Source organism: Scylla paramamosain, chromosome 24, assembly GCF_035594125.1.
Source record: "Scylla paramamosain isolate STU-SP2022 chromosome 24, ASM3559412v1, whole genome shotgun sequence".
Taxonomy (NCBI): domain Eukaryota; kingdom Metazoa; phylum Arthropoda; class Malacostraca; order Decapoda; family Portunidae; genus Scylla; species Scylla paramamosain.
In genome coordinates, this window is record NC_087174.1 from 14,396,540 (window position 1) to 14,540,718 (window position 144,179).

Sequence of the window (144,179 nt, forward strand, 5' to 3'; positions counted from 1 at the left end):
ATCTCATAAAAAAAATGCCTACTGAAATGCCAGTCCCATAAAAGGGTCAAAGTAGTGGTCAAAAATTGGTGGATAAGTGTCTTGAAATCTCCCTCTTGAAGGAATTCAAGTCATAGGAAGGTGGAAATACAGAAGCAGGCAGGGAGTTCCAGAGTTTACCAGAGAAAGGGATGAATGATTGAGAATACTGGTTAACTCTTGCGTAAGAGAGGTGGACAGAATAGGGGTGAGAGAAAGAAGAGAGTCTTGTGCAGCGAGGCCGCGGAAGGAGAGGAGGCATGCAGTTAGCAAGATCAGAAGAGCAGTTAGCATGAAAATAGCGGTAGAAGACAGCTAGATATGCAACATTGCGGCGGTGAGAGAGAGGCTGAAGACAGTCAGTTAGAGGAGATGAGTTGATGAGACGAAAAGCTTTTGATCCCACCCTGTCTAGAAGAGCAGTATGAGTGGAACCCCCCCCAGACATGTGAAGCATACTCCATACATGGACGGATAAGGCCCTTGTACAGAGTTAGCAGCTGGGGGGGTGAGAAAAACTGGCGGAGACGTCACAGAACACCTAACTTCATAGAAGCTGTTTTAGCTAGAGATGAGATGTGAAGTTTCCAGTTCAGATTATAAGTAAAGGACAGACCGAGGATGTTCAGTGTAGAAGAGGGGGACAGTTGGGTGTCATTGAAAAAGAGGGGATAGTTGTCTGGAAGGTTGTGTCGAGTTGATAGATGGAGGAATTGAGTTTTTGAGGCATTGAACAATACCAAGTTTGCTCTGCCCCAATCAGAAATTTTAGAAAGATCAGAAGTCAGGCGTTCTGTGGCTTCCCTGCGTGATGTTTACCTCCTGAAGGGTTGGACGTCTATGAAAAGACGTGGAAAAGTGCAGGGTGGTATCATCAGCGTAGGAGTGGATAGGACAAGAAGTTTGGTTTAGAAGATCATTAATGAATAATAAGAAGAGAGTGGGTGACAGGACAGAACCCTGAGGAACACCACTGTTAATAGATTTAGGAGAAGAACAGTGACCGTCTACCACAGCAGCAATAGAACGGTCAGAAAGGAAACTTGAGATGAAGTTACAGAGAGAAGGATAGAAACCGTAGGAGGGTAGTTTGGAAATCAAAGCTTTGTGCCAGACTCTATCAAAGGCTTTTGATATGTCCAAGGCAACAGCAAAAGTTTCACCAAAATCTCTAAAAGAGGATGACCAAGACTCAGTAAGGAAAGCCAGAAGATCACCAGTAGAGCGGCCTTGACGGAACCTATACTGGCGATCAGATAGAAGGTTGTGAAGTGATAGATGTTTAAGAATCTTCCTGTTGAGGATAGATTCAAAAACTTTAGATAGGCAGGAAATTAAAGCAATAGGACGGTAGTTTGAGGGATTAGAGCGGTCACCCTTTTTAGGAACAGGTTGAATGTAGGCAAACTTCCAGCAAGAAGGAAAGGTAGATGTTGACAGACAGAGCTGAAAGAGTTTGACTAGGCAAGGTGCAAGCACAGAGGCACAGTTTCGGAGAACAATAGGAGGGACCCCATCAGGTCCATAAGCCTTCCGAGGGTTTAGGCCAGCGAGGGCATGGAAAACATCATTGCGAAGAATTTTAATAGGTGGCATGAAGTAGTCAGAGGATGGAGGAGAGGGAGGAACAAGCCCAGAATCGTCCAAGGTAGAGTTTTTAGCAAAGGTTTGAGCAAAGAGTTCAGCTTTAGAAATAGATGTGATAGCAGTGGTGCCATCTGATTGAAGTAGAGGAGGGAAAGAAGAAAAAGCAAAGTTATTGGAGATATTTTTGGCTAGATGCCAGAAATCACGAGGGGAGTTAGATCTTGAAAGGTTTTGAAATTTTCTGTTAATGAAGGAGTTTTTGGCTAGTTGGAGAACAGAGTTGGCATGGTTCCGGGCAGAAATATAAAGTGCATGAGATTCTGGTGATGGAAGGCTTAAGTACCTTTTGTGGGCCACCTCTCTATCATGTATAGCACGAGAACAAGCTGTGTTAAACCAAGGTTTAGAAGGTTTAGGACGAGAAAAAGAGTGAGGAATGTACGCCTCCATGCCAGACACTATCACCTCTGTTATGCGCTCAGCACACAAAGACGGGTCTCTGACACGGAAGCAGTAGTCATTCCAAGGAAAATCAGCAAAATACCTCCTCAGGTCCCCCCAACTAGCAGATTGAAAATTAGATCTTAGACCGCGAATGTTGCAGAAGTTAATGAAGAAAAAGTTGAGGGGGGTGTCAAGACACTTAGGGTCGTCGACAGAAAGGCAGTCCGACCTGGGGACATTTATGGTCCCCTCCCCAGATGGGGACTCCGAGGCTGGTGTAGGAGTCGCCATGATTTTAAAATTTTTGAGTGAAGGGTGTGTGTGTTATTAGGTGCTTGTAGTTTTGTGTGGAGGAAGAGAGTTGTTTTTAGAGGACAGGCTGTGACTGTCCCCTTGTGTTGTGAGACTCAAAGGGAAACGTTCAGTGAGGTCACAGCTGGGTTTAATGATAAGTTCACAGCACCCCCTGAACAGTGCTTTAGACCTCACTGGGAGTAATTATCGTTTCGGCAGGTATCTACTGCCTCCTCCTGTGGAGGAGGCAGTAGACACCTGCCTTATTTTTAACAATAATACCTGCCTTATTTTTAACAATAATATAGGTATGATGCTAACGTTACTAGATGTTTCCTTTATTTCTAGTTTCAGCTGCCAAAAACTACAGACGAGTGGTTGGATGTTGCACACACTTTTGAAGTAAGGTGGAATTTCCTTCATTGTTTGAGAGCTGTGGACGGCAAACATGTTCTTCTGCAGTGCCCATTCAACAGTGGAAACAGCTATTTCAATTACAAGCAGACCTTCAGTATTGTTTTATTTGCTCTTGTGGATGCAAACTACTTATTTCGGTATGATCATGAACATAGATAAAACAGTGGAGTATTCCTCCAAACCGTGGTTTCCATAGCTCTGGAGAATGGAAAACTAAATGTCCCAGCCCAGCAGCCTCTTCTAAGAAGCTAAAGTAACCAAGTGTGCAACTTGAAAGAAGGCAAGGCGTTTCCTATGTGAAGGAGAACAGCTTTAATGACCTCCAGTGACCTGGTTCATAGTCAAAAGATCCCCTGATATTTTGCAGAAGCAGAGATTGTTTCCTACTGAGTAGTATTGTTGCAAATCTAATGCAGAATATTAGTATTGACCAGAAACTAGAAAATACAAGGAAAGGAACTGAAATACATCATCCTTTTATAATATATTTTGTACCTTGAATCTGTTTAGAAAGTTATCCTTATCGAAACAATTACAGAAAAAGATGGTGGGTCTCACAATAAACTAGGTAGTGTGATTTTCAAGATTTTCAAAAGAAAGTATCCTTAGAAATATTATTCGTATGTCCGTTTTTTCACTGTTGTACAGTGTAAATAAGTGGAATATAATGGTTCATATTCGTTAGGATATTAAGTTGTAAGTGTTACTGTCAACTACATAGTTGTATTATGTAGGGCTTTATAATGGATGCGCCACTTTTGCTATCCCACTAATCTCTGTCAACTGGAATTAATAATGTGTTAGATATCAATTGTTGAAATATTTCATATAAACAATAGGAGTGCAGTGTTCTGCGTTTCGAATTGCACGGAAATTGTAGCTCTGCTCGCTCTAGAACGCCTGGCAATGTTTTGTTATGGATAATTGTTTCGCATGCGAAATGAATAGTGCAGTAATTCTTGATGTAAGAAAAGCGATTTGTCCTAAGGGAGCCGGTAAAGGATAAATGTTAATGATTCAGTTCTTAAAGATGACATGCAGTGAATAGATCGCCGGTTGACTTCCTGTAGGCTGCAGGAGAGAGAGGCGTATAAGCCTTTTGTATCATGAATGCAGTGCTATCTATGCTAAATAAAGCTACTGAATGATTTCAAGTAATAATTGATTTATAAGGGGTCGCTGTTCAAAGGCGTCAGTTATTGTTCCCGCCAAGATATCTCGTTTCTTATCGGCCCATGATTTAATTTACCTAATATTCTCACACCTTTATGCACGATATCTAAACTTATTGCGAGGAAGGAAGGAGTTAGAGACGTAAGCCACATGACTCCGTCCGTCACGCATGCGCATTAGACTTTCTTTTGTCCGAAAAACCTCTGTGGCCGAGAAACATTGAGAGAGACGCGCTGGACGAGTCGGTGGTGGTGCTCCTCGTGCGTCCCATAAGTTTTGTAAAGTGACTCACACGGACGAAGAATAGAAGGGAGGCGAGGAGAAGAGGAAAGGAGCAGTCAGAGAAGAGGGAGAAAATGCCGTCGGACCTGGAGGAGGCGGAATATCCAGGTGAGAGGAGGGGAGTGAGGCAGCATCTGATTCGAATGGACCGGGAAAAGGGTGCTCCTGCGGTGTTTTGGTGCTCTTCTTTAAGGTTCTAGTGCTTACTTTTGAGTGCCATGGATCCGTGAAGGCCACAGAAAGCACTGAGAGGAAAGAGAAATGTAGGGAAGCGTCTCGTCACCATAGCGGGGTCGGCTAGTCAGCGACCAACGTGGGGTGAAGGCCTGGATACCGGCCGGGTTGTCGCTGATCAGCCGACCCTCACGGGGTAAGCTTGGACCTTTGTTATGCCTGCTAGTGCAAAAATCGGTGGTATATCATGAACTTGCGGGGTTTTTCATGAGTTTGTAGTCACGTGTAGAGTAAGTCTAGTGTTTTGTTGACATGGTAAGGTTGAAGGTTAGCCTGGGAACGTTTGTGGCGTCGCTGAGGCACGGTGGCCGACCCCGCATGCTTGGCGCGCAATTTATTTTGCTTTATAACCCTCCTTCCCGTCACCATGGGGGTGAGGACAGGGCTCTCATGATATTCTTGGGGTGTTTCAAGCCTCTGGAGCTAGAGCAGCTGCCTTGAAGCACGCCTAGCCAGGGGGTGTTACGTAATCAGACATGAAATACTGTAGGTGGTGTTGCCCATCCCTGCGAAGCTTTTTTTTTTTTCTCTCTCTCTCTCTCTCTCTCTCTCTCTCTCTCTCTCTCTCTCTCTCTCTCTCTCTCTCTCTCTCTCCTTGGTATTGATTTTATGAGTAGCTTCATTTTAATTGTATTGCACCACGAGTTTGATCCGCGTAGCAAGATAATGTTTACTTCACCATCGTCGGTCGAGATGTATTACATGATTAGTTGATTGCAGCCACTATCGCTCCTTCCTGTGGGAAACTTGAAAGGGGATTATGCACCATTCATAGTATATCATTTGATCCTGAAACAATGATTTCCAACCTAACATACAATTACGTGTTTTCAGACTATCGTAATTAGCCTCAGTATACCAATCCTTAACTAAGCTGAGGCTTGAGCAAGGGCTAAATTCAGCATAGCCCTATAATTAACAAACTTCATTGCCACAGAAACAAGTTACTAAGGTCACTGTTTAAATTTCTAGCTCTTATTGTCTTCACCCTGCTGTTATATTTGTCATGTGGAAGGATTCATATCCTAGATGTGGGGACTTTAAAAAAGAAAATCTAATTAGCTTTGCTATTATTTCATCAGAATATTAGAAGCTGTAATTTTCAACTATGATGTATAGAAAATCAGATGTATGTCATAACAATACTTATTTATAGATGAATATATGCATCAAGAAATGTTTTCATGGGTTTCATAGGAAATATTTATTAAATTGTTATCTTTTATTAGCCACATTTGATCATCATATTATTAGTATGAAAGATAACTAAACTTTTGCAGCTTTCCCAAATCTAACTGTGTGTGTGTGTATGTGTGTGTGTGTGTGTGTATATATATATATATATATATATATATATATATATATATATATATATATATATATATATATATATATATATATATATATATATATATATATATATATATATATATATATATATATATATATGGATACATAGATTGATTGCTATGTGTTTGTGTGTGTGTTTGCCTACTTTACTAAGTAAAGCCATATTGTCTTTGTTGTTACATCATGTTTTTCTAGAAATTCTGTCCACTGCGTCTTTATCACTTTTTCGCAGATCTTACATCAGGGGTTCTCAACCAGGGGGGAATTTCAGGTTTTCAGGGGGGAATTGGGACCACAGATTGGCAAACTCATACTATTAGAATGTTGATTTTTTATAGCCTTTGAGCACCCCAGGGCTCCTCACATCCATGTAAAATTGTAAATGTACATGTACTAATATGGAAAAAAACAAAGGATTTTCAGTATTATATGCATATTATTTGGAATGCACTTTTTGAGGCAGACAGTCTTGGAAAGGAGGGAGGAGAATGACATTCTGACATATGGTGAAAGGGGTGCATAGGGCAAACAAGGTTCAGAACCACTGTCTTACATACTATGCTGGTCATTGATACTGGTCTAAAGTTTAGTGGTTCTTCTTTCTCTCTCTCCACTTTTATAAATTGGCACTATGTCTGCTCCCTTCCATTCCTTAGGCACTCTTCCAATTGATGAGAGCACTTTAATATGTCATACTGGTTCAACTAATTGTTTCCTGCACTCTTAGAATGAATCCTGATACTCCTATCTGGTATTGTTGCTTTTCTCTTTCAGTTTCTCTGTGTTATAAGCTTCTTTATTTACTATAATTTCCCATATTCGCTTTTCTGTCTTGTCTTGTGGTTCTTTAAATTCTTAGTCTTCTGTGAAAACTTGTTTGTTTAGCAATCACTCTTGTCTTTTGGGTCTTCATATGTTTCATTTCCACCCTTCAACCTTTCTGATTTTTCTTTCAGTTTAATTTTTCCATTTATGAATCTACAGAACAGTTTTGGTTCGTTCTTGCAGTCCAATTATGTCCTTTTCATATCCTTTCTTTTCCTCTTTATTTTTATGATTTTGATTTCTTTTCATTCTTATCCATGCTCTCTCTCTCTCTCTCTCTCTCTCTCTCTCTCTCTCTCTCTCTCTCTCTCTCTCTCTCTCTCTCTCTCTCTCTCTCTCTCTCTCTCTCTCTCTCTCTCTTTTGCACCTGTGCATCTTGCATTGAACCACACCTGTTTTTTTTTTTTTTTTTTTTTGAGGTTTGTATAATGGGACATTCATTCCAGTCTCATATATTTCCATAAAATGTCATACTTATCTTGCACATAATTTGCTCTTTTTAGCTTTTTCCCAGTCCATTTCTACATAAAATTTCTTAAGATCATCTATATTTGCTTTTTCTTTGTAGGATTCATCCTCTTCACTGACATCATTATCGGTCTCTGTTTCTATCATTACATGGTCACTTTTCCCCTGGGGCACACATATCTTAATCCTTTAGTTAGGTTGATTCCTTTTGTTAATATTAGGTCTAGTCTTGTTGGTTTGTCATCTCCCCTATATCTTGTATTTTCAGTCACCCATTGCATCATTGTGTTTTCCATAGTCAGCTTCAGAAATCTTTCTCACTATGCAGTCTTGTTTCTTCCAGCTTCAAACATTTACCAATTTACTTCTTTGCAAATGAAATCAACCAATAATACTTTTTTTGTTACTTTTGATTAATTTACTCTAACACTGGATGGTATTTTTCATTACTTTCTCATATTCTTCCTTGTTCCAAGAGTTTGTTTTGGGTGGTACATAAGTTGTTAGTCAGTATTTCTCCATAATTATCCTCCAAGTTAACACTCACTATTTCTGTTTTTTTTTTTTTTTTTTAATATTTTTGTTTTTGCTTCTTTTTTTGTCATTATCATTACACCTCCCCCTCCTTTACCAATCCTGTCTCTTCTCCATATATTGTGGTTATTGTTAATGACTATCTGGTTTTCTTCTTTTAGCTTTGTTTCCGTTAAACACATCACTTTTGGATTTTTCTCTTTTTAATTGTGTGTTATAGTACTGTAGTAACAGATTTTATTTATATAGTACAGTTGAGAATGATATATGAGTGGTTAAAGGAGTCAAATACAACACTCAAAAGTGGTTAGGTAATGTACTATAAAGAATGGCAAAAAGATCATAAGGTGGTTAAGAGCATGTGAGTATGGTAAATGTGGTGGGTGCTGGAGTTGGTAAGAGGATTAGTGTGTAGTGAAAGAATGGTAGGACAAGAATCAAGGACTCTTCAGTCACCATAATTTCCTTGGATGGAGTTCATAGGAAAAGGTGTTGATCTTATACATTGATGTAATATAATTTTAATTAATATCCCTAAGTTGTGAAGTATTACATGAAACTATATGTTAATTTGTAAAGATTCTTTTGCATTATATTTGAACATATATGGGGGCCGCTGTGGTACAGTGGGACTGTGCACGCTTTGGGGGCTGAGGGATCCTCAGGCGCATGGGTTCGAATCCTGGCCATTGTCTGAGAGTAGGAAGGGCATCCACTCAGGATAATGGTTTCCATATACCAGATCCAAAGGCTTTCATTAGGAGGCACTGTCTTAATCCTGACAGACCAGGGAAACTGGATATTAAAAAAAAAAAAGGTTTCTATTCTGTTTCAGTAGAGAAATTGCATAGAGACATGAAAATAAGTTTTTGTCAGTCACTCTCTTTAAAAATTATTATCAGCCATTAAACCTGTTATACTGTTCTGGAAAGTTAGAGACACAAGCCCCTTCTCCTGGGTGGAGCTTGTCAGGGGATCAACGTTCTGGCCTGCTACTGAATGGCATTGTTCCATGAATAGCATGCGGTTAACAGTGCTTTATTGTTTCTTTACCAACACACAAACTGTTTGCTTTACATGAAAACCATTTCTTCACCATCTCCACTAAATGTTTCATCACTTGAACACAAAAGATGGAGAGAAGTCACTGAGTGAAAAGTGTACTGTCTTATCAACTTATGAGCGGGCGAGAGGATGATGATAGTCATCTCCAGGTGCTTTGGACTACAAACATCCAATCCCTCACCTGAGACATGGGAAAGGGAGTGGCCTAGCCATCTTGGATGCCCAATGGGACCATAAACCCTGCTGGCCAGACCTGTGGCTTGCCCTGGGGTGATAGGGTGGGCCACTGATGACAGGTCAAGCATGCCTTGCCTTGCTGTCATGGTGTTTTATCCATTAATTGCAGTCTTTGATCAGGAATCTTTATATTATGTACTTCCAGCTTCACTGCGGCTTTCTTTTTTGATTGTCAGTCACTTTAAAAGTAAAGAAAAGCCTGCAAGAATGTCTAAAATATATATATATATATATATATATATATATATATATATATATATATATATATATATATATATATATATATATATACCACTGTCTAGGACAAGTAGGTGTCTAGCAGTGTTTATTGAGTCACCAAAACAATGTCATACCCTCTGCCATACCACAAGACACTGCTACCCAATCAGGATAGAATCTAGGGCCCACCAAGCTCCACTGTGGGGCTGGTGGTTCTCTAATGTTTGAGAATAGAGTATAATTGGTTTTATATTTATAGTATTTATTATAATGAATTTGCTCCATATGTTCACCTGACTGACTACCCCAAATGTCAAACGGTTTGGCAGAGGAAAGAATTGGCATTGGTAAAGTGAGGAGGGAAGCAACCAGTAACTGCAGGCATTCCAGTCTTGAAGTAAGAAAAGAAATATTGGTGTTTAGTGTGTGATGGAAAGGAACCAATTTATGTGTGAGATTTGTGGACAATTTTTTAGTATGTATATTCAAGGAAGAGTGATCCAAGTGCCATGTGAAGAACTGATTTGAAAGCTGTGACAGTCTTTAGGACAGCAGTTCTCAAACTGCATAACCAAATGTTGGATCTCAAGGTAAATCTTAATTGGTTACAGGGACATAAACTAAAAAGGCTTATGCTCAATTTATATTATTTTATTTTATTGAAATTGCAGTTTTCATTCTTACATTGTCAGTTGGCTGTCTTTCCATCACTTGTGATGCCATTCTTGTTTTTCACATAATTTGCATTTTCTGCCTTGGCTTAATTAAGTTAACCTTATATATATATATATATATATATATATATATATATATATATATATATATATATATATATATATATATATATATATATATATATATATATATATATATATATATATATATATATATATATATATATATATATATATATATATATATATATATATATATATATATATATATATATATATATATATATATATATATATATATATATATATATATATTTTATTTTTTTTTTTTTTTTACAGACTACCATTAATCTTGTTTTTTTTTTCTCTCTCTCTTTCTTTCTCTACCCAGTTGTTATAATCTATATATTAGATTATTTTGCTTTTAAATTGATGTGCATTCCTTTGCATTCCATTTGGAAATTAATTATGTAATGCCCATTCATCCTCTCCCCACATCCTCCCTCCCCCAACATAGTGATGGCTCTGACAGAAATTATGCCTTTATCAAATGCATATGTTGGACTGGTGGGTAGTGGACTGAGGTTGGGCCCACCAGTCAGTCAGTGATTGTGTGTATTTTCAAAGTTCTTTGCTCATTTTCCCATTATCTTAGTCAAGGTATAAGTGTGAAACTTGTTTGTTTTCTTTTGAAAATTAAGTTTGTATACCACTGTATATTTTTACTGTGGATTGTGAAGGGTTCAGAAGTTCTTAAATAGGGTTGCTTATGAAAATATTTGAGAACCACTACTTTATAGCAACAACATTGTCAGGCAGTGAGTTTCAGGCACCGACTTAAATGTATGCAACTTTAGATAGAGGTGAATAAGTGGGCCAGCTTAAACCTGTGAACGATTAGTGCCAACAGCTGGAGCCAACACAAACAGGTCATCAGGATAGAGATTGGATTTACAGTGGAATATTGCCTAACATTCAACCATATCAGCTCTGCTATCTGGTTTGATATCTGCAAATATTGTGTCATTAAAACAACTTTATAACTAAGTTTCTCTCTCTCTCTCTCTCTCTCTCTCTCTCTCTCTCTCTCTCTCTCTCTCTCTCTCTCTCTCTCTCTCTCTCTCTCTCTCTCTCTCTCTCTCTCTCTCTCTCTCTCTCTCTCTCTCTCTCTCTCTCTCTGGTTTCCTTATTTTATTAAGGCTGGGATGGTGTCTCCTAACTTGGTTTTGGCATTTGGGAACTGTTACCCCGAGTGGATGTCCTTCCTAACCTCACCCCCCAAAGTGCGCGTGGCCCCACTGTATCACAGCAGCCCCCTGCAGCTTTATAACTGAGTCCTTCAATGTTATTAATTTTTGTATCTTTCAAATATTTCATTTTTATTCTCACTATAAGCAGCATTCATTAGTTTAATGGGAAGATAGTGTATTCAAAGGAAAGAAGAAAATAAATAGTGTATTCAAAGGAAAAGAAAAAAAATAAAGCAATCAGAAAGACAGATTAATTTTTTTCTAGATGCTTTGTGCATCAAAAGTAGATACAGTAATCCCAAGGAATCAGAAAGACAGTTACTTTTTTTTCTAAATGCTTTGTGCATCAAAAGTAGATACAGGATTCGTGTTTTTAGACATTAATCACTTGTGATCTTCAACATGAATATTGATGTGACTTGTATTAGCATAAATTTTACATTTACAGAAGAGGAGGAAGAGCAGGGAGAAGGAGAAGAGGGGGAAGAAGAACAAGGTGATTCCAATGAAGAAGAGCAGGATGAGGAGTGGAGTGGAGGAAAACGAAAGAGGAAGAAGAGCAAGAAACGGAAGTCTTCACGGGGGGATCGAGGGCGAAAGAAACGAAAGAAGAAGGATGAGAGTGAAAGTGTGAGTTATTTGTTTGTTGCCTTTGCTGTAGGTTTTTGTATTTTCAGCATAAGATTTATTCTCATTTATCTCGTATTCATATATAGATGTACTGACTCCTATGACTCCTATGTGGTTCCCACATTACAGGAAAGATATAGTTCTATTAGAATCAGTACAGAGGAGAATGACTAAAAGGATACAGGGGATGAGGAGTATTTGTTATGAGATGAGACTGAAGCTGTTAAATCTACATTCTTTAGAGAGACGTAGGTTAAGAGGGGACCTGATAGAAGTCTTTTAAGTGGTATAAGGGTTATAACAAGGGGATGTAAGCAAAATTCTTCGGATCAGCAACCAGGATAGAACAAGAAATAATGGGTTCTGGCTTGAAAAATTTAGGTTTTAGGAAGGAGATAGGAAGAAATTAGTTCTCAAATAGATGAGTGGAACGGACTCGATAATCATGTTGTTAGTGCTAAGACATTAGGGAGCTTTAAGACAAGATTAGATGGGCTTATGGATGGGGATAATAGATAGAAATAGGTAGGTATATTTTATACAGGGACTGCCTCGTGTAAACCTGGTCGCTTTTTGCAGCTTCCCTTACTTCTTATGTTCTTATGACTGTTTAATAAATATTTACCAAAAGACTTCAAATTCAATGAATATGCTAATTTTGACCATTTATACTCAAAAGTGAAACATTGAAAATTTGGTGGGGATGATTTCATATTCAATGATTTTATCTTTGATTGCAGGAGGGTGAGTATGAGGAAGAAGGTCAACGAGTGGACTCAGACTACACTGAGGATGCATCTCGGGGCAGGGGGCGTGGCAAGGGGCGGGGCCGCCCTGCTGTTGCTCCAATGGCACCATTGCAGGAGAGCAATGAGCAGAATGGTATCATTTCTGCTGGTTCTTACTTTTTGCTTGTGGCTGCATAGCATTCTCTCTCTCTCTCTCTCTCTCTCTCCTCATTATGATACATTTATTTTGCATTCATTATGTCCAATCATTACATTTCCAAGAATTGGATATTTCTCTCTCTCTCTCTCTCTCTCTCTCTCTCTCTCTCTCTCTCTCTCTCTCTCTCTCTCTCTCTCTCTCTCTCTCTCTCTCTCTCTCTCTCTCTCTCTATTGCATGTTAAATAATATTTTTAATATCGGCATAGTGAGAGCACAGTATAAAGTGAATGGTAGGATAAAGAATGCTGGTGTAGAAATTAAATTAAAACATGGTACTTTAACTGAAAATTCCAGTTGTAATGAAAAGGAGATTCAGCCAGTATAATAATGTCAAGTTGTGTTGTGTTGCTAGTAGTACTGGTTGCCTATTGCTGTATGACACCTGATATATAATGCTGACAGTGTCTATCTTTCAGGTGGAGGTGACCAGATGCCAACAGTAGCAGAAGTGTGTGAGAGTTTTGGTTTGAATGATGTTCAGATTGAGTATTCTGAAAATGACTACCAAACTCTCACAACATATAAGCTCTTCCAGCAGCATGTACGACCCCTCTTGGCCAAAGAAAATCCAAGGGTGAGTTAAATAATGTGGAAGGTTTACAAATAAACTAGTCACCAATATGTATGAAGTTTGTAGGTGTTATCATTGATAACTGATCGGCTAAAAGCCAGTGCCCTCTACTTTTTGATACTGCTTGTACATATTCCTTTAGGTATACTTATAATTATATACCTATCCACATGCCAGATCATTATTTTGTGTGAAAGGATGTTTTCAGAGATGCTGTTAGCAGATACTAATTGTTGATATGTACACAGTAAGAAAAAACTTTCCAGAAAATTGACCAAGAATTGTCTTGTTTATATGGAATGCATGACAAAGCATTCTCAGTACTTAAAGTTGTAATGGTGAGTGCTTAGTTATCGTTCCAAAATTTTGTAGAGAAAAGTGGATTCTCTTTGCCTTGACTGTCCTCTTTATTGAAAATGATAAGTTGCTCCCACGTGTGTGTGTCTGCTACAAGAATCCAGAAATAACCTTTTACCATTTTAAGGAATGTGGTAAACCAATGAGGCAAAAGAGAGGTAAAGAATGAAAATGAACTTGAGATTGAATCTGATACCAGGTTAATCTGAATTGTCTAAGCTAACAGTTAAGGGTTGTTAACAGACAGCATCCCATTCCAGGTTCCTGTATCCAAGTTGATGATGCTGGTGGCTGCCAAGTGGAGAGAGTTCACAGCCAGAGGACAGGAAGATGAAGAGGAGGAAGAGGAAGAGGTTGCTGAGGAAGAAGAACCAGAACCAGAACCTGTCCAAGTAAGTGATTTGATGAAATCCACTGACATCTAAGGGTCACTCGGTGAGTACAGAAGACTCCTCGTAGTAAGGAAAAGCCTCGGGTCCTTCAAGTTCTTCGTCTCCGTAAGGGTTCAGTTTATATTTAAAAAGCATGAGAGGAGTTTTCCTTGTTTCCACTAATTTCAGATTGTTCCCAAGGGTCGAGGACGTCCAAGGAAGTCGAAGGTCGATGAAGAGGTGGAGGAAGAATTTGAAGATGACAGTGAAGGGGTGGGCAAGAAGAAGCGTGGCCGTAAGCGCACCACGACAGCAGAAGCCAAGGCCAAGAAGGGAGGAAAGGTGCCTACGCTCAAGATCAAGTTGGGGAAACGGAAGAAGGACACCTCGGTGAGTCTGGTGAGATTGTTGGTTTCTGTTGATTAATGTTAGTAAGAATTTTTACATATATATAGTGGACCTTCTGAATGTCTCCTTCAAGTTTTAATTCTGACAGTTATTATTTGAGTAATAGTGGTAGGATATATTATAACACCATTATGGGGCTTGACCTAGGTTATGTATGATTTTTAGTATTAATCTCTAATTTATAGAAATAGTTTTACCTCTTTTTGGTGTTCATAATTTAACAACTGTCATAAAACTGAAGTGGTTAGTTTTTATTCAATAAGAGTTCATTGTTTCCAATGATGCTCCCACCCTGAATTATAAGAGATGAAGAGTTTGATTCCAGTAACTATTTGTAAGTTTATAATGAGCATTTTATGTTTATTACTGGGTATCCCTGATTCTTGCTAGTCTCAAGCAAGAACATCAGTTATGTTGATGGATATTAACAGATACTGGATTTATTGAATCTATTGGAGTCAGTACCTTGTTTAAGTATTATTTATTCTATATTATTGAGATGTCTCATTCCCTCCAATAATGTCCTTTGGTGATCTTTAGCTTTCTAACCATTAACTTTTTTTTTAAGGCTTTCTCCTCTTTCATTTCTTTCTTGCAATTATTCCTTTACAGTAATCTGTCTTCCATTGGCCTTACTCTTCACCTTTAACTATTGATTGAATTTTCAAACAATTTTAATCACATTTAATTTTTCAAGCTGTCTATCCACCCATTGCACCACTTCACTATATTAGCACTTTTTCCATATGCTTCATACACTCATTCCTCTCTCCTTTCCATTTTGTTTACACATGGATTTATCCTAGGTAATTTACCTTCACTGTACAGTTTCATTTCATGTCAAGTTAACATTTGCAGAAGAATATTATTCCTTAAACATCTCTTTACCTCCATGAACAGACATTTCCATGAAGCTTCCTTAAATCAATCTGACTTACAATGTATAATTTATTTTAATTTCTTTATTTTAATTATTTTCTCCATTTACTTATTAATTGAATTTGAGCAGTGATGAGTTTTGATACAAGTGGTTATGTAACAAATCCCATTTGATGTAAGAAGGTCCATTATGTATTTTTTATCTTAGTAGATAGTAGTCAGGTTGCTGCTAACGCTGGAGTTCTGTTCTGTTATCAGCCTGCATTAGATTCAAGTCACATTAGTTTTAATGAAAGCACTGGCAAAAAATTAGTTTTAATGAAAGCATTGGCAAAAAAATAGTTTTAATGTAAGCATTAGCAAAAAATTACTATGGTTCTGACTTAGATGAGACTGATTCCTCAAAAATTGAAATTTTTCCACTATGTATACCATGGCTGTAACTTAAGGTAATAAAAACATAGCTTATAAAACATCAAAAGGATAATGAATAAGAACTGATACAGCACAGTAACAGTCATTAACAAATCATTTTGAGCCACTGTTTACACACAACTGATGAACACTCACTTTTGATATTACTGTCGGTGATAGTGACTGCAGCCAGACTCTCAATAAACTTGCATGACTGTGAATGGGAGTGGCTGCATCCTTCCCTTATCAATAAACTTGCATCACCATGAATGCTAGTGGTAGCAGTGGCTGCAGCCTACCCATCTTGATAAATTCACATCACTGTGTATGCTGGTGGCAGTGACACATCCGTCCCCTCCAACATAAATGTTATCCTACTCCATGTTATGGATATCCCTGTGACTTGCTGTGGCCCATTGCTGTGTTAACCTTTAAAATCTCTGCATCAAAGTATGACTTGAAAGTGAAAACAACCCCCATGTTAGACACAATTTGCATTAGGGGTGACCTGACTTTAGTTTGGTATTAAGAATATCATGCCACATCTTAAGACAGGATACGGGATTGTCCGACAGCAATTAAAATAGAATGTAACCACGACACCTGCATAGGTGTCATTGTATATTCCACCAGTGCTTCATAATGTGTATGTAGGTGTCATTGTGTTGAAGGGGTGAAGTGTAGGCTTTTAAGGTATTGTATTATGTAAGGGAAAAATATGCTAAATAAGAATATAAATAGGGAATGTAAAGTACATTAAGCAAGTAGTATATATATGCAAAGTAAATTTAGTGGTTCTCTTTTTAATATCTTTAAATGTATGCTGCAAACACCATCTTTCATCAAAAAAATCACATAATTGGTCTGCACTTGAAATTCAGCATTATGAATGGAGAAGAGTTGGATCTAGATAACAGGAAGAGGGTGTGGGGGACTAACTTGAGCAAGAATAGTGACTTCTTTCTTCCTAATAATTTATAGTTGTTCCTGACATCTGAGTGCAGTAAATACATTGTTTAGAATATGAATGAAATCGAGTAGTGTGCCTCTTTTTCTGTTTACTATACAAGTTATTCCTTGGGAGTATCTCATTAGTTGAGTTGATGTCAGTAGAAGGTGGATATATGGTAATCTTTTTTTTTTTTTTCCCTGTAAATAATTTTATATATGAGATTGTTGCATGTAAGTTGTTCCCCTCCACGGAAATCTTCAGTAAAAGGCAAAAGATTTAATGCTTTTTGAAGGGAAATGACTTGCATGTAACAATCTCATAAATAGAATTATTTACAGGGAAAAAAATAACTAAGATTACCATATATCCACCTTCTACTGACTTACATAAACTCAACTAATGAGATACTCCCAAGGAATAACTTGTATAATAAACAGAAAAAGAGGCACACTACTCAATTTCCTTCATATTCTAAACACTGTATTTACTGCACTCAGATGTCAGGAACAACTATAAATTATTGGGAAGAAAGAAGTCGCTATTCTTGCTCAAGTTAGTCCTCCACACCCTCTTCCTGTTTCTTTAGTAAAAGGCAAAAGATTTATGTGTTTCCCTTCAAAACGCATAAATCTTTCGCCTTTTATGAAAGATTTCCGTGGAGGGGAACAAGGCCTGCTGTTGTCTGTTTGGCACCCTTGAACTTTAATGAAATAACACCTGAACTACATATATATTTGGTACCAGAGAAATTAGGGTGTAAAAGTTTAAGAAATGCTGACAGTTTGATTCTGAAAATATGCTACATCCCATCTTCAGAGAACGCTAAAAAATTTTCCTCCATGTCTAGGAGGATGACTCCAGTCAGGATAGTGATGCTGAGTTTGAGCAGATGTTGGCTGAGGCGGAAGACATGAACAAGGCTGAAGATGAAGCTGAACAGACTACAGGTCCCAAGAAAAGTAAGAAAACCAAGATAGGAAACAAGAATAGGCGTAGAAAGCGCATGAAGGCTAAGGATGAGGATGGCTATGAAACTGATCATCAGGTATGGGCACTTTTCTCAAACAGTAATCCTGTGTAGCCATCCCCTAAGTGAGTGTAAGACAGTGAGTCTCATGTGTGGGAATTATCATTATGCTATCTGAAATTTTATATCTTGGAAGTGCAAGATATATGTATGCAAATAATGAATATTTGGCAAATGAAATTTTATCATGTATTAGATTTTCATGTGTGGTTGAGCACTTAAACATGTTAGAATTTTCTGTTAATTGAAAATAGTTTCATATGGAATATGAATGAATTTCTAAAGGGATTTTTAAGACATGAAAAATCAAATTTATATTTTAAATGTATATACATATATATAGGGGATGCCTACATTGATTATATATTTTTTATGAAAATCAAAATATTTGTAACATGATATATTTGTATGGCTTGTGATGGTGAACCTGGATGGATATTATTGTTTCACATGACAAGTGACAATCTTTCAAGATGTTATTTGCTCTCTCTCTCTCTCTCTCTCTCTCTCTCTCTCTCTCTCTCTCTCTCTCTCTCTCTCTCTCTCTCTCTCTCTCTCTCTCTCTCTCTCTCTCTCTCTCTCTCTCTCAGCAGAAAATTAGAAGGGACTGTGGTGAATCTACATTAATGCCACTTTTTCCAAATCTCTACTAATCAGTAGTATTCATTAAGTAGAATAGATTCATAACTACCCTTATTATGTTTGTTATTTACTATTTGCATTGTTGTACCATTCTGTCAGTAATGCACAAAAATGGATAATCTAGAATCTGGTTCCTGACAATCATATATTTTTCCTTTTAACTGTTCCAAACATCTGAAATGTGTCTGTCCATCACAAAATATTATGAGGCATCCCACACTAGGTGTGCTCAGACCAAGTCACTGAAAAGGGAAATTTGAGCAATTTTCACTCAGTCTTCACATTAAAACTGGTTTAAACTTTGAACACTATTTGAAGATCACTTCAAAATTTGGTGTGAATAAGGGTTTGAGTTTGAACTGGTGAAGTTTAGGTGATGTCTGCTAATCAGGGTTGGAAAAAAAACCTGGGTTAAAAAAAAGTTTTTTGGATTTTATTTTTTTATTTATTTTTTTATTAATTAATTATTTTTTTTATTCTTCGTATCTATATGTAAATCAGTTTAAATAAACAATTAAAAAGTAATCTAGAGTGAAACAAAATGTTTGAAATTTTTTTTCTGTGCATGTAGGAGGGGCACCAGTCAACAGCAACAAAAATATGATAAAAAAAAAAAGGTCCAATTATCAAGAATTAAAGGATAAGTGTCTTGAAACCACCCTCTTTAAACAGCTAAAATCATAGGAAGGAGGAAATACAGAAGCAGTAAGGGAGTTTCAGAGTTTACAAGAGAAAGGGTTGAATGGCTGAGAATAATGGTCAATTCTTGCATTAGAGAGGTGGACAGAATAGGGGTGAGTGAAAGAAGAAAGTCTTGTGCAGTGATGCCATGGGAGGAGGGGAGGCATGCAGTTAGCAAGATCAGAAGAGCAATTGGCATGAAAATAATGATAGAAGATAGCAAGAAATGCAACATCACATTGATGCAAGTAAGGTTGATTTTTTATTTTTTATTTATTTTTTTTATTTTTCATTTTCTTTGATGTAGGAGAGACACCAGCCAAGGGCAACAAAATCCAATGTAAAAAAAAAAAACCCCAGTGAGTTGCCAGTCCCTGAATAGGGTCCGAAGTGTTAGTCAAAAATTGAAGGGTAAGTGTCTTGAAACCTCCCTCTTGAAGGAATTCAAGTCATAGGAAGGTGAAAATACATAAGCAGGTAGGGAGTTTCAGAGTTTACCAGAGTAAGGGATAAATGATTGAGAATACTGGTTAACTTGCATTAGAGAGGTGGACAGAATAGGAGTGAGAGAAAGAAGAAAGTCTTGTGCAGCAAGGCTGTGGGGGAAGGGGAGGCATGCAATTAGCAAGATCATAAGAGCAGTTAGCATCTAGCAGTAGAAGATAGCTAGAGATGCAGCATTGTGGTGATGAGAAAGCTGAAGACAGTCATTTAGAAGACAGGGGTTGATGAGATGAAAATCTTTTGATTCCACCGTCTAAAAGAGCAGTAGCAGTGGAACCCCCCGCAGACATGTGAAGCTGACTCCATACATGGACAGATAAGGCCCTTGTACAGAGTTAGCAGCTAGGGGGTGATGAGAAAAACTGGCAGAGACATCTCAGAATGCCTAACTTTATTGAAGTTGTTTTAGCTTGAGATGAGATGTAAAGTTTCCAGTTTAGATTATAAGAAAAGGACAGACCAAGGATGTTCAGTGTAGAAGAGAGGGACAGTTGAGTGTCATTGAAGAAGAGGGCATAGTTGTCTGAAAGGTTGTGTCAAGTTGATAGATGGAGGAATTGAGTTTTTGAGGCATTGAACAATACCAGGTTTGCTTTCCCCTAATCAGAAATTTTAGAGAGATAAGAAGTCAGGCATTCTGTGGCTTCCCAGCGTGAACTGTTTACTTCCTGAAGGCTTTGATGTCTGTGAAAAGACATGGAAAAGGGCAGGGTCGTATCATCAGCATAGGAGTAGATAGGACAAGAAGTTTGCTTTATATCATTGATGAATAATAGGAAGAGAGTGGGTGACAGGACAGAACCCTGAGGAACACCACTGTTAATAGATTTAGGAGAAGAACAGTGACTGTCTACCACAGCAGCAATAGAACGGTCAGAAAGGAAACTTGAGATGAATTTACAGAGAGAAGGGTTGAAGCCATAGAAGGGTAGTTTGGAAATCAAGGGTTTGTGCCAAACTCCATCAAAAGCTTTTTTGATATGTCCAAGGCAACAGCAAAAGTTTCACCAAAATCTCTAAAAGAGGATGACCAAGACTCAGTAAGGAAAGCCAGAAGATCACCAGTAGAGCGGCCTTGACAGAACCCATACTGGCGATCAGATAGAAGGTTGTGAAATGATCAATGTTTAAGAATCTTCCTGTTGAAGATGGATTAAAAAATTTAGATAGGTTGAAGATAGATTCAAAAACTTTAGATTGGCAGAAATTTAAAGCAATAGGATGGTAGTTTGAGGGATTAGAACAGTTACCCTTTTTAGGAACAGGCTGAATGTAGGCAGACTTCCAGCAAGAAGCAAAGGTAGATGTTAATAGACATAGTTGAAAGAGTTTGACTAGGCAAGTTGCAAGCACAGAGGCACAGTTTCAGAGAACAATAGGAGGGACTCTATCAAGTCCATAAGCCTTCTGAGGGTTTAGGCCAGTAAGGACATGGAAAACATCACTGTGAAGGATTTTAATGGGTAGCATTAAGTAGTCAGAGGGTGGAGAGGGAGGAACAAGCCCTGAATAATACAAGGTAGAATTTTGAGCAAAAGTTTGACCAAAGAGTTCAGCTTTAGAAATATGGCAGTGGTGCCATCAAGTTAAAATAAGGGAGAAAAAAGTGAAGAAGCAAAGTTATTGGAGATGTTTTTGGCTAGGTGCCAGAAGTCATGAGGGGAGTTAGATCTTGAAAGATTTTGACACTTAATGAAGGAGTTTTTGGCTTGTTGGAGACAGACTCGGCATTATTCCAAGCAAAAATATAAAGCACATGAGATTCAGGTGATGGAAGGCTCAAGTACTGTTTGTGGGCCACCTCTCTGTCATGTATGGCACAAGAACAGGCTGTGTTAAACCAAGTTTTGGAAGGTTTAGGTTGAGAGAGAGAGTGAGCAATGTACGCCTCCATGCCAGACACTATCACCTCTGTTATGCACTCAGCACACAGAGACAGGTTTCTGACATGGAAGTAGTAGTCATTCCAAGAAAAATCAGCATGATACCTCCTCAGATCCCCTAGTTAGCAGAGGCTAAATACCAGAGGCACCTCCACTTTGGAGGATTCTGAGGAGAGAATTGAGCGATAGGACAAGATACAAATATGAGATTGTTATCGGAGTAGCCCAGCAGAGAAGATAGGGTAATGGCATAACCAGAAGGATTGGAGGTTAGGAAAAGGTCAGGAATGGTAGGCATATCTCCTAGACGGTCAGGAATATGACTAGGGTGTTGCACCAGTTGCTCTAGGTCATGGAGGATAGCAAAGTTAAAGGCTTGTTCACCAGGATGGTGAGTGAAGGGAGAGGGAAGGCAAAGCTGATGGTGAATATTGAAGTCTCCAAGAATGGGTATTTCTGCAAAAGGGAAGAGAGAATTTGGTCCACTGTGGAAGTTGAGTAGTGAAAGAATTTCTTATAGTTAGAGGAGTTAGGTGAGAGTCACATAGCACAGATAAATTTAGTTTGAGAGTGACTCTGTAGCCTTAGCCAGATGGTGGAAAACTCGGAAGATTAAAAAGCATGGGCACAAGAGCAGCCTAAGTTGTTGCGCACTTAGACGCAACATCTAGCTTTGGATTGAAAATGATGATCGAGAAAGTAGGAGGGAACAGGAAAGAGACTACTGTCAATTACCTCAGACACCAGTATTTTAGTGAGAAAAAGATGAGGTTTAGTAGAGGAGAGGTGGTGTTCTACAGATGGAAATTAGATATAAGACAATGTTGCTGAAGTTATTGAAAAAAAAAAAATTGAGGGGGGTGTCAAGACACTTAGGGTTGATACCAGAAGAGCAGTTCAACCTGGGGACATTTGTTGTCCTCTACCCAGATTGGGACTCCGAGGCTGGTGTAGGAGTCACCATACTGATTTTGAATTTTGAGTAAAGGGTCTGTGTGTAATTAGGTGCATGTAGTTTTGTGTGAAGGTAGAGAGTTGTCTTTAAAGGACAGGCTATGACTGCCCCCTTGTGTTGTGAGACACAAAGGACAATGTTCATTGAGGTCACAGGTGGGTTTAATGATAAGTTCACAGCACCCCCTGATCCAGTGCTTTAGACCTCACTGGGAGTAATCATTGTTTCTCCAGTCTTTGTGCTGTATCTGCCACAATACATGTAATGGCATTTTTCAAGATGATTTACCTGTTGTCTATACCTGCATTTGTTGAATGAATCCTCATGGAAATGAATGTCAAATTTGTTCATTTCATGTGATAATATATTAAAAGAAATTATTCCTGGCATGAGAGGTTGAGTAATTGTTGGAGAAGTCAGGGTACTGCCACTGGAGTAAGCATGTGCTCCATGTTAAAAGGTAATAGATGAGCGAACTGCAGAGATGTGAACATGATCAAGGATCAGTGGGAATGGGAAGAGTTGCAGTTGTGTATGTAAGTGGAATCACTATAATAAATAATAAAATATCACTCAATTACAACTAACTGTAAATATATACAGCATATCTCCAGATTTAAAAATAAATTCCTACATACTATTTATTGTAGGCATATTTCCATGTACATCTCACATACCTGAATATGCAGATTATTTATGTGGATAAACCATTTGTTTGCCATAACACTGGTTACTGGCTTGCCTGCAAGAGAGAGAAAGAAGAGAGACACAATCTGGAAGACAAAACAAAAGAACATCTCATAGTAGAATGTGATTGTTATAGAGCACAAAGACATTAGGAAAGTAGCAGGAATCAGTAGGAGATGAGAAAATGGGCATTAAAACAGTTCTGGGACTGACAGGAGATGAAGACAATGACAACACAGTAATGAGCCTCATGAAAACATTTCCAGCCAAGTACTGAAAATAAGAAACCAAAACATTTAAGGATGTAAAGGAAGACAGAGGAGAGTGACCTAAGAAGTGACTCAAAACCTAACAGGGCTAAGGAAGGTGACAGTTGGCATGTGTATGTCCAGATGTTTAACCAGATGTGTCAGGTTTAATATCCAGACATGGTTAGGCCAGATATTGAGGAGCATGGTTATTGAACATCTGGATGTTGGAGGAATTACTGTATTTATGTATGTCTGGAAGTGTTTGGGCAGGCAGAGGTTTATTAACTCCACACTTCCACCTCCTGAGACAGCTCAAAATTGTAAACATAACAAAGCAGCCACACTGCCCCTGCATCTCCCAAGATCTCTTTATGAAAGGAGAGATTTACTGAATAAACTCATGATACATAACTAATCAACTAATCAAGCAGTACTGCTTAGAGCACAAAGAGCTTTTGTTTGTGACTGATTTCATCCAAGATGTGGTACTGAATCCATTGCAAAAAATTAGGCTGCTCTCCCTAAGCTACATTTTTTTTTTTTTTTTTTTTTTTTTTTATATATGTGTTTAAGCTCATTGGTGTTATTGGTGTTAGTGGTGAGAGTCATCCTTGTAGGAATAGAGAGGTATAGGAAGCATTACCCAAGACAATCTCCATTTTTCATTTATTTTTTCCCAACATGAAGAAATTTTGTGGTATTTTTCAAACATGGTCACAATGTGAAGTCTAGCTGTCTTACCTTCCACAGGAAGAAACTTTCCATGGCTTACACATTCTCAAAAAAAAATCACATCCATTTCCATTCAAATTGGTTACAGATAGACTATTTCAGTATCATTACTAACTTCCAGTTGTTTCACATCCAATTTGGTCTGAATTCATCCTCTGACTCTGGGATGCCTCATATGTCAAGCCAAATTTTACTGACCATCCAGGTTTATCTAATGAAATACAGGGTTTGAGATTGTATAAAAATGTACTTGTCAACCCATGTTACTAATGGATTTTTTCTCCATACATAATCAGTCTCCCCCCAACCAGGACTACTGTGAAGTGTGTCAGCAAGGGGGTGAAATCATCCTTTGTGACACATGTCCCAAGGCTTACCACTTGGTGTGCCTGGAACCAGAGTTGGAGGAAGCCCCTGAGGGCAAGTGGTCCTGCCCCACCTGTGAGGCTGAAGGTGTCAAAGAGGAGGATGAACACTTAGAATACTGCAAGGTTTGCAAGGTCAGTAATGAAAAGGTCAGTCTCTTCCTACGGTTTCTACTAATTTTAGAAAGCTGTATGAAGACTAGTTCATACATTCCAATATTCATATATTCGTGCTATACTCTGCTGACTTGACTAAATCTCATGGGGGTTAAGTTTATGAACATTGTGTCTTTTTCTATATTTTCTTTCCTTAAACAAACATCAGGTGAGTGAAACCTGTCTCTTCCCTCTTGTGTTGGAGTGTATACATGGATGTTTGCCTCTTTAGTAATCTTTGTTTTTCCTTGGCCAGGATGGTGGGGAGCTGTTGTGTTGTGACTCCTGTGTCAATGCTTACCATACATACTGCCTGTCTCCACCGCTTTTTGAAGTTCCTGATGGAGAGTGGACCTGCCAGCGGTGTGCCTGTGAGCCCCTCCCTGGGCGAGTACAGAAAATTCTGTTTTGGAGGTGTGGTATACTTTAAATTCATGGTATTATTGTTTTTGAAAATACACTGATATTTTGTGTGCATGCTCTACAAGTTATCATGAATGCATTGAAGGCAAATTGTCTTGTTTGTCTTATATATAAAGCCAAGAAATATAGGAGTGTTTTTGCATTTTGTACATTTTCTCTGGTTTCATCAGGTTTGTGGATCCACCTAAGCCCCCAGAAAATTGGAAGGAAATTGTTGGTGAAAGCAAAGTTGAGAAGTACCAATTCAAGTCATTGCGAGAATTCCTAGTGAAGTGGGTGGACATGTCATATTGGCACTGCTCCTGGATTTCTGAATTGATGCTGGATGTCTACCATCCTCAGGTTAGTTAAGGGGAAAATGGCTGTGCTTGATCTATTGTATGACATTACCCTCAGAATTTGATTTATTATGCAATACTCAAGAAAATCCAATTGAAAGTTCTATTTTATTCTGTACACAGAGAGCTTCAGGTTATGACATTAAAGTGTCGTAAACTTTTCTCTGCAGATGCTGAGGTCATACTTTAAGAAGTTTGATCCTGATGAGCCACCTGTCCCAGGTATTGATGATGATGATGAGTTGGGATCCCAGCGACGCCACAAGAAAGAGTATGACCCTAATTCTCTTGAAGAGAGGTGAGTAGGGCCTTAACCACTTTACTCTGGATGCTTAAAAAATGCGCGTTGCTTGGGCTTGCAAGCGGTAACTTATCCAATTTTTAGTACTATAATTTCTCTCTCTCTCTCTCTCTCTCTCTCTCTCTCTCTCTCTCTCTCTCTCTCTCTCTCTCTCTCTCTCTCTCTCTCTCTCTCTCTCTTGAGTCAGCCCTTCAGTTGTCATAGAAATATGGGGCAGGAGTTGTTGTTTTTCTTGGTTTAAGTACAACACACACACACACACACACACACACACATTTACAATTTGAGGTGGTTGGAGAGTAGTAAATTACAGAAGTAGTGATGGGTGAAGGAGGAATAAATGGGGAGGGAAGGGAAGGCAAAAGTATCAGAAAAGAGATTAGTGTTTATGCACTTCAGTGAGTTGCAAGGCCATGGAGGAGGGGGGAACTGTACATCCTGCACTGTCTCCCTATCCTGGGTAGAGAGAAAGAGAGAGAGAGAGAGAGAGAGAGAGAGAGAGAGAGAGAGAATGTAGAGATGAGGGAGGGAGAGGACAATAAGAGGGCAAGGAATGAACAAGGGAAGGGGGAACTGTACCACCCCCTAGTCTCTCCTCCCTGGTGGAAAGGGGTATGGGATAAAGAGAAAGTAGGGGGATATGGAAGATAAGGGAAGGACCGTAGGGGGAACTATGATGTAAGGCTCTGCCAATGAGACCTCCTCATTCTGGATAGAGGGGGCATGGAGTAGCTCATTTATGTGACTGGTGGGAACAAGGACATAATATGCAGACTGTCAAGACAATTCGTGGCAGTATATGGGATTGCTCAACAACTAAAATAGAATCCAACCATGACGCCTATGTAGGTATCATTGTATGTTCCACTGGTGCTTCATGACGCCTATGTAGGTGTCATCGTATTGAAGGGGTTAACCTGTGATGTATGTACAGTTGAACGTAGTAGAAATCCACATAATGTTCAAGGAGCATGAGAAGGCAAATAGATGTACTTTTACTATGGGAATCTTGACTAGAGTGAATATTCCATACAATAGATCCTGTATTGCCATTTTGTAAACTCTACCCTTTACTTATCCCATATAGATTTTGCTAATGAAGAAAGTAATGAATGATTATAAAAACTGAGCAGTTATTGCATTTAGTTATTTTTCACTTTTTCAGATTCCATAAATTTCCTGTATGCTGTTGATATATCTATCTATTTGTCTATATACCAGGCAAACAGGGGGTGGCCCTGACAAAGCATACACACACATTATTTACTCTCTTGTAATCATTATCAAATGATTTATAAGCACATATTTAATTTTGGAGGCACCTGGGAATTATTAGTGTTAGTCTCGTACCAGTGACAATAACCCCCAGGCCTGTGAAAACCTAACCATTAGGGCAGTGGTTCTCAAACTATGGGTCGCGACCCAAAGTTGGGTCGCGAGATCAATTTTGATGGGTCGCAGGGACACAGGAACATTATCATGCTTTCAGTGTTTCAGTGTATTTCAGTTACTTAATTGAATTATTCTTCTTTAACCACAAATTACTTTTGTTATATATGTTCATCTTCCCCCCACCTCCCTCCTCCTGGGCCCCATGTAATGGTGGGGCCCAGGAACAAGTTTAACCCCGAGCATGATAGGAGATGCAGCCTTACTACAATGATTCCATGATTTGACAAACTGGTAAACAAGAAGCAGCACCATGGATCCCTTTAATTTAGTTTTGTGAATTAAAAGCAGTGCCATGGATTCTATTAATTTAGTTTTGTGGATGAAAAGCTGTGCCATGGATTCTATTAATTTAGTTTTGTGAAAAGGAAAAGCAGTGCCATGGATACCACTAGTTTAGTTTTTGTGAATGAAAAAGCTGTACACATTATTTTTTTTTTTTCCAAAATAAAGTGTATATATCATTGTACATTTTCTTTCTCTTTACTTTACTCTGGGTCACGAAGGAATGATATGTTCTAAATAGGGTCGCTCATGAAAAAGTTTGAGAACCACTGCATTAGGGTATAAGACATAGGGTGATTTTTTAAATCTTCTTTTTAAAAGGAAATATGCCTTGCCAAGTGTGTCCACACACCTTCCTAGGGGTTGACAAGACCATATAATTTTCTTGCACTCACTACTGCCACTCTCCATTCACCTCTATCATACACAATTGCTCTTACTTGCTGCACTGTTATTCCAGTCTCATTTAGTGCTCTCCTTATATGATTCAACAATTGGGTGTGGCCTTCCTCTTAACCTTCCACCATGCACATCTGACCTCATTATCCTGTTTACAGTTTTCTGTCCTCCATTCTTTTCATGTAGTGAAGGTAATTTCTAAGGTTAATTATACTTACTTCTTTAGGCCCTGATAACTAGGTTTAAATGGAAATGGAATAGAATTTGCCACTGACCATTTTCAAATATCTCTTCAGATATTACAAGTATGGTATCAAATCCACCTGGCTGAAGATCCATCGTGTCTTGAACCATCGAACCCTTCGTGATGGCACAACACAGTACCTAGTTAAGTGGAGGGACCTTCCCTATGACCAGGCCACATGGGAAGATGAGGATGAGGAGATTGTTGGCCTCAAGCAAGCTATTGAGTTCTACCATGATCTACGTGCTGCTTGTAATGCTGATGTTGGTAGGTATTCTTTTCACTTTGGAGATCTGTGTGTATTATCAATAAGACCAATTCTATATAGAAAAGACATGGGAGGATTGTAGTACTTTGATTTTTAATACTTTAATGTTTTCCTGGCATGCATTTAATGGAGAGAAAAAAGCTATTTATGATTTCCTCCTCTGGAGAAGCAGGGACAGAGGTTAGAGCTAGGATGAAGGAAGCAGGAAAAGTAGTAGCAAGTATGAATAGACTGTGTGAGAGTAGATCACTTGGAGTAAATGTTGTTACACACAGTGAAATAGTGTGAAGATAGTGAGAAAAGATAATGAACAGAGAAATAAGATAGAGAGACAGACCAGAGAGAGGGAGAGAGAGAGAGACCAGGGGGAGTGTGGGACGTAGACGCGTCTCTTATTTGTGTGAACCATGCGCCAGAGTTACTTTAATTTTTGTATGAATTTAAAGTTAACCTTCCTCACTTAATTTACCTCATCCCCTTTCTCTTTTTTGAGAGCTGAGACTGCAGGGGTGTGTAGAGGAGGAGGTGCTCTACACTACTGTGTGATTTGTTTTGACCCAGCTCCCCTAATAAAGCCTCTAGGTTTTTTAAAACATACATGTTTTCCTGTGAGGGAGAGCAGTGTAGAGTGGTGGATAGGCCGGCTGCCTGCCACTCCCTCATCCCTTCCTTGTTTCACTCTCTCCTTTGTCATATGACTTCCCCCATCTTGTAGCAGAGACTAGGGGCAAGCCCACATCTCTTGTTACCTCCTTTGTCAGTTGATGTCAAGCTAGGCCAGTGAAAAGACATGCATGTTTGAGGCAGAGGAAGGCAAGGACCTTTGTTTGATTAGACATGTATTCAAAGCAGTAAGCCCCTGCTCAAATAGGTTAAATAGAAGTCTCCAGGAGCCTGCCTGTGGTTGCTGTGCCTTTTTAATTTGAATAGATATGTTAACACTAACTCTTCAGCACTGGCTGGGTGTTTTGGTGTATCTGAGAGCGGCTGGTTGACCCTCTTTTGTCTGTTGGCTGTGTTCTCATATATGTGGTGTTTTGTGCCGTTAACTGCAATTGGCTCTAGAAGTTCTGCTGGGAGCTTTGGAGCCAGATCATATACAGTTTCTAGAATCTGTTGAGCAGTGGTTATTTCCTCTCTTCCTGGTCCTTACCATGTTTAAGTAGTACTGGCCTGTCCTCTGGGAGACTGTAAATATACTGCTGGCCAAAAGAAGGATATAATGTTCTGAGTGTGGGTGGTTCTGTTTCTAGTGGTTGGTAGATCACAGAATATTATAAATCTCATACTTGTTGAGCCCTGCACTGAGGCGTGTAGAAGATAGCTTAGGGAAGCTGACCTGAGTTAGTGCCAGCTGTCAGAGGGGTTGAACCTGGTGTCGTAACAATGTAAAGAGAATGTAGTATGAAGGGATAGTAGTACCTGCTGCACTGTACAGTGCTGAGAGTAGCAAACAAGAAGAGATTGAATGTAATGGAGATGAGATGTCTAGGGAATTTATGTGAAGCGACTCAGATGGAGAGAGAAGTGAGGAGAACGGATATTGTGAGACACTTGGCGGGACAGGCAGAGCAATGTTTGCTGAGATGGTGTGGACATGTTGAAAGAATAGAGAATGATTGGCTGATGAAAACAATAAGATTAAGTGCTAGAGATGTGAACTTGCAAGGTAGGCCACCAAAGTATTTGATATTGTGAAAGAAGCCTTAAAGGGAAGAGGACTGACACTGTGGTATAACAGAATGATTTTGCTTGACAGAAGCAAATGGAGAGCAGTTGTGTGCATGAAGAATGACATGTCCCAGTGACCTCTGATAGAGTTGCCACACATGACTAGTCTCAAACAGGTGTGGGGGCAGTCGGGTGTGGTAGGGTAGGGTACTTGCTATGAAGGAGCCTTGTTCTGGACCAAACTGTCCAAGTTGTGTGGCTGATTCCTTTAAAGTGAAAGCAGAAGTTTTCTTCTCCATTTGGGGCCAAGCGGCTGAGAGATTGGTGTGAGTGTGAAAGTTGTGTGCTTTATTTTAGCTGCCCCTTTTTTGGAGGAGACAGCCTTAGTACATATATGTATGTATGTTTTTATTCATTATCTTTTTATATTTATTGAAATTGTAATGTTCATCCATGCATTGATTAAATATTCTAATTATAAATTGTCTAAGTTTAAGCATTTGTTTTATCCAGTTCTTTTAAAATTTTAAAATTTTGTTTTCATCAGTCATTTATTTATTTTTTATCTGAGAGAGAGAGAGAGAGAGAGAGAGAGAGAGAGAGAGAGAGAGAGAGAACTATGCATGACCCTTGAAACTCTGTCACAAGTATTGTCTTTTACTTTTTGAAGGTAAGAACAAGAAGGGGAAAAAGAAAGGCAAGTCAAGGACCCGTGAGCTTGGTGATGAAGACCGTGAGCCAGCATCTCCTCGCCGCTTCACTCCTCCACCAGAGAAACCTACCACCAATCTTAGCAAGAAGTGGGAGAAGCAGCCAGATTACATTGATATTACTGGGCTTTCTCTCCATGAGTACCAGCTTGAAGGAGTTAATTGGCTCCGGTAAGAAGTATTATCGAGAATGATCACCTGACTCTTAATGACAACTTTTAAATGCACCTTCCTGTACTCATTGAAGCATATTAATATTAAACTTCTTAATTTTCAGGTACTCTTGGGGCCAAGGAACAGATACCATTCTGGCAGATGAGATGGGTTTGGGAAAAACTATTCAAACAATTGCCTTCCTCTACTCTCTGTATAAGGAAGGCCATTCTAAGGGACCTTTCCTTGTGGCAGTTCCCTTGTCCACCATTATCAACTGGGAGCGAGAATTTGAAATGTGGGCACCTGATTTCTATGTTGTAACTTATGTTGGTGACCGTGAATCAAGAACAATGATTCGTGAACATGAGCTCTCCTTTGAAGAAGGTGCAGTACGCAGTGCTTCAAAGGCAACTCGCATTCGCACAACTAATGTCAAGTTTAATGTGTTGCTTACATCTTACGAAATGATATCTATGGACCAGGCATGTCTTGGCTCGCTGGAGTGGGCATGTTTAGTTGTAGATGAAGCACACAGATTAAAAAGTAACCAGTCAAAGGTAAGTAATCACATCTTTAACAAGTCTTTACCTATTATTTAGCAAAGTTTGTAATATATATATATATATTTTTTTTTAGATGATTTTCTGTTAGTAATCTGATGTTTTCTTTTCTTCCTAGTTTTTCCGTGTGTTGAACCAGTACAACATAATGTATCGGCTGCTCCTGACAGGAACTCCCCTCCAAAATAACTTGGAGGAACTGTTCCATCTCTTAAACTTCCTCTGTCCAGAAAAATTCAATGATTTGTCAGCTTTCCAAAATGAATTTGAGGACATAGCAAAAGAAGATCAAATTAAGAAACTTCATGACTTGCTTGGACCTCATATGCTCAGGAGATTGAAGACTGATGTCTTGAAGGTAAGTAATGAAGAAAACTTTAATTAACCCAATTTTAACTTACCTTGATTAAGTTTGCATACTTGTATTGAGCAAGAGGTATTAAATGATACCTGTTTGCTATACTTCTTATTGTTATTTATTATTATTATTATTATTATTATTATCATCATCATCATCATCATCATCATCATCATCATCATCATCATCATCATCATCATCATCATCATCATCATCATATAGACTGTTTCAGATATCTTAGATCTACAGTAGCAGTGGATGGAGGAGTAAAGCCATAGATTAGAGCTAGGATGAAGGAAGCAGGAAAAATGTTAGGGGTATAAATAGACTGTGTGACAGTAGGCCACTTGGAATGAATGTAAAGAGAATATTGTATGAAGAGTTAGCAGTGCTTAGACTTGGATCATTGTTGTAGCATACATGAAGAAATGTAATGTAATGGAGATTAGATGTCTAAGGAGTTTGTGTGAAGTAACTGAAATGGACAGAGTCAGAAATGAGGAAGTGAGAAGGAGAAAGGGTGTTGTGAGAGACTTGACAGGATGGGCAGAGCAAAATGTTGTTTGGACATGCTGAAAGATTGGAGGATGATTGGCTGGTGAAGAGGATTGTAAGATTAAGTGTGAGGGGTATGAACCTCTAAGGTAGGCCACATAAGGGATGGATAGATAGTGTAAAGGAGGCCTTTCAGGAAGAGGACTGATGCTGGAGTATAGCAGAATGATTTTGCATGACAGAAGTGAATGGGAGCAGTTGTGGGTGCATGAGGATTGACGTCGTCCTGTGACCTCCAGTGGAGGTGCCACACGGTGATAGTCTCACATGGGTGTGGGACAATCAGGTGTATTAGGGGAAGAGTACATGCTATGAAGGAGTCTTGTTCTGGACTAAACTGTCCAAGCTGTGCAATTGATCCCCATGAAATGGGGGCAAGAGTACTTTCTCTTCTCTGTTAGGGGCCAAGGGACTAAGATTAGAGTGGTGTGAATAAGTGTCAATGTGAAAATTAGGTTCCTTGTCCTACCTACCCTATTTTTTGGGGAGAGACAGCCTTGATATATGTATATGTATTCTTCCTCTTCTTCTTCTTCTTCTTATTATTATTATTATTATTATTATTATTATTATTATTATTATTATTATTATTATTTTTTTTTTTTTTTTTACTTTATTTATTTATTTTTTTATTAATTAATTAATTAATTCATTTTATTTTATTTTATTTTATTTTATTTTTCAATTTACAATCATGTTAACACTTGTTATTTATGCTTCAAACAGAATATGCCCACAAAATCTGAGTTCATCATCCGAGTGGAGCTTTCACCACTCCAGAAGAAGTATTACAAGTACATCTTGACCCGGAACTTTGAGGCCTTGAACTCCAGAGGTGGCGGGCAGCAGGTAAACTGTTATTTTAGGTGTAGCTATGAGTCTGTTTTTAAGCAAACATTGTTATTGTAATGAGAGAAGGATATGCAAGAAAAGGATAGAGTGGAAGCTATAGATGCAATTAGGATTGTTTCTGAAGTAGGAGAACAGACTGTTCAAGTATTTGAGGTAAAGGGAGATCTGGGATTGATAAGACTGATAGAGTAAGTATAGTTGAGATTTATGAACAAGCAAATGAATACCATCAGGCATGACTAGTTCGAAGGAGAGAACCTCAGAATTAAAAGGTATAGTGAGAGGTATGTAACTGATGTGTTGGAAGGTGTATGGAAAATAATTGACTTCAGTAATAAGAATATAGTAGAAGAAACAATAATATCCAACATGGGTATGAATGCAGGTGTAGAACAAGTGGTTATGCTAAGAGAAATTGATAGGGAGGAGGTAGAGAAAGTAACAACTTAGTTATTATGTGACAAAGCTACAGGCATAGATGGAAAAAAGTGTGGAGGTGAAGTGGTAGAGTGAATGCTCCTAAAATGTGAATTGGACTTGGAGGGAAGGAGAAGTACCAGAAAAGTGGAGGAAGGCAGTTATGGTACTTCTATATAAAAGTGAAGGTTGTAGAAATATGTGCAATAATTAGAGGAGAATAAATTTGCTTAGTCTGCAAAGAAAAGTGTATGTAAGTCTTGACTCAGAGACTGATGGAAGTTACTGAGTTGAAGGTCAGTATGGAACAGAGGATTCAGGAAAGAAAATGTTTGGCAGGATCAATTTTTTTTCATTCAAATTGATAATGTATAAGTACTTATGGTTAGTACTCAGTAGAGGATAACAAGTTGTGCATGGATATGGAGAAAGCATATGATAAGGTGGATGGAGATGCTGTTTGGGATGATCTGCCCACAGGGCAGTTGTTAGAAGGAATCAAGGCTTATAAGGATGCAAGTGCATTTGTGAGGATAGAGGGAGAGCTTGGAGAGTTTCATTATAAGAACAGGAGTGAGGTAGGGATGCATGATGTCTCTTTGGCTGTATGAGACTGAGACAGAATAGAGTGAGATGGGTTGTGGTAGTACATTGTTCACAGATGACACTTTCTTATGAGCAAAGTGAAAAGGAACTTCTGAAAGTGGTGGATCTATTTGGTGGGCGCGTGTGAGATGGAAACTGATGATGGATATTGGATAAAGTGAGGTGATGGTGTTTGAGAGGAGAGAAGTGGAGATATGTGTTTTTAAAATACCTTATAGGATGAATGGTTGTAGGAATGTGGTAGACATGGTAGGGAACATTTTTATGATAGGGGGCAGTGATAAACCAGTCTATGCTGTTGGGCCTTGATATGGATGTATGTGGCCAGCTATGCTGTGCCTGGGCTTCAGTGGTGTAGTATGGTGGTCCACGAGACTTTGTTTCCACCAGAGGCTACCAAGGTTATGAATGTGAATGATGTGTGTGTGAGTGGTGCTTTGTTTAAGCCATGCCATATGGGGTTGCCAGCCTGGTATAGAGATTGATGGAAAGGTGTGAGGTGATTATAGGACTTTTTTTTTTTTTTTTTTTTTTTTTTTTTTTTTTTTTTTTTTTTTTTTTTTTTTTTTTTTTTTTCTTATGTAGGAAGGATACTGGCCAAGGGCAACAAAAATCTAATAAAAAGAAATGCCTACTGAAATGCCAGTCCCATAAAAGGGTCAAAGCAGTGGTCAAAAATTGGTGGATAAGTGTCTTGAAACCTCCCTCTTGAAGGAATTCAAGTCATAGGAAGGTGGAAATACAGAAGCAGGCAGGGAGTTCCAGAGTTTACCAGAGAAAGGGATGAATGATTGAGAATATTGGTTAACACTTGCGTTAGAGAGGTGGACAGAATAGGGGTGAGAGAAAGAAGAAAGTCTTGTGCAGCGAGGCCGCGGAAGGAGGGGAGGCATGCAGTTACCAAGATCAGAAGAGCAGTTGGCATGAAAATAGTGATAGAAGACAGCTAGATATGCAACATTGCGGCGGTGAGAGAGGGGCTGAAGACAGTCAGTTAGAGGAGAGGAGTTGATGAGATGAAAAGCTTTTGATTCCACCCTGTCTAGAAGAGCAGTATGAGTGGAACCCCCCCAGACATGTGAAGCATACTCCATACATAAGGCCCTTGTACAGAGTTAGCAGCTGGGGGGGTGAGAAAAACTGGCGGAGACGTCTCAGAGCACCTAACTTCATAGAAGCTGTTTTAGCTAGAGATGAGATGTGAAGTTTCCAGTTCAGATTATAAGTAAAGGACAGACCAAGGATGTTCAGTGTAGAAGAGGGGGACAGTTGAGTATCATTGAAGAGGAGGGGATAGTTGTCTGGAAGGTTGTGTCGAGTTGATAGATGGAGGAATTGAGTTTTTGAGGCATTGAACAATACCAAGTTTGCTCTGCCCCAATCAGAAATTTTAGAAAGATCAGAAGTCAGGCGTTCTGTGGCTTCCCTGCGTGATATGTTTACCTCCTGAAGGGTTGGACGTCTATGAAAAGACGTGGAAAAGTGCAGGGTGGTATCATCAGCGTAGGAATGGATAGTACAAGAAGTTTGGTTTAGAAGATCATTAATGAATAATAAGAAGAGAGTGGGTGACAGGACAGAACCCTGAGGAACACCACTGTTAATAGATTTAGGAGAAGAACAGTGACCGTCTACCACAGCAGCAATAGAACGGTCAGAAAGGAAACTTGAGATGAAGTTACAGAGAGAAGGATAGAAACCGTAGGAGGGTAGTTTGGAAATCAAAGCTTTGTGCCAGACTCTATCAAAGGCTTTTGAGATGTCCAAGGCAACAGCAAAAGTTTCACCAAAGTCTCTAAAAGAGGATGGGAAATATCTTGGAACAGTGCTAAGTAAATATGGTGAGATGGATAGGAGAGAGGGTCATGAAAGATAAGCATGCCATAAAATCATTAACAGGAGTCAAGAAAAGAAGATATACATTTATGGATGTAGAGATCACCACATATGGAATAGCAAACAACAATCAAGAGTGTGTGTAATGAAAACACTTGAGAGTGGGATGTTGAATTAAAATGGAAGGTGTGTAAGAAAAGGAGTACACTGAGATTGTATGCCCATAATGAGAGGGTAAAGAGTAAAGAGTTTGGGTAAATTTATAAAACTCCATCTAACATTTTTTGATAAAACAACATTTTTCTGGTAGATTCTGATGTGCTTTGGATGAATCTACTAACTGTTTCTGCCACATTTTCTCTCTCTCTCTCTCTCTCTCTCTCTCTCTCTCTCTCTCTCTCTCTCTCTCTCTCTCTCTCTCTCTCTCTCTCTCTCTCTCTCTCTCTCTCTCTCTCTCTCACCCCCCCACACACACAAACCAATGATTTGCAGTGAAAACAAGCACAGAGTTATCCAAAAAAACACCAAAATCTACCAGAGAAATGTAGTTTCATCCTCATGCATGACAATGAAAAAAAAGCTTAAATAAACCTAAACCTAACCAAACCAAACCAAACCTCCTAACACTGCCTGCAGACCATCATGGTTCATGGTAATGTGAATATATGGAGGAAGCGATAAATTTGATAAAAATTTATTTCTCGGGAATGAACAATTTGCAGCAGTAAAGATACAAACCACTGTGTTATATGGGACCCAAATACTTCACTGAGAACAATGTTCTGTTTTGCCATAAGATGGGTGCACTTTTTTGTGTATATATATATATATATATATATATATATATATATATATATATATATATATATATATATATATATATATATATATATAGGAGGGACGCTGGCCAAGGGCAATAAAAATCCAGTTAAAACAAAACTCACTGAGATGCCAGTCCCAGAAAAGGGTCCAAAGTGGTAATAAAAAATCAAAGGATAAGTGTCTTGAAACCTCCCTCTTGAAGGATTCAAGTCATAGGAAGGTGGAAATACAAAAGCAGGCAAGGAGTTCCAGAGTTTACCAGAGAAAGGGATGAATGATTGAGAATACTGGCTAACTCTTGCATTAGAAAGGTGGACAGAATAGGGGTGAGAGAAAGAAGACAGTCTTGTGCAGCGATGCCATGGGAGGAGGGGAGGCTTGCAGTTAGCAAGATCAGAAGAGCAGTTAGCATGAAAATAGTTTTTTTTATTTTTATTTTTTATTTTTTTTTTATGTAGGAAGGACACCGGCCAAGGGCAACAAAAATCCAATAAAAAAATATGCCCACTGAAATGTCAGTCCCATAAAAGGGTCAAAGCAGTGGTCAAAAATTGAAGAATAAGTGTCTTGAAACCTTCCTCTTGAAGGAATTAAGTCATAGGAAGGTGGAAATACAGAAGCAGGCAGGGAGTTCCAGTTTCCCAGAGATAGGGATGAATGATTGAGAATACTGGTTAACTCTTGCATTAGAGAGGTGGACAGAATAGGGGTGAGAGAAAGAAGAGTCTTGTGCAGCGAGGCCGCGGAAGGAGGGGAGGCATGCAGTTAGCAAGATCACAAGAGCAGTTAGCATGAAAATAGTGGTAGAAGACAGCTAGATATGCAACATTGCGACAATGAGAGAGAGGCTGAAGACAGTCAGTCAGAGGAGAGGAGTTGATGAGACAAAAAGCTTTTGATTCCACCTTGTCTAGAAGAGTGGTATGAGTGGAACCACCCCCAGACATGTGAAGCATACTCCATACATGGACAGATAAGGCCCTTGTAGAGTTAGCAGCTGGGGGGGTTGAGAAAAACTGGTGGAGACATCTCAGAACACCTAACTTTATAGAAGCTGTTTTAGCTAGAGATGAGATGTGAAGTTTCCAGTTCATTTTATAAGTAAAGGATGTTCAATGAAGAAGAAGGACGGACAGTTGAGTGTCATTGAAGAAGAGGGGATTGTTGTTTGGAAGGTTGTGTCGAGTTGAAAGATGGAGGAATTGAGTTTTTGAGGCATTGAACAGTACCAGGTTTGCTCTGTCCCAATCAGAAATTTTAAAAAGATCACAAGTCAGGCATTCTGTGGCTTCCCTGCATGAAATGTTTACTTCCTGAAGGATTGGACGTCTATGAAAAGACGTGGAAAAGTGCAGGGTGGTATCATCAGTGTAGGAGTGGATAGGACGAGAAGTTTGGTTTAGAAGGTCATTGATGAATAATAAGAAGAGAGTGGGTGACAGGATAGAACCCTGAGGAACACCACTGTTAATAGATTTAAGAGAAGAACAGTGACCGTCTACCATAGCAGCAATAGAATGGTCAGAAAGGAAACTTGAGATGAAGTTACAGAGAGAAGGATTGAAGCTGTAGGAGGGTAGTTTGGAAATCAAAGCTTTGTGCCAAACTCTATCAAAAGCTTTTGATATCTCCAAGGCAACAGCAAAAGTTTCACCAAAATCTCTAAAAGAGGATGACCAAGACTCCGTAAGGAAAGCCAGGAGATCACCAGTAGAGTGGCCTTGACGGAACCCATACTGGCGATCAGATAGAAGGTTGTGAAGTGATAGATGTTTAAGAATCTTCCTGTTGAGGATAGATTCAAAAACTTTAGATAGGTAGGAAATTAAAGCAATAGGATGGTAGTTTGAGGGATTAGAACAGTCACCCTTTTTAGGAACAGGCTGAATGCTGGCAAACTTCCAGCAATAAGGAAAGGTAGATGTTGACAGACAGCTGAAAGAGTTTGACTAGGCAAGGTGCAAGTACGGAGGCACAGTTTCGGAGAACAATAGGAGGGACCCCATCAGGTCCATAAGCCTTCAAAGGGTGTAGGCCAGTGAGGGCATGGAAAACATCATTATGAAGAATTTTAATAGATAGCATGAAGTAGTCAGAGGGTGGAGGAGAGGGAGGAACAAGCCCAGAATCGTCCAAGGTAGAGTTTTTAGAGAAGGTTTGAGCGAAGAGTTCAGCTTTAGAGATAGATGTGATAGCAGTGGTGCCATCTGATTGAAATAAAGGACGGAAAGAAGAAGAAGCAAAGTTGTTGGAAGTATTTTGGCTAGATGCCAGAAGCCATGAGGGGAGTTAGATGTTGAAAGATTTTGACACTGTTAATGAAGGAGTTTTTGGCTAGTTAGAGAACAGATTTGGAATGGTTCCAGGCAGAAATATAAAATGCATGAGATTCTGGTGATGGAAGGCTTAAGTACCTTTTGTGGGCCACCTCTCTATCATGTATAGCATGAGAACAAGCTGTGTTAAACCAAGGTGTGGAAGGTTTTTAGGTTGAGAAAAAGAATGAGAAATGTATGCCTCCATGCCAGACACTATAACCTCTGTTATGCACTCAGCACACAAAGACGGGTCTCTGACATGGAAGCAGTAGTCATTCCAAGGAAAATCAGCAAAATACCTCCTCAGGTCCCCCCAACTAGCAAAGGCAAAACGCCAGAGGCACCTTCGCTTAGGGGGATCCTGAGGAGGGATCGGAGCGATAGGACAAGATACAGATATGAGATTGTGATCAGAGGAGCCCAACAGTGAAGAGAGGGTGACAGCATAAGCAGAAGGATTAGAGGTCAGGAAAAGGTTAAGAATGTTGGGTGTATCTCCAAGATGGTCAGGAATACAAGTAGGGTGTTGCACCAATTGCTCTAGTTCGTGAAGGATAGCAAAGTTGAAGGCTAGTTCACCAGGATGGTCAGTGAAGGGAGAGGAAAGCCAAAGCTGGTGGTGAACATTGAAGTCTCCAAGAATGGAGATATCTGCAAAAGGGAAGAGAATCAGAATGTGCTCCACTTTAAAAGTTAAGTTGTCAAAGAATTTCTTATAGTCAGAGGAGTTAGGTGAAGAGGTATACAACACAGATAAATTTAGTTTGTGAGTGACTCTGTAGTCGTAGCCAGATGGTGGAAAACTTGGAAGATTGAAGAGCGTGGGCATGAGAGCAAGTTTCAGCTTCAGTTTCAGTGAGGAAAAGAAGATGAGGTTTAGAAGAGGAGAGGTGGTGTTCTACAGATTGAAAATTAGATCTTAGACCACAAATGTTACAGAAATTAATGAAGAAAAAGTTGAGGGGGGTGTCAAGACACTTAGGCTTGTCATCACAAGGGCAGTCCAACCTGGGGACATTTGTGGTCCCCTCCCCCAGATGGGGACTGTGAGGCTGGTGTAGGAGTCACCATGATAATTTTGAAATTTTGAGTGAAGGGTGTGTGTTACTAGTTGCTTGTAATTTTGTGTGGAGGAAGAGAGTTGTCTTTAGAGGGCAGGCTGTGACTGCCCCCATGTGTTGTGAGACACAAAGGGAAATGTTCAGTGAGGTCACAGCTGGGTTTAATGATAAGTTCACAGCACCCCCTGATCCAGTGCTTTAGACCTCACTGGGAGTAATTATCGTTTTGGCAGGTGCCTACTGCCTCCTCCTTACTTTATATAATAATAGCAGAGTTTGTTGGATGAAGAATGAAGAATTTGTAAAAGTGTAAGGGAGCAAGATTAATGGTGCAAAAGGAGAGGAAAGATGGAAGTTGGAGGGATAGGCAAAAGGAGTGTGTGTGTTAAAGAGGTGTTAGTAGAAGCCAAATGCTTGAAGAAGCAAGAAAAGAATCTCTAGATGGGAGAGATGGAGGCTTTTCTACTGTAGCCATTCCCTTGGAGAATGCTCCTGGAGAGAGAGAGAGAGAGAGAGAGAGAGAGAGAGAGAGAGAGAGAGAGAGAGAGAGAGAGAGAGAGAGACATCAGTATTTCACCCATTTCATTCCTTATACTTGAAAACAGTGGAACTCTTTTACTGTGACTTGAACTGTTTTAAAAGATGAGTATCAAGTCGTTCAGAAACTAAATCAATCATCTCTTGTGCTTATTTTCAGGAATAAGATTGTGAGCTAACATGTTTTTTTTATTTATTTATTGATTTTATTAGGTTGGTCTCCCTGACACTAAACAGTTTAACTTTTAATTTTGGAAAGAAGCAAAGGAGAGAAGAGTTTAACTTATTGTAAATTTGACAAAGAAGGTACACCATGACTTGCAAATCTACTTATCAATATTGAGTAAGATTTTAACCTGGAAATCCAGAACTCCAGTAAAAAATTAGATGTTTAGAATGTTCATCAAATCTAAACTTTTTGTAGAAATCAAGGGAAGTAATTAAGTGTGAGATTATGTGAATGGAAGTTTAGAATTTAGAAGTGGTGTGGGGCTTGGCAACAATTAAAAGGCTCAGGTGGTATGGATGTAACCAAGGAATTAAGGAAAACAAGATACTTTGAAGTATTTCCTTCTGGGTTTGATGTTCATATAAGGCTTACTTATTTTTTAGGTGTCTCTTTTGAATATTGTGATGGACTTGAAGAAGTGCTGCAATCATCCCTACTTATTCCCAGCTGCTTCTGAGGAAGCTCCAAAGCTTCCTAATGGAATGTATGTCACAAGGGACTTAGTGAAGGCTAGTGGGAAGTTTACTATCTTGGAAAGTATGTTGGAAAAGTTAAAAAGAGATGGTCATCGGTAAGTAGTGGTGATTTCATTGGATAGTACTTTGTGTTTATTCAAAATGTATTGTGGACAATTCACTGGAATTCTCTTATCAAGTCTAAAGTAAACTATGTGTTTATTCAAAATGTATTGTGGACAATTCACTGGAATTCTCTTATCAAGTCTAATGTAAACTAATGAATTTCCTGTTCATCACATGTCTCCCTTTTCAGTGTGCTAGTTTTCTCTCAGATGACCAAAATGTTGGATGTTTTAGAAGATTTCTGTGAAGGGCTTGGCTACAAGTATGAGAGAATTGATGGAGGCATCACTGGCTTGGCTCGACAGGAGGCAATTGACAGGTCTGTTTTAGGCCATGGTATTGTCTTATTTATATAAGAAGCTGGTTTGTATCCTATAGGGAATTGTGAGATTTAGCTCAGATTTGTTTTATCAAAATATTTTTGAGAATATACATGCAGCACATTTATATACATTAAGAGGTGTAAATATTAACCCGTACAGTGTTGTGCTTTGTCAGAGATGGGGGTCTTGTCATGTTGCATTTTTTTCAAATATTTTTTATTTACCCTGTAAAATGAGGAAAAATAACAAATTGTTTGGTATATATATATATATATATATATATATATATATATATATATATATATATATATATATATATATATATATATATATATATATATTTATGTATGTATGTATGTATATTATTCCCATGCCATGGATGGAAGTGTGGCTACCACACGATTTAGATTCTTGGATTTTTTCCCTTCTCAGAGCTCACAATATCAGACTAGGGATCTGGAATTTTATTTTTATATTTTTTTAAAGCTTTTATTCTCACCTTTACATACTTTCCACAACCCTATAATGTGTGTAATAGATAAGTACTTCTTTACATTACAATTACCTGTAAATAAACAAGAATTGTACATTCAGCAAAATGGTTGGATGTGCATCTGGCAACACCCCACGTCTGAAGACCATGGTTACTACACCCACAGTTCTCAAGGAAAAGAGAATACTATGAATTTTATGACTTTCAGTTTTTCTTTCTGATTACCCTGGTCTTGCTTCCTATTTTTCATGCCTTACTGATCATAAATTTGAGAAGTAACTTCCTAGGAGAAAGTAACTTACCTTTTTATGTAATGATTTTTTGCAAAACACAGCAACCCGCCCTGTGCACAACAATGTTCGGGCACCAAAACATTTATAACCAAAATCTTTATCCCTCTATAATACTGTAGCTTTCAATTTAATTTTATTGCTTTGGCAGAGATATGCATGTTGACATAGGTATAAAAAAACAAAATAATTCCCAAATATGTCTCATTTCCTACAGAAGTATTCAGTCTATAATAATTCCTAGCCCAAAAGATATGTATATGAAAGCATTCACTCCTGACTTGTCAAAATACAAACAAAATTGAAGGGTGTAATATGGCTCAAGAATGAAATCATATATATATGTACTAAACATTCCCCTAAGAGGTATGTATATATATGTACTAAATGCTGTATGGGTTCATGTGTTTCTGATCAGTTTTGGTTTTATTTTTTTCAAGTATATTTTGCTGAATTCTGTATTTAAGATTTTCTCCAGTTTTTATTTATTTATTTATTTATTTATTTATTTATTTATTTATTTATTTATTTATTTATTTATTTTATTTATTTTGTTTTTATTGGAAACAGGCTCATTCTCTATATTGTTCAATAAAAAAATAATGTGGCATCTTAGCAAGTTTAGATTTTGACATCAAGTGGTTGTCATTCAATGTATCTTCCTTTTCTTTAGTACATATGGCAATGATCTATATATCTCCTTTAGATTTAATGCACCAGGGGCTCAGCAGTTCATATTCTTGCTATCAACTCGTGCTGGTGGTTTGGGGATCAACTTGGCCACTGCAGACACTGTCATTATCTATGATTCTGACTGGAATCCTCATAATGACATCCAGGCATTCTCTCGAGCTCATCGTATTGGTCAGGCAAATAAGGTGAGTCACTGAATCATCATTGGATCTTCAGAGCTTCAGTCACAGCACACTATTGCAGTGTTAAGTCACTTGTCGATGTACATAAAGGATTTTTTCCATGTCAGATGTTACACAGGGAGGCCACAGAATCCCTGACTTCTGATCTCTCTAAAACTTTTGATTGGGACGGAGGAAAGCTAGTTTTGTTCAGTGCTGCAATAACTCAGTTCCTCCATCTATAAACTCAATACAGTCTTCCAGATAACTACCACCTCTTCATTGGTACTCAGCTGTCCTCCTCTTGTACACTGAACATCTTTGGTCTGTCCTTTACTAATACCCTAAACTGGAAACTTTATATCTCAACTTTACCTAAAACAGCTATGAAATTAGGTGTTCTGAGTTGTGTGCCAGCTTCCCCCCTGGCTGCTAACTCAATATGGGGGCTTCATCCATCTGTGTATGGAATATACTTCACATGTTTGGGGGGCTCCACTCACACTGCTCATCGATTTAGAGAAGATGTAATCAGACTGATGTCTTCAGCTTCTCTCATTGCTGTAATGTTGCATCTCCTGCCATCTTTTATCACTATTTTCATGCTAATTGCTCCTTCTGATCTTGCTAACTGCATGCCTTCTCTCCTCCTGCAGCCTCACTGTACAAGACTTTCTATTTTGCCCCTATTCTGTCCACCTCCTTAATGCAAGAATTAACCAGTATTCTCACTAATTTATCCCTTTTTCTGGTAAACTCTGGAACTTCTGCCTGCTTCTGTATTTCCTCGTTCCTATGACTTAAACTCTTTCAAGAGAGAGAGAGGTTTCATGACACTTATCCTCCAATTTTGGATGATCTTTCTGACCTTTCTTTTGGGACTAGCATCTCATTGGGCTCTCTCTCTCTCTCTCTCTCTCTCTCTCTCTCTCTCTCTCTCTCTCTCTCTCTCTCTCTCTCTCTCTCTCTCTCTCTCTCTCTCTCTCTCTCTCTCTCTCTCTCTCTCTCTCTCTCTCTCTCTCTCTCTCTCTCTCTCTCTCTCTCTTTTTTCCCCCATTCCCTCCCTCCCTCCCTCCCTCCCTCCCTTGGTCAGTGTGCCCTTCTTACAGAAAGAATAATAGATAGATAAATAAATAAATAAATAAGTCAAATAAAAAAATGAGTGGCAAATTATTAGAAAGTTGATGGATATTTATTATCAAATAATATTCTGTCAGAATTGTTTATAAGTCACCATGTGATTATGGCAGGGTTGTGTATATTTAGTAGGATGTCTGCACAATGATATGCTAAGTTTTGTTCTTTCAGGTTATGATTTACCGATTTGTGACACGCAACTCTGTGGAAGAGCGAGTAACCCAAGTAGCCAAACGGAAGATGATGTTGACTCACTTGGTGGTGCGGCCTGGCATGGGTTCAAAATCCACTAATTTTTCTAAGCAAGAGTTGGATGACATTCTTAGGTTTGTTTAAAATTCAAGACTGGTTCCAGATTTAAGATTTATCAATTTTCTTAGGGTATATCACAGTCTCTCTCTCTCTCTCTCTCTCTCTCTCTCTCTCTCTCTCTCTCTCTCTCTCTCTCTCTCTCTCTCTCTCTCTCTCTCTCTCTCTCTCTCTCTCTATCTTGATACCTACTATATTACTGTAGCAGAAAAATATATTTCTAGTAAAAAACATGAGCTCAGAATTGTTATCCTTGATGTATTTGTGTGTATGTTACCTTTATGGAACCTCCTGGTGATAGAAGCCATGATGCACAGGTTTGGTACTGAAGAGCTCTTCAAGGATGAGTCTGGGAAAGAGGATGAGGCTATTCACTATGACAATCAAGCCATTGAAGAGCTGTTGGACCGTAGTAAGGAGGGTATTGAACAGAAGGAGAACTGGGCCAATGAGTACCTGAGCTCCTTTAAGGTGGCCTCCTATGTCACTAAGGAAGGAGAGGAGGCAAGTATTTAAAAGTGGTCTTGTGACTATAAGATCATGTGTTTCATGGCATTACAAGAATGCCAGTATACATAATGTGCTTGAAAATGAATCATCATCACCATCATTATGATATATTTTCATGTCATTTAATAGTGATTTCTTTGAAATTGTGGCTATAATGATGCCTTCATTTCAGGAGGAAATGGAAGATGTAGAGGTGCTGAAGCAGGAGGCAGACAATACTGACTCACAGTATTGGGAGCGTCTCCTACGGCATCATTTTGAACAGCAACAGGAAGATCTTGCCCGCACCTTGGGCAAAGGCAAACGTGTCCGAAAGCAGGTGAGTTTTTCTTCATGAAATGTTGATATGTATTTGCCAGGATGGTTCACATTATTGATATTCTTATGAAAGTGATCAGATATTGGCCATGCATCCCTGTCATTTATTTTCTGAAGAAACTCCAACATGTCATATTTAATTGTATTTTTGTGTGGCAGGTGAATTACAATGATGCAGCAGATGGTCGTGAAGACCTCACTTGGCAAGAACAAGGCTCTGATTACAATTCTGATTTCTCGCTGCCGTCTGATAATGATAACGATGACGAGTTTGATGAGAAGAATGAAAGTAAGTACACAGAAACAGTTTTTAGATTTTTATAGTGAAGCATGCTTGCATTTTTGCCTTCATTGTTAACTGATAATGTGGGACTACTGCATGGTCTATGAAATCTTCTCCATGAACACCTTAAGTTCATTTTAAGTTCAGCTGAACTTCAGATGGAATACTGCCAAAAAACAACTTCCTAGAATACTGACTGTGTGTGTAGCTTGTTTTTAATTTTGTTCCAAAAGATGCATAGCAATATGTTTTTGTTTGGGACTGATATAATGCCACAGGAAACAGAATTTAGACCCCAGCTTTACTTTCGTAGATATTTGCATTTTATTTTTGTGTATCTTTTAGATGAAATCTGTATATTGGAAATGCAGATTTATTTTGACAAAGATAATAAGACAACAGCTCAAGGATGAAATATTAATATTTTAATGCAATATTGAGATCTATTCATATTCACATTTGAATAATTATTATTAGAAATCAAAGTATAGACATTTCCCAAGTTAAGAATGAGTTAGGTCTTAAGGCGGGTTGCCACACGCGCACTTTTTGGGCACGACGTGGCACGAGGTGAGTGCGCACCCAATTCGCGCCAACTCATGCCCAACAGCGCGGCAGCTCGTGCAGACCTCTTGCCACCAAGTCGGGGAAGTCGAGGCAGGTGGCACGACATCGCGTTAAAATTAAAACAGTTTCATTTTTTTTCCCGACGTGGTACGAAGTGGCGACGTCGGCCCCACCTCGTGCCATCACCTCGTGACACCTCGTACCCTGTTCGAGACACCTCGCGCCTATTGGCATGACGTCGTGCCTGGCGCGCAGTGGTGCGAGCTCGTGCTACCTGGGCGCGAGGTGTCACGAGGTGTGGTGCGGGGTGGTACGAGGTTAGTGCGAGGTGGGCGCGACGTTAGTCCGAGGTGGGCACAAAGTTAGCGCGAGGTGGTGGTGAGCTGTATAATTGCCTCTCACGTGACCTGATCCAAGGGGTATATAAACAGCACCCGTGGGCCACATGGTCACTTATCTCGCAAACACAGACAGAAGAAGAACCCTCCCATCTCCAGCCAACCTTTCCAAGATGCCCAAGAAAGGCAAGCAGCAGGAGTCTTCCCCAAGTCTGCAGGAGGAAGAAACTGGTGATGTTCCTCCTGAGGTTCCTGACGACAATGACGTTCCTGATGTGGAAGTGGTGAAGGTACAACCTGTTGCTGGGCTCTCCAGGAAACGCACTCGGCCATCCAAGAAAGACGTTCAGGACTACCCCTTCAACGACGACCAACTGAGGGAGATAGCAAACTACGTCCAGTTGCATTCAGAGCTCTACGATAAGCGGAACGAGAAGTGGCTGAATCCGGCGTGGAAGGAGAGCCTCTGGAAGGACCTGGCCCAAACTTTCTCGGACTGTTCCCACCAGCAGGTGAAGAAGGTGGTGGACAAGAAGAGAACAGATTTTGGGAAAATCGAGAAGAGGGAGAGCAAGAGTGGATCAGCAGCCAGGCCGAGGATGCAGAGGGAGCAGAAGATCGTCGAGGTTTGGGGCTTCCTGGCAGGTCACATCGCCCACGAAAGTACGCACCCTAGTGATGACTTCGGCAGACAAAGTGACGATCAAGATTCCTCCAGCCATGAGTCTGTCCTATCGGCCCACTCAATTGCCAGGAGGAAGAGGAAGAAGGAACGGCAGGAGGAGGAACTATCCAGCCCACGATCCACCAAATCTACCCAGGAGAGCAGTGCCATCCAAGAACTACTCCAGAGTGCACAGCTGCTAGCTACACGAAAACCACCAGTCGAGGGACCTGACGCTGACATCCGGCAGTTTGTTGAATTTATGTACACTCGCCTGAAGAAGGTTTCCCCCATGCATCATGGAGTACTCTTCTCCAAGATCGCGTACATGATCAGCCTCATGGAGGAACCAGTGATGGCCAGGAGTGCTATTAAAGACCCGAGGAGGTTGCTGGATTCTGTGCCCATGCTACTAGGAGTTGCGAGCCCATCGCACCTGTGGCAGCCTCCTGCACCGCCTACTCTTGCTCCTGCTCCTCCTCCTCCTCCTCCAGTCTATCATCAGCCGCAGTACCAGCAGCCACATTACTCGCGCCCCAATACCAACAACAACAGTACCAACAGCCTCAACAACAATACCAGCCTCAACAATCAGAACAGCAACAGTTCCCTCAGCAGCCACAGCAGCAGCAGGTGCCCACCCCAATACAGTGGGAATCTATACTCGGCTGTTCACCGTCCCCCGTCAAGACCCTGCAGCACACAAGTATGACCACCAAACTCCAGGGCCAGAAGACGAAATCGCCGGCGAAAAAGGCCATAATGTCCCCCATGATCGAGACGCCGAAGGGCTACGAGGCGGAGGATAGCGACGAGTAAATGTAAACAAAATAAAAATGTATTGCATATAAAAATATGTTAAAATGTATGAAATAAATATGAAAAAAACAACTATATTTTTTCCCTTTTCATTTATAATATAAGTATGGATATAAAATAATAACTGGTAAAAGGAGACATTAAAAACACTTTTTTAATGTTTCCTTTTACCAGTAAAAAAAATTATAAACTACAAACTGAATATAAATAATTGGGACATAAATGGTAAAAGAGAAAAAAAATATACTAAAACTTGGGAAGTTAAGAAATGGATTGAAAATTGAGGATTTGAAATGATAACAGATAAAAGGGAATAATGAAGAGTTGGTAATAAAGAACTTGGAAAATAATAACTGAATATATAAATAAGGTATTGAAATAATAACTGGTAAAAGGTAAAACACTTGGAAAATTAAATCAGAGAATCACACATGGAAAAGGTACTGTCCCCATAATATATATATATATATATATATATATATATATATATATATATATATATATATATATATATATATATATATATATATATATATATATGAACATTTTATAGCTTTGATATATCCATCAAGTATAGATTTTATTTCAATGTCGTAAATATGAAAAATTCTTTGCTAAAATTTTAATCTTATAACCAGACGATCTTAACAATTTTAGACCAAAGTCTTATGTAATTAATAAATGAAGGTGTTTAATTATCCAGATTTGCCTATTATTTAATAAGTTAATAATTTTTGTAAACATTAAATTCATATTTAAAATTTTTTTTTAACATATATTCTATTTTACTCTTATTTCCTTTCCCATTCCCTCCCACCCAAATATGATATTCCTATAATGTATATAGTTTATATTTTGGGGTATAATTCAAAGTCAAGGAAGCTTAATCGGTTTCTTTATTATCAAATACACAGATAACATTTATTAACACAGCTTATATATATATATATATATATATATATATATATATATATATATATATATATATATATATATATATATATATATATATATATATATATATATATATATTATTTATTTATTTAATTATATTGCTCCATCCTTTGTTCGTCTGCTGGTCGTCCTCTTGGATATACCATCCTTTCTTGCCAGGGAACTGCGCCTGCTTCTGATGCATAGTACAAAGCCAGGTAGTCTCGGACGGCCTTTGCTTCTCTCGTTGGATTTGTTCCCCGTCAAGTTTGGAGGCGTTGCATCAGATTTGGTATGTTCCTCCACGATCCATCAATCACGTTATGGTCACCATTTTCGCAGTCGACTTCTTGGGGATGAAAATTTGAGTAGCGGTCCAATATCAGGTTGTGCATCACACACCCACACATGGTGACAATTTTGACAACTGCAGGTCGTTGTAGCATGGTAGTGCCGAAGACTAAATCGTGACTGCAGGAGACCGAAAGCATTTTCCACCACACGACGGGCGCGAGACAACCTGTAGCTGAAGATTTTTCCTTCGTATACCTGGGATTGATGTGAGTAAGGTTTCATAAGCCAGGTCTTGAGGGCGAAGGCATCATCAGCAACAATGTGGAATAGGATTGGCGTGTCGTCACTCGGCAGGAAGCTGTGCTCTGGAAATCCCACTCGTTTCTGCGCGATGGCATCGTGAAGGGTGCACTTGAACCAAGTTCCTCCATCACCAGCACTTCCTTCAGCACCTACGTCGACGTACAGGAACTTGTAGTTTGCATCTGCGACGGCCATGAGGACAATGCTGTGGAACTTCTTGTAATTGAAGAACAGTGATCCTGCATGCCAGGGCTTCTTCACTCGAACATGCTTGCCATCCAGACCACCTCCACACTTGTGATAGTTCCACCTCTTTGAGAATCCTTCGGCAACTTGATTCCATTCTTCTGGAGTTCTTGGGCACTTGAGCACCTCAGGTTTGTATATGTCAATTATGGCCTGGCAGACTTTAGGTACGAATCTACAGATGGCGGTTTTGGAGACCCTGAAGCTGTATTGCAGACTCGTATATGAATTGCCGGATGCCAGGAATCGGAGGGTGACAGCCAACTTCAACCCCACTGACAGGGGCTCTCTCATTCTGGTGGCTTTTTTGGCGAGGATTGGAGTAAGCCGGTCCACCATCTCTCCGAAAAGTTCAGGTTTGATGCGGAGGAAGTTCTTGTAGCCCTTGGTGTCTTCTCGGTTGAGCTCCTGCAGCAGGTGGTGAAAATCGCCATGCATCGATCGTCTCGTAAGCCATTCACGGCACCATATTGTTCTGGGTCTTCTTGCTCGTGGCTGGGGTGGCACGGGAGGTTGCTGTAGACGTCTTCTTCGCAGCAGCAATGCAGCAGCCACCATCAGGATTCCTGCCATCAGTACTTGAGCCTCTTGTCTGTAGTTTTCTTCCTCCATCTTCCCTGCTTGCCAGTCTAGCTTTGAGTGACTTGATCATCATTCCCCACCCTTTATATACCGCTTGGGAGGCGCTGCAAATATTGGACGCATCCTCACAACACCCCGTGACATATCGTGACAGTACATCGGCAACAACCTCGTAATTAATTAAAATGCCTGTGCGACCCCTCAAAACGGGTCGTCGGGTTGGGCCACACCTCGTGTGCACGTCGCGATGACCTCGTGCCCACGTCGTGATCACCTCGTGTCACGTCTCGCAACACCTCGTGCCCAGGTCGGGCTCACCTCGTGCCACATCGCCACACCCTTGCGCGCAATGTACCCGACGTCTCTGTTTCTGTACTGTTTCTACTCGCGGTGTGGCGCGCACTCACCTCGTGCCACGTCGTGCCCAAAAAGTGCGCGTGTGGCAACCTACCTTTAGACAGATGTTCATAAGTCGTTAATTTGAAAAATATTGTGGGATGTAAAGTACCCTCTTGAGTTTGTGCTTGCTTTCTTCCAAACTTGAGTGTCACAGTTCTTGGGGGTATTGAAAACATTGAAAACCCCTTATTTATGCCAGCCACATAGCCTACCACTGTGTGTGTGTGTTTTGTCCTCACATTCAGCATGTTACAGCTTTGTGGTGCTGCCACACTGTGTGCGTTTTGTTCTCACATTCTGCATGGCACAGTGGAATGGCTTCACAACACTTAGAACTGTATGAGTGTGTGTGTGTGTGTTTTGGCTTCATATTTGGGGTGACAGCTATGTGGCAGTGTGTACTTGTTGAGGTGGTGGTGCCAAAAGGTGTGCCAGGGAAACATGGTGGTAGTGCTGGTGCAGCATATTAATATAATGAAACAAAACTATAACAAAGATAAGGTGAGTTGCCAGGAGCTGTACATCCATGCCCAAGGCTGGCTGCATGAGGACTCTGTCCGCCTCCAAGGCTGGGCGGATGAGGACTGGCAAGACTGGGAGTAGACTCCCCATGTGGGTAGTGGGGTCAGGTAACAGCTGGTGCTCTCAACCTCACTGGGAGCCCATGGCAGATGGAGCAGGTCGGAGCACAGCTGCAGACAAAGGCAGGCAGAGACGAGGCTTGACCTTACTCTCCATGTGGTCAGGGTTGGGTGGCCAGAGGCTGGCGTCAAGTCACAGGCAGGTGCCATGTAGGGAGTGGAATGTTGGGCAGGGGTGAGCCATCTTGTCACAAGTGCAGCAGGTAGTGTAAACAACATGGTGTTTCCTGACCTTGATGCTACATGTGACCCAGGATTTCTCCTGACCGACATGTGTTCATAATTCAGGTGTTTGTAAGCTGGGGAGCACCTGTATTCTCATTACCGTTCAAATACTTTGGAAGAGTAGTTGTATTTTCAAATCTAGGGCTGAGAACAAGAAAGGCCAATGTCAAAAAATGGCCAATTGAAGATAAGACCATCACTAAACTAAAAATTTATATCTGTATCAGTGCTATAAGGGCCAATGTCGTCCGTGGGTTCAGGGAGCTACAATAAGCGCTCTATTCTAGCCAAAGTCGAGTAACAAATGAAAATATTCATGCTAGAAAGGCCAATGTTGAGATTGGCCCTTGTTGCATTCATTTACTACAACCATAGAGGGCCACGTGAGAGGCCAATGTCAACTCCAGCCTTTCTTGCACCCAATGATGTTAATAATTCTAGGGCTGAGAACAAGAAGGGCCAATGTCATAAAACCATGTTTTGAGGAAAACGCATTTGAAAAATTGCTTCCTTTATTAAAAATCAGGCAAGTACAGCAAACGAAAGCTTTTTTTTTTTTCGTGATTACTTGCCTTTTAACCTGCTATTTCCTGTCCAAGGCATTGCATTATTGTTTTCACTTTGAAGAAAAAAAAATAGACCAAACTGAAAATTTTAATTCCTGCAAATTGTGCAAAAAAAAAAAAAATTGCATGTATGGAGAAAATTTTTTTAAACATTTTGAAGTTAAACTATATCGTTCTAGTAGCTATTCTTACAATATCTGTAATATTCTTGCTTGGAATGAAAGAAAACATCCTAAATCAATGGCTAAAGAAAAGTGAAAAAAAAAACAAGATTGATTAATTTACAAACTCAAGTAGAATAATCAATCACTAAACAAAAATTGATACATTTTTGACATACTGAGTAACATCCTCAATCAATGGCTAAAGAAATTGAAAAAAAAAACCAAGATTGATTCATTAACAAACACAAGTAGATTAACCAAAATAAATAAAAAATTATATTTTTTTAACATGTAGAGTTCAATAGAAAAGTAATGATCCATAGTCATTATGACATCAGTCATAACACTCACACAATGGGTTCTTCATCTAAATAAACATCATCTGAAGCATCTTCTGCTGCCTGCAGGCTTCTGTAAAAATGTCTGCTTCCTGCAGAAATAAGTGGAAGGAGATCCATCAAGTCCTTCAACTTTTTGGGTGGAATTTTCCTTGGTCCCTCTTCAAGCTGTGGGAGAATCCAAATGGGTGGTCTTCCTTTTTCCTTTCTTCTTAAATCAAAATGCTGCAGTGCAGCATTTTGGAAAAAGGATGTCCAGCACATAATCTGGCCAATTTCATTTTGATTGTATTCCATCTTCTTAATTTTCATCCAATTTACTTGTTGCCCATTTTTATCTTTGTGGCAGTTCACCAGGGGGCCAGCAGACATATACAAACTTTTAAAATTAATGAAATCTGTTGTTTGCATTTCAGTCACTTGTAACTTATTTTTTCTATGGATTGCTCTTATTGTTGTGCTCCAGTCCCGTGGCACCTCAATGTTTGTAGCTGTTTTTCTATATTTTTCTATCAAAGCATGTACTGTGTCTGCTTCCATGTGTGTATGGCCAGGTTCTAAGAAAGAATGTGTTATTTTTATCCCCTTACTCCTGGAAACATGCATAAGCATGGCTGCAAATAAATGGTTCCTATTTTGGCCACCACACAAGTCACTGTATAGTCGAATGTCCTTAATGTCTTCTGGGAGGCCATTCAACCATTTCATTACACATGAACCTATTTCTTGGCCACCTCTTTTAGCAATAGTTTCATCCCATATCATGCAGTGTGCTTTATTTCCATCCACACTTGTTTCAAAAATGGTTAAGTTATATACAGCAAGTTGTCTCTTGTAGTAAACTATTCCTGTCTGCAACATTGGGCAAGGCAATACTTTCTGGAGGTCAAAGGATGCAGTAACAATTCCTTTGTTTTTAAGAGCAAGCTCTTTATCAGCTCTTTTTTCATTGTAAGCCATCTCTGCTAGTTCATGGTGTTTTGCTTTCTCTTCTTCAATGCGGTTTTTATCATCCTCACTAGCAGTCATTAGAGATGCCTTAAAAGTATCACATTTTTCACAAGTGTCCTGGGATGGGTGATGGAAGGACAGATTGAACTCTTCATTGAAGATTTTTCTGTACATTGATTCTTTTTCTGGTGGTGAGTTGTTTTCATGGCAGTATTTTTGGTACAATCGATACATCTGAGCTATTGTGAGATCTGGATTCAAATATTTTCTTTCTGAGTCTGCCCTAGCATAATGACTTTTCCAGGCCGGAAACTGGTTGATATGCTTCTTAATCATCTCTAGTGATTTGGGAGATATTTTCTTCTGTTTCCCATGTTTTCCTCTTCCATCTGGTGCTACAATGCCACTTCCAGACTGTCGCATCTTCTCTGTAACAATCCTAGCTCTCTTGAGCGTAATACCAAAAGTAGATAAAAACATCTTTTGACATACTTCCTTTTCAGGTATTGCTTCTTTAAGAAAGTAGTGCCTTGAAAATCTTCTTCGGCTTTCACCTTCACTGCCTCGCAACCGCTGACTTTTCTTATTTTCTTCAATAATCAAACCACAAAGGATTTGATTTTGTTCTTCAGGTGTCGCATTTCTATAATCCTGGTATAGCCTCCTCCGATCCTCTTCTTTAAACTTCTCATAGCACCTTCTCCGACAGCTTTCTCAGCATGGACTTCTCATAGGTTGAGCTTTATTCAGTTTTCCTGTTGTGGATACATGTTCTTCTCCTCTCGCTTTCTTCTTTTTGCGAACATTTCTCTCCCACAGTGAGGGTTGCCTTAAACGCTTTCTACTTTGACGTCTTCCTGTTGCCGGTACATCATCTGTTATGAAAGAATTATAACAAGTCAGCACAAATTTAATGAATATAATGCCATTCTTAGCCTAATAAATACTATTCATAAAATTTTTTTTATTAAATTTATTAACGTAATCGTAAAATTTGCAATATCTGAGTCTATAAACTGAAGAAAAATATAGTTTATTACCTAGGATGTCCCCTTCTTCATCACATTCATTTGAAGACGGTTCGTAGTCTTTATCAACTACAGAATCATCTGTATCACTTTCCTCTTGGTTCTCCATTATGACGACCTAATGAGAAGACTGCAGGAGGGAGACTAGTGGGAGAGCGTGATGTGAGCTGTCAGGCAGGGGACTGTGGCTAGCAGGTTGATTCATGTTGCATCTTGACAATGTCTGATGTACTCTAACGTACATTCACTGATATCACACACATTACTACTGATTTTGATATTAAATAAATAGTAATAAGTCTTGCAACCACATTACTAACAAACAATGGTTATAAAATTATAGGATTATTTTTTTTATAAAATACACACGTTAAACTTAGCATCCTCTCTCTCTCTCTCTCTCTCTCTCTCTCTCTCTCTCTCTCTCTCTCTCTCTCTCTCTCTCTCTCTCTCTCTCTCTCTCTCTCTCTCTCTCTCTCTCTCTCTCTCTCTCTCTCTCTCTCTCTCTCTCTCTCTCATCCTATAACTGATTTGTTTCAAGAAAAGATGGGACATGTCTGGTCTCTGGGACATCTTTCTCAACACCACCCATCCAACACACACCTACAAAAGTGATTTCAAACTAAGGAAGCTAGCTATGGGGCTTTATTTGTTAGCAAATGAAATATCACATATTATTCACTGCACTTTATGTAGTGGAAAATATTATAATGCTGATATAGGTCGTAAATGGAGTTAATGAAAGATTGTGCTATATTCTATTAGGTTAGAAGGTGTAGTCCATCAAATTGTCATCAAAATTAAATAGATGTATTACAGATGTATAAAATGAGCTTCACAATTGCAATTCTGATGTTCAAATGTATTGAATTTCTCAACTTAAGGTGTTCATATGTCATGTATGTCAGAGGACAGGACACTTGTGCAACCATTCCCATTTCCAGTCCTTGGCTACATACCACATTGCAGTACTGCATTGTTGGTATAAAGATACTCAAGGACAGAGTATTCCAGATTGGTAATATCTATTATGTGAAAATACAGTATGGTACACGACAATGCACAGTCGTCATAATGTACAACTGCAATAACGCACAAAAATTTTAATAAATATGTAATCAGAATAATGAACCAAAACTGGCATAATGAACTCACCACTCGTGTGAGCACTGGAATTTTGATAAATATTTAATCGGAATAACGAACCAAAACTGGCAAGACGAACTTACTGTTCATGTGAGCACTGGAATTTTAATAAATATTTAATCAGAATAATGAACCAAAACTGGCATGACAAACTTACCATTCATGCGAGCACTGAAATTTTAATAAAAATCTAATTGGAAGACACTAAAACTCGTAAGACTAACTCAACAGCTGTGTGAGCCACTGCTCATATATCCGGCGCCTGCTCTTTCATCCTTTTTTCCTTTCCTCTCCCTTCTTTCATCTTGTTTCAAACTTCCCTCCCTGTCACCTCCCCTTCCTGTTATCTGTCAGAAATAAGAGACTAGGGAGTAATACCTCGTTCTCTCTCTCCCCAACATTCATTTTATGTCATTTTTGCTTCATCCTTTCTCACTCTCATATAAGTAATTCCATTTTCCTTCTCAATCAGTCTCATTCTATTTTAGCAATCCTTAGGATTGTTCTTACTTTCAGATAGAGAGAGAGAGAGAGAGAGGTGAAATAATTCTCCAGAAAAGATCAAAAGGAAAAGGAAGAGAGAGAGAGAGAGCTCTGATATGTGGTGGTTTACTCTATGTATACGCATGATGCCAGTAGTGAGTAAATGTGACCCATACTTGTCAAAGCAGTGTGAAAGAATTTAGTAAGAATTTAGGACTAGGCGTGAAACTTGGCAGGGTACAGAGTATATTTGTTATATAATCTCAAATGTAAATGTGCTTGTTTTGCTGTATTTTTTAAAAATTATGGAATTTTTTTTATATTGTTTTCTAGTTCTCTGGAACCAATTAATTTTCCCCCATAAGTTCTTCACTTGCCATAACACACATTTGCCACAACGAACACTACATTGGAACGAATCATGTTTGTTGTCGTGTACCGTACTGTAGATGCAGTTGTAAAACTGACTTACCTTTAGTTGTATGGTAAATGAAACTTATAGCAGAGAGGTTAGGAAAATTTGATAATAATGATTGTAGTCAGGTTGTGTCTTTACCTTTTTCTTTATGCAAGTTGAAAGATATATTCATTGAATTTTCTGTAAAAACTTGATTTGACAGTTCCAGTTTTAAAAGGATACCTGTTTGAAAGGCTCAGTTTTACTTACAAAGTGTGGGCAGTGAATGGGTGTGTGATGGAGAGGGAAAAGGATGTCATTAGAAAGGGCCAAGGTGAGATTGATGAAAATGGAATTGCATATTTTGTGTTTAGATAAACACTAAGCAAAGGATAAGTCAGCTGATAGTAATAACCTAATCATGAGTTGGCTGGTTAATATCTACTGATCTAACAGAATTTTTGAAAAGAACAGTTTTGTTTCCTTAAAGGGATGTGCTTGCCAACAATATAATTACAAAACAGCATTGACACAAAGAAGCCTAGTGGCAGTTTGATTTAATAATTGCCCTTTGTAAATTTGTCAGATCATGGAAATACTGTATTTGTGTAATTGAGGAAAATAGGAGGCATATATAGTAATGTTATTACTTAATTTCACATGCTCAGTTGTTAAAAGCATTTTACTTTGCATCTTTTGAAGTGACAACATGCTGGAAGATTAAAAAAGTTCCAGTCCAGTCTGGTGGGAAAGCTTCATCTGTGTCTAGCAAACAAGTTCCAGTGCAGTCTGCTAAGGAAATCCTAATCCATTGTGATAAGGTGCAACCCAAGAAACCTTGCAAGAAAAATTTGTCTGAATCCGCCAAGAAAAGCCTCATGAAGTCGAGTGAATTTGGTCTAATCCAGTCCAATGAGAATATTTCTCTTCAGTCATTTTCAAAGGATGGGATCCAACCTAGTCTAACTGCTGAATCTCCAAAGTTAGCCAGTCACATTGCAACAATCTTAACCAGTTCTAGGGCTCCCCTCCTTCCTCATAAACAGCTCAACATGTGTATCAAGGAGTCTGGTACTAATGGCAAGGCACAGAGGTCTGTCAGACCCAAACAGAAGAAAATACATGACTTTTTCAAGCCACTTAATTGTGCCTCTGATAATTGCATCCCCAGTACTTCCACTACCTTGCCTAATAAATCTCAAGGAGTGGAGGTATTGGAGATTGGGAAGTAGCTGTTATTACCACCCTGCTGCAGGATGGTGGAAATTGTGGCAGGGACTTCATCTTCCACCAACATTATCACCTTAATTCTCGCATACATTATCATCACCAGAAGCACTTATATTATCTACACTCCAATGGTTCATACCTGGGTCATCAGTGGAGAAGGTAAATTGTTATTACAGTATTGTTTTCATTATTACAGTAAAGGCTTGTATTGAGTGACTAGTACTTGTGAGCCCTTGGAGAGTTGACTTTTCCTTATGGGATAACTTAAAACTTTATTTTCTAGCAAATCATAATTCTGTATGAAGAGATAAAGTAAACATGGTTTCTTTTATTTGTTGATGAAATTAATTTTGGTATCCAAGAAGTGGTGCTACTCAGCACTTCTAGCCTCACCCATCAGCTCCCTTCATTGTAACTCATCTATCTTGTCTTACTAGTGACAATCAAATTCATTACAAATGATACATGTACATCACCAACATTCTCCATTATTTCCCAATCACCATCAACTCCTAAAGGCATGAGATAAATCACAAAACAGCAACCTATAAAAGCCCATTCACACACATCAGTGACGTATCAGTGCCGTGTCAGTCCAGTGAAATCTGTGATACTTCAGTGATGTCTGTTCATACACTTCCATACTGCATCATTGATTTCCAAGATGGCAAAGTTTTCCGACGTGGAATTGGCAGATTGCCATAATTCTTGATGAAGAGGAAGAGGCTGAGTATAAGCCAAAGAAAAGAATGTGGGTACATGAAGCATGGAAGAAAAGAAAGTACATTCATCATGCACAGCACTCGTCCGGTGTCCATGAAATACTAAAGAATATCAGTGGCGGTGATATTTTTTTCACAGGATGGAGACAGAACTGACACAAAGACTCAAAACACGGTACTGCGCCAGACGTGTGAATGTGTCAGCAGAATTCAAAGTAATGATATTTTTTTCACTGACACTGAAGCACTGAGTGCTCACAGAAATGATATGTCACTGATGTGTATAAATGGGCCCTAAGTGTGCCTGGGTGTGCTGATGCAAGGCTATAAGTAGATATTGTGTAGCAGTTACCATCTGTCACTGTCTTGTCTCATGTTTTGGCTCCTTTCTACTTCCATTGACATTTAATTTTTGTCATCTACCTCATTGTTTCCCCTAGCAGTGAGGTGGATGAGGAGAAAGATATGTCCCACAGTGGAGAACAGGGCTGTTGCAAGCCTTTCAGGGGCCTAATACAAAATTTTGTTTAGGTACCCCCTATGTTGTGAAACTATGATGAGTGGATTCCAAGCCCTTCATTAACATCTAAATGTATCAATCTGTTGGACTTTAAGAGGAAAAAAGCTAAATTCATAAATATATTAGTGTACTTTCTTTGACATGATTATACATATAATAGAGTAGCATTATCCCTTTAAGACATACATTCAATTTAAAAATTATAAATTAGACAAACAAAATGGATAAAAATGGAAATGTGTAAAATTTATGAGATCAACCAACCCCAAGGTGAGATTCCATAGTTCACCCAGGTGTCATGAGAGAAAACAACAAAGTCTTGGTGTCGTCATAAGAGAAAGCAGAGAGTGAAGAGCACAGACTCTTCACTCTCTTTACTCTCAAAATTCTGTCCCTAAGAACACTAACAGGTGAAATACACCCTCCATATCATAACAACGCCATGAATGTCTTACCTTTGCTCTGGGAGTGTTTATCTTCTTCAGTATCCATGACTTATCGTTGAGTGGCCTGAGCCTAACACATGACACCACGTACAGCTTGAGCTTGATAGGGGCAAAGCATCACACATACAGGACACATTCTGGAGTCCTGATCCAAATTTCAGGAGAATATGGCAAAATCCATATATCTGAATTTCTGGTGATTAATCATAATTTCAGTAGATCTATTGATACTCAACACATTTTTTTTAATAATAATAGAAAATTAATAATAATGGCAGCTTGGGTGCTGCTGGTGGCTTCAGGGTCTCTGCAGCTGCATAGTTTGTATGTAGCAAGAAACTATGGTAAAAAGTAAAATAATCAAAACATTTTTTTTTATTTATTTATTATTTATCATTATTTTTTTCTCCTTGGCCAGTGGCCCTATTACATAAAAAAAGACATTATGGCAGTGGGTGGAGGCATTACTACCCAGTAACCTCTTACAAGATTGCAGCATTACCTACTTAAGAGGTTGGTGTTTTGTAATTCATTTCGTGCATATGATAAGAATTCATTGCGACAGGGAAGTGATGGAAGGTATTGGTAATGTGGCCAATATAATAAACAGGTTTGACTTAGTCTTTCATAGGACAGGTTAGAGGAATAATTCATAGGACAGATTAGAGGAGTGAGGGTAGAGAGGGCAGCTGTGTTCAGTAGAGCCACAGCTTTGTTACAGATACTCATTTCATCTCTTCAGCATGTGAAAATGACTGCACAATATCATCAGTATGGTAGCTGACAAGCTCTCTCTCTCTCTCTCTCTCTCTCTCTCTCTCTCTCTCTCTCTCTCTCTCTCTCTCTCTCTCTCTCTCTCTCTCTCTCTCTCTCTCTCTCTCTCTCTCTCTCTCTCTCTCTCTCTCTCTCTCTCTCTCTCTCCATGGGAGATGCACAAAACAGTCACAAGGATTTTCCTGATGTAAATCAATCTTCAAGTGGGAGAATTAGTTGCAGTGATGAGCATTTTGAGATATAATTTGTTTCACATTTACTCATTTTTGTACATTTTATAGGTGACGGCAACAGGCGGTCCCGACGTAGGGCAGATCGCCATGACAGGGACCGTCCCCTGCCGCCCCTGCTGGCCAGGGTTGGTGGCAACATTGAGGTAAGATGGAGCACACTTCTTGTTATTTAGTGATGCATATTGTGTCCATGAATCTTGACTTGAGTGAGAAGAAATTACTCTGGTTGTAAAAGATGGACTAGAGAATTTAAGAGACTTAGGAGCCTAGGCAGAGCAGTGCCCTGGCATAAAGGCACTCTTGCACAAATGTAACTGTAGAAAAAAACATGTCTGGTTTAATTTCTCAGCTACTCTTTCCTAGGATTGGTTTAATTTTTCAGCTACTCTTTCTTAGGATTGGTTTAATTTCTCAGCTACTCTTTCTTAGGATTTGTATAATTTTCTATTTCCAACAAACTCAATTTCACTGTCGCCTTTCATATAACTGTTTGCTTGTATTGATACTAAAAATTGGAATCTTAATTAAGTCAGGAGAATGGGGAACACTCTCTCTCTCTCTCTCTCTCTCTCTCTCTCTCTCTCTCTCTCTCTCTCTCTCTCTCTCTCTCTCTCTCTCTCTCTCTCTCTCTCTCTCTCTCTCTCTCTCTCTCTCTCTCTCTCTCTCTCTCTCTCTCTCTCTCTCTCTCTCTCTCCCCCTTCTTTCCTTCCCTCCCTCCCCTTTCCCTTTTCTTCTCCCCCTTCCTTCCTTCCCTCCTCCCCCTTCCCTCCTTCCCTCCTCCCATCCTCCTTCCTCTTTCTGTCTCCTCTCTCTTCTCTCCTCCTCCTTCCTCTTTCTGTCTCCTCCTCCTCCTCCTCCTCCTCCTCCTCCTCCTCCTCCTCCTCCTCCTCCTCCTCCTCCTCCTCCTCCTCCTCCTCCTCCTCCTCCTCCTCCTCTACCTCCTCCTCCTCTTCCTCCTCCCCTTCCTCCCTCCAGTAATTCACAATAATTTAGTGAACTTTCTAGAGGAAAATGATGTAATCAATGACTCAGCATGGCTTCCGAAACAGACGTTCTTGTCTAACTAATCTGCTTGATTTCTTCTGTGATGTTTTCACCATGTATGACGAAACAAAAGCAGTAAATATAGTGTATCTAGATTTTCAAAAAGCTTTTGACAAAGTTTCCCACAAGCGGCTACTAGCTAAATTGAAGTCACATGGTATAAATGGAAAACTTCTCAATTGGCTTGAAGACTGGCTGTCTGAGCCACTTGGTCACTTGGACACTTGGTGTCTAGCCACTTGGTCAGACAAGTGGCAGATGAGCTTCAATGTAGATAAATGTAAAGTGTTGCACATTGGTAGTAATAACGATCACACTGATTACTTAATGAACGGTACTGAGCTTCTCAGGGTTAATGAGGAAAAGGACTTGGGCGTTATAATTACCTCAGACCTCAAGTCAAGTAAACACTGCTCGGAAGTAGTTAAAACAGCAAATAAATTGGTTGGGTTTATTGGTAGGACTTTCGAATTCAAATCAGAAGGGGTAATTCTCACATTGTTTAATACACTTGTCCGACCTCTACTTGAGTACTGCGTCCAGTTCTGGTTACCCCATTACAGGAAAGATATAGACAAGCTGAAGAGAGTCCAAAGAAGAGTTGATCCCACGACTGCGGAACAAGTCTTATGAGGAGCGGTTGAGGGAACTCAACTTGTTCAGTTTAGAGAAACAGCGAATGCGAGGAGACTTAATTGAACTGTTTAAGATGTGTCGGGGCTTTGATAACGTAAATGTAAACAACTATCTCATCATTGACAGTTCCAATACCACTAGAAATAATAGTTACAAGATTATAGGTAAGCGTTTCAGATCAGACAAGGCTAAGTATTATTTCTTCAATAGAATTGTAAATGTCTGGAACTCTCCCAGCACATATTGTCGATAGTAATACAATAGAAACTTTTAAACAAAGGTTGGACAATCACCTTGCAGCAACCCCTTATATAACATACTTTGTGCCTACATAATTTTTTTTTCTTTTTTTTTTTTAGTGAATAGTATAATTTCTCTTTCATCCTTTCCTATCACATCTTAGCCTTTCCTTCTCCCTATGCTCTCTTGTTTTCCTTCCTTGACCCCTAGTGTCCTCCATCCTCTAACTCTTAGAATCTGTAGTGGTAGTGGTAGAATAGACACACAGACAGCCTCGTTAAGGTACGTTTACACCGAGGCAAACACTAGCAACCTGGTAGCATGCTAACTGGTAGCATGCTATCAGGTTGCCTCTGTTTGCCCGGTTGCCTGGCAACCAGAGTTTGCCTGCTACCAATTTGCCAACGGTCGCCGGCTATCCGCAGCTGATGGGTTCAGTTGCCTGGTTGCCTCGCTCGCGATGGTTGTGTGGGACATAAACACGGTTAAAAAAGTGATTGAGGAGTACCGGGAGAGGAGAGTCCTCTGGGATTTATGTGACCCAGCATACAAGGATAACAAAAGAAAGTTAAGATCTGGGAGGATCTAGCTAAAGTGTTTAATTGTGATGTGAAAGAAATAAAGGATAAAGTGAAAAATCTGCGCACTACATTCCACAAATACAGAAAAAGAAAAGTGGATCAGCTACAAGCGAACAATGGATTCACTACAATTCTCTCACCTTCTTGCTTGAAGTCGATGCACCTAAAAAGGGACTGTCCACTGAAGAGGACATTTCTCAGGTTTGTACATATCATATTCATATTGTAGTTGCTTTTATTTGAATGTTATAACATGTGTTAATATTCATTTATGAGGAGAGTTATTTTATTGCTTATACTAATGCGTGTGTGTGTGCTGACGTGTGTGTGTGTGTGTGTGTGTCATGGATATACACGCGAGCAGGATTCATATAAATGGATAAGACATTGGAAATGTTATTCAATTTATTTTATTTCATTGATATCGCTTTCTCTCTCTCTCTCTCTCTCTCTCTCTCTCTCTCTCTCTCTCTCTCTCTCTCTCTCTCTCTCTCTCTCTCTCTCTCTCTCTCTCTCTCTCTCTCTCTCTCTCTCTCTCTCTCTCTTTCTCTTTAATCTTAATCTACTTTCTGCATATACATGATACATGGCGACATATGTATGGTTGAAAATAAGAAAATGAACTCATTTAGAGTTTAACATAATAATATTAAGAAGTCTTAACTAAGAACAAAAACACCTCTGCGCTTCAGTTTTTTACAATGGAAATTACTATGTGCACAATGGAAAATTCATGAAGGTCCTTCTTGCTTGATTAAATGCAAGCGTCTTGCCACGACACTTGTCCTTCTCTCGACATAAAGTAAGTTCTAAACTCATCTCTGACATTTTTTGCATTTTGTGGTGCCCTTCTAGGAATTCTCCGAAGATTAATAATTCCAGAGTCTCCTTCAGTAATAGTTCTCCAGCTGCCAAAAGCTATTGTTCCGTCTTGCCTGTCACAGTCAAAAGATCCTGGCGGGGTATAAATCATTCGCGAGTCTTTTCTTTTCCTTAAGAAATTATGTAAATAGCAGCAGGCTAGAGTTACGAGCTTCGTGTTCTCTACATTCAAAAGTAATGGCTTTCGGAAGACTCTAAATACTGAGGACATTATGCCGAATGTATTTTCGATAATTCTACGTGCACGACTAAGCCTATAATTAAAAATTCGAGAGGCTTTGTCCAATGAAAGACCAGGGTACGTTTTAAACAAATTTTCACTTAGAGCAAATGCATCGTCCGCCAGGAGAACAAACGGTAGGTCTACTTCTCTTCCTGGCAAAGGCTCTGGAGGTGGTAGATTCAAGGTCTTATTTTCCATTTTCTTGTAAAATGTGGTCTCACGAAATACACCCCCATCTGATATTCTTCCTTGGCATCCTACATCAGCAAAGGTGAAGCAATAATTTGCGTCACATACAGCCATTAAAACTGTACTAAAAGTGCCTTTGTAGTTGAGGTACATACTTCCACAATTTTCTGGGTTCTGCATTACAACATGCTTTCCATCAAGGCACACCTATGCAATGATGGAAATTCCAAGATACCTCAAAATCTCGAGCAATTTGCACCAATGATCTTCCGATTGTGGAATCTGAAATGAAAAAAAAAATCCTATGTATTATTAGGTCTCTACTATGCTTTTCAGCAGCTCTGTTACCTCGATTTTCTCGATTTTCTCGATAACGAAGTGTTGGATCACTATTATACTTCGCCACAGTTTATTTCACACCTAGCGCTAATTTTTGACTGCATAGTGCATTACCAAAAGTGTATGAGTAAGCTATATACTTATGGCAATTTAGAGAAAGTCACAATATCCAGAGAGAGCATTCGGACACAGCCATCACTACGTCATACCCCGGACCCAACCCACCTCTCTCCCTCCTTCCCTCTAGCACTTCGTTATCCCTCCCTCTACGTATTTTTGTCCGAGGGGAGTGGATAACGAGTGCTAGAGGGAAGGAGGGAGAGAGGTGGGTTGACAGGTCCGGGGTATGACGTAGTGATGGCTGTGTCCGAATGCTTGTCTCTGGATATTGTGACTTTCTCTAAATTGCCATGAGTATATAGCTTACTCATACACTTTTGGTAATGCACTATGCAGTCAAAAAATAGCGCTAGGTGTGAAATAAACTATGGCGAAGTATAATAGTGATCCAACACTTCGTTATCGAGAAAATCGAGGTAACTATTAGAGCTGCTGAAAAGCGTAGTGACACTTATGTGAATGTATAAAAGCGATATAGATATTTCCCATATTCCAGACAATTTCCACACATTTGTAAACGAGCGCTTCAATAACAATTTGCATATTTGCAATTATCATTCGTTCTTTTACAGATTGATGATGAAACTTGTACTTCTGATGATCAGCTAACTGAAATTGGTGAAGCTTTTCAAGAAGAGGGAGACCGAGACTTGGAAGAGTTCGCGAAACCCGTGCCCTACAGCGGGAAAAAAAAAAGAGAGAGTGGCGTCCAGAGATACTGACGCCAAAAGGGCTGACGAGGCTTACGAAATTATGAAAGCAGCCAGCAACCGAGACGACTGTGCTATTTATGGGGAATATGTTGCTAGCGAGCTACGCAAATTAAGTGGCTATAGCCAAATGATGGTCAAACATGCAATTAATAATATTCTGTTTGAAGGAGCACTGGGGAAATATGATAAACCCAACCCAACTCAATTTTCCAGTTCCAGTCCCTACCTCGAGCCCAATTCCACATTATCACAGCCCTGTTCCAAGCCCAATTCCACATTCTCACAGCCCTGTTCCAAGCCCAATTCCACATTCTCACAGCCCTGTTCCAAGCCCGCTTTCAGTTCCAAGCCCAAATCAGTACCCAGTTCCCCTTTCAACTCCAAGCCCAATTCCCCTTCCTACTCATAGCCCAAGTCCCAGTTCAAGTCTATCGACGACTGAGATAACAGGAAGAAGCCTCAAGTGATACCTTTTCACTAGTACATTTTGTTATGTAAAATTAAATAGAAGGTTTTGTGAAAAGATATTTTCTTTAATTCCTTAATGAAACAATAATAGTGTACAGTTAGTATCAAAAGTCCTTTAACTCTTTCGACCGTATTTCATAGATGAATTAGGCTCACAGTGTTCAAAGACTTTTGACACTGACTGTACAATATTGCACTGGTAAATGAAGAATAAACTATCTCATTCTTACCTCAATGTATTCTTTCAAAACTCGAATGATTGCTGTACACACTTCGGGGATGAAGATACTTATTGCAGACTTAGATACTCTGAAGAGATACATTAGCGAAGCATACGAATCTCCGGTCGCCAAAAATCTTAGTGTGCAATGAAGTTTAACTTCGGGAGGAACACTATCCCGAAAATTAGTATCTTGTTTTCTGATGTGTGGACTAATCTTCATCAGTAGGTACTCAAAATCACTTCGTGACATTCTACTAAAATTTTCAAACAGTCCGCTATCCACAACTTTAAGAAAAAGATCTTGTTGAAATATGTTGGTATCATTGAACAAACTTTTCCGCCATAACTTCCTTTTACGTTTCTTCTTGGAATTCAATATGAGAAACGCAGCTGCTGCGACTGCCCTGCACCGACATCTTGAACAAAAACTGACTGCAACCAGGTTGCTTTGGTGTAAACGGTTCAGTCGCATGCTATCTAGTTGCCTTCGATAGCAGGAAACCTCGGCTGTAGGCAACCTGATAGCATGCTACCAGTTAGCATGCTACCAGGTTGCTAGTGTTTGCTTCGGTGTAAACGTAGCTTTAGGCCCAGTAGGGCTGTTGCTGTCTGTTCTTTCCTTTGTATTCCTTTGTATTCCTCCATCATATTTATACTCATATATTAGGTTACATACATAAATGAGGAATACCAGTTTTTTAGGCTATGACAGTACTTGAGAAATAATAGGCTACAAATATAAATGAAGAATGACATCTGCTCACCTGTGAACATACACAAGAAATTAAATTAATTTGCTATGCTATGAATGGTATGATATTCATTTGCTTTGCTGTACTTATTCATACATGTGGAATTATATTAATCTTATCTATAATCAGAAATGAGGAATCTCACTTATTAACTATCATCACAAGAATATTTTCTTTCTTTTTTTTCCATACTGAGTTGTTTCATGTCCAGAGTTTGATGTTATTTAGAATTATATAAGTTTGTCTTTAATATTTTCCATATTGACACATGTAAGTGTAAATTTTTACTTGTAGATGAGCAGTATTGCATCTTCTCATCTTGAATTTACTGCCATCAGTATTTGTAATGAACCCAGCTAATTAAATTATTGTTTTCTGCTGCTGTAAGATACTAAAATTACTGAATAGATGCCTTTGTTTTGTTACATTGGTATCAGGTTATAAAGCGGAAAACAATGAATGTGAATTTCATTAGGTTTCCTGGTTATGCTTGTTGCAAGGTTAATGAGGCTTTTGATTAGGGATGGAACTACAGGTTCTTATGTTCTTAAGAACATTATTTTTAAAGTGATAAAGTAACATTATTTGATGACTTTTCAGGTTCTTGGTTTTAATGCTCGCCAACGGAAATCATTCCTTAATGCAGTGATGCGATATGGTATGCCCCCTCAAGAAGCCTTCAATTCACAGTGGTGAGTGCAGGATGGCCAAGGATAGATTCTTGCAGTCATCACATATTTTCCCCTATTGCAAACATGATAAACCTTATAAAGATGTGTATTGCTCCCTGTGTATTTGATCTCTTAACATTGTGTAGAGTAATATCATTAGGTGACAGACTTCTGAGAAAATTCTGCAAGTCTCCAATGCCTACCTGTCTCTCTGGTGCCTTGCTCCCTTCAGGAGTGTTCCCCAAGGGGATGGCCATGGCAGAAAACTTCCATCTCTCCCTATTCATACATTCACTTCCTGCTTGTTCAAGCACTTGGCCTCTACCAACACCTCTTTCACACTTGTACTTGTCTACCCTATTCTTCCATCTTCCAGTTGGCTTTCCTCTCCAATTTGTATCCAGTTTCATTTACACATATGTATTTCTTTACAAATTCATTGCTGCTCATGCTGTCAGTATGGCGATGCTATTTCATTATGTTTCTTTTCACCTATTCCACCACTTCACAATTTACACCTCTTGCATTGGTGCTTATACCACATCTCTCTTACACACTTTCATTATCCTCACCCTTTCATCTAGTCATTTTACATTCCCTTCCCAGATAACACATTTCATAGTATGCTCTCTTGATTATGTCTGTTGTGCCATATTGCACCTATACATCTGTATTGGAAGGTGAATGCTATTCCTTAAACATCCCTTTATCTAGAGACACCTCAAATTTCTCCACATCTATAGACACATTTCTCCCCTTCATGTTTCTCGCAAATGATACTGAGACTTACCCATCTTTTACAACTCTCTTATCTTACCATCCATCTCACCATAATTACCTGGCACGTTTCTTGGATACATAAACTCACGTACTCCATTCTTTCTCCTCCCAAAACCACCTCACACCTCCAGTGAGTGAATGAATATGCATATCTTGTAAAAGTGAGGAAAATGTGAATACCATTGAGGGGAGACTCACCTGTGTTGATAAAGAGAGTGAATGTCTAGGGTAATGCATGACAGGATTGAGGTGTGCCATGACAGGAATTGATTAGTTGTATGTAGTTAGGGTTTGATAGGCAAAGTCCTGCCATTGCCATCTTTGTTGGTGACTTCTCCAGAAGGGAATGAGACATAAATGATAGTGATGTGTTCTTATAAATATTTCCTCAGGTTAGTGCGTGATTTGCGAGGGAAGAGTGAAAAGTGCTTCCGAGCATACACATCATTGTTCATTGCGACATCTGTGTGAGCCTGGCAACGACAATGCAGAGACCTTTGCTGATGGTGTTCCTCGTGAGGGGCTCAGCCGACAGCATGTGCTCACCAGGATCGGAGTTATGTCACTGATCCGTAAAAAGGTAAATTGATTTTGAATTTTTGTCATTATATGGTCCAGTAATTTAGATATCTAGATCTTGATTATGTTTGTTTTGTTCTTTGCTGTCAAATGACATCTTGAGATACCATCTAGGGTATGGTCATGGCAGAAATCTGCACTTAGTTATGTGTTCTTTTACTTTATCCTTGCACATTTTTGTTCTCTCATTCTCACTCTTCCTCTTAAATACTGGCTGCCCTCCCATTTTACAAAGACTCTCTCTCTCTCTCTCTCTCTCTCTCTCTCCTTCTCTCATCTCTCTCTCTCTCTCTCTCTCTCTCTCTCTCTCTCTCTCTCTCTCTCTCTCTCTCTCTCTCTCTCTCTCTCTCTCTCTCTCTCTCTCTCTCTCTCTCTCTCTCTCTCTCTCTCTCTCTCTCTCTCTCATTCAGAGCATCTCACAGCTTCCTCATAACCAAAGGGGACCAAACCTCTAGCTGTTACATAGTTTGTATTTTATATGTTTCTGAGAAACTGGTGAAGCAATTTGTAGAGGATGGAGCATAAGACTTGCATATACCCTGTCTCTGGCCTGGCAAGCCTAACTTAATATCCACAAGAACCCATAAATGGATGGCAAGGCAGTGCAATCCCTTTTTGGGGTCCTTTGGATATTAATGTGGGCCTGCCATGCTGGAGATGGGATACATGTAGGTCTTATGCTCTTTCCTCAACAAATTGCTTCTCTAGCTTCTCACAAAACATGTATGCTCATGGCCTAAGCCAATATCTGTTTGATTGGAGTGGCCTGCTTTTGTATAAGGCAACCACAGCTGTTATGTTCTCCCTAACAGTTACCCATCCTGGCCAACACACTGGGCCTACGCACACACCATAGGTCGCACTCCAAATCAAAACAAATGGTGACACATAAAACAACACACTAACCAAAACTCCACCTTGTGGGGTCTCACAAAATAGCTAAGTGTGGCTATCCTGCCTCACTGTGTTGCCAAAGCATAATTTTTGCCAGCAGAGATTATATGCTGCTTACTCTTAGCGATGTATTGAAAATGTGATAAATCAGTTTCCCTGCCATCTGGTGAACTGACCTTCCATGCAGACTACTCTTCAGCTACCAGCTCTGACCTTCCTTCCTTGTTGTATACACTGTTTATTATACTGGTAGACATCACTACAACAATAGGCTGTTTGGTTTATACTTGGCTACCAGTAAGTTGTAGCACCCCAATCATTTACAGATCTTAGAATAGTCATTTTAGGGTTTTCAGTGATCCTTAGAAGCTTCTGCCACTATTGTTGCCAAAGAGCTGACGACACTTTCCACTTGCTACCACAACTTTAGCCAAGATTGGCTAAAATTTCTTCAAGTCTCCCATGAATTGCAGCCAACCTAGAAACCCAGTACAAATCAGAGGAAGTAGCTCATGCAACCAGACCTTGAGTCTTGCAAAAATATCAGTAATAATAGTATTATTAATTTCTACCCTCACATGTTTATCTCTTGGCTTATGAGGGAAAGAGGACAAATTCACAACACTTGCATTCCATAGTTTATTCAAGAACCTAAGAAACATTAGTACCACCTACATGGTGAAGTATCTCCCTTCTTGCCTCTCAGTGAGCAATGGAATACAATGGAAAGAATGCATTCTAAAGTACTCATTGTTTCCTTAGTAGCATATCATAATTTTTCTTGCAGAGCATGAAAGTCATCAGTTAAGTTTATAGAGTAAATGTCTCTTGGCTTAACCACTTCACTCTGGATGCTTAAAAAAACGTGTTGCTCATATACGTTGTAGACTTGCGTCTAATTTCTAATACTATAATCTCTCTCTCTCTCTCTCTCTCTCTCTCTCTCTCTCTCTCTCTCTCTCTCTCTCTCTCTCTCTCTCTCTCTCTCTCTCTCTCTCTCTCTCTCTCTCCTCTCTCTCTCTCTCTCTCTCCTCTCTCTCTCTCTCTCTCTCTCTTCTCTCTCTCTCTCTCTCTCTCTCTCTCTCTCTCTCTCTCTCTCTCTCTCTCTACAATTTGAGGTGGTTGGAGGGTAATAAATTATAGAAGAGGTGATGATGAGTGAAGGAGGAGTAAATGGGGAGCGAAGGGAAGGGAAGGTGAAGGTATCAGAAAAGAGATTAGTGGGCAGCTGTGCTTATGTGCTTTAATGAGTCACAAGGCATGAACCAGGGAGGAATAGGGGAACTGTACCCCTTGCACTATCTCCCCTTCCTGGATAGAGAGAGAGAGAGAGAGAATGTACTGCCCTTGTCCTAGAATACAATAATGCAGACTTTCCTTCACAGCACCAGTTTCCTTCTTGTTCCTGCCAGAGGAACATTTACAAATTGGAGTTTCACAATCTCCTGACCAAAAAGGATGTAATTTCAGGTGGTGGGCCAGCATTATCATCACCTCTTGAATTGTTACTCCAGGTGCTCATGGTCTTGTAAAGCCATGTACAACTAGGAGCAATGGAGCTGCAATCCTCTTACACTTGCCTCTAACAAATTCCCATGCCTTCTTCTTGGTGGTACTAAAGAGTGTGAGTAGAGGTAGGCAACATCGATGATATGAGATGGCAAATGTGAATGTTGTTAGGCCTCACTGTAAAGAAGTAACTCACATTTGAGCACATACATCTGCTCTGCCAGGCTATGATTAGGGAACAAATTCAGGTAAGTGTTTAGTAACCTTCAGTAATTATATTTCTGGGAATATTTGTCCTCTAAGTCATTTCATCATTCTAATTATGAAAGTTTTACATTTATAGATTTTAATTTAGATATGCTTATTTTTCAGGTATCTGAGTTTGAGACTATAAATGGTCATTACTCTATGCCAGAAGCCATCCACAAGCCTGTTGATCCTGTTCAGGGTGACAAGAGCAATGGAACATCTGCCTCTGGTTAGTGTAGAATTTCATGAAGCATATTTATTGTGTTAAGTGTGATATCTCATATGGTAGTTTATATAAAGGCATGGAAGACTCCATTTGGGTATTACAGATGTGGATAGGTGGAATCATTACAAAGAGGGACATGGATTAATGATGTGCATGACAAGGATTTAGATCCACTGATTGTTTTTGAGACCAGACTAAAACAGAAAAGGTTGAGTAGATTTGAAAATTTAATGAGGTGTTTGTTGAAATATAGGTAATATGATGGCATGGCATAGGATGGATTGACAGATAATTGTTATAGGTTGCTATGGATATTATTTTAATGGGAGACTGGAAGGTGTGCATAGATAAGTGTTGCTTGGGAAAGGATGTGGAAAAAATGGTACAATCTGATTCATTGTCCTGTGTCCTCACAAAGTGAGTTATGATAATCTTAATACCAGTAATGCTGCTTTATTTTATTCACTGTGGCCACATTGCTTTGTAGTATTTTTGCTGTCAAGCATATTTTCATTGGAGCCTCCTTTGGTAGGCACTCCAGCAACTAGTGTTACACCCTCCCCTGCACCCTCTGTCAAAGGAGAGGTGGAAGAGAAGGAAGAAGACAAAAAGGAAGACAAAGAAAAGACTGAGGAAAAGGAAAAAACAACAGAAGAAAAGGAACCAGAGAAAGTGGAGAGTAAAGAGACTGAAGAGAAGAAGGAAGAATCAACAACTGAAGTGGAAAAGGTAAGTGTGAGCTAGGAGGAAGGGGTAATGTTTTTGGGAACTCTGAAGGAGAGTTGGAGAAAAGGAACATGTGTTTGTAGAGGCAAAAATGGAGTATTGTTAATGGAGATTGTCATGCCAATTATGCTGGGGTCACACATCTGCGATTTGGCTCTGCGGCTAGCCACGATCTATAAATTTGGTGGGATCGCAACGAACAACGATTACATCACCAATATTCAAGAGACACATTCGCAGAGAGTCTTGAAAAACCACAGCATTGTTGCCACACATCTCAATGGTTCGCAGGAGGCCGTGATAATTTTGGCAGAACCAAAACTTCCAAAGCCGAGGGTCCGAAACGCAGAGCCATTGCAATGTACTGCAGTGCATCGCAGTGAGTTCGTTGTACAGTCTCAGCCTACTCACAGGTACCTGCAATTGCACAGCGGACTCACTGCATTAACTGCAGTGGCAGTGTGATGGAGTGCTGCCGAATCTGGCAACTGCAACAGCTGGTGATGCTGCTGTAGCTCAACTCAACGCATGCGTAGTGCAACCGCCCTCAAATACGACCACGTGGCGACACTTTGTGTCCACTCTCAACAACACCACTCCACACACCACTACATGCTTGTACTAGTGCAGTACACATGGCCTTCAAATCACTATGAAGAGTGCCAAGAAGACTAGGAAAAGGTCCTCACCTGAAACTGAAGCTTCACCCAGCCCTACAATACCACCATCACCAGCACATGCTTTACAGGAGCCGCAAATCCTGGCCACCCTACAGGCAGTAGAGGTTTTAGGTCATCCTAGTCAAATGTTGGCAGAGTTACCACCTCCCTCTCAGGAAGAGATTCAACACCCTGCTGCTGATGACAGGGACTCTGAGGATGACCCTGACTTTATAAACTCTGGGCAGACTCAGAGGGACACCACAGATGAAGAGGAGGTGGGAGGGCACCCTAGAGGCAGCAAGAGGAAGAAGCCGCCTCTCCACCTACCTGCAGATGTTGAGAGGGAGCTTGGAGAGTGGCAACAGGAGAACACCTTCCTATACGACAAGAGTTTAAACAAGTATAGGAACATGGAGAGGAAGAACTGTATCAAGGAGAAGGATGCCTCCCTCACCTCACCACTCACAGGGGATGATATAGAGTGTTGGATCCACAGCATGAGGACAAGATATGGCAAGCTGACCAAGGATTCCAACAAAAGTGGATCAGCCACACCGAAGAACCACACCAAGAGGGACAGAGGCAGAGGGCAGAGGCAACCCAAAACCCTAAGAACCAAAAAGGTATGTAAACTAAGCTCATGGTGTAGAGGTGAATGAAAATGACACAATACTGACATGACATATTTATTTAAATGCACAATACAAGAAATGCAAGCATATAACAGAGTTAACTAAGTATTATAAATGATATGCCATTGCTAGGTCAGTTTAACCTCATCACAAGTTTCAATTTGATATCTCTAAACCAAAAATCGAGCACAATCTAACCTAATAAGAATATACTTTATTAACGGAGTATTGTATGTTCCTTCAGAGTGTTGTTGTGGTTGCCCTAGCACCCAGTGACTCCCAGTAGCTCAGTACCTCACAGCAGCCCAGTACCTTTGCCTGGAGTCCACGTGGTGACGCGTCGGAATTGGAGTTGGAGCAGGCTGTGCTGTCGAGCCTGGAGGAGTCCCAGAACCATGGGCTGGCCAAGTGATGCCTTACTTCGTCCCTGCAATTCACTGGTGGACTCCTGGAAAAGGTAAATATAAATTATAATTAAATAGTTTGTTATACTATTATGAAAGTTTTTTTTCATAGTGTCTTTTGTTAGTAAACTTGTAATAAACGGTTATTGCTTAATACATAATTATAGATAAAATTGACAAATATATATATTATTTATATAATATTTTACGGTAACGTCAACAAAACTAAAGTTGCCAGCTTTGCACTAAAGTCGCCATTTGATACAAAATCAATAAAAATACTATTCCCTACACTAAATGGTCTTTTGTACTATGTATGTGAATCATACAATGGAATACATTAAGAGTGTACACAGAAAACACATTAATTAATTAATTAATTAATACATATAATAAATATTAAATAACATTATTAAATGTTAAGTATTAGATATTAAATAATTAATAAGGCAGGTGGAATATGGTTCTCAGCCTGCCAGCTGTTTCTCTTCAACGCAGTTCTAGTCATTCCTCAACATCAAGACATCATAGTGGTATTTTCTCAAGAAATCAACCTAGAAGTTCCACAGGTACTAATGTATTTTTCTTTTTATTTCAGATCTTCGGGTGCCATGACAATGCAACTTGTGCCTTCCAAGAGCAGCTGGTAAAGAAGGATGAAACTGTTGAGTTCTGGAAGAAAACCGTGACTGATAGCCTGGCCATGCAGCTATGCACAGTGCACAAGGACTTGGCTCAGATGTTTCCCATAGAAATGCTTCTCCTAGTTTAGAAGTATGCAATCATGATCAGGCGACAGACTGAAAGTGGGGAGCTGGATGTGACCAAGCTGCCCAGGGACCTTCAGTCATTATATAGAAGGGCAACCACGTCTGATCCTATGCCACCCCCAACACCAGTCCCATGTGCTTTGAACCCCCGACATCCTACACCACCAGGGAATCCCCCTGGTGTGATGCCACAACATTACCAGGCTGTTCTCCAGAATTTGACAGTAATGAGGGCACCCACACCAGCACAGTCACTCCATCCACAGCAGGAGATTGATTTTGGGAACATGACTTCCTGAATGTGACACCAATTACAACAACATCAGCACCAGACCTTGACAGCCCCAACCAGGAATTAAGTTTATAGAGTTCATGTGCCCTTATAATCTCTGTTATATTATTTTTTTTAAACTTGTATTGAAATAAATACTTTGTGGTAATATAGTTGAGTTTTTTTTATGATTTCTTTTCCTTTATAAACTGCATTGTAAATTATTTTAGCTATAGGTACTAATATTAAAAGTATGACACATGAAAAGAACATACCTTATATCTTTGAGTTCTGCCATGGAATGCTCCCATGGGGTGAGGTGCAGTAGTCCCTGAGGTAGTCTCTTTGCATTTTGGCCGACTGGGTTGAGCGGTTGCCTGATGGTAAGTCAGGTATATCTGGCAGTGGTTGGTCTTCCCTCCAGCTTCCAGGTATCACATCATGGGTGACTGGGTCTTCGTAGTCAGCCTCACTCCTGGTGTTCTGAGCTTGAAGGATGTTGTGGAGAATACAGCTTGCCATCACCATAGCCTCCACTCTATCATGCATCAGCTGGATAGTGGAGTGAAGTACTTGAAATCTGTTAATGGGATGAGAAAGAAATGATAGGTAGTACATAAAGTAAATATAACATATATTACATAAACAAATCTAAATATGGAATGAAAAAAAACGTTATATGGATATAATAAGTGTTATTGAAATAGATTGGTAGCCACTCTCAGGAAGATTGGCTTGCTATAACTTTCCATGAAAATAAGAACACATGGATAGGGATAAATATTATATACATTTCACCTGCATTTATTAGTTATGTTGGCTTAAGGATTTATTTGAATGATTTCAAGGACTTTGTATTAACAACTCACTGGTTAGCAAGGATCCCAAAAGCATTTTTGACAACTCAATGGGCCTTGCTGAATTTGTAGTTGTAGATCCTCTCAGCATTGGTCAGGTGTTGCTCGGGGTATGGCTTCATTATCCAGTTCCGCAGTGTGAAGGCGTCATCACCCACAAAAAAAGTAGTCAACAACACAAAAGTAGTCAACATGCTGAGCAGTAGGGTCTCCTGGCAGAGGCTCTGTGGGAGGCAGATTGGCAAGTTTGTGTTGCAAGAGTTCTCCAAGCTTGGACTGAGCAAAGATGCCACTGTCAGACTCTGATCCAATTGCTCCCACATCTACGAACAGGAATTTGTTGTCAGAATCAACAATAGCAAGCAGGACCACTGAGAAGAATTTGTAATTATAATAGTGGGAGCCACTGAAATCTGGGTTCTTGATTCTGATGTGTTTCCCATCTATTGCATCCAGGTTATGTGGGAAATTCCAGCATTCATGGAACCCACAGGCAATTTCCTTCCACCTTTATGCTGTGTCAGGCACTTGCATGACTTCATCACCATATGTAGCAACGACTGCTTGGCAGGTCTCTGGGACAAGGGAGATGGTGTTGGGAGCCACATGGAATGCAAAGCCTAGACTCCTGTAGGAATTCCCTGTCGCTAGAAATCAGAGGGTTATTGCAACACATAGGCCTGGGTCCAAAGGCTCTCTCCAGAACGTCCTAGATTTCTCAATGAAGGGATAAACACGATCAACAATTTCGTTAAGCACTTCCTCGTTCATGTGGGTGAAATTTTTGTATAATATGGGGTCCTCCTCAGCCATCTCCCACATAAGATTGGCATAATGTCTGTGGGTGGCACCCAAACACTTCGGGGCTTTTTCTTCTTCCTGTTCTTTACTACCTGTGCAACAGCAGCAATGGTCAGTAGGTGGCTTTTCTCAAATTCCAAAATAGCATGGACTAGCTGAGGATTTTCCATCACATCACTGTCAGTTAAGTCAATGAGGCTCATGGTTCAGTGCTGTTGATCCTGTGGGAGTAGATTGGGCTCTGTGGCTTTGCTGAGGCAGGAGGGAACCTATATACCTGGACAGGGAACATAGACTGTTGCAGTACATTCGTTGCATAGTCGACATGCAAACGAGAGGCAAGTAAAAGGCATGCAAGAGGCAATCGTAGGGACTTGCAATAATCGTGGTGACAACACAGGTTTTTGCAGTTAGTTGCAACATCCAGTGCTAGAATACATTGCAGTAGGCTGTGACCCCACGGTGGCTGTATCTCGACTGAACTGCAATAATCATAATGGTACCATGATTATACGAGGGATGTTCGCAGGACATGACATTGTGGTTCACAATTTGTAAAAATTCGCTCACAATTGCAGAATTTTTGTGGTGACTTCTAGACTCTGACCATTTTCATGATCGCGGCTAGTCGCAGAGATGAATCGCAGTGTGACCACAGCATTAATGGAGATTGTCATGCCAATTATGAGGAGTGCAGTATTAGTTTGAAAAGCAGCATCAGTGGAAAGAATAGGGTTGCTGGAAATTAAGTGCTTGAATACCATTGTGGCTATGAGATAATTTGGTGATTTCATAAAGTGAAAAACAAAGTAAAGTTAGAGGTGTGTGAAAAGTGTAAAGATAATTTTTATATTAAGTATTAGTTTAAAGTAGATGGTGAAGGGATGGAGTAAAAGCACTAAGATACCTTTGGACCACAGAGTATGAGAGACTTATATGGGATAGAGTAAGTCAGAACTCTAAGGGATGTTACCACATCCCTTAGAGTTCTGGTGAGATAACACACCATTGATTTTTGGGATATAAAGTGTAGTGTGATGCTATTATAGTGAGCATATATATATATATATATATATATATATATATATATATATATATATATATATATATATATATATATGAAGTGAAGCATATGCAAATGGAAAAAAAAGTTTGGAAAAAGCGGGAGGAAATATATACATTATTTGAAGATTATTGAAATGTTTCATAGAATTTTATTATGTGTAAAGGTTGATCAGTTTGTGTTCTTGATTGAGTAGTTAATGTGATTTTATTTTTGTATGAGCAGAAGGAGAAGGAAGAAGAGGTAACAACTGCTGAAAAGAAAGAAGAAGAAACTGAAGAAAAGAAACCAATTGAAGAAACAGAGAAAAGTGAAAAAACTGAGGAAGTAAAGAAAGAGGAAAATGAGGTGGAGGCTGAGGGGAAAGAGGAAGAGAAGAAGCCAGAGAAAAAAGAAGAGAAACCAGTGGAAATAGAGGAAATTAAGGAAATCACAGAAACACAAGAAAAAACTGAGGGTGATAAGGTAAGTATTGATTTTAGAACATTTGTGTAACTTTGGGAAAGGATTGAGGATCTACATTATATTCTGGAAGATGTACTGGTCTTTATTTACTTTCCTTATGTATTTAGTTAGCTTATTTTATTTATTTGTTTTTTAAACCAATTCTTTAAACTTACAGACTGAGGAAAAGAAAGAGAAAACAGAGAAGAAGGAAGAAGAGAAGGAGAATGGTAAGCCAGAAGAGGAGAAGGAGAAGGAGGAAGACAAAGAGAAAGATGGTGACAAGGATGGAGACAAAAAGGAAGGGACAAAGAAGAAGGAGATTGAGCCCATTTCCAAGAGAAAGTTCATGTTCAACATTGCAGATGGGGGCTTCACAGAGCTTCACACACTGTGGCAGAATGAAGAGAAAGCAGCAGTGCCTGGCAGAGAATGTGAAATTTGGCATCGCAGGTCTGTCTGAAGGAACAGTAACAGCATGAAATATAGCAATATCTAGCATTTGTACCTTGATTGTGGTAACTTTATTTTAAGTCAGAGGCATCAGGAGGAGGCAGTAGGCACCTGCCAAAACGATAATTACTCCCAGTGAGGTCTAAAGCACTGGTTCAAAGGGTGCTATGAACTTATCATTAAAGCCAAATGTGACCTCACTGAATGTTTCCCTTTGTGTCTCACAACACAAGGGGGCAGTCACAGCCTGCCCTCGAAAGACAACTCTCTTCCTCCACACAAAACTACAACCACTTAATAACACACACACCCCTCACTCAAAATTTCAAAATTATCATGGCGACTCCTACACCAGCCTAGGAGTCCCCATCTAGGAAAGGGACCACAAATGTCCCCAGGTCGGACTGCCCTTCTGACGACGACCCTAAGTGTCTTGACACCCCCCTCAACTTTTTCTTCATTAACTTCTGCAACATTTGTGGTCTAAGATTTAATTTTCAATCTGTAGAACACCACCTCCTCTTCTAAATCTCATCTTCTTTTCCTCACTGAAACTCAGGTGTCTGAGGCAACTGACAGTAGCCCCTTTTCTGTTCCCTCCTACTTTCTCTATCCTCTTTTTCGATCCAAAGCTGGATGTTGCGTTTATGTGCACAACGACTTAACCAGCTCTCATGCCCACGCTCTTGAATCTTCCGAGTTTTCCACCATCTGGCTACGACTACAGACTCACTCTCAAACTAAATTTATCTGTGTTGTATACCTCTCACCTAACTCCTCTGACTATAAGAAATTCTTTGACTACTTAACTTCCAAAGTGGAGCACATTCTAACTCTTCCCTTTTGCAGAGATCTCCATTCTTGGAGACTTCAATGTTCACCACCATCTTTGGCTTTCCTCTCCCTTTACTGACTATCCTGATGAACTAGCCTTCAACTTTGTTATCCTCCATGACGTAGAGCAATTGGTGCAACACCCTACTCGTATTCCTGACCATCTTGGAGATATGCCCAACGTTCTTGACCTTTTCCTGACCTCTTATCCTTCTGCTTATGCTGTCATCCTCTCTCCTCTGTTGGGCTCCTCTTATCACAATTTCATATCTGTATCTTGTCCTATCGCTCCAATCCCTCCTCAGGATTCCCCTAAGCGATGGTGCCTCTGGCGTTTTGCCTTTGCTAGTTGGGAGGACCTGAGGAGGTATTTTGCTGACTTTCCTTGGAATGACTACTGCTTCCGTGTCAGAGACCCATCATTGTGTACCGAGCACATAACAGGTGATAGTGTCTGGCATGGAGGCGTACATTCCTCACTCTTTTTCTCAACCTAAACCTTCCAAACCTTGGTTTAACACAGCTTGTTCTTGTGCTATAGAGAGGTGGCCCACAAAAGGTACTTAAGCCTTCCATCACCAGAATCTCATGCACTTTATATTTCTGCCAGGAACCATGCCAAGTCTGTTCTCCATCTAGCCAAAAACTCTTTCATTAACAGAAAGTGTCAAAATCAAGATCTAACTCCCCTCATGACTTCTGGCATCTAGCCAAAAATACCTCCAATAACTTTGCTTCTTCTTCTTTCCCTCCTTTATTTGAACCAGATGGCACCACTGCTATCACATCTATTTCTAAAGCTGAACTCTTCGCTCAAACCTTTGCTAAAAACTCTACCTTGGATGATTCTGGGCTTGTTCCTCCCTCTCCTCCACCCTCTGACTACTTCATGCTACCTATTAAAATTCTTCGCTTTGATGTTTTCCATGCTGGCCTAAACCCTTGGAAGGCTTATGGACCTGGTGGGGTCCCTCGTATTGTTCTCCGAAATTGTGCCTCCATGCTTGCACCTTGCCTAGTCAAACTCTTTCAGCTCTGTCTGTCAACATCTACCTTTCCTTCTTGCTGGAAGTTTGCCTACATTCAGCCTGTTCCTAAATAGGGTGACCGTTCTGATCCCTCAAACTACTGTCCTATTGCTTTAATTTCCTGCGTATCTAAAGTTTTTGAATCTATCCTCAACAGGAAGATTCTTAAACATCTTTCGCTTCACAACCTTTTATCTGATCACCAGTATGGGTTCCGTCAAGGCTGCTCTACTGGTGATCCTCTGGCTTTCCTTACTGAGTCTTGGTCATCCTCTTTTAGAAATTTTGCTGTTGCCTTGGCCATATCAAGAGCTTTTAATAGAGTCTGACACAAAGCTTTGATTTCCAAACTACCTTCCTATGGCTTCTATCCTTCTCTCTGTAACTTCATATCAAGTTTCCTTTCTGACCGTTCTATTGCTGTGGTGTTCTTCAGGGTTCTGTCCTGTCATCCACTCTCTTCTTATTATTCATCAATGACCTTCTAAACCAAACTTCTTGTCCTATCCACTCCTGTGCTGATGATACCGCCCTGCACTTTTCCACATCTTTTCATAGATGTCCAACCCTTCAGGAAGTAAACATTTCACGCAGGTAAGCCACAGAACACCTGACTTTTGATCTTTCTAAAATTTCTGATTGGGGCAGAGCAAACTTGGTATTGTTCAATGCCTCTAAAACTCAATTCCTCCATCTATCAACTCAACACAACCTTCCAGACAACTATCCCCTCTTCTTCAGTGACTCTCAACTGTTCCCCTCTTCTACACTGAACATTCTCAGTCTGTCCTTTACTTATAATCTGAACTGGAAACTTCACATCTCATCTCTAGCTAAAACAGCTTCTATGAAGTTAGGCATTCTGAGACATCTCTGCCAGTCCCCCCACCCCCTCCCAGCTGCTAACTCTGTACAAGGGCCTTATCCGTCCATATATGGATTATGCTTCACATGTCTGGGGGAGTTCCACTCATACCACTCTTCTAGACAGGGTGGAATCAAAAGCTTTTCATCTCATCAACTCCTTTCCTCTAACTGACTGTTTTCAGCCTCTCTCTTATTGCCGCAATGTTGCATCTCTAGCTGTCTTCTACCACTATTTTCATGCTAACTGCTCTTCTGATCTTGCAAACTCCATGCCTTCCCTTCTCCCACGGCCTCTCTGCACAAGACTTTCTTCTTTCTCTCACCCCTATTCTGTCCACCTCTCTAATGCAAGAGTTAACCAGTATTCTCAATCATTCATCCCATTCTCTGGTAAACTCTGGAACTCCCTGCCTACTTCTGTATTTCCACCTTCCTGTGACTTGAATTCCTTCAAGAGGGAGGTTTCAAGACACATCCTTCAAATTTTTGACTACTGCTTTGGACCCTTTTCTGGGATTGGCATCTCAGTGGGTTTTTTTTATTTTATTGGATTTTTGTTGCCCTTGGCCAATGCCCCTCCTACATAAAAAAAAAAGTCCTTGTCTCCATACTACCAAGATTTTATTCTTTCTTTTCCAAAATATTGTAGCATTTGTTGTTATAAGGTTTGAATGTTTGATAATATTATCACTTGTTATATGGTCTTATATGCATCTTGAGTAGGCTAGTAGCAGCATACAGTGAGTGTGTGTGTGTGTTTGTGTGTGTGTTGATTTTGTCATATTGCAAGGTTTGCTGCAAAGACTTTGCAGTGTAGTGTTAAGCATTTATAGCTGAAAAACTAGTGATTTGGGGTTCATGTTCTTGGTAAGGCTCAGATCATTTGTGCTTCTTTCCTTTCTTTTCTTTCCTTTCTTTGGTTTATCAAGTAGAAAATAAGTGTGGTATGTAAACCAGTGAATTGTCAACATAAAGTGTGGGAGGAAAGGACTAGCAATCTTCCCCACCCAGGTAGGTACAAGGTCAATGATAATTCTTTTCTTTATTTAATGACTTCAGTTTTACAGAATTGAGGCAAATTCACAGTCACATTTTTTAGATCCAAATTATCATGCTAAAAAAAAATTTGTGTATTATTTGCACACACCACTTTCTCTGGTTATACATTCCACCTCTTCTTTGCTCAATTTGGAAGATTTCAGTTTTGCATATCTTTATATCTGTATTGTGCTAAATTTGGTTTCATGGTTGACATAAAATTTCCTACATTTGTTTGTGTGTGTGTGTGTGTGTGTGTGTGTGTGTGTGTGTGTGTGTGTGTGTGTGTGTGTGTGTGTGTGTGTCTGTCTGTCTGTCTGTCTGTCTGTGTTTTCTTACCTAAATGTATTTTTACAGGATTGAGTCCAGCTCGTAATGTCCCATCTTTTAAAGTTAATTTCTTGTATTTATCTGTAAAGCTATGAATGCTCCTTGCATACTCAGCTTTGTCAGTCATTGCATTCCACCGGCTGATTGCACTGTCAGGAAAACTGTATTTCCTTGCATTTATTTATTTATCTTTATTTAATTATCTTTATTTATTTATTTATTTATTTATTTATTTATTTATTTATTTATTATTATTATTATTATTTTATTTTATTTTATTTTATTTTTTTTTTTTATCTTTTTATTTTTTTTATTTATTTTTTTACTGTATCCTCTTAGTGTTGATTGTCATGGCACCACAAAATCTGTGATATCATTTTCTTTTCTTTACCCTCTAAACATTTATACATCATAATCATACATTATGTTTTCATAGTCTTTCTTTATGCCTTGTGAACAGTAGGCCTAGTATGGATGGCTCATCTAAGCCTGTCTTTCTGGTACTGGATGTGATGTGTTGCCATATGAAAAATTCTTGAGTGAGAGTGTGGGTGTATATTACAAGAGACCAGAAGTAGTTTATACCATGCATACCTTGCAAATTGCCAATAGCTAAAATAATGAAGATTGGTTTGATGAATTACTTTCTACCAATTTAATAATAGATCCTTTACATACAGGCATGACTACTGGTTACTGGCAGGCATTGTGACGCATGGTTATGGTCGTTGGCAAGACATCCAAAATGACATGCGTTTTGCTATCATCAATGAGCCCTTCAAGATGGATGTGGGCAAGGGCAACTTCTTGGAAATCAAAAACAAGTTCCTGGCACGAAGATTCAAAGTGAGTTGTGATCATTGATGGAATATTCATATTTAGTATCTGAATTGTATTATGTTTGAATACAGCTGTTGTGGATATAAAAGTTATTGCATAGTAGCAGAGGTGAGTTATAAGGAGGTAGGAGCTGTTGATCAGATTATAGCTAACATATTAAGTTATGAAGGAGAAACTAATCAGTACAAGTAAGCAATGGTAAGGGGGAGTATACCAGGAGATTAGACAAATGGCCTTACTCTTATTATGATCTGTATGAGTTTCAAAACTTCATTTAACCTGTATTTTTAGAAGTGGTGTGGTACAGCATGCAATATTTAAGTTGTAGGCGTGTTTGTACTAAAAACAAATCACAGCCCTGCTGCCAGATGACAGGCACCACTGCCCTTGGGAAAACAATCATGTACATCACCCTAGGTAGTAATTCTGTAAAATCCAGAAATAAGTATTAATAGACTCATCCATTAAGGTTTTCAGTTCATTTTCTTGGGAAGAGGAGCTTTTTAGGATAGCAGCAGACAGGGCAGAGGAGAAGCTTGTGAGGTGTGTAGCAGCGGCCTGTGGTCGTGTTTAGAGTTTGCATGTATGAGTTCTGAGCCAGAATTAATTTCCTTGTTTTAGCTTGATGTCATCTATAATATTGCAAAAATATAGATTTCTTTACCTGCACGTGATTTTGTTCAGAGATGATGCAAGAAACTCACTAACATATGAAAAAACAGAACTGCTCTGGGATTAAAGTCACAGCCAAGAAATAAAGTCTGATAATGCTGCCTGTCAGTCAAAAAGATAGGGAATATCACCAGAAAATGCATCATCCTCCCATCTTTTCCTTGCCTTATGTCATTTTCAGGTTCTTTTTAATGTGAAATGATGAAAAGAAATATTTCTTTATACAACAACTTCCTTGGTCTCAAAGAACATTATCTATATTCTATTCTTCAAAATATATTCCTGTGGGAATTTAAATGCTGCGCTGCTGTGATTACTACTGACTGATTGGCCAGTGAAAAGCATTTTGGCTTTTAGTTGCAGAAAGGTAAATGCTACCATGGGCAGATATGCTTCTGTATGCCTAGCGACTAAGTGTTTGACTTGTCAGTGACACTACTGGAAATGCCTTTTTTTTTTACCTACTTTCACTGGTGTTTAAAAAAAAAAATATATATTTATCCATGACTTGATTCATATTTCATGAGATTTTGTCTTAATTATTATTTGGATAACATTTAATCTATTTAAGGTTAATCACTTCAAGTGATGTGCTTTTCTTTTTGCTTTTTTAGATTATGTTGTATATTTCATGGTTAGTCCATTCCAGCAATTATGAAATATCTCTCAGGGGGTTTATGATTAATTTTTTTGAAGTCTGGCATCTTTAAATTATCATGTCATAAGGAACAGTTATTTGTACAGGTTTGATTACTACTCATAGCAATTAGAAGTCACCCCAATATGCCCTCTTGATCAGATTAAGTTTGCATTTATCATACAATATCAAAGCATTTGGGAATCAGTGATGATGTCTGTAAAATGTGTAAGATAGATATAAATTATTTTGATGTAAGGAAGGATAATAATGAATAGTTTGATAATGTAAACAGAATGATTTATATATGGAAACAATGATCTTCTCTTATATACAGTCTTATATACAGTAAAATCCCTCTCATCTGGCATTCGAGTATCTGGCAGCTTCAAGTATCCGGCACATTTTTCCCCGAGCCTTAAAATCAATAAAAAATCAATGTGTACTCATAAAATTGATTAAAATTCCCGTGCGAGGCATACTTTGTCCCCTCGTCACCAGAGCGCACTGCTTCGCGCTACCCGCGGCCCACTGCACTGTGTTTACTCAGTGACTCAGTCCCGCATGTGCACTGTTTATAGCCTGACACCTTCATCATGCCTAAACTTGTAGAAAAGAGGAAGCGTGTTGTGCTTACACTTAAGCAGCTGATCAGATCAGCTGCTGATTAAGATCAGCTGATCTTTGTTATGGTAAGATGCGTGAGTGTAGGGTGGTGATTGTGGACATAATTTCACTTCTATTCAAGTATCCGGCAATATTCAAGTATCCGGCATGTCGGCGGTCCCGTTGATGCTGGATAAGAGGGATTTTACTGTACGGTGAAACGTGGTGCAGCACTACTGGATCTAAAACTGTGTGAGCGTGTCACATCTGATGTGACACATCAGTGCAGTGGTGCAACACCATTGCATTTAAAACTGTGCAAGTTTGTGTTTTGTCCTTGCATCTGGTGTGCCACAGCAGTGCATTGGTGCAGCACCATGGCATCTAAAACTGTGTGAGTGTGTGTGTTTCGTCCTCACGTCTAGCAAGATACAGCACTGTGGTGATACAGTGCCATTGTGTCCACCATGGTAGTGAGACACCTCTCTTTTGTTTGTGTGTTGTTTGCAATGTAGCTGTGCTGTTGCTGACCTCCCTCTCACTCTCATGCAAGCTACTGTGACTAGTGTTATGGCTAACAAGAATTTGCATGTTCAGATATGTGAACTGTAAATGGAAATGCCTATACAATACATAGCATGTATGTTTTTATTTTTACTTTCTTTGATGCCAGTGGTAAGAAGACATGACCAATATGCAACAAAACCAGAATGGTAAGAATTTAGGAATCAATGTGAAACTTGGATACTGTGAAATTCAGGGAGGTACTGTATACAGTATATCTGCAGATAGTAAACATAAGTATGTATGTACTAAGTATTGTATACATATTTATATACAGCTCATACATAAATGTTATTTATAACGATAAACTACTTGTTTGTCACAACATTTAGTGGAACCAGACTAACTTGGTACTCGGGGTGTTGGTTGTTCCTGTCCCGCATTGGTGTCACATTCACAGTCAAGAGGCATATGAACACCTCTCTCTTTTACTCATACCGTTATTCTTTGCATTAATTATGCCAAAATTATAAGTTGTTATGTATGACTGCATTTTATATATATATATATATATATATATATATATATATATATATATATATATATATATATATATATATATATATATATATATATATATATATATAATCTTTCAATTCGATGATGGAACAACACTGTCTTCTGGTACACTTGGCTATGCATAAAGACCATGTGGCGTTGCTGCCCCAGTATCCTTGACGCATGAATCCTCCAGGCCATGCCCTGCTGGCCATTGTCAGGTCAAGTCACTCCGGGGTTGAGATGGCAACATTGCGGAAGAGTCAACACCCCAAGTACCAAGTTAGTCTGGTTCCATTATAGTCATGCCTGCTGGCCTGGGAGAGATGGGGAGAGAAAGGCTGGTGTCACACTATGCACTGATGACACAATGTTGCAAAAATACACAAACAAGTGTGCAGCATCTTATTAAGCTGTGGCAGCACCACACTGCCACATCATGTTGAAAGTAAGGAATAAACACACAACAGTTCTGTGGATGTGGTCACATTGTATGGCCATGCCACATGGTGCTGCCTTGCATGTGCAGGGAAGAAGGGGAAGAGGGGTGGTTTGGGAAAAAAAGGATTTAAGAGCATTCTGACGAAAATTAGAAAGAAAAATAATGTTTGAAACTATAATATTTAAAGAACCTTTTGTTGTATTTCTGTATGTTCTAATTGAATGTCAAACCTCTCACTTGTTTCCTAATCAACATAAAATGGATGAATCCAATGTCTACGATGTGTGAGCTTTCAATAATCTCTGCTTCCAGTGCCCAAACAACCTTGAATTTAAAAATTATGCTTGTGATGATTTCGCCATGGTGTGACATGGTACCAGCCATGTGTGCCATGTGGTGCAACACCAGCCAAAAAGAAGCATGTGTGGGAAGCTCATATGTATATATACTGACACACTTGCCAATGGAATTCATCCAACGACAGGATTGTCCCTCAAGTGGAATTTAAACAAGCAGTCTATTGCCCCACAAAATTCACCTTTTAAGATTTAGGGGAGTTTATTTTGCTGATATATTTGACATACCACTTTTTAACTGCTATATCAGTGATAGAAATATTATTTCCCTGAATATTTTGGCAATTTCTCTAAAAGTCTGGACTTGCCATTGTTTCAAAGCAGGCTTGTCTTACCTTTCCTGTTTTATTTCTGCTGCAGTTACTGGAGCAGGCATTGGTAATTGAGGAGCAACTGAGGCGTGCAACATTCCTCAACCTGCAACAGGACCCACACCACCCTGCCTGTGCCCTCAATGCTCGCTTTGCTGAAGTGGAGTGTCTGGCAGAATCTCACCAGCATCTCAGTAAAGAGTCATTGGCTGGAAATAAGCCAGCCAATGCTGTGCTCAACAAGGTATGGAGTCATTATTGGCATAACTGTGAACCAATTTTGTTCAGTGTAGGCCTACCAGTCTCTTGCAGTCTCCTTCATTCATATGTTGCTGCAGCATCTTCTTGCTCTGACATTGATTACACAGAGTGATGATTCTTTTGTTTGGATACGTTTACTAAAAACATTATTTCAATTAATAAAATGTCATTAAAGAAAGATATTACATTATGCAAAGGAGATAAAATTCAAGGTTAACGTACCTGAATTTGGAAGAATGAAAGATATTTAGATTGTCCTCATTATTATTCATTGTTGCTGACATTGGTTCCTAAGGAGTCTATTGCAAAGAATGGATTTAAGGAAATTTTTCCATGATACATGCATTGTATCACTTTCATTTGTGCCACATACTTTGCTGTCTGTTCCCTTGTATGAAATTTCTTTATTTGTTCTTATTTCATTCTTACCTTTAGGTATATTAAGAGTGCCAAGATTTTTAGCTTATTTCAGTCTCACCTTTTGGTTTATTAGGAATGCAAAGATGCTTAGAATCCATAGAGAGACAGGTTTTTTTTCAAGTTGTAATCCTTCCCAGGTGCTCAACCAACTGGAGGAGCTTTTGTCAGATATGAAGTCTGATGTGACACGTCTACCAGCCTCCCTTGCCCGCATCCCACCTGTGGCCCAGCGGCTGCAGATGTCAGAGAGGTCCATTCTGTCTCGCTTGGCCTCAGGAGCTGGTAATTTGGACAAGAACAGTCAAGGGGCAGGTGAGGGGCAATTTGCTGCTAGATTAGCCTTTCTTTCATCACTAGGGATAAACAGGTTTTATTTTCTTTCCTGTCATCTGTTAAAACAAGTTTCTTCAGTGAGGTTCCTATTAACTTGGCTTCCTTATTTTCCCTTCTTTGCTTTATTACTCTATTACAATCAATTCTTTTACTATTCATATTTAATGATCCTTCTTGGAAATGTAGTTTTATATGCATGTTGAACTATTCCACTCCTTTTATTGTAAAAAACAAATGGTTTCATTCTAATATCTCAGTCTTAATTTATTCATAATTTATATAGCTGTTGGTTTCTGTGAATCCACTTTCATTAGTGTTTTGAAACAATAACTTGAAAACCTATACTTTGTTAAGGTCTTTGCTTTTTTAATGTGCTATTGGGGATTAACATTTGAAGCAAATTTTTATTCTTTGGTCTGCACTTGGAAAACTTTGGTGGAAGGATTCATGGTTCATTTGATTGGCTGTTCTTCCTGAAGTCTTTCAGTGCCATGCATGGCTTTTTAGTGCCCCAGCTTTTTGTGATGTATATGTTTTGATTCAGAAATAGTTTTCATATACTGAGAGTTAGTTAATTCTAAAGTATTATCTTCAAAAAAGAAAATCTCAGAAGTTTTACTGGTGGAAGGAATTGTTGGTGAGAAGTAGAAGGCTTTGTATCCAAGTAGTTCATGCTTAATTTCTGGGCAGGTATTGTTTCCATCTTTAAAACATTTTATAAGTACAGCAAACATGTGATGAAAACCAAGAATTATAACTTTGCTGGATCCTTGACAATTTTGTGTAATGAGACTAGAGTCAATAAGTGAAATAGCTACATTACTGAAGACTCATTAAGGAATTTCGATACATTGGTATATTCTGGTACTCGAGAGAATTTCCTTATAAGAGAGGCTGTGTACTAGAAATAATAATTATGCAAATATATAGAATTTCATTTATGATCATAACACATTGGATTCAAGATTATTAAATGTTTTACATTCTTATATCCAAGGGGATATAAGAATAAGAATGGGTGGAATAAGAATAGGCTTATCATATAATGCCCATATTTTGAGTGCTACTAAATGTATTTAATCTGATGATTTTTTCCAAGTCATATTTGCTTATTTATGCATCTAGCACTAGGGGAGTTACAATACCTATATTTTTGGGAATGGAGGACAGAGAATAATGAGGTCAGGTATAGGTATAGGAGGTTAAAAGGAAGGCCTTGCCTACAGTGAATGAATTGTGTGAAGAATAGAATGACTGTGCAATATGCAAGAGTGATTGTGTCTGATAGAAGTGAGTTCATGAAAATGACATGGTCTTATTGATCCTTGGGAGGCGGTGTGGGCATAGTTATTGGTGTATGGACCCAGTTAGGGTGTGGAGGACTCTGGAATGCATCTCCTGTGGTCTTGGGATTGGAGTAGGTGCAGGGTAGGGAATAGTCTCAATGTGAAATAACAGGGATAAATAAACCTGTGTATGCTGTCAGGCCTTACTATGGATGCAAGTGGCCAGCTATGCTATAGCTATGCTCCTGGGGTGTTGTACAGTTGTCCATGAGACTCTCCCTTTCCACTGGGGCTGATGGGGTTAAGAGCATGAATGATGTATGTTTGAGTGTGTGGTGCTTTGTGTGGGCCACCCAGTGTGGGACTGCCAACCTAGTATATTGACTGATCAATTAAACATACTTAAACCTGATGGAGAGATTGAGGCAGGTAGTAAAGGAGTTGGAAGATTGTGTAAACACTGGAAATTGAGTGAATGAGAATAAGAATAAAAATTGTGTTTGAGGATGATAGATTGTAAGAAGAGGAATATGGTTTTGAATGTTGGATTATTTGGTATTCTGAATAACTTATAAGTTGTTGCTGATGGAGAACATATAGAGATAAAGTTTAGGAGGAGTGAAGCAAGAGTGGTATCATTAGGGGACAAGTGGAGCATTTGATTGAAGACTATTTGGAATGCATGGTAAGAGAAGATTACATGAAGGAATGATAGTAGACTGCATTTCATGGGATTGAACATGGAATATAGGAGGAGATGAGGTGGGATTAAATGTATTGAAGGTGTTTAAAAAACATGGTTGAATCTGAGGTTGAATGTACTGAAGAGGTGTTTGAGGGATATGTGTTGAGTAATGTGAGTGCATGAGTTTGAAGGAGACACATTTATAGAAGAGTACCTATTGATAAACAGAACAGGGAATGCTAAGTTTCTTTATTCTACAAGTGTTATCGTCAAGAAAAAAAATCATAGAAGTTTTACTGGTGGAAAGAATTGTTGGTGAAAGAGAGAAAAAAGGACTGTTACTTTAGTGAAGATAATGGGATCTGACAGAAGAGGCATAAAATTATAGGGAAAACCACAGATGAGGTGGATGGACAATGTGAAATGAGAGTTTGAAGAATGGAGAAGTCTCAAAAACATTATTGTTAACATGGCCTCAATGATGCATCTGGTTCAGGCAAGTGGTAGGTTAAGTGCAGGGAAGGGGATGACTGTGTTATGGCATACTAAGTTTAAGGCAGTGCTTCTGTCAGGTCTTAATGTAGAGGAAGTCGGATATGAAGTGCAGCTGACCTGAAGGCTGTGAGGATCAGTCCTCTCTCCCTTAGATGCCAGGCTAGGATGTGAGAGAATGTTTGTGAATGTAAGTGTATTCAAATAGATAACTTTTAACAGTCTCTCTTTCAAGGCGATACCAGCATTATAATTATATCACTGTTAAAACCCAGCTGTTGGCATTGCAGATGAATCAGTTTACTAACCATTTACTTGAGTTGCTTGCTAATGTGATGTTAGTAGTGTTGCTGCTCAGCTTGGTTAAACAGAAAATAAAACAAAGTTGAGCTATTTGCTCTCTAATATCATAGTAAATTAAATAGTTAATGGATTTTAAACTGTGTACTTCTAACTGCTCATATGTGCTTTGTAACAGTATATTCTTAAATTCCCTGTGTAGTTTTGGTCATCTTCATTTATCAGACATCATTGCTTACAACTTTTATTATTGCACACACTTGTGTATGTATAATAACATGTTGTTAACAATTTTTTATGTAACATTCTACAGCATTGTGGCTGAAATTGATTAATAATTAGTTCATATGATTGCATATCTCTGAAGGTGACATGTCTGGAAAGTAGGGGTCCTGGTAGTTCTGAAAATTCTATACTGGGCCAAAAATCCCATGTGATGTGTGAGGAATCAACAGGAATGTTGTCATATTCAAGCTGCCAGTTGTGTTACTACCACAGGCCCAATTTTTTTTGCATCAAACTACATGACAGATGACAGAGAGTCTCTTGATAATGTTACTTGTTAACAGTTTGGCTATGTGATCCATATTTGTGATGCACAACACTGTGATAGTGCAAAAAAGTCAACATCATTGACTGTTCTCACTTGTTATGCCTTCTAGAGGATGCTAGACAATTTGTCAGAAATGATGGTCTCATTTTTAGGTTTCTGGGTCATCATTAGTGATCATATTCTTTAAGGTAGGTATCACTGTTGGCACACTACAACATTTTCGGCATGACATCAAGGTAGAGTTGTCGATACTTTTGTGGAAAATAGATTGAGCACAAATTTTGCAGTCATTGTGCTCATGCCAAAATCATGTTAAAGTGGCATGCACAGGACCAGCATCAATCCCAATGACATTCATGATTTTTTTTTAATTGTCAATTGATAGTCCTTCATGATTAGATTGTCCACATTATCAGTGATATGGACTTTGACATGTAGATGACCAACTAGAATGCTGGTCGTTGTTGAACCAGGGTTCACCCATCTCTAAAATGGTTAAACCATTAATTATTTTATATAATATTCTATATCTATAACCTTGTTACTTAAAGCCTGCTGAATCTCTTAAACTGCTTCAGTTTAGTTATAATATATATATATATATATATATATATATATATATATATATATATATATATATATATATATATATATATATATATATATATATATATATATATATATATTTTTTTTTTTTTTTTTTTTTTTTTTTTTTTTATTTATTTTATTTATTTATTTATTATTTTTTTTTTTGGGGGGGGGAGCATGTCACCAAGCCTTGCCTACTGCCTACTTGCCTAAAGATGATTTAATGAAGAAACCAAGATTACAATATAATATATGATGATGCAAAAATATATGATATATAATAATAACAAACTTCCACACATGTTATAAAACTAAATTTTACAGAAACTGATTAAAAACTGCAAAGTTAGTGAGAATGCTAATCCATTAATTAAGAAGTTAGCTTCAGCAGTCAGTGGTTAATGGATATATAAAACCCTGCCTATCACTGCAGAATAGTGTAACAGTTAGTTTTCATAAGTACATGTGCACACACACAGTCTTTCCTTATTATTTGCAAGAGTTGTGTTTTTCAAATGTCTGTAAATAGATGGATTTGCAGATACTTTTCAAGTAATCTTAACTCTTGACATTTTGGCTTTAATCTCTACTGCCCACCTCAGTGTGGTATATCTACATCTTATAGTCCTTCCTGTTTCTTATATATGGCCTTTCATCACACTGTCACCACCTTATGCTCTATTCTATATCAATGTGTTTTGCTAATGTATCTATTATGCTTTTTTACCAAGTCAGCACATTTTTTGTACACTTAAGGGTGTTTCTTTGGGGCTGTGAAAAAAAATATATGATGACATTGTTAACATAACATGGCCACAGTGTGAATGAAGGGGAGGGAGAGGGACAGTTGGGCAGCAGTGGGCAATGTATACATACAATATACTGGCAGTAGGAAATGTACACAATTAACAAAAATACACTAAATTGACTGACTATGTTAATTGTTTTTCCAGTAAAAAAGTTAATCAGTACTGAATTTTATGGCACAATTAGTTTTACAAACAAAAGTAAATATGCTGAAAAACTCATGTTGGAAAAAATAAACAGATGGTAGCTGATTAGGTAAGGATGACACCATTCATGATTTGATGCTAATCTGACATGATTTACTTTACTAAAACCTAAGTAGAATTGAAATCAAGCAAACAAAAAGCAACCCATAGATCACATAATTAACCTGCTCTGTAAGATGTGTCCTTTTTGTAGGTATTACCTGAATCTGCAGTGATCTCTAGTCATCAAAAGTTAGCTGTAAGGGAACAAAATTTTCATCTTCGTGGTATTTTTTTCTGTGTATTACAGCTGAATCACAAGGATATTTTTACCCTGAAGCCATTGCCTGGCATTACTTGCCCTGGTTCTGTTCATAAATCACTTCATTGTGATTTACAAATATATTTGTTTTGTTAACAAATTTTACTTGGAATTTACTGGTTGTCAAAAGATTTGCTGTTGTTGCTAATCCCTAAACCACAAATTATCTTAACAGAAGCAGACCAACCATACTTTATCAGTAAGAGAACTATGATATTAAGTCTTGCACATACAGCACTGAAAATAACACCTGAAAATTAAAGAAATTTTGCCTACAAAGACAATGAGTACAGTTGAACGGATAAGCCCACATTGGAAGTGACCTCAGAGTGGAGAATACAGCTATTCTAGCTGTGGTGATGATTTTCATATTTGATTGCTGGCTTTTTTTTTTTTTTTTATTTCAACCCAGAAAATTTAATGATATTCTAATGATTATTATAATCTGTCTCATATAAAGTGGTGAAGGGGAAGCCTCCCTGTGGGAGGGTGGGGACAGGACACATCCTGTCCTTCAGAACCTGAGATTAGCCGGTGGAAAGCAGGCAGTGCAGTTTTAGTTTGGATTTATTTTGAGGACTAGGAAGATGTGGGTGAGTGCTCTCTCTCTCTCTCTCTCTCTCTCTCTCTCTCTCTCTCTCTCTCTCTCTCTCTCTCTCTCTCTCTCTCTCTCTCTCTCTCTCTCTCTCTCTCTCTCTCTCTCTCTCTCTCTCTCTCTCTCTCTCTCTCTCTCTCTCTCTCTCTCTCTGTTAGGCTGAGGCAGCAAAAAAACATACAATTTACTACTTATCCTTCATCCTTATAGTTTCTTGCTACAGGAAAAAACTTCCCTCACTCCTCCTCTTCAGATATCTTTCCTCACAAATATTAATAATCTTTCTTCTCTACATGGCGATCCCTCTCCCCCCACACCCTCATTCCTCACCCCTTCACAACTTGACCTGAACACACACACACACACACACACACACACACACACACACACTACAAGAGATAAGAGAAAGAGGAGACTTGATAACAATATACAAATTTGTAAACAATATAGGAAGAATAGACAGAAATGACTTGGTACCACAGATGGAGGAGGGAGAGAGACATGAGGGAGCATGGGAAGAAAATAAAGAGTGGATGTTCAAGCAACATCAAGAAATGCAGCTTCCCATATTGAACTATCAAAATCTGGAATGATTTCAAGGAAAACTTTAAAAATATGGTTCTGGAGACTGGACAAAATGAGCTTTGGCTTGTGTCCTGTACAATACAACGAGGTAAACACACACACACACACACACACACACATGTATGTACACATAACCTATACATTCATTACTCTTTGGTGTGTACAGTTGTGTACAGTATTATATGTGAGAACTTAGGCAGTTAATTTCCACCCTCTTTTCCCTCTCTTCTATATCACCATCCATCTCCACCATCCATTCTTACCATTATTCCATAAGTTATTTTTTTTTGTGCTAGCATTCAGTTCTTATGCATGCATGCACACATAAGAATAAAAAATACTGAAGAAACTTAATGATGAAAATGACACCAAACTTGAGGAAGAATTGGAAAAAAGTAGTTAGACTGGGACCTTATCTGGAAGGCAAAACAAGACCTATAAAAATAAGGTTAAAATCACAACAGGCAGCAGAAGAGATACTAAAAAGAACATCCAAACTAAGAGAAGTAGAAGATTGCAAGGATATATACATTACAAGAAACTGGAATTAAGAACAGAAAAAAAATTTGAAAGAAATGTATGAAGAGGCAAAAGAGAAAAATTATTCAAGACCAGAAGAAACAAAAATTTTTGGAGAGTTTTTGGAGACATAGTGAAGAAATGGTACATAAATGTAAAGAAATAAATGAAAATGAAACAGATAGTCATTAACAATTACAATATATGGAGAAGAGACAAGATTGGTAAATGAGGGTGAGGTGTAATGATAATGACAAGAAATGAAGCAAAGACTAAAATAGTGAAATATGGGGAAGGAAAAAGGCAGAAATAGTGTGTTAACTCGGATATTAATGGAGAAATACTGATGGTAATAACAACCTTATGTACCACCCAAAACAAATTCTTGGAACAAGGAAAAATATGAGAAAGTAATAGAAGATACTATCCAGTGTTTGAGTAAATTAATCAAAAGTGATAAAAGAATATTATTGGTTGATAACTTCAATTGCAAAGAAGTAATTGGGGAAATGTTTGAAACAGGAGGGAATGAGGCTGCATGGTGAGAAAGATTTCTGAAGCTGACTATGGAAAACAATGATGCAATGAGTGACTGAAAATACAAGATATAGGGAAGATGATAAACCAGCAAGACTAGACCTAATACTAACAAAGGGTATGGACCTAACTAAAGAATTAAGATAAGTGTGTTCCATGGGAAAAGTGACCATGTCATGATAGAAATAGAGACTGATAATGATGTCAGTTAAGAGAATGAATCATACAAGGAAAATAGGAGAAACTATGGAAAAGCAAATATTGATCATCTTTAAAAAATTTTATGGAAAAATGAACTGGGAAAAGTTGAAAAGAGCAAATGATGTGCAAGATAAATATGACATTTTTATGGAAATATATGAGACTGGAGTGAAGAAATTTGGCCCATTATACAAACCTAAAGAAAAACAGGTGTGGTTCAGTACAAGATGTGCAAGTGCAAAGATTTTATTTATTTATTTATTTTTTTATTATCTAAAAGGGACACTGGCCAAGGATAACAAAAATCCACTAAAAAAAAAAAGCCCACTGAGATGCTAGTCCCAGAAAAAGATCCAAAGCAGCAATAAAAAAATTGAGGGTTGTGTCTTGAAACCTCCCTCTTGAAGGAATTCAAGTCATAGGAAGGTGGAAATACAGAAGCAGGCAGGGAGTTCCAGAGTTTACCAGAAAAAGGGATGAATGATTGGGATGCGAGAAACAAGAAAGTCTTGTGCAGCGAGGCCGCAGGAGGAGGGGAGGCATGCAGTTAGCAAGAGCAGAAGAGCAGTTAGCATGAAAATAGCAGTACAAGACAGCTAGAGATGCAACATTGCAGCAATGAGAGAGAGGCTGAAGACAGTCAGTTAGAGGAGTTGATGAGATGAAAACTTTTAATTTCACCCTGTCTAGAAGAGTGGTATGAGTGGAACCCTCCCTACCCCCAGACATGTGAAGCATTCTCCATACATGGATGGATAAGGCCCCTTTACAGAGTTAGCAGCTGGAGGGTAAGAAAAACTGACGGAGACATCTCTGAATGCCTAACTTCATAGAAGCTGTTTTAGCTAGAGATGAGATGTGAAGTTTCCAGTTCAGATTGTAAATAAAGGACAGACTGAGGATGTTCAGTATAGAAGAGGGAGACAGTTGAGTGTCATTGAAGAAAAGGGGATAGTTGTCTGGAAGTTTGTGTCAAGTTGATAGATGGAGGAATTGAGTTTTTGAGGCATTGAACAATACCAAGTTTGCTCTGCCCCAATCAGAAATATTAGAAAGATCAGAAGTCAGGAATTCTGTGGCATCCCTGTGTGAAATGTTTACTTCCTGAAGGGTTGGACGTTTGTGAAAAGACGTGGAAAAGTGCAGAGTGGCATCATCAGTGTAGAAGTGGATAGGACAAGAAGTTTGGTTTAAAAGGTTATTGATGAATAATAAGAGAGTGGGTGCCAGGATAGAACCCAGAGGAACAGCATTGTTAATAGATTTAGAACAGTGACTGTACCACAGCAGCAATAGGATGGTCAGAAAGGAAACTTGAAATTAAGTTACAAAGAGAAGGGTTGAAGCCATAGAAGGGTAGTTTAGAAATCAAAGCTTTGTGCCAGACCCTATCAAAAGCTTTTGAGATGTCCAAGGCAACAGCAAAAGTTTCACCAAAATCTCTAAAAGAGGATGACCAAGACTCAGTAAGGAAAGCCAGTAGATCACCAGTAGAGCAGCTTTGATGGAACCCCTACTGGCAATCAGATAGAAGGTTGTGAAGTGATAGATGTTTAAGAATCTTCCTGTTCAGGATAGATTCAAAAACTTTAGACAGGCAGAAAATTAAAGCAATAGGACGATAGTTTGAGGGATTGGAACGGTCACCCTTTTTAGGAACAGGTTGAATGTAGGCAAACTTCCAGCAAGAAGGAAAGGTAGATGTTGACAGACAGAGCTGAAAGAGTCTGACTAGGTAAGGTGCAAGCACAGAGGCACAGTTTCGGAGAACAAATGGAGGTCCATAAGCCTTCAGAGGGTTTAGGCCAGCGAGGGCATGGAAAACATCATTGCAAAGAATTTTAATTGGTAGCATGAAGTAGTCAGAGGGTGGAGGAGAGGGAGAAACAAGCCCAGAATCGTCCAAGGTAGAGTTTTTAGCAAAGGTTTGAGTGAAGAGTTCAGTTTTAGAGATAGATGTGATAGCAGTGGTGCCATCTGGTTCAAATAAAGGAGGGAAAGAAGAAGAAGCAAAGTTATTGGAGATATTTTTGGCTAGATGCCAGAAGTCATGAGGGGAGTTAGATCTTGAAAGATTTTGACACTTTCTGTTAATTAAGGAGTTTTTGGCTAGTTGGAGAACAGACTTGGCATGGTTCTGAGCAGAAATATAAAGTGCATGAGATTCTGGTGATGGAAGGCTTAAGTACCTTTTGTGGGCCACCTCTCTATCATGTATAGCACGAGAATAAGCTGTGTTAAACCAAGGTTTAGAAGGTTTAGGGCGAGAAAAAGAGTGAGGAATGTATGCCTCCATGCCAGACATTATCACCTCTGTTATGCACTCAGCACACAAAGACGGGTCTCTGACACGGAAGCAGTAGTCATTCCAAGGAAAATCAGCAAAATACCTCCTCAGGTCCCCTCAACTAGCAGAGGCAAAATGCCAGAGGCACCTTCGCTTAGGGGGATCCTGAGGAGGGATTGGAGTGATATGACAAGATAAAGATATGAGATTGTGATTGGAGGAGCCCAACGGAGAAGAAAGGGTGACAGCATAAGCAGAAGGATTAGAGGTCAGGAAAAGGTCAAGAATGTTGGGTGTATCTCCAAGACGGTCAGGAATACGAGTAGGGTGTTGCACCAATTGCTCTAGGTCATGGAGGATAGCAAAGTTGTAGGCTAGTTCACCAGGATGGTCAGTGAAGGGAGAGGAAAGCCAAAGCTGGTGATGAACATTGAAGTCTCCAAGAATGGAGATCTCTGCAAAAGGGAAGAGGGTCAGAATGTGCTCCACTTTGGAAGTTAAGTAGTCAAAGAATTTCTTATAGTCAGAGGAGTTAGGAGAGAGGTATACAGCACAGATAAATTTAGTATGAGAGTGACTCTGTAGTCGTAGCCAGATGGTGGAAAACTCAGAAGATTCAAGAGCGTGGGCACAAGAGCAGGTTAAGTCATTGCACACATAAACGCAGCATCCAGCTTTGGATTGAAAATGAGGATAGAGAAAGTAGGAGGGAACAGAAAAGGGGCTACTGTCAGTTGTCTCAGGCACCTGAGTTTCAGTGAGGAAAAGAAGATGAGGTTTAGAAGAGGAGAGGTGGTGTTCTACAGATTGAAAATTAGATCTTAGACCACGAATGTTGCAGAAGTTAATGAAGAAAAGTTGAGGGGGGGTGTCAAGACACTTAGGGTCGTCGACAGAAAGGCAGTCCGACCTGGGGACATTTATGGTCCCCTCCCCAGATGGGGACTCTGAGGCTGGTGTAGGAGTCGCCATGATGATTTTAAAATTTTTGAGTGAAGGGTGTGTGTGTTATTAGGTGCTTGTAGTTTTGTGTGGAGGAAGAGAGTTGTCTTTAGAGGGCAGGCTGTGACTGCCCCCTTGTGTTGTGAGACACAAAGGGAAACGTTCAGTGTGGTCACAGCTGGGTTTAATGATAAGTTCACAGCACCCCCTGAACAGTGCTTTAGACCTCACTGGGAGTAATTATCGTTTCGGCAGGTGTCTACTGCCTCCTCCTTGAGAGGCAGTAGACATATATATATATATAGTATAGTAGAGGTAGTATATATATATATATATATATATATATATATATATATATATATATATATATATATATATATATATATATATATATATATATATATATATATATATATATATTAACGTGAATTTTGCATAATTTTTAGTACATATTTCTTTTCATATTCACACAACTTGGAAGATGTGGATGTGGAAATTTATTCCACACTCAATTGCCAAATGTCACAATATTTTTACACTAGCAGACAAAATTCCCCAATATGGTAACCCTGGTTCTTCAACGGGATCACATTTAACTTATTTCAAAAGTTGAATTACTGTCTTACCCTCTGTGTCTCTCCTCCAAATATATAAAAATGAAGGAAATATTTATAGAAACTATAAATTAGTAATAAATTGCAGCGTTTGCTACATCTTGTATTTGAAATCAAGGAACTTTGTTTGAAAACCGAATTATGGCAACTGAAGCAATTGTGAATTAAAATTTTTGTTTGAAAACCAAGTTGTTTGGAAAGGGAGACATTTGGTAACCAAGGTTCCACTGTAGTTGAAAAGTGCAAGGATGAAGCAAAACTGTTCTATATATTTCATTAATGGAAAAATTAAATCAAAAGAAAAATTGTAAAGGTTGAAGGGTGGAAATGAAACGTAAAGATCCAAAAGACATGAACAAATTTTTAAACAAAAAGTTCCAACAAGTTTTTACGGAAGAATCAGAATTTAAAGAACCACAAGACGAGAAGACAGAAAAGCAAATGTGGGAAATTTTAGCAATTAAAGATGAAGTTTATAAAATGATGGAGGAACTGGAAGAGAGAAAAACAAGACCAGATGAAGTATCAGGTTTCATTTTAAGAGTGCAGGAAACAGTTAATTGTACCAGTATAATAAGTAAATAAAGAGCTTACTATCAACTGGAAGAGTGCCTAAGGAATGGAAAAGAGAAGACATAGTGCCTATTAATAAAAGTGGAAAGAAAGAAGAACCACTAAACTATGGAACAGTAACAATGACCAGCATAGTATGTAAAATCTGTGAAAAGTGATAAAGAAGCAGTGGACAGAATTTCTTGAAAAACATGATATAATAACAGAAAAACATTATGGTGTTTAGACAAAAGTGATCATGTGTAACCAATTTGATGAGCTTTTATTCAAGAGTAACTGATATAACATAGGAGAAGGATGGATGGGTAGACTGTATTTAGATCTAAAAAAAAAAAAATTCAAGAAAGTTCCCTACAACAGGCAATTATGGAAGCTAGAAAATATAGGATTAAGTGGAGAGAGAGAGAGAGAGAGAGAGAGAGAGAGAGAGAGAGAGAAACAGGATGGAAAGTTACTTAAAGGGAAGAGAATGAGAATGGTAGTAAAAGATGTTAAATCAAAATGGAGAAGTGTAGATAGTGGAGTACCACGAGGATCAATGCTGGCACCAATACTTTTCCTGGTCTACATAAATGATATGCCTGAAGGAACGACATGAGCTTGTTTGCAGACAGTGCGAAGTTACAAAGACATATAAGAAACAACAAATACTGAAATTCTACGAGAGGATTTGAATAAAATCTGGGACTGGAATTAGAAGTGGGAGATGAAATTTGATGTGAAAAAAAAATGTCATGTAATGGAAATGGGAAAAAAATGAAGAGACCAAAATGGACATATAAAATGTGAAATGAAGAAATAATAAAAGTACAAGAAAAGAAAGATCTGGGAGTGACAATACAGGATAGTCAACAGTCAGAAAAGCTTTTTGAAAGAATATTCAGAGATACATATAAAAGGTGAGAAATATTGGAACAGCATTCCACTACATGGATAAAGACACGATAAGAAAAATAATTACCATTGTGATTAGACCAAAGCTGGAATATGCTGAATCAGTGTGGTCTTCCCACAAGAAGAAATATGTCAAAAAACCAGAAAGGATACAAAAGATGGCAACTAAGATGGTTCCAGAACTGGAAGAATTAATATATGAAGAAAGGTTAAATAAAATTAATCTGCCAACATTGGAACAAAGAAGAGAAAGGGGAGATTTAATACTAATTTATAAATTGTAAAATAGAATGGAAGAAGTTGATAATGAGAAACTGCTGCTAAGAGAAGTAGGAAATACCAGTTACACATGAGGACACAAGAAAAAAACTAAGAAAAAGGAAAATGCTTGAGTAACATGAAGAAATATAGTATCCCACTGAGAAATATAGAAGTTTGGAGCAAGCTAATTGATGATGTAGTATCAGCAATTAGTGTGCACAACTTTAAAGAAAAACTGGACAAGTGTAGATATGGAGATGGTGCCACACAAGTATAACTCAGGCCCTGTAAATTACAACTAGGTAAATACAGGGACAAGAGAAGGGAATGTCAAGGTCAAGTGATTTTGTGGGGCTTTGTGTGAAGTTTATGACTAAATATATATTTAAGAAATTTGAGTAAAACAGTGAAGTGCTGTCAAATTACCCATTTTCCACTGCCTTCTGACCAGCCTTTGTTGGATTCTGTCAGCCAATCACCAGCCACCTTCAACCAGTCACTAGCCTCTGTGTAGTTATGTCCATCCTCTCACTCCCAGGGGAGGAGCAAGCTTTGCCACTTTATGTGAGACAAAGTATGGCATCTATTTTATGTAATTTTTCTACACAACCTGAAACCAATCCATTGACAACATTAGCAAGCAGTGAAAGGGAATGTGGGATGATGTGTGGTGGTAATATGTGCTTCATGCAAGGTTTAGATTGGTGTTAGCTTGTGAAACTAGAATTTGTATATATTTCCCTTCTGATGGTGATCTGTTAATAATTAAGTCTTTCATTGTTGAGCTCACAAATGTTGAGGTCTGGCTGCATATATATATATATATATATATATATATATATATATATATATATATATATATATATATATATATATATATATATATATATATATATATATGTATGTATGTATGTATGTATGTATATATATATATATATATATATATATATATATATATATATATATATATATATATATATATATATATATATATATATATATATATATATATATATATATATATACACACACACACACACACACACACACACACACACACACACACACACACACACACACACACACACACACACACACACACACACACACACACACACACACACACACACACACACACACACACACACACACACAGTATATATACAGCCAGCTCAACATTCATTTAGCTTAGATAACAGAGACATTTGTGAACGTTGAAAATCTGGAAATAATTAGTGTGCCCCCATAAAATCTTCAAACATTCCACTCTCAGTTAGGTAATGCATCCCCTTAAAAACACTCCTGATTCCCCTATGGCCTTGTTTGAGTAAAGAAAAAAAACTTGTGTTTGCATATGCTTCAAACAGTTTATTTAATATTTAATGAAAGTAAAATAATAATGAATATTGTGATGTGGCCTCTTGCTCCAGCCTCCCTACTCTTTAGAACCACCAGCATGGCTGCCAAATGCTGTATTGCCACTGCTGTCACCACTACCTTTCTGTCTCCATAACATCATTGCAATGGTGTGAGTGAGGGCAAGGGAGAAGGAAAGTTGGGCAGTAATAGGAAATGTACGCAAGTGGTCGGCAAAACTGCACTAAATTGACAACATAACTTTGGAGTGAAGGGAATGTGGTTTGATGTGGCAGGTGGCATACTTTTTTGTATATATGTGTGGCACTGAGCTGTGCTGTGCACAAGATTTGAACTTGTGACAAAAAAAACAAAAAAACAATGCCAATCTGCAAATGATTGATTTGCCGAATGTTGTACCCACAAATGTTGAGGGCTGGTTACATATATATATATATATATATATATATATATATATATATATATATATATATATATATATATATATATATATATATATATATATATATATATATATATATATATATATTAAACTGTATATGGTGCTCAACATAAAGATTTGGCATGGTTGTGAAAGTGCTTAGACAGTACAGTATATTTTGAAGGAAATATGTGAGACAAAGTTGAAAGTGTCTGCATGTCACATTGGCAACTTTGACAATGGTATGAGCAAGCCTACTTCTATTACTCAAAACCACCTAAGCAAAATAATTCACATAATTTATGTGAAGTAGACTGGTCAAAAAACCAAGGTAATAGGGAGTTGGTTGTTCTAACAAAATTAGAAGCATGGTATTGATATACACATTATAGGAAGGAAAATTGCGGTTTTCCACCCTGCTCTCTCAGGATTCGCTTCCTCTTGTCACATGTAAAACAAAGTCCACAGAACAGAGTATCACAATCACAACTCTCCTAGAAGTCACACAAGGATTGGTGAATGCCAAACACTGATGTGCTGGCTAAATATTTTAGGAAACATATTATTGCAATGATGTCATACAGGCACCCCAACTTTGTCTCTCTTATTTTCTCAAAAAAATTTAATGAATAAAATCTTTTATAATGCCTTGGTGTTTTCACCACGATGTGGATCTTTTTATCAATCATTTTTAATCTATCTATATATTTGTCCCTCACGCCTTGCTCCTTTGAGGAATTTCCCCCAAGGGAGTGAGCATAGCATAAGTGCCTAAACCTCTCCCTATCCATACATAGCCTTCTAGCTTGTTGAAGCACTTGGCCACTACAAGCACCTCTTTCTTGCTTGTATTCCTTTACCCAATCTTTCTGTCTTCTAAGTGGCCTTCCTCTTGTGTTAACACCTTTATCTTTGTTTATATATACTTTCTTAAGGGGACCGTCTGGCCAAAACCCTAAAATTGCTATTATCAACCAGTTTTCACAAATCTGGTATATTGTGTATAATAGTGAGGTGATGTTACATGCTTAGTTTCATGTATATCACTTCATAAATAACCACATTAATGGTTTTGCAATTTTTTGAAAAACTGAAATTTTGATATTTTTTTGTTTCTTAGGTAAAGTTGAAAAAAAAATGCAAATAAACTAAATTCAATTATAAATACTGTTGTGAAGAATTTTTTTATTTCCTTAAATTTTTGTTTTTGTCGAATTTTTCAAATTTTGGTCTAGACTAGAAAATATTGCTAATTTATAAATATAAGTAACCTAAATTTTAGAAATCTGCTTCTGACAAAAATAGCAGTTTTATCACTTTCATATGCAAAAAGTTTCATTACAATTGGTGCAATGGTTAGCAAGAGATAAGGAAAAGAAGAAAAATATGACAAACCAAGATATTTGAAGATAAAGGCAGACAACTATTTTTGCCTTCTATTTTTGCTTTTTCTACAAAACAACATCCATTATGCATGTTATGTCATACATTGACTCCTTATGGAGTAATACATGGTATTCACATGAAACGTTAGTGTAATTAGCTGGCATCTGTTTGCCTTTTCTATGCAAAATATTATACGCTCAAAGGTGTGGGTATCTTTGTTTTCCTAATGCCCTCCTGGCATATAGTCATTGCTGAACTGAAGCTGCTTCTTCACCTTCCTCTTCTTTCTGTCTACAACTCGCCTATTTCCATAGACTGGGAGATGTCTGTGTTAGTCCCGAACAGGTGTGTCATCAAGTTAGTTTCTCTGCTGAAATTGTGTTCTAAAGTCGTCATCCAAGCCACAAACATCAGTCAGAAATGGCCAGGATGTTTTACTTTCGAGCATTTGCTAAACAGTTTTCCATGCAGAGACTCATTCAGGAGCAGGGGCATTGCACAGCATTGTACTGCAGCTGTTGTAGATAACTGTCACGTCTGTGTTGAAGTTGACATATAGAATGATTGTGACAGTGCCTACAGCCCCTTCTGGGATACTTCAGCTGTGCTGCAGTTGCCTGCAGCAGAGAAGAGATAATGAATTTCTCACATTTCTTCACAGTTTGTGGGATGTTATCATACAACAAATCAAGCGATTTCTTGTGGGAAGAAATAGGGAGTGGAATTGAAGTACTTGCTGGTGTAGAAGCCAATCCTGAGGTAGACGTTCAGGCAGAAACATAAGAAAGTGGTGAAGTTGAGGTATTGGTGGTGGTAATGCTTAATGAGTGAGGCGAGTCACGGCAAGGTGAAAGAGTGGGTGGCAGCAAGCGTGGGCTGGTCAGCTGGGTGCCAGGCACACAAGGTGGTGGAGAAGGCAGGCTGATAAAGTTGTTTTTTTCTTCCCTGCCGCTTTCTTCAGGTTCTTCAATCTTATCTTGTTGACCCTTGATATCTTGGGAAAAAAGAAGTCTATAGATGCAAGTAAAGTAAGATGGATGAGTGAAATCAGAGGGGATAGATAACATACATAACTTCCCTCTCTCTGGCATGTCTGCCTGAAGAGATGTGTGTTATTTATAACCTTGGTATAGTCACCAGATGTCTAGAGATGCCAGTGAATACCATGTAAGAAAAATATTTTGCCATTTATCAGTTATAATAAAGCAACATACAGTGCCCGCTTGCAGGGTAGTGGAAGAGCATGATGTCATGGGAGAGATGAGAAGGGAAAGGGGCCATATCATCTTTATTTTTGTAAATTTTTCAAAGAAACTTTGTCATAATGCATGATAAAATGAAGTTTTTATTTATTTATTTATTTATTTATTTATTTATTTATTTATTTATTTATTTATTATTTATTTACTTGTTTATATTCTTTTTTCTTTCACAGACCTTAAACTCTTCAGTCTTCATCTCATTATCTCAATATCTCTCTATGTGTGTATTTCCATCCATTCCACCACTCCCATAATTCACATGACTTGCACAGGTGGTCTACCACGACTCAAACACACATTGTTCTCAGCCTCTCACTCTCTCATCTTGTTACTCATCATGCCCCTCTCTTATAGCTTATTTCCACAGCATACTGTCTTAATTGTTGTGCCCTATTCCATGTTCAGGTATGTGATCCATACATCAATGTTGCCTCAAGAATATTACTCTTTGAATGTCTTTTTACATTCATAGACATTTTTCTCTTTTTTCATGATTCTTGCCTCTTGCAAGTGATTCTATGACAAACCTACTATTCACAACCTTCTCTTCTTTCCATCCTGAAGACAGTCAGAGGAGAGGAATTGATAAGACAAAAAGCTTTTGATTCCACCCTGTCTAAAATAGCAGTGTGAGTGGAACCCCCACACATGTGAAGTCTACTCCATACATGGCTGGATGAGGCCCCTGTACAGAGTTAGCAGCTGGGGGAGCAAGAAAAACTGACAGAGATGACTCAGAACACCTAACTTCATTGAAGCTGTTTTAGCTTGAGATGAGATGTGAAGTTTTCAGTTTAGATTCAGTGTAGAAGAGGACAATTGAGTCTCATTGAAGAAGAGGGGATAGTTATCTGGAAGGTTGTGTTGAGTTGACAGATAGAAGAATTGAGTTTTTGAGGCATTGAACAATATTAAGTTTGCTCTGCCCCAATCAGAAATTTTAGAGATCAGAAGTCAGGCTTTCTGTGGCTTCCCTCCATGAACTGTTTACTTCCTGAAGGGTTGGATGTCTATGAAAAGACATGAAAAAATGCAGGGTGGTGTCATCATCGTAAGAGTGGATAGGACAAGAAGTTTGATTTAGAAGATCAGTGATGAATAATAGGAAGAGAGTGGGTGACAGGACCGAACCCTGAGGAACACCATTGTTTATAGACTTAGGAGAACAGTGACTGTTCACTACAGCAGCAATACAATGATCCAAGAGGAAACTTGAGATGAAGTTACAGACAGAAGGATAGAAGCTGTAGAAGGGTAGTTGGGAAATCAAAACTTTGTGCCAAGCTCTATTGAAAGCTCTAGATATGTCCAAGGCAACAGCAAAAGTTTCACCAAAATCTCTAAAAGAAGAATACCAAGACTCAGTAAGGAAAGCCAGATCACCAGTAGAACGGCCTCATTGGAACCCATACTAGTGATCCGATAGAAGGTTGTGAAGAGATAGATGTTTAAAAATCTTCCTGTTGAGGATAGATTAAAGAATTTTCTAGGCAGAAAATTAAAGCAATAGGACAGTAGTTTGAGGAATTATAATGGTCACCCTTTTTAGGAACAGGCTAAGTGTGGGCAAACTTCAGCAAGAAGGAAAGGTAGATGTTGATAGAGTTGGAAAAGTTTGACTGGGCAAGGTGCAAGAGTTGGAAGAGTTTGACTGGGTAAGGTGCAAACATGGAGGCACAGTTTCGGAGAACAATAGGAGGGATCTCATCAGGCCCAAGAGCCTTCTGAAAGTTAAGGCCAGTGATAGCATGGAAAGCATCTCTGCTAAGGGTTTTAATGGGTAGCATGAAGTAGTCGAAAAGTGGAAGAAAGGGAGGAACAAGCCCTAAATCATCCAAGGTGGAGTTTTTAGCAAAGGTTTGAGTGAAGAGTTCAGCTTTAGAAACAGATGAGATAGCAGTGGTGCCACCACTGCTATTTTTGACTAGGTGCCAGAAATCTCGAGGGGAGTTAGATCTTGAAAGATTTTGACACTTTATAGCACTGTTCCCATTTACTGAAATATACTCACTTCCATTCTCTCCACACTGCTCTCCTATGTTATTTTGTGACTGTTTTTACAGTGTTGTGATATTACATTGCTAAGATCATGCCCTGTGCTATGAATAAGCCTTTAAAGGAAGGTGCTAAGATGATTACAGTTGAGATGAAGATTTCCACTTTGTCATATATATATATATATATATATATATATATATATATATATATATATATATATATATATATATATATATATATATAATGGCGCTTAAAATGATGTTTATATAATTACTTCTTGGTTGATGGAATAGATTGGATGCGTTTCACTTAATACTTATGGAAAAAAATTATTTGATTTATAGGTAAATTGGACCATAAACACCCACCAAAAACTTATTATGTTTACAATCCAAGGTACTTCTTTATAATACGTAGTTCTATTATCCATTGTGCAAAGTTATTTGGTGCTAACAATTCGGTATTATTGAAATATCCATCCTTGTAATACATTATGCAGCAAAAATTTTGGTACTAGATGCATTATATCTTTTTCCTAGATAATGCAGTGCACATTCAGCTCATAGACATTGAGTTGCAGGAACTTCCATGTCCTAGCCTAACCTAACCTATTACAGTGCTGTAGCATAACGCCATCCCTAATTTAATCTTTATGTTTTTAATATTGTTAGTTATACTGTTCAAGCCATTACTGTTATTGTTATTATTACTACCTGTACAAGTATGTATTGCCATCATTTTTGCTGACTATTTTTATTGTGTTCGGGAGCATTGGAGGGGCTTAGGGGGATAATGATATATTATCTGACATTCATTGCCATCCAGCAAGGTCTTAGCTGTTGTGTGCCGTACAATCAAGAGATTACTAGTGTGCAGATACATTAGTACATATATACATACTAGATACAATATAAAACTACTTTCCTTATTATTTATTCTATTTATTTATTTATTTATTTATTCATTTATTTACTACTTATTTTATGATCATTATGAAAAGTCTCAGCATTATTTGCTTATTATCTGTTTTAATATTTTTGCTTTGTATTATTAGGATGTTTGAAAACATTAATGGATATCTGAATACCATTGGCTGTTCATATATGGTCATTAACAATTCTGCAATGTTTGCTTTATTTCAGCAGGTCCTGAGACAACGCCATTCCCTGTGGGTTACAGTCCTGCAGGCCAACTGCCAAACCTGGGCAACACTGCCTTTGCCAACTTCAGACCTCAGTATTCACTTCCCGGCGCTGCAACAACTCCAGGTGCTGTGCAGGCTGCCTTCCCAGGTATCCCTCCCATGGCTGCCAACCCTGCCTCCAAGTAGAACCATGCTGATGCTGCTGATGCTACTCCTGCTGCTACTGCCGCTCTACGTGGCCCAGTGTGACACTAACCCGGCTCGGTGAGTGTGGCTGTTACGGTGGTCAGGAGTACCCACTGTCTTCATATAAAGCCAAACCTGTGTATGCTACAACTTGAACCATTGGCTAGAACTTGCTTTCCCCAGGCTGTATTTTTATTGTTAAACTATATCTACATATGACAATTGAATCAGTTAGAATTGGAGTAGCAAATTAAAAATTTTGATAAATTTGATCACTAAGATTTATTTCATAAGCTCCTGACTGCCATTAAACTAAGCTGCCCAATAACCTCTGAACAAGGAATGTGGTATTGTTAGTTGTGTTGCATGACCATTCCAGGGGTTGCTTGGTGACTGAAGCCCACCCAATGATTTTCATTTTGAGATGGCATGGTTGTTCAACATTCATACACACATCTTCATACTTTAAACATCCCTACAAGAACATTATAATTTTTTATTATCAGATTGATTAATATCTGATTCAAAATACATATAATCAAAATTTGTGAATGTGCCATGGATAGCAGCTGAACTAACAGAACATGTTTATGTGTTCATTGGATAATATATTTGTGTCATATGAATATGAGTTAATTCACTTTTTTAATGAAATGCACCAGTATGTATTTCTGCTAAACAGATTCATCACCAGTTTCCCATCTTGGTTGTGATTAACATTGCTTTTGTGAATAGTTGACTAATAAAAACTTTAGTAATGAGAATCCTGTATGTATTTGCTAGTTCAAGACTAGGAAAAGTGTGTTGATACAGGTGCGTACATATAGGTAGGTGGGTTGGTAAGTGAGGAATTTGGTGGGGGAGGAAAAGTCGTGCAGTTTACACACCATCTGCATCATAAGGTAGTCATACAATAATTTGTATTATAGGGAAATTGTGGGGAAATGTTAATTGATCTTGTCAAATTTTGAAACTGCTTAGCCTGTTACTGCACCATGATATACTCTGTGCAGCCACTGTCTCCCTACCTCATCCAAGCTTACTGCCATCACTGCTTGGGAGGGAATGTATCACTGTGCACTTACCAGCTTCTCACCCAACCTGCTTATTTGCTTAATTTTTTTGCCTGGGAGGGATATTTTTATCTATGTTTAAGTTGGAGTCATTAGTATCTTGATATGGAAAAACTAATTGAAAGGTTTGTTGAGTTTCCTTTTCATGTCAAGAGTGTGGTACTGCTCCAAGAATGGTGATAAGGTAAGTCTCATTCCTTGCCTTACATTGTTGCTCCTCTCCAGGTGGGCCAAATATGCCGGGGAGTCTGGCAAACCTGAATGCTAACCTGCATATGCTGGCAGCCTCCAACTCCTTGTTGGAGCAGCAGACCCCCACTTCACACACTGGCACCATCTCAGCTGCCACCCGAGCATCTCTTCTTTTGCACCAGCAGCAGCAGCAGCAGCATCTTCAGCAGCAGTCACCAGACACCAAAAACTTAATCTATTTGGACTGAGGTTTGAAATTCACTCAATTCCACGTTGATGGTGGTTCTTCAAGTCATCCAAACTTAGTCATTCCGTGCTGATGAGAAACTTCTAAGTTGTTGTAATGCCATCAATGTTTAAAGCACTTTTAGTAGATCTCACATACATCTTGGAGCAACAGATTTTTATTGTGCTCTTCAGATGTCTTAAATGGTTATGGTAAGATTTTTATGTACTGTGGATTAAATGGTAATAAATATACCAGAACACAAGCTGTTTGATTTTTTTTATCATACAAGAAAGATTTATTGAATAATTTTTTATTAAGGTTTTCCTTTCATGTTTTGCCTGCTAACCACTTAAGTTTTCTCTGTCCCTCCTTTGTCACTTATTCTTTCATGCAAGTATACTAAATCCTCTTTATATGCACCTTCACACAATGCAGATTCAGTTTTAAGAGACTGTTCTTCCACAAAATTTTGTTAATTTTTATTAAAGGATGCTCATTTATGTTAGCCTTCAGTAAATATTTTCTAAATCTATTTGATGCCATGGTTATGTGTGTGTGTGTGTGTGTGTGTTTGTATAAAAACATAAGAAATAAGGGAAGCTGCAAGAAGCCACCAGGCTTAAATGTGGCAGTCCCTGTATGAAATATACCTACCTATTTCCACCTATCATCCCCATCCATAAGCCCGTCTAATCTTCTCTTAAAGCTCCCTAATGTCTTAGCACTAACAACATGATTACTGAGTCCATTCCACTTATCTACCACTCTGAGAACCTATTTCTTCCTATCTCTTTCTTAAACCAAAATTTTCTAGCTTGAACCTGTTATTTCTTGTTCTATCCTGGTTGCTGATCCTAAGAATTTTGCTTACATCCCCCTTGTTATAACCCTTATACCACTTAAAGATTCCTATCAGGTCCCCCCTTAACTTACATCTCTCTAAAGAATGTAAATTTAGCAGCTTCGATCTCACCTCATAAGGAATACTTCTCATCCCCTGTATCCTTTTAGTCATTCTCCTCTGTACTGGTTCTAACAGACCTATATCCTTCCTGTAATGTGGGGACCAGAACTACACAGCATAGTCTAGATGAGGTCTGACCAGATATAACTTTAATCTGACCAAATATAACTTTATATTACTTCAAACCTTCTACTTTTTAACACTCCTAAAATTTAATCCTAATACCCTGTTTGCCCTGTTTCTGGCCTCTATGCATTGCTTTCCTAGATGAAGTTCAGAGCTAACTATGACTCCTAAATCTTTTTCGTACCCTGAATCTACCAGTTTCACTGTTTATTGTGTACCTACTGTGTGGGTTTCCTCTACCTATGCTAAGTATATATATATATATATATATATATATATATATATATATATATATATAGTGTGTGTGTGTCTGTGTGTGTATACAGTGGAACCTCAGTTCTTGAATTTAATTTGTTCCTGAATGCCATTTGAAATCTGAAACTTTCAAAAACAAATTATTTTCCCCATAGGAATCAACATAAAATTAATTCATCTGTTCCTGGACACATGTCCATCTTGTCTTAGTGGCCTATGACAGACACTTTAACTGCTAAGATGGTTACTCCACAACATCAGCTTAGAAATTATTTATCAAGAAAAGATGTACTGAATGAACTTAGTGACATGGAACTCATCATCAGATATTGTTTAGACTGGAGGTATTCTCTTTGTCACTGATTTACTGAGGGAAGTCTTACAGGATGAAAGGGAGGAGCAACCCACTTATCACCAAAACTAAGGTGATCATAACACTTAGACTTCTTGTTGAGAAAACCTAGAGAAAAGCTACTGAGAAAATGGAGTTGTGCAGTAATGATGGCATTGTAGGGTCATCAAGAGAGCCACAGGTGGCTTGGGAGTCGTGATTACTCCTGAGTTAACTTTTATATCTAGCTTCTTAAATGGAATCACTTTTACCATACTTCAAAGATTAAATTGCTGTCTTACACATTGTCTCTCCTCCAAATATATAAAAACAAAGGAAATATTAACAGAAGCTATGAATTAGTAATAAATGGCAGCTTTTGCTTTGTCTTTATATTTGAAACCAAATAACTTAGTTCAAGAACCTAATTATGGTACAACAGCTGAAGCAATTATGAGTTCAAAATTTTGTCTGAAAAGGGAGGTGTTTGGTAACCAAGATTCTGCTGTGTATGTGTGTGTGTGTGTGTGTGTGTGATATCTAAATAAAAGATATTTCAGAAAATTTTCTGGTCTCTTAAGAAAACTTAGCACACATTAGTTGTGTGCTTGCTTGTCAAAGAAAAAAAACTACCTCATTTTTTTAATCATGTCTGTCACATGGATTACTCTAGAATGCAACTGTTTTCTTTGGGAATTCAAGATCACTGTTACACATCACATTACTGGTTGAAAAATTTTTGGATGACAAGTGAGATGCTGATGGTTGCCCACTTTTGCTTCAGCTGTTGTGGCCTGTGGCTGTGGATGAGTGGGAAGTTTTGCCTTAATGGTGCATCCTGATGATTTCTCTAGTTTGTCCTAACTGGTTCTTACATCTTCTGTTCTTCTATTTTCTGAAATTTATGCATTTTTAACCAGTATTTTCATTACAACCTAATTAATATTTCCTCATCTTTCTTTTGTGAGTATGGTTATTGCAGTGTTGTGTAGTTTCCAGTCTTAGTCCATTATAAGCTGCATATCAGTAGTAAGATATTGATAAATAATGATCTAATGCATTCACTGAGTTACTGTTAATAACCTAGACTGCATTCAGTAGTGAATAATGAACCAAGGCAAAAGATGTACACAAAATCACAAACTGTCTTGTTCACTCTGTAATATCACATAGAAAGTGACTTTTGACACAGATGGGACTTGGATCTGACATCAGTCTATGGGGACAGCTGTAAACCATTGAGTTTGTACTTGATCAGAACAAACATGAGCAAAATAAGACAACTTATACATATATAAGTTGTATTAATGTTTGTTGCCAATAACATTATAATGGTGTGTATTATGATGTGAACCTATACACCTGCAATTTTCTACAGTTGTATGTATATGTGCATATTCTAAAAATGTAATATAGGAGTATTCCATTTCTATTATATGCCAATAAGTACCTTTTGGTGTTCAATGCATTTACAGTGAAACCTTGCTTCATGAATTTAGTCCGTTCCATGATTCAGTTCACGAACTGAAATGTTCACAAACTGAATAATTTTTCCCACTGAAAGGTTATCATGTATGTAGGTATATATACATTAGTACATTCTTCAAGATTGTACTGATAGTCAGTTTTGCCAAGCTGTGCTGCCTGGCAATGGCGGAAACACGGATGCCATTTTCGTGTTTCGCTATTGTTTCTTGAATTACACAGTAACACGCTCAGACTTCCTGTTACCACTGTCACTTTTTACTTTTTTTAGGAGCCATAATGAGAGCTAAAATACTTCAATAAGACCCAAAAAGTAATGTTTATGAACACAGCACTAGAACACTGTTCCCAGCAGGTGCACTGAAACACAACTGAGCATGTGCCTGCCTGCTGAGTAGGTTTGCATGGTGTTTGTGTGTTTGCACTGTTGAAACACTGTTCTTGAGTAGGAATGTTCGTGAACCACTGTATGTGTAAATCGTACAGATAAATTGTGGTTTTAGGATGGGATTATAAGACTGGAGTACTTTCCTTTTTTTTTTTTTTGTGAATATTTTCAGACACAAAACAAAAGTGTTCTCACCCCCAGACTGCTCTGTTACTGAAAACAAATCTCTCTCTCTCTCTCTCTCTCTCTACTTATAATTGTTTGTTTATTCAACCCATATACGAGACTCATATTTCCACAAGATAGCTAGATAACATGTTTATATCCCCCCTCACACACCAAAATACAAAGAACCACCATAAATGAAAATTTTCTTAGAAATTTTCAGAAATGACTGGAGCAGTAATGGTAGGCAGAGTTTAATTTAATGCATATGTATGTCATCCATTCAGGTTTGGAAGAGTCATAAAAAACCTGAGTGGAGGTGTCTAAATATGATTGCTTGATAGCAGAACTGATTTACTGCTGCCTGGAGGCCACATCACATTTATGAATCCACAACTGCTCTCCATCCAGTGCTATCATGGTTAGAGACAGGCTAGAGTAGTAAAAATGGCATCTGCCCCACTCCAGTGAAATTATAACTACATAATGGAATATTTCCTAAAGTTGTAGTTTATCATAATTTTATTTGAAATTTCAATGCATCTCCAAAACACATATACATCTTCAGTCCTAACATAATCTCAACAATTGAACTTATTTTAACAAATGCAGATTTATGAATATTGCTTTTATAAAAACATAAATACTATATTCTTAACCCTCCAAAGCATCTAATAGTCCATATTAATTTTTGGTGTTACAAATCCATACACTGTACAGAAACAGAAATGAGTATCAAACTTTTTTCTCTATTTTTCTAAATGGATTTCCCTGTCAAGCAATTTCCAAATCCCAATTTTTACTCCTCACTAACTCCTGTAAAGTATTTAACTCTAACTTTGTAATTTTCCATGTTTCCAACTGTCCAATATACACAAGGTGTGGACAAGCATCAATCAAAGCCAAACATGACTGCATTGTTAAGCTAGATGGAACACCACCTGTTGTCTTTAAAGCACTCTGAACTTTGTATACAAATTTCTGGATACCAGTTAACATTGGGATAGCTTGCAATAGAGTTTGTTCATCCAGTTGTGAATCCCCATCCTCATCTGTTATCATTGAGAGGATGAAGGTAGAGAGTGAGGGACAACCACGAAGGAAGATGAGCAGTGCCGTTCCCTGTAGTACATGCTGACCGTGGAACTTTAAGGTATGCAAGGAGGAAAAGACAGGGCTTTGGGTACAAACATCATCCATTTGCAAAGAGAAAGACCTGAGGGTTAACTGCTCTAATTTTGGGGAAGTCTGACTTAGGGAGACAAGGATAGGCCACTCTTCTTGATACCCTGTGTTGATATCCAGTGATGTCAAGTTTTTTAAGTATTTACCATGAGCTGGAAAATTATCTGTGAATATTGTAATGTCTTGAGCCTTTGGAAATCCTTTCAGAACTTTTTCAGTGACATGACTTGGTGCATATATTCCTACCTCTTTAACTCTGGAAAACACTCTAGACAAATACTCAGAATCTGGTACTGCTGGAGATTCCTCATACACAAAAGTTGGCCAACTCAATATCTCATATGCACCATGATGAAAATTAGTCAACTTTGGAGGCTCAGGAAATTGGTCAAAAATTTCCTCAAACTCCTCTGTCACATAAATCATAGGAACACCCACAAAATACTGCAGGTTGGGCATGTATGTCAACATTTCAATAGCATCATTAGTGACATCCAAGGTTTCCACACCTTCAGGCAGAGCAAGAGTAACTAAATCCTTACAACCAGGTATAAGTCTCACGTGGCCATCAGGACAAAGCATAGAGTCTCCATACAATACTTCCACATTAGTGACCACAGGAGCATTGTACTTTGGGTTGGCACAATCTGCTGAACATCGCAGAATTAAGACTTCTAGGTTAGGGCACATGTATGCAATTTTTCTTACAAAGCTGTTGTATACAAAATGGGGTAACTTCAGATATTTAAGTGTTTTTAATCCTGAAACTCCAACATCAAGAGAAAAGCCAAATATGTCAAAAGAAGGACATTTACATTCTTCTCCATTATGATTGACAATTTCTCCACCCCAGCACAATAATTTCCATTTTTTTACTAAATGTGATATAGGAGACAGATCCAAAGCCGTTACACCTTTTGTCAGCAAACACTTCAAGCTTATGCATAATAAGAATGCTAACAAACATATAAAATCCAAATCTTCCTCATATATGCGAAGTTTTTCTTTTGGCCTGGGCAGCTCAACCTTACATGCAATTACATTTATTAGGAGTTCAAGGACCTCCTCCCGGAACCTGGGAGCTAAGTGACGTGACAAGTATTCTCTTGTTTCCCTTGCCAACCAGTGAGTTATTGCATCAATCATGTGGTACTGAAGTGGGATAGGAGAGACTGTACCACTTCTGCAGTTTCCTTGGTCATTGTTTTTTTCAGTTAACTGCTGAATATATTTGTCCTCTCTTGCATTGCAATCCTGAATCAGTGAGTCTTCTCCATCTTCTGAAGTATTATTCAGCAAGCCATGAAGCTTCAGTAGGGTACCATTTCCTAAGCTTTCACTTTCAATGTAGTTAGGGTCACTATTGATTTTGAAGCCATTGCTGCCTTTGTACCATGATGAGAAGACACAAAAAAGGTGATTTGCAACTTTACAGCCACAAAGTTTCTCCAGTCGCTCTACAGCTTTGAGTGGTGGCATTAAGACTTTGTGGAGCAGCCACACACACCTGTAACAACATGAGATATAATCAAAACGAATGTAAATCTCTAACAACGTGAAAAGCTATCCAAGTTCCTACCAAGAAATGAAAATTTGACCAAGGGAATGACACTTTGGATTTACCTAATGGTGGAGATAAGTATCCCCCCCAAAAAAAAAAACATGAAAGCAGAGTACCTACACAAAATGTTTCATTCCCATTAGCTAGCAGTAGATATTAGAATATTTTAAGACAGGCTTACATTAATGTCATACATAGTTTATCTTAGATTTCATATGCTTCACAAATATTTTCTTAATCCAAACTCATGAAATATATAAAAAATATTAATCATATTCTCTATTGATGAATAATAATCACCACCACCATGAACACAGAAGTAGATAATGATTATTGTTATAATACAAACTATCTTTGTCTCAGGAAGGTGTTCCACACTATGAGTAATAAAGTATGATTAAAGCTCACATAGTAATGATAATGTGTATGAGTGAATTAAAGCATGGCTTAATTATAGTAAACGAAGAGAACTGATAAATGAAATTATCTAAAAATGGGGGTAAAGACATTAATGGAGCATCTCATGAGACTAACACTGTCTTCAGACATCCAGGTCTCAGTCAAGAATAGAGGATGAAGCTTGAAGGAAGAGAGGTGATGATGTTCCACACACTGGAAATTCAATGTAAGACTACAAATGTTGCAAGAGTCAACTTAGAGAAAGTTGAAGGTATCAAGACACTTCATAAATGAAAGACATCCAGACCAAGGAACATTTCCCTACCAAAAGGGAGGAGACCATAAGTAACTTAGAAAGAATGTCTGAAGGATTTTAAAACTGGTAGTTTAATTTAGTAGGTATCAGTAAGTGTAGCACTTTCCATAAAAAAAATAATAAATAAATAATATATATATATATATATATATATATATATATATATATATATATATATATATATATATATATATATATATATATATATATATATATATATATATATATATATATATATTTCTGCAGAGGCAGAAAAAGATTTGAGTGGTAGTATCAACTTGTCTTAATCCTAAAAAGCAATGTACGAGTGCTTATAACAACAAATGGTACAATACTTAGTTTTATTGAGCTGTATTTCCTGGAAAGACATAGAGCAAATGATGATAAGATAAATGGGTTTGAGACTTCTTTTGTCAAAGTGCAAGTTATAACATGAGTGAATTATTCACATTTACACAAAAACAAGTTAAAAAAATGAGATAAAAATTTGTTCACAAATTACACAGTACATGACTCAAATAAACTTAGCATAAGCATGTTAATGCAGAAACAGTAGCCTTAAGTTGAGGTAGGATAAATTTATGGATGATGATGGCAGATGGTAAGTTAAAGTACTCAGTTGTTATCCTGAGATAAACTCACCCTTTTGCAGTCACCTTATTTTCATGTTTTTATTTTTTAAGACTTAGAAAAGTGAAAAATGTGAAGGATCCAAACTTGAAAAGCCAACACCAATGATAAAGGGTATATGAAACTAAGTTAAAACTACCACATGCATAATTTTTGGGTCTTCATTTTCCCTAACATGTGCAGAGATTATTTAACAGACAAACAAAGGTATCCAGTAACCCTCTTACAAACACTCCTGGACTCCTAATTTTATTATACTCATACAGAAGTCTCACTTTACTTGTAAAGAACTCAGACATGCATTTAAACAATGTAAACTAAAATTATAATGATTAAGACTGCCTGGACTCATTGTACAACTCGTCCCAGCTCCATCCTCCAAAATACAGACAACAAACATTCAAACAAACACAACCTTCCAGATAACTATCCCCATCTGTTCATTCAACACCTAATGATACAGACCATAACTACATGATTACAAAAGTAAACTGAATACTAATATGGCAAATAAACTCAGGATGCTATCCTGTTACACACTCTTTTTTTATTACTCATCAATGATTTATACCAAATGCACTATCCTAGCCACTATTATATTGATGATACCACTCTGCACTTTTCAATGTCCTTTCCAAGATGTCTGACTCTTCAAGAATTAAACAACTCATGCAGGGAAGCCACAGAATGCCTGACTTCTGATTTTTCAAAAATTTCTGACTGGGGCAGAGTAAATTTAAGTGATGTTCAATGCCCCCAAAACCCAATTCCTCCATTTATCAACTCAACACAACCTTCCAGATAACTATCCCCATCTTCTTCAGTTACACTCAACTCTCCCCCTCTTCTATACTGAACTTCCCCAGTCTGTCCTTTACTAATAAAGCAAGGATGTCATTTAAGTTGTGTGTCTTGACACATCAAGCCTTGATTACTCACCATCCATCAAATCCGAGAGAATTATTATTACATGAAATGCAACCAGGTGAAGTTATTAATACTTGTAGAGCCACAACAGGAATGACACTTTATGAATCAAGGTTTTCTTCAAATGTTGGAATGTGTGCCTTCAGTTTTGCTTCCCCAAGATTATACCATAAACTGCCACTTGACATCAGAAGGACTAAGGATCTTTCCAGGTTTAAGAAAGAATTAAAAACTTTTCTGTTCTTTGAGTGCTGCGACATGGAAAGTGGCTCCACTTTGTTCAAAACAGTATGAGTGGAACCCCTCCCATATACGTATGTGAAGTGTATTTCATATAAGGTTGAATAAGGCTTACTGAGATAGCAGCTGAGGACATGTGAAAAACTGGTAAAGATGACTCAGAATCCCTAACTTCATAGAAGCTGTTTTAGCAAAATATGAGGTGTGAAGTTTCCATGTCGCAGCACTCAAAGAACAGAAAAGTTTTTAATTCTTTCTTAAACCTGGAAAGATCCTTAGTCCTTAGTTCCTTCTTTGAGTGCTGCGACATGGAAACTTCACACCTCATATTTTGCTAAAACAGCTTCTATGAAGTTAGGGATTCTGAGTCATCTTTACCAGTTTTTCACATGTCCTCAGCTGCTATCTCAGTAAGCCTTATTCAACCTTATATGAAATACACTTCACATACGTATATGGGAGGGGTTCCACTCATACTGTTTTGAACAAAGTGGAGCCACTTTCCATGTCGCAGCACTCAAAGAACAGAAAAGTTTTTAATTCTTTCTTAAACCTGGAAAGATCCTTAGTCCTTCTGATGTCAAGTGGCAGTTTATGGTATAATCTTGGGGAAGCAAAACTGAAGGCACACATTCCAACATTTGAAGAAAACCTTGATTCATAAAGTGTCATTCCTGTTGTGGCTCTACAAGTATTAATAACTTCACCTGGTTGCATTTCATGTAATAATAATTCTCTCGGATTTGATGGATGGTGAGTAATCATGGCTTGATGTGTCAAGACACACAACTTAAATGACATCCTTGCTTTACAGGTAGCCAATGGAACTCAATCAACACAGGAATAAATTTCTCTCTTGGTGGGGTTCCTTTAATTAATCTTGTAGCTCTGTTTAAAATCTTCTGTAACTTCATTAATTGGAGCTTTGGCAGATTACAATAAAGAGTTACAATAATCCACCAATTTCCTGACTGAATCCTCATCCAGGTATCTCTTGATAAATCCAATATTTCTAAGATGACATCCAGCAATTCTAACAACTTCATTTGTCTGGCATTTCAATGTTAGAGTGGAATCTAACAACACTCCCAAATCACGAACACTTTCAACAATATGAATTTCATTACAGTAGCACCAAGATTTCTTAAAGTGTCTTTCTCCACAAGCATGAACTCTGTTTTATTCTCATTTATTTCAGCTCCTTATGATACATCCAATCTTTAACTGACTTGATAACATAATTTATCTCCACAAGTGTCCTCAATATCAGTGATAGAAAAGTAAAATTGGGTATCATCAGCAAATAACTTGAATTCTACACCGCATCACTGTAATAATTTCAATAAACTAATCATGTAGATACAGAATAAAACAGGTCCCAGCACAATTCCTTGTGGAGCCCCTCTCATCAGAGCCTCATATGAAAAACAATTTTTAATTTGCACACAATAGCTCCTGTTTTGTAAAAAGCTTTCTAGGTATTTCAATGCATTATCTACAACTCCAATGCTCCTAAAATCTTTCAAAAGCAAATCATGGACTGGTATAGCACATTTACCGTCATCCATCATTTCCAATAAGTCATTTATTACACAGCATATGGTAGTTTTAGTAAAAAATCCTGGTCGATATGCAGACCAACAATCAGGCAAGACCTGACCTTCTCTAAGTATTTTATCAACTATTCAATAACTACATATTCCAATAACCTAGACAAAAAGACAAATTAGATAGAAACTTAGATTATCAAGTTTTCCTTTTGAGTGGTCTTATGATAGACTGCTTTTCAGATTCAGGAAATTTACACAAAGAAAGTGACTATCCTTTGTTAAAACTCTATGAAGCTAGAGAAATTATCTGCACTAACAGTTTTTAATACAGAGAGAGAGAGAGAGAGAGAGAGAGAGAGAGAGAGAGAGAGAGAGAGAGAGAGAGAGAGAGAGAGAGAGAGAGAGAGAGAGAGAGAGAGAGAGAGAGAGAGAGAGAGAGAGAGAGAGAGAGAGAGAGAGAGAGAGAGAGAGAGAGAGAGAGAGAGAGAGAGAGAGAGAGAGAGAGAGAGAGAGAGAGAGAGAGAGAGAGAGAGAGAGAGAGAGAGAGAGAGAGAGAGAGAGAGAGGCTTGTGCTAAATCTTTATCACAGAAACCATTGTTTTTTTTTTTTTGTTTTTTTTTCAGTTGTACCAGTAAGACTATTGAAAAGTTGACAGGATTTGTTCAAATCTGATCCTGCCACTTGAATATCTATATGATAAAAGTTTCTTTTACTTCTAATGAACAAGTTATTATATCAATTCTGGACATTCTTATACAGTAAAATCCCTCTTATCCGGCATCAATGGGACCGCTGACATGCCGGATACTTGAATATTGCCGGGTACTTGAATAGAAGTGAAATTATGTCCACAATCACCACCCTACACTCACGCATCTTACCATAACAAAGATCAGCTGATCTGATCAGCTGCTTAAGTGTAAGCACAACACGCTTCCTCTTTTCTACAACTTTAGGCATGATGAAGGCGTCAGACGATAAACAGTGCACACGCGGGACTGAGTCACTGAGTAAACACAGTGCAGTGGGCCGCGGGTAGCGTGAAGCAGTGTGCTCTGGTGGCAAGGGGACAAAGTATGCCTCGCGTGGGAATTTTAATCGATTTTATGAGTACACATTGATTTTTTATTGATTTTAAGGCTCGGGGAAAAATGTGCCGAATACTTGAAGCTGCCGGATACTCGAATGCCGGATGAGAGGGATTTTACTGTAATATTCCTAAACGACAACAGACCCTTTATTCTGCCATTTACACTCCTTGTGTTGTTTTCTCTTTTCAATGACAGGCTTTCACCACTGAACCATGGAAATCTATCCTTATCAGTAATGTACTTTTCTAGGACAGGACACTGATTGTCATATTGAGTCTTAATCACCCAATTGTAAACAACTGTAAGACAATTCATACAGTTAGATTTAATAAAAAATTATGAACACACACTTCGTTTATATCTTCAAACTTTTGACTACATTCACTGAGGAATGTTACAGCAGAGAAACCTGCTTTATGTCTGAACCAGATTTTCTTAGTCACCTTATTTTGTGACAATAGTAATTTAAATGTTATAAAACTGAACTGGAGAAATGGCACACTCATGTTCAACATCCACCCACTAATGAGACTACTTGCATCATTGCCATTAATCAAGTCCAATACATGTATGGCCTGTCGATGTAGTTGGCAAACTCACTTTGTTTGGCAGCTGATAAGATTCAAGCTCACAAAAGAAAACTGTGTTAGGGTTTTCATGATCCTCTATCCATATATTGAAATTGCGAACAATAAGACCTTAAAAGAAACCATATCAACTAAGTTCAACAGCAAACCAGAATCCTCAACAGATTATCACTTGACCAAGGTGGCCTATGAATAATAAAAAAATAGTAGCCACTGGCTCTGATGCTTAAAACTAGTTTCCATATACTCAAAACCTTTACTCATGTCAACACCCTCTGATATGAGAAAATATTTGATATAAATAGTCCAACTCCACTCTCTCATCTACCCTCTTTGGGGCTGTGAAGGAAAGTGAGAGTAGGAGGGGTCATCCTATTAATTCTAGGCCCATACATTTTATTTATTTATTTATCTTTTATGTACAAGGGGCACCAGCCAAGGGCAACAAAAGTATGATGATAATAATAATAAGAAAAAAAAAGGCCCACTGAGGTGCTGGTCTCCAAACAGGGTCAAAAGTGGTCATCAAAAATTAAAGGATAAGTGTCTTGAAACCTCTCTCTTGAAAGAATCACAGGAAGGAGGAAATACAGAAGCAGGCAGGGAGTTTCAGAGTTTACTAGAGAAAGGGATGACTGACTGGGAATACTGGTTAACTCTTGCATTATAGAGGTGGACAGAATAGGGATGAGAGAAAGAAGAAAGCCTTGTGCAGCAAGGCCATAGGAGTAGGGAAGGCATGCAGTTAGCAAGATCAGAAGAACAGTTAGCATGAAAATAGCAGTACAAGATAGCAAGTGATACAACATTGTGGTGATGAAAAAGAGGCTGAAGACAGTCAGTTAGAAAAGAGGAGTTGATGAGATGAAAAGCTTTTGATTCCACCCTGTCTAAAAGAGCGGTATGAGTGAACCTCCCCGATACATGTGAAGCACACTTCATACATGGATGGATAAGGTCCCTGTACAGAGTTAGCACTCATTCAACCAAGTCTCTGAAATAGCCGGAATATCAAGCAAATGCTCATTGAAAATTTCTCTTATTTGAATAGTCTTATTGCCAACTGACTGGATATTAACAAAACCACAATTTAAATAATCAATAGTAGACCTAAAATCCATGATCAGTAATGAAAGCCAATTTAGTCAACTCAGGAGTGAAAGTGTTGCAACATCTAGCACTGACTCTATGATTGATCTCTTCCTCTTCTGTCTAACTTAGTTGATACACCTCTGCATGCTTGAGGAACATACATCATCACCTTCCTTGAAATTACAATTTTTGAAGTATGACCATGCCTTTGACAATGAAAACATGTCAACACATGCCTACTGATTTCAGTATTCTTTTACTCTTGCACCAGTCTCAACATGGCTTTTCTTATTCTTCTCATCAGATGGAGCTTCTCATTCTGAGTAATTTGAACCCCATATATAGCCATTGCAAATTATTTATGATGCTGACAGAAATTTTTAAAGATTTACCTATTCCTGGGGAAGCAAGCTCACTTGTTCCTGTGACAATGCTTGGAAATGACACACCCACACATGTGGCAGACAGGTGGGCACTGATCTTCCCCAGTGAAGGTGCTTTTGTACATGTGTACATGTGTGTACATCACATCTGTTGCGCAAGAGTGAAATTAATCGCAGTGATTGGTTCTTTTGTTTGAAAATGCAGCTTCTGGCCAATTAAAAAGTACCGAATTAATTTAGCCAATCATGGCATTTTATTTCATTCTGAGGAAGGAAAAGCAGGTCAATTTGAAATATTTGAATTAGTCTGAGGAAGATTTCTGTCTCTGGTGGGTGTCCCCTTGATTATTTCCAGTGCATCGCCAGACTTTATGAAGATAAATAAAGTAATGACTTCATATTCATTTCTTAGCCTTGCCAATTAGATTACATTAGGTTAGGCTAGTTTGCTTAGATTAAATTAGTTAGGTTAGGTCAAGTTAGTTTAGCTAATGTTAGTTTAGTTTAATTTAGTTAGGTTAGGTTAGGTTAGTTTGGTTAGGTTGGTTTAGTTAGGTTAGGTTAGATTAATTTAGTTTAGTGATGTTAGGTAAGTTTAGTTGGATTGGTTGTGGTGTGAGACAGCCAGCTGGTGGCAGCGGGCAAGCACCAGCCAGTCCTCTCAGGGGAACATTGGCAGTGAGTGTTACTGCTGTGTTACTTATTTATGAGGACGATTTTTTTATTTATTTTTTTTTTTTCTGGTAGATTTCAGTCTATTTTATATTAATCTACTTTTCGTTTTTATCGCAAAACTTTAGTTTTGTGATAAAGAAAAAAAAATTGCTGGAAAAACAACATGCAGATTAATTAAAAGCAGGCCAAAAACTACCAGAAAAAGAAAGATTTCGTCCAGAATTGCAAGACTGGTGCAACTGTAAAATTTTATCCTGCTTTCTAGACACTAACTTTATTTGTCGATGAAATATGACGCTTTTTCTTATCTTGATCTGCACAATGAAGGGATCCGCAGGGTAATTAATGGAGCAAATGAATCTAAAGCTAACACTAACCATGGATAAAAAAAACGCTAACGTTATTTCAATATTATTAGGGGGAATATATTGCAGGAATCTCTATAACTCTTCATTAAACCAACAACTGAAGGATGAATGGTAACATTTGCTATAAGTAACCAAACATTACCTCAATCCCGTGACACACGAATGTAAACACGCAAGTGCTCACTGCTGCGGCGAGACACGTTGGGTCCTGTGTGTTCATTTCCCGTGTGTGTGTGTGTGTGTGTGTCACAACAAATAAAGATCATAAGGATAAGTTTGATAATTATGGTTAGAATAAGATACCAATGACATGTCGTTTTCTTTCTTTTCTTTTTCTTTTTAAGCAAGAGAGAGAGAGAGAGAGAGAGAGAGAATATGAAGAACGAAGAATCAAAATAAGTGATTCTGATGATCCCAGTCAACATGATAAAATTAATGATACATTTGCGAGTACACTACAAAATAAACACATTAATTAAATAGATATAAGATAAATAATGGAATTAAAGAAGATAAATGTAAAGATAACTAAAATGAGCCAGTACTAGTGAGTCAGAATCAAGTCCTTGGTCAGAATTAAGCAGTTCATCCATGCCATGAGTTCACCCGTTCGGCCGCTCACGGACTCTGATAAAAAAAAAAAAAAAAATCATGTAAGAACTGACACTGGCTTCGTTTTGACCATATTCAGAATAATCACCCTTAGAATAGCATGTCACATGGAATGTTCATCAACTACATCTGTGCTTGCTTTCCATTCTCATGCTGAATGAACCCGCTGTTTTTCAACAACAACAACAACAACAACAACAACAACAACAACAATATTTTTTTGGGGGAAAGGAAAGGCAAACAACAACAACAATTTTAGGAGGAAAGGGGGGAATGCTAGGATGGTGTAAAATATTTACGATATTCCAGAAAATATTTTTTACTTATAACGGCAGAACCACAACTTTCCTCCAAACTGCATTTTTTTTTTTTTTCACCTCTTGGACAAGTGCCACTAGAGTACATTCCTTGTCCTTGCACTTCGCAGAGCAAGGTCTTGTTATAAGGACCTTGGCAGAGTGTGCAGTCAGTGCACCTCGCGCGTTCCGTTCCTTTCTCAAAGGCTGCTTCCGAGTCAGCAGCTCAGCTGACGTCTGACAACTGCGCGGATTGTTTAACGCGGGTTTAGTCATTGTCAGACCCTGTAAGTGGGTGGACATGCCACTCTCTGGTGTTCTCCAGTGTCACTTTGGATCGTGTGTTGGTGTGTCAAGGGAAGTGTCAGTCAGACTCTGAGGTTCCATCGACTTACAAGAATCCTTTAGTGTGTAAGTCATTAAGTACCCTACTTGTTATTGTTTTTCGATTGTCTTGTACTTCCATGATATATATATATATATATATATATATATATATATATATATATATATATATATATATATATATATATATATATATATATATATATATATATTTTTTTTTTTTTTTTTTTATGTTACATTACTGGTTGAGTGGCAGGATTGTTGGTTTTATTATAGTTTAAGCCATTACACACTACGTGGTAATAACCTACCTCATTTTGTTCTCACTATTCACATCATTTCTAATGATTACACTACTTGTCGGAAATTAATAATAACGCCACAATAGGCCTGGGAATGCACAGCGCTCTCAACTTTTTCTAAGTCCACAGGTAAACATACATGGTGTATTGTTGCCTGAACTTCAGTTGTTAGGTTAGGTTAGGTTTTATTATAGTTTAAGCCATTACACACTACGTGGTAATAACCTACCTCATTTTGTTCTTCTCACTATTCACATCATTTCTAATGATTACACTACTTGTCGGAAATTAATAATAACGCCATGGGCCGTGGGTAGAGATTGGGGACATTGGCTTAAACTATAAATTTACCGGATTGTTAAGGTAAAGCAATACAAATATAAAACAAATTATTTTTCAGACATCGCCATAATCTGGTGTTGGTATGCCCACTCACTCCCACCCAACATTGCGTTGTGTATCCTTCGGGGTATCTAAAAAAATAATAAATTAATTCATTAATTTAATTTAATTTAATTTAATTAGTCAAATTATGATTTATTGCAGTGTGACCGTGGGACAGTCAAAGCTAAAAAAAAATAAAAAGTGTGCTGTCATAAGTATTTTGGAATTATCACTATATATTGTCTTTCAAATGAAGTGTACAGGCTTACTGACAAAAAAAGTGTAATGGTAATTTTCCAGTTTCCCAACAAACTTCATATGACAGACAAAACTATTTTTCTATTAAGTTTCGATGCTTTTATTTATTTATTTATTTTTTTTAATAATCTGCCATTACTTTATGTAGTAAGTCACTTTGTTTTATTTTTTACCCACTCATCAAAAGGAACAGTGATTTACAACAAAACCTGATTGCAAATTAGTCAAAACGCATCAAAACTTATCAGAAAAAAAAAATTTTTTCTTCAAGTAAATACGATTAGTAACCTCATCAACACTGCACAATTCACAGTTTAGACCAGTCACTAATACGACAATTGAAACATTCCTAACCTAACCAGACAACATAACATTACATAATATAATATAACATAACATAATCAAACTAAACTTAACCAAACCAAACTTAACCCAATCTAATTTAATTTAATCTAACCTAACCTAACCCAGCCTAGAACATGCAAAATCAGCACTCTTGTCCATTGGAAAATCTTAAAGGTAATAAATTTCCAAAAATCACTGATGACATTATTACTTTGTGACACATATATATGGGGTTCAAAATATTTGGCAGGAAGAGCTCTAGCCAGTGAGGTATGTCATGAAGGCAGAAGCGAATTTATAGTGGAACTGAAATAATACTATTTAACAGTTCAGTAAATCCAATATGGTGGTGGCCAAATCCACTCAAGCCTTGGTTGGTGATTGCCCTGACAGTGAAGGTGTTGGACTCACATTTGTGGGTGTCTTCACAAAGGTTTGATCCACAGTGGAAGTCAGTCTTTCATGGTCAAATTACCCTTGCCTCAGATCAGTTTCTTAGCAGTGCTGGACTATGGAAGCCCATCGGGAATCTCTGTGTAAAGGCTCAAATTTTTTTCTCTGACAGCTGTATTAGCCTGTCATTACATTGGGTTGCTATTTTTCAGCAGGTTAGAACTGCCTGGTTTTATTTTAAAACACCAATAAAAATCCCATGTCTTTAAATCTAAATAGCATTTTAATTTTTTATCTTCACTACTTATGTAGGGAATCAGTTGAATGATATTAGTATGCATCAATTATGCATCATTAGTATGCATGTATAAGCATTTTAAAACTGCTCCAAATAGAAATATATTTTCCAAGCTTTCTAGTATTTACATCCCCAATGAAGACTGATAATTGGCTGTCACTGGGAATTGAATGTCGCAGGACACTCATGAAAGTTCAAGTTTGACATGTTTATTGATCAGGTAAAGATGATCACTAAGATCCACATGGATTTTGGTCATCCTTGACTGGCCTCTCTTGCACCAGAAGAGTTCCTTTCCTGTTGTTACTACCGTTTCTTTGCAAGTTAATCATTTGACACTGATTTGACAAAGAAGTCCTTAGAATCAGGGATTTCTTCATTAGATCTGTATCAGAGGGATACTACAAAGAAAGGACAAGCTTATAAAGGAAATATTCCTTGTATTAGATAGTAAATGAAGGGTTATTATTGAAAGTGTGTAAAATTTCTTTAATTTTTATCAATGATTGCAGAACAATGGAGGAGATTCCAAGGAGAAGCTGGACCCATTGTGTTGTAGATCAGTATGTGAAGGAAGTGACAGACTTCAGTTCTCAATATGGCAGTGATGGCTCAATTTCCTATGTTGCTAATAACATCATTGGCAAGCCAACATTGTACCCAGACTATGGAGATTTCTCTGCTGCATACTGCCTGGTAATGAGATTGTTTCATGAGCTTGTTGATTTTATGTGCATATCCCCAGGGATTTGAAGAAGTACAGTACATCCTGAAGCACTTGAAATAGTATTGATTAATTAAAAAAAAAAAACTTGCCATATGTTTTTTTTTTTGTGTGTGTGTGTGTGTGTGCTGTCAGAATTGCTCCTGAGTGAGGAAACATATGGTGGGAAATATATAACAGTTCTCTTGATTGTTACTTTTGCCATGCAGACTGGCATTCACTACCTTGTCTGGTTTCTTCACAATTTCTTATAGTAGATATTGTACTTAATGCCCTACAGCGAAGCTATGGCTATTGGTGGGCTAAGAGTGACTCAGCTCCCCAACCCATTGAAGACCCCAAGCCCCTTTTACCCCCATCAGTTGACTTCATTGGTAAGTACATGTATGGGGTGCTATGCCTCTCTTAGTGAATTAAACTGGAATTTAAAGGATTATTTCTTGACCATAATTACCTAAATGTTTTAGAAACTGGAAAAAAAAAAGGTTTTCATATTCAGAAACAGTTTATTTTTTGTTGTATTCTGTTTGAAGATTGATCACTCAATGTTAAACATTACAGGTTGTTAATTTGTTTATTTAGTTTTTATTATTATTATACCTGCAAATAGAAAGAGATATATGAAATGCATTGTAGAGAATTTGAACCATTAATTCTGTGTGCCAAATACAGATTATGGAAGGAATGTGAGAGTGACTAATATGACCAATAAAGCATAAAGAGCAGACCTTAATTTTCCACGTCCAGTAAATATCTAGGAATTTGTAAATGCACATGATGTGCATGCTGTTAATCCTTACAAGTTCAGGTGTGAAGATCTTGACACGTGCGCCGCATTGGTCTCCAGGAAGAGGATGCACCAAATCCTCACATTGTGAAGCCCCACATGAGAACTGCTGGTGCATATTCTTAGCTCAGCAAAAATAGGTCTTCCTTTCCTCTTTTTTTTTTTTTTTTTTTTTTTTTTCCTCCAGACATCATTTGTGGTTGTTACACTTGTATGGCTATGGCTGATTTACTTGATTTACTTACTGTCTTTTCCTTGATAATATATTCATACCACAATTCTTGGAGTAATGCTAACAGTCTTAACTCATTTGATTTAAGAAATCTTCATCAGTTATCATGTTGCAGCTCTTTGATTGTGTTGTAAGACCCACCCAGCCAACCTGTAACCAAACAGTTGATACATTGCATTTGTAACCATGATGCCATGATGTATAACATCAAGAAAAAAAAGAAAGATTAATAGGCCTTTGTCTTGAAACCTGTCTTAATTTCTCACAGATGAACATTTGATAAGCTGCACATCTGGTAACTTAAGTTAGTAGATTGAGAGGACTGTAATGTTGAAAGCTGGGGTATGTAGGCAGGAGAAAATGAGGTTTTTCTGATGTGGTCATCCTGTTGAGGGGATTTCCAGGAAGAGGAGTCAGTATAAATATACTCATTTAATTTATCTCTTATGTGGATTGTTATTTGTTATAAAGTCCCACCATAAGGTTTGTATAGGAATTTTATTTTAATATAATGATGATGTGGTTGGCATCTTATCTATTATTACACATTATGGCACTTGTTCATTGATAGTACTTGATTTTTCTCCATTAGATGAACAAGAACAATGTAAGCAAGGATTTATAGAGCCTTTCAAGATGACAATGATAATGACTGGTAACAAACCTATTGCAGATCTGAAGTATGACAGTGCTGTATACCCCATTAGAGTGGATCTATATGAGACTTATCATCCTGGGAGTGCAGTACGGGTATGGGGCTCCCTGGAGGGGCAGAATTGGGTGTTGCTGTGGGCAGGGGAGCCCCAGACAGGACTGAAAGCAGCTTCCCGGATCTTCTCTCCTCCCATTGAGCAGCCACGTGTTTTAATCAAGTTAGTTTTGATGACATGCCATATATAGTGGACTTTTACATTTGTCTCTGTAAAACACCTATATGAAAATAGATTTGATTGGATTATGTAGCTGGACATGTAGGCAGTTACTGTGCTTGGTTACAAGTCTTTGTCATACCTGTTATGTAGAGATCACCAATATTATATCATGTATGTTTTTAGCATACTAGCTATGTGACTTGTGGCCTAGATAATTTTCTTTCATATAACTAACATGGCCAAATATTCTCTTAAAAAATCGGCACTGCCTTACATAGGCAGCAGTAAGTAATTTTTATCTGACTGCCTTAGCATTATAAACAGTTTCTCTTGATATTTACATTTTGAAAAAAAAAAAAAAAGAATAATGAATAAGTTAAATTAAAAGAGGAACACCCCAACAAAATAGGGGCACACGGAAGATTACATGAGAGGAAAAGTAGAAAGGAGAATGAGAGGATTAGATTGTGACCATGTTGTGGCAGTAATTCGTAGGAATAAGTGTCAGATACAGATAGGTATTTTGATAGAAAATTTGTCAGTCAGCTCTGACTCATGTCCTTTCCTATAGCATGTTGAGGATTGAGTTTGACCAGCGAGGCCACAGCTACTACTCCGCCCTGGATGCAGTGATGCTGGTTGGTTCTACCCATTCAGGCAGTGGATATGAGGCCACAGGAGAGACTATCACCATGCAAGTTATGAAGATGGGAATCCATAAGTCCATGTAAGATTCTGATTGTGATGTGTTCTGACACAGCCATGGTTACATGTTAATGTAATTGTGGCTTAAATCCTTGTCATCTGGGCTTGCTATGTTCATGGTGATCTCATTATGTTTCTCAGTTTTCCTCTTGTGAGGCAGTTGGCTCTGAGAGACTCTACCATGGGCACGCCACTGGAGATAAGAGGTGTAGTCAAAAAGTATCCGACCTTTGGCCAAAAAACAAGTAATATTAAAAAACTCACAATTTTGATTTAGACTCCTTCAAAATATTTGCCTTTGGAGTCTACATACTTCTGCCAGCATTCCTGCCACTACTGGAAACATTTCTGGAAATCACTTTTTGGGATGCTGTAGAGATATGCTGTCAAATTTTGCTTAATGTCCTCTGTTGCCTGAAATCTCCCTTTGAGTGCATTTTTGAGCTTTGGGAATAGCCAAAAGTCACACAGAGCCAAGTCTGGGGAGTAGGAAGCCTGATGAACAAGTGGTGTGTTATCCTTGATTAGGAATGCTTGGATGACGTGGGTGGAATGAGCAAGTGCATTGTCTTGGTGGAGTTGCCTGTTCTTTGCTACCCACAGGTCGAGTCATTTTCACTGCACAGCTTCATGATGGTGGCAAAAAATCCCCAGGTAGTATTCTTTGTTAATTGTCTGACCTTGTGGTGCATATTTGTGGTGCACAATACCTCTTTAGTCAAAAAAGCAGTTTAACATTGCTGCATACCTGTCTTGCTTTCTTTGGTCTTGGTGAGGATGGATGCTTCCATTGGGATGATTGCAGTTTTGTCTCAGGGTCATAGCTGTACACCCATGTCTCATCACCAGTGATGATAGTGTTCATGAAGTTTTGATCATGACTAGCACACTCCAGCATGTCCTGGGAGATTTCCTTTCTGTTTTCTTTCTGCTGGTCAGACAGTAACTTTGGTACAAATTTGGCCAACACCCTGCTCATGAACAAATCTTCTGTTTTGATTGACAACTGACCCATGGCTGATTCCAACTTAAGCAAAAATTTCCTCAGTAGCCACACAATGGTCTTCATAGACTTTTCCTTGAACCTCTGCAATCATTTCATTGTTTCTGCTAGTCGATGGTCTGTCACAATGTGGCTCACTGTCCACTGAGGTGCGGCCATCTTTGAACCAGTTGCACCACTCCTTTATTTGTATTTTTCCCATAGCATCATCCCTAAAGGTCTGCTGAATCTTCTCAGTAATCTGGGCTTGCATATCACCAAGTTTTTGGCAGAATTTCATACAGTATCTTTGCTCAATGTGCTTGGTCATATTGACTTAAAAAGAAAAATTACACAGCACACTCTTCACGTCTGTACTCAACGCATCACTGTGGGCAACTGTTGCCACCTAGAGACACAAAAATTTTTGTGCATGCTTAGTAAGGATGCAGCTACCTAATACCCGTGTGGATTTTTCTCATGCATTATTACTTTGTACTAACAAATTCAAGGTTAGATACTTTTTGGCTACACCTCATATATGGGGTCTGGCAATTGATGGATTCTTTTCTTTTTTTCTTTTCTTTTCTTTTTTTTATTATGTTTCTACTCACTGCACTAGGATACTGCTCACTGCAGTAGGATACTGAATTCCTACTCTGACTCTGACTTCTATCATGCAATTGAATATTGCAATGTGCATTTGTTTCTGTGATAAGGAAAGAAACAAACTGGCAACAAACTCTGCAGACAGTTTGAAAGAATACTGTCATCATACTCTCAATGTGTCATATAATGCAATTAAAACTAAAATAGACAGGGCAAGAGGACTAGGGAAATAAAGTGTGACTCTTGACCTGAACACTCCTTTTTAAGGGAGTTTCCAGCCTGGTATATAAATACCTTCATATAATAGAACATGGTTCTGATACATTTCACATACATAATGGCAGTGGTGGACTTCTATCTTCTATGCAGAGGCTTCCACCAGATGTCTCGCAGGTCACTGGACCATTGGCCTGAAAAAAATCCCTTAAATACCTTGATTTTCCTGTTCCTGCAAGAAGGGTTTTGTCAGATTATCAGCACTTTGTAGCAAAAAGGCAGTAGATAACCATAGTTATATTTTCCTGAAAAACCAAGCTACTTTGTTCAGTATCTTGCAACATAAGTATTTTTTCTCTTATGTAAAAAAAGACCAAAACAAGACCCAACTTTCATCTAAAAATGTTTAGTTTAAATTGAAGTCTTAGAAACTTCCTTAATTTTAGTATGTCACTGTCTTTAATTGAAAAGCTAAAAACAGAATTACTGTAAATTTTATGACTTATGATTCAAGACAAAATTTTCTCAAGTTGAGATAGGCTTCTTTCTATCTGCTGCACATGAGCTGGCAACAAGGAGGAAAGACTGAAGAGATGCCTTAAAAAAAAAAAGTTAGTTGGGTGCAATATCCACCTCCAGTACACCGCGGGCAGTGTGGGTTGGGGAACAGACACAGAGTGCAGTGTGTGTGGTGATGTGGTATGAATTTTAACTATAGTGGGTCAGGGCTCATCTTTGGGAGATGACTGTCCCTGGCCTCAGTGTATATTTTTTTGTACAGTGCATTACATAAACTTTATGCCAGAAGATACACTGATGTACTATAAATGAGTATGTTTCTAAGACTTTTGTGTAAATTAAACACTTTTAGAGGCCAGGCAGAACTTATTATGGCCCTTTTTTTTTTAATGAGATAAAAACCTTGTTATGTTACAAGATGTTGAAAAATATGGCTTGGTTTTCATAGAAATACAAGAATTATGCTTATCATTTCATGTCTCTAAGTTTATTGACCATATCTATTCTTAATGGTAATACTTTGATGAAGAGCTTGCACAAATGTGGGAAGTCAAGATAATTAGGGGCTCTTTTCAGGCTTATGGTGCAGTATAGTATTGCTGCAAAGTGACAGTTTTCAAGTCATCTATTCTTTTCAGTTGTGAAGAGGACATCCTTAGTGGAGTTCAGTTCCTGTTGTCAGAGGATAACCTTCAGAAGCTGATGGAAGATGAACACAAAAACCCAGGAGAAGAGCTCACAAGGGAGGAAAAAGCAGACTTAGAAGTTTGTGAAGATTCCCTTACAACTGTGGAGGCTACCTCTTCTGAGGGTGATACAGACATCTCTGTTGAAGAGGGGACAAAGGGAGGATATTTTGACCTCTTACCAGTGAGTGATCTCTTGCTGAATGCCTAGAAAACTTGTGGTATTAAAGTTCCAGCTTTAGAACCCCAAATAGAAGTATATATTAAAGGAGTCATGAACTTTGGCTAGTTACTTTATAATTTGAGTAGATGTCTAGAAATAGTATTATTAGCTTTTTTTTTCTTTTTTTTTCTCGTATAGCAATAGGAAGTATTTTTATCTATGTATCTGCTGCATGTCTGATCCAGGTTCTTATGGGCTCCCTTCTGGGCATAGCCATGACATAAAAGTTGCGTTATATTTTTACATGTTCTAGTCTTATTTTTCTCTCTCCCTTTTCACTCATATACTCAAGCACTGACTTGCCAAATCACATGAGCTTGTTATACACACTTTCTTAATCATTATGCCCCTAATTTTTTCTGCTCTTTCAATGTGGCAAGCCATCTCAGGGTGTCCTTATTTACTACTTAGATATAAGGAGACACTCAGGCACTTAGGATCTACGAAAAAAATAAATAAATAAATAAAATTGTAATTAAGGGCTGAAACTGTTGAAAAAATACATTTGTGGCAAGGTAAGGAAGAGACGTTAACTTTCAGCAGGAGAGCACACTGTGTTTGGATGGCTGCATCAGTGTAGGTGTGTAGGTGTAGCTTCCCAGCTGCTCTCCATCTTAATCTATCTGTATTTGTTTACATAATTCAGGTTCCTTATCTCTCTTCAATTCTTCTCCTTACCTTCTTTCCTCCCTTCTTACTCTCCATCCATTCTTCCTTTACTTTCCATCCGGTAAGTTAAGTTCTTTTGTTAACTAGCACTCAACATTGATGAACCTCACTGTACAGCATTTTTATTAAACTCACAGTTACTGTTTAATAAGGTTAAATGTGAAAATGTATGGGCACCATGAAATTATTCAGCAGTGCCACTAAAGGAAGTTTACACTATATCATGGTCAATGGGCCTCATTATATGATGAGGAACTAGTAGTCCAAAACAGCCATAATCATTGTCTCCTAAGTTAAGATCACTTTCAAGGCTAGATGATTAATCTCTTAATTAAGCAGTCTTTCATAAGGAGTTAAAATTATAGGCCAGCTTTCCTCAGCTCAGATGTGTTTAAATCTAAAACTGCATGTATATATATCACTGTGGCTGCCAGAACTCCGAGGCTTTGGTGACATATTGTGTGTAACTCTTGCAAAATAACATGTCCTAGAATTGCTTGTAGCCAGTTAAGATTATGCCTATCATGTCTGTAGCATCTGTATGCGACACCTACAGCCTATATAGCACTGGGTTGCTATCACATATACGTGACACCCACAGCTTAGGAGTTAATTGTTATAAATTTTTTCCCCATTTGCAAAGGAACCCTGATATTTCTATGAGCCACGTGAAATTTAGGCTGTAATTTGATGTTCTACTCAGCTTTCTATAATTGTTCATGTGCCGAGTAATGCCATCACATCATTACAACATGATATCACAAAATATGCCCCACTGCCTTCTTATTGCCTCTGCTTTTTCTTCAATACTTCACAGATCAGCAAACCTGAGGGCAGTTATTTATTTACCTCCATAGCTTTAAAATTTTCATAGATTTGCAAATAAATCTAACCATTTGTGGCTTTTCAGTACAGCCAGGTCACCACTAATGTGCAATATGGTAATGTGAAGAACATCTAACTCAGGGGTTAAGTTTGCCTCCAAGTCATGTTGTAACATGAGGGACTTGAAACCCTAACATGCGTATGGGCTGCAACAAGCTGCAGAGAAGTCTGTCATAATTATGAGGTTGAATAACACTAATGCAATGGGAGTGAGCAGGCCATCACACAGTGAGCCACTTCCTTTCTCATCCCATTGTTTAGGGAATCGGTGAAAGCTTGCATTCCACATCACTTCATTGTTTCTTTAACAACACATCAGACATTTCCTTTGACAGCATGAAAGTTATCAATTCATGACTTGAGTGCAAAGTGCATTTGAAGAATAGATATGTTGTGAGTGAAACAGGTTTGTATGATTTTGTGTGAGAGTGTGAAATTAGTCACCCCACAGCACTTGTGATTCATTTGAAGTCAAAACATACAAATCTTGACCTGAGGGATTGAATGGGACACCAAGGATTACATCCAGCACTGACCAGATTAAGGCCTGTGGGCAAGATGGTATGGTGGCAAGTACATTTTTGCCTCATCAGTTTGTCCACAAAATGTATTGCTTAAAATATCAGTTTAGCATTTCATTCCTTGGTGGATTTCTGTTTTCATTTAAGTTTCAGGCTGAAAGAACATATTTTGCAAAAACAGAATATCCACAATGAATTCAACTAGGGAACAATGTAGCAAGAAATGGCAATGCACTGTGCAGGCAGGTGCAGGCCAGGGCAGGGATGTTCAAGGTCAAAGTGTAAAAAATACTTTTTATTGAGGAAGAGAGAGAGGGAGAGGGAGAGAGAGAGAGAGAGAGAGAGAGAGAGAGAGAGAGAGAGAGAGAGAGAGAGAGAGAGAGAGAGAGAGAGAGAGAGAGAGAGAGAGAGAGAGAGAGAGAATTTCACATAGGTCAGAACTCAAGTTGAGGATTATCATTAGGATGTGGAAGACAGTGTCTGGCAGTCACTAAGTTCAGGGTAAATCTTTTGCCATGGCCTGGGAAGCCATCATCCAATAGAAATTAACCCAGGGCCTCACATATCTCCACCTTGCAGGAGGGACATATTTTCCTATTATTCATTTCAGACCCAATGAGGCATTGATTTTTGCAAATATATTCTAAACAAACAGCTGGATCAATATGACATCTGACATAGCTTGTTTGACACTGTCCCCTATTTTTTGGGGAACCACAGTGCATTGCCAAATGTTTTCTTGCCTTTCAAGGGGAAGTTGGCAACAGCCAAGGAGACATTCAGACAGGGAGGGTTTTTGTGTGACATTATGACTTGTATCACTCAACCACCTCTCCCTCCACTCCATTCTTCCCTGCAATTCTTGCAACCTGCAACTGTGAGGTTGCCCTGTTTACACCATCAGAAAATTCTTGTTTATCACTTTCACTTAGTGATGATAGGCATAACTTTGCACCTAAATAACATAGTGATAATGTGAACACCAACTGGGGAAGATATGAGGTAATAATAATAACAGTGAGTATTCATTACCTGTGTGTGTTAACAATACCTCAGTTGTTTTAGTTTTTTTTTATATAATTTCTGTACTGTAGCAGTAATCCAAGGTCAATAAATCATTTAATGGTGTTCATAGTTGTCCAAAGCTAACAGAAAAGTGATGTAGTTAGGGATGTACAATAGTCCTTCCAATATTCATCATAATTTGTGCATGGCATGTTTGAATATTGCATGTCCAACTCTCACAATTTACCAGACAGTACTACATACTGTTGAAGACAAGTTTCTTTTGTAATCTTTCTATTGTAAGTGCTTATTCATAATAATATTGATGTTTTTTTCCCTAGGTGATTTGTCTTTATATGTGTGTTGGGTGAAGCTTCATAAATTAGGGAAATGAATGTCAGATTTGCTTATTTCATGTGATAATACACCATAAAAACTAATTTTCAGCCATGAAAGCCTTTCCTCCCTGGTAAGAAGCAAATGACAGAATAGCAGAGATGTGAACATGACTAAGGATCAGTGGGAACACAGAAGAGCTGTGATCATGTAGGTGTGTGGAACAGTAACAAATGAGAGAAAAGTCTCTCAGTGAAAAATTTCTGCAAATATACACAGCATATCTGCAGATAGTAAAAATAAATACTTTCGTGCTATGTATTATTCAGTCAACTCCAAAAAAGACGACAAAATTCTTGATTGGTGTCATCACCCATACACTGTTAAACTAGTTTCATCCGATTGCAAGAGAGAGCGGAGCACTGGTAATGTCTGACATGGTAACTCAAGATAGATGGTGGCCTTGCGTACACTCACACATCAACTGTTTTAGTATAAATTTGACAATTGAGTGATGAGGAGACATGCAGACATAACACTTACTCAATTATAAGCCATGTGATGGCACTGCGCTGTTGCATCACATACTCACACTGCTGTAGGTGCTACATAGTGTGACACCAGCCACCAGTCTCATATGTGACACCTTCCTATCTCCATAGTTTCATTGTTTAAATCTAACATTCTCTCCAAGGCAGATTTTACTTTTGTTGGGAGAGGGAATTATAGTTTTCAGTGATTGTGGTGCCACACCTGAGAGTGGCAGCTTGGGTGATAGGGTCCTGTTTCTGTCTTCTTTTTTTATCCAGTAATCTTTAATTTTCTCTTTTTTAGCTTTTACATGAGCTGTTTTGGACTAAGCTCTCTGTTTTTAAGTATTTTTAGCAAAATCCAGATTACTGGTAAATGGCATTATGACCAAGCTCAGCATTATTTCATTCCATGATATATTTTGTGGGCAAGATTGCCACTCACTCCCTTATTTGGTGTTACCTTATGCATATTCCCTATAATTCAAGTGAACAATGCTAGAAAATAGATTAAATCCCAGTGAAGTGGGTAGAGATGCTTACAACTTTAGTACATTATTGCCATTCACAGTCTTTCCAATATTATTTAGAGAATTTCATACATGTCCCATTTTCAGATGGATAGAGAAATTTTCCATTAGGTTTTTTGAAATTGATAATTTTAGTCCATTGGTGCCAAGTATTGCCTTCACAGGACTTTATGAAAGTAAATGCACTTTCTATTCATGTTTTTATTCCAGGAGGAGCTGATCATGTACATCCTGCATAAGCTTGACATCAGGAGTCTGTGTCGTCTAGGCTGCACCTGCAAGCTGCTCCAAGGCTATGCCTCTGACCCTTTCCTCTACATGACCCTTAATCTCCGGGTTTGTAGGATGACAACTTGTGCATGTATCTTGAAGAAAAAAAAAAAAAATTGATTCCTGAAGCTCAAGCAGGAAGGATTTAAGAATGGAAGAGGTGTAAATAAGATTTTTGTCATTGCAGCTTTAATACATTGTTCTACAAAGGGAAGTATGTTTATAGCAGATTTAGAACATATGAAGGTGTAATATGGATGGGAGATGATAAGATCACTCAAAGAAATAATTATTTAAAGCTAATAATGCATATACTGAAGTTCATCACTAATAGATTACTATCTTTCTATCTTTATACCAAGCTGGTAATCCCACACTGGGTGATCCAGTGTGGCAAAGTTAGATACAAAGAAATATAGACAGGACAGCATGAGCCTAAGCATGGCTCTTTTCATGTATCTCACAACTAGGCAAACACACACACACACACACACACACACACACACACACACACACACACACACACACACACACACACACACACACACACACACACACACACACACACACACACACACACACACACACACACACACACACACACACACACACACACACACACACACACACACACACACACACACACACACACGAAAATGAGGAAATGGTGGTTAAAGAATGTGGGGCAAGAAGTAAGACAACAAAGAGAGAACACAAAAGAAATGGGTCCACAATAAATAAAATTAAAGTTATGTATACAAACATAGATGGATTAGTGTCCAGCCTAAGGGAACTAAGAGATTATTTACATGAAAAGAAACCAGAAGTGGCATGCATTACGGAAACAAAACTAACAAGGGAGATTAATGTTGAATTTGAAGAAGAAGGATATAACATATGGAGAAGAGATAGAAAGAATAAGGGAGGAGGAGGAGTGATGATTCTAGTAAGAAAAAACATCTTGATAGAAACAGTGGAATATGGTGAAGGGAAGTCAGAAACATTGAGTGTGGAGATCAAGATCCAAGGACAAGAAAGCAGAAAAATTATTGTTGCATACATGCCTCCAAAGACCAACACTTGGGTGACTGATGATTATAAGCACATGCAAAGCGAGTTCATAAAAAGTATAGATGACATGCTAAAGATAAGAAACAAGGTGTTACTAGTAGGAGATTTTAATAGCAAAGAGATAAACTGGGGGGAGATGGAGGTGACAGGGATTGCCAGTACATGGAGTGAAGAATTTTTACAGACTATGATGGTAAACACGATGGATCAATGGGTGAAAGAAAATACTAGGTACAGAGGGGAAGATGAACCATCGCTACTAGACTTGGTTTTTACAAAAAAGCCAGAAAATGAACCAAGTATAGAATATTTGTGTCCAGTGGGAAAAAGTGATCATGTGAAGATGGAGATAGAGATCAAAGAAGAAGTGCCAAAATTCAATGAGTAATATAAAAATGAGAGAAAAAATTATGCTAAGGCAGACTTTACAGGGTTAAAGAAATTCTACGGAGAGCTTGATTGGAATAATTTATTAAGAGGTATGGAGGTGCAGAAAAAATATGAAGTGTTTTTAAGCAAGTTTAGAGAAGGTGTTGAAAGATATGTGCCAAGATATAAGGTAAAAGAAAATAAGAAAGTGTGGTTTAATGCAAAGTGTGCAGAGGCAAAAAAGAAAAAGGAGAGGGCATGGAAAAAAATGAGGAAACAATGGAATGAGATAAATAGAGAAGAATACAGGACAGCTAGAAATGATTATGTTAAAATAAGAAGAGAAGAAGAAAGAAATTTTGAAAGAGATGTAGTTGGAAAGTGTAAAGAAGAACCCAAACTTTTCTATAGATATGTAAATGGAAAAATAAAGCATAGAGATACTATTACAAAGCTGAAGGAAAATGGAGAAATTTATGAAACCACACAAGAGATGGCTGAGATACTGAATAAAAGCTTTAAGTCTGTATTTACAAGAGAAACCGTCTTTGCATCACTGGGAGATGAGGAACAACAGAAAGGAATAGCAAACATACAAGTGGAAAGAAAAGAAATTAAAAGACTACTGGAAGAGCTAGATACTAGGAAGGCGATGGGGCCAGACGAAGTAAATGGATGGATATTGAAAGAATGTAGAGAGGAATTGGAAGAACCAATATGGGAGATAATTAACAGTTCTTTAAAGGAAGGAAAAGTACCAAAGGAATGGAAGAGAGCAAATATAGTACCGTTATACAAAGGAGGTAATAAAATGGAACCACTGAATTACAGACCAGTCTCACTCACGAGTATTGTAAGTAAACTCTGTGAAATAGTCATTAAAAACAGATGGGTGCAATATCTTGAACAAGAAAATATAATAACAGAAAAACAATTCGGTTTCAGGAAAGAGAGATCTTGCGTAACAAACTTACTGAGCTTTTATACAAGAGTAATAGATAAACTACAAGAGAGAGATGGTTGGGTTGATGCAGTCTATTTAGATCTGAAAAAAAGCTTTTGATACAGTTCCACATAAAAGACTCGTATGGAAACTGGAACATCGAGGAGGGCTAAAAGGGAAATGAGTACAGTAATCAGAAATAATAAATCAAGTTGGTGCGAAGTAACAAGCGGAGTACCACAAGGGTCTGTGTTGGCACCTATAATGTTTCAGGTCTATATAAATGATATGACAGTGGGTTTAAATAGCTACATTAATATGTTTGCAGATGATGCAAAATTGATGAAAGTAATAAAGAACCAAGAGGATTGTGAGGAACTACAGAGGGATATTGATAGAATTTATGAATGGAGTAAACGATGGAAATTAGAATTCAATATAAAGAAGTGCCATGTAATGGAGATGGGAAGAAGTAAAAGGAGACCTTCATGGGAGTATAAGATGGGAGGTATCACAATACCAAAGAGCAAAGAAGAAAAAGACTTGGGAGTAATAATTCAAGACACGCTTTCACCAGAAAAACACATCAATGGAATATTTGGCTCTACATATAATTTGCTAGCAA

General features: G+C 38.4%; 4 protein-coding genes, 1 non-coding gene and 1 pseudogene across 6 annotated transcripts in view; 4 read left to right on the forward strand and 2 right to left on the reverse strand.

Annotated features, from left to right (window-relative positions):
* The first annotated feature begins 4,148 nt into the window (after positions 1–4,148).
* Positions 4,149–112,177, forward strand: LOC135112801 (chromodomain-helicase-DNA-binding protein Mi-2 homolog). The gene is given in 36 exon segments (XM_064027623.1): positions 4,149–4,323; positions 11,520–11,701; positions 12,442–12,583; positions 13,066–13,223; positions 13,838–13,969; positions 14,138–14,338; positions 17,449–17,646; positions 24,275–24,463; positions 24,741–24,898; positions 25,078–25,249; positions 25,416–25,543; positions 27,976–28,190; positions 30,533–30,743; positions 30,850–31,285; positions 31,407–31,646; positions 32,928–33,050; positions 41,263–41,450; positions 41,651–41,779; positions 43,273–43,444; positions 44,729–44,883; positions 45,184–45,370; positions 45,549–45,695; positions 45,854–45,983; positions 61,035–61,129; positions 67,997–68,088; positions 69,240–69,300; positions 69,302–69,427; positions 72,202–72,307; positions 72,837–73,033; positions 78,716–78,955; positions 79,113–79,387; positions 84,165–84,330; positions 88,460–88,654; positions 89,229–89,403; positions 110,237–110,362; positions 111,723–112,177. Coding segments are annotated over 36 exon segments (6,096 nt in total). The 5' UTR covers positions 4,149–4,289; the 3' UTR covers positions 111,938–112,177.
* LOC135112961 (U5 spliceosomal RNA) lies at positions 16,790–16,907 on the reverse strand. The gene has a single exon (XR_010274644.1). It is a non-coding gene; the product is annotated as a U5 spliceosomal RNA (small nuclear RNA).
* On the forward strand, positions 17,209–17,270 carry LOC135112960 (U5 spliceosomal RNA; annotated as a pseudogene).
* LOC135112800 (uncharacterized) lies at positions 73,536–74,744 on the forward strand. Its single transcript, XM_064027621.1, has 2 exons — positions 73,536–74,315; positions 74,569–74,744. The coding sequence occupies exons 1-2, from the start codon at positions 73,683–73,685 to the stop codon at positions 74,608–74,610; spliced, it is 675 nt and encodes a 224-aa protein (XP_063883691.1). The 5' UTR covers positions 73,536–73,682; the 3' UTR covers positions 74,611–74,744.
* Positions 112,178–116,141: 3,964 nt separating the features above from the next.
* LOC135112802 (uncharacterized) lies at positions 116,142–126,915 on the reverse strand. Its single transcript, XM_064027624.1, has 2 exons — positions 126,780–126,915; positions 116,142–118,324 (listed from the first exon to the last, which is right to left on the reverse strand). Exon 2 carries the CDS (start codon positions 118,294–118,296, stop codon positions 116,407–116,409), a length of 1,890 nt encoding a protein of 629 aa, XP_063883694.1. The 5' UTR covers positions 118,297–118,324; positions 126,780–126,915; the 3' UTR covers positions 116,142–116,406.
* A 776-nt stretch (positions 126,916–127,691) lies between these two features.
* The window catches only part of LOC135112803 (F-box/LRR-repeat protein 4-like), a 24,360-nt gene continuing 7,872 nt past the window's right edge, over positions 127,692–144,179 (forward strand). The window contains exons 1-7 of one of the 2 annotated variants that reach the window (XM_064027625.1): positions 127,692–127,956; positions 130,383–130,566; positions 130,875–130,968; positions 132,287–132,485; positions 133,057–133,212; positions 136,155–136,386; positions 141,112–141,237. In XM_064027625.1, coding sequence (XP_063883695.1) covers positions 130,387–130,566; positions 130,875–130,968; positions 132,287–132,485; positions 133,057–133,212; positions 136,155–136,386; positions 141,112–141,237 — 987 coding nt within the window. In that variant the 5' untranslated portion in view covers positions 127,692–127,956; positions 130,383–130,386. The remainder of the gene's footprint in view (positions 127,957–130,382; positions 130,567–130,874; positions 130,969–132,286; positions 132,486–133,056; positions 133,213–136,154; positions 136,387–141,111; positions 141,238–144,179) is intronic. The other variant, XM_064027626.1, reaches the window with a different exon arrangement.

Bases quoted from the DNA above. Each gene is read 5' to 3' on its own strand.
- LOC135112800 (XM_064027621.1), top strand. From the start codon at position 73,683: ATGAAGAGTGCCAAGAAGACTAGGAAAAGGTCCTCACCTGAAACTGAA. The intron at 74,316-74,568 runs GTATGTAAACTA...ATGTTCCTTCAG, and splicing joins AAACCCTAAGAACCAAAAAG to AGTGTTGTTGTGGTTGCCCT.
- LOC135112802 (XM_064027624.1), bottom strand. From the start codon at position 118,296: ATGCCACCACTCAAAGCTGTAGAGCGACTGGAGAAACTTTGTGGCTGT.